We start from the raw sequence: 144179 nt of genomic DNA on the forward strand, positions 1-144179 counted from the left end.
AAATAGAAAATAAGAAATAAGAAATAAAAATGTAAAGATCAAAGAAAATATAAAGGAAAATTATTGAAAAATAAAATATACTCAAATACAAATAAAATATATAAAAGAAAATTATTGAAAAATAAAATACACTCAAATACAGATAAAATATATAAATTAACAAATAAATAAAATTAATTACATTACATAAATTCTAATATATTAATTAAATAGTAAGAATTTAAATAATAATTATTTATAATAAGTTCGGTATTTCTAATACGTGATAGCTTAAGAGGTTGAGTTGTGTCACATTAGAAATACCGAATAAGGTTGCTTGTTTTTCAAATGTTGGACAAGCCCTGATTAAGAGAATTTTTTATAAGTTAAGTTGTCCAGTAGTAGAAACACTAAACAATGTGGTTGTTTGGTGTTAGTAGTAACGGATAGGTCCGTACTAATACAGATGGGCTGAGTTGAAAATGCCGGACAAGTGGGCAATTCTATAAAAAAAGAGTAGGGGTGGTTTTTGCCGGATAAGTCGGCAATTCTGAAAAAGAAAAAAATGGGTGGGGACGCACAAGGTGAGGATGGTCACCATGTAATTTTTGTAAAAGTACAACTCATTCCGTAATAAAGGCTTTGAAATCCTGTCTATGCTTCTTTTAAAGGTAAATAAAAGAAAATCTTGGGGGTTCATCCCGTCACAGAGCGAAGACAATCTTTTGTCCATAACCAAACCCCTAAACCCTTGCTCTAGACCGCCTATTTGATGGACGGTTGGATCTAGTGTTTTGAAGAGCTTAAAATCCTTTTCTCTTTGTTAAACGCATGATCGTAAGGTGTGTCAAAGAGAGACTCACAAAGATCACCATTCGCGTGTCAACAAAAAACTAATATCCTATCTAAAAACATTACTTCCTAAAAACTAAAAAGAAAATGGTGTGATAGGGCTGCAACTCTATCAAAATAAATAGAGCATCAACTCATATTTAATTCAAGCATTGAAAAACCTTTATAGCTATCATCTCGATTTGAACATTATTGTTGTGAAAAAAAATTAAGATTTCAAGCTTTAAAAATAATATATATTGTAATAAATTATCTAAACCGTTTATTTTATTTTAAAAATAAGTATTCACAAACCCACAAGATATGTACTATTTTTTTAAGTTTCAAAATTTATTCTCGGTGTTAGAAATTAATTTTAAGGAGGTTATAGAGATTTCCACCATCAAAAATACTTTCCAAACAAGGATTTGAGGTGAGGCTTTATTTTATTTTAATAAAGCAATGGCCTTATAAAAACATGGTAGACGGTACAAAGGAGACGTAAGGTAGGGGAACGGGAAATCCATGTTGCATTGTGCATGTGCTAGGAGGGGGTGGTAGCAAAGAGTAGTGTGATTTGGAGAAAAATGAGCAATTTTTGGGCACAAATTTGTTGGCTTGACCTCTTCAACCAAGCCACTCATAAAATAAAATAAAAATAAAAATCCAAATATACTTTTATGTGCTTGAAGAACATGATGTTATCAAATTAAATAGAGACCGTCGAATTTTTTGACCATCAAATATAAGTATTTAAGAAATCGAAATTTTGCTAAATTTTAGATTTTAAAAGTCCTCCTGAGTACCTATTTCACTAAGGCGTGTAGGTGTATGTGGGAGAGTATAGTGCTCAAAAAATGGTGGAGCTTTCCAAGGAGGCCTTGGATTTTCCATCTAACATATTATAGCAATTGTATTTACTTAATTCTAATAGTGAACTCTATCTATGAGTAAATATTAATTGAATAATTTCATGCTGATCTTCTTTATCAATTTGAAATAGGCAAATAAAGGACTTTCCAAATGTCCTTGTGAAGAGTTTCAGGTTTCTCTAAAGAGACTCATTATCCATTAATTCATATGAATATATAAGCTTGTCTTATATAGACAAATACTGATGACCATAATAAAAATAAACCATAGACACCTATATTATACCTATAAAATACAAGATATTGTATCTACCATTCTCATATATATATATATATATATATATATATATATATATATATATATATTGTCACAACCCCACTCCCTGGCCCCTATTGTTCTCGTTGGAGGGTGGCAGGGTGTGGGTTCGTGATTCAGAGGTAATGAACGCTACTCAAGTCGGAGTGGCGCGTTGCTTTAATAAAGCGGTAAACTAAGCAAACTAAGAAAATAAAGAAATTCTATACAAAGAAATGCACAAGATCTGAGTAAAATAAAACTAAAACTTATTGTATTACATAACCAACTTGGAGTAATACAACTGTTCAAGGCACTGAAGGCCTGGGTACAAAACATGTAGCTTCAATTCAGACAAAAACATAGCCCACGGCCGCCAGACACATACAAACAAAAGATCTCCTCGGTAGGTACACGCCTTCGTCGACTAGATTGATCTCTCACCTAGCTGTTTTTGACCTACAGCTTCTACTCTACAGGAATAAAGAAAAAGGAGGGATGAGCTATAAAGCCCAGTAAGAGGATCTAGTTGCTATGCATCAACGATATATCCATCCAGAAACTTTATAAGCAATTATAGTGGAAGATGGCAGTCAATTCAACAGTCTTATTAATATATCAATTGCAGGTGACGTAACCCATATCATAGCTATCATTTAGTCAGTATGACTATTGAAATTCACATACATACATCAAGTATCAATCACGCACTCATTAAATCATCTACTCCCAAAGTAGAAGCCCTATTCATTAGGCCAAGTCAATCCTACTGTTTAGGACTTTTACTATCACTTAGGAGGGAGGGCAATTGCAATGAGTGACCCATTCAGTAATGCCCTCGCACTCACGCACTCAGTCCCCAGCACACTTTGGGGCTTTTGATAAGCTCTTGCCTTGCAAGACATGGTTCACTATATCCTTTTTTTTTTATGTAATGCACTGAGATTTAAGGGGTGTGACCTACCCATTACACTTCCAACCTAACTCCCCTCCTATTATAAAGATTTGGGGAACACTATCGACCTCACTATCATACAACCACGGGGGACCTGTGCACAGTGTCACATAAATCACTTTTACAATTATCAAACACATAAAGGTCATGCTTGAAGCATAACATCAGGTCACACTTCACTTGACATCCATCCCTGGGCATCTACGTCTATTACATGATTAACACATGAAATTCACCACTTGGCACTCATTGTATGGCATTCACATTCATCACATGAATATTACATAGAATTCACTAATTAGCATTCACATTCATTATTTGAATACCACATGGCACTCACTCAATAGCATTCACACTTAGTAAGCACAATTTCTAGGAAGTTCTGCCAACAATGACATACTCCCCTTAAAAAAGGCATAACTTTCAATCTAGGTTTTCAAGAAAATCTTTACATGTAACTTTAAGTGTTCCCATAAATCTTTCAAATGGTGGTGGTTTGAAAGAAAATAGATTTCTTTTGGTCAATCAAAATCGGTGACAACGGAGACATCAGTTCTGAGTTTCCATGAAAGCTATCCATAGTGACATATCTTCGCATTTAATCGTATAACTCTTAAATTATGAAGAATTTCGAAAAGTACTCAACTCTTAAATTATGAAGAATTTCGAAAAGTACTCAACATGTGATTTCGAGCTTACTCATAAATCTTTCAAATGACAATGTTTTGGAAGAAAACTGACTTTATGTAATTAGTCAAAATTCATGACAATAGAGACATCAGTCCTGCAATTTATTAAAACTGTCCACGGTGACCCACTGACATATTGTAGAGTATAGCTTCGTGGAGAATTTAAACAAAGTTTGAACATGAACATTGAAGTGGACACACACACAGTTCAAGTGGTAGTGATTTGGAGGTATGAAGTATAAATCCTAAAATATGATGAATTTCAAGATTTTACAAGAAGCAAAGTTATAGAAGACAAGCATAGATTTCATTTGAGACCAATTTGAGCCCATATGGACATCGTTTGGTCACTAAATGATTCGATGCAAAACAACCACAGCTCCTGGAAATTCATTTCCTCATTACTTTCCCAAAATTTTATTACATACACAAGCATAAACAATATCTCCAAAATCACAATCTAACATTCAGTCAAATCCTATTTCACTTAGAATAGATTCACAAGTGGATTTTGCAAGCATTTCCACCATTAACATAGACTAGACAGTTATAGATTCTAATACATAAGTTCTAAGATTCCAAACTTACTCTTGTACATACATACACATATTCCTACATTCCACTATTCTATACCTCATGCTTGAATAAAAATTTGTGATACAAAGTTTCTAAATCCACTTACTTAATGAGAATTAGTGCTCCCAACTCCTTCTTGCACAGCCTCCTCAAGCTTCCACAATAAACTCCAATGGAGTTGGGGGTAGAGAACTCAAGAGTTTTCTCTAGAGAGAGAGAATGAAATGGCGTGCGGAGGGGGAGGGTTTAGTACTCTTCTCAATGGGAGGTGGCAGCTAAGAGCTGACAGATGGCAACCAACTCGCATGCACTAGCCAAGTGGCAGACACTGACCATACATGGCAGTGTCACACATGATGTTGCCCTCTTTCGCCTTCACAGCCGACGTTATCCCCTCACTTCTCAGCTGGCGCTACCCCCTCACTTCACAGCCAGCGCTAGTCCATTTCACATGTGGCGTTCCTCCCTTGATGCGTGCGGCGTTACCTCTTTCCTCTATTCATGCACAGCATTGCCTCACTCTCCCCTCTCTAAGCGGCATTGACTCGCACTCCCTGCTGTGCGTGTCCTTTCCATTTTTCTGACTCAGAAAAATTTTGGGTCATTATATATATATTGATTACAATATACATTTTCCTTTCACACTCCCCCTCAAACTCAATATGCTTTGAGAGAAAGCAGCTGGAGTTTGAACACTAAGTTGTGGAAATGAGCAATTGAATCTTCAGTGGTTTCCATGCTCAGATTGCTTGATCAACAAGCATAGAGAAACAGCAAAACATGGCAGGCTCAAGCAACGACAGATCAACAAGTCTGGAATAGAGTAGGCTTGAGCAACATACAGAAACTTCAAATCTTCTCCAAAAGCAAAAACAATTGAGTCAGCGAAAAACATAGTGGCACTTGGAAGAGCTAGTAGAACTCGGTGCATATCCATAATTGATTCAGCAGCTCGTAGACAGACAGACATGATTGAGAACAGAACGACAAACTCGATCATACTGAAAAGAGCAGGATCAAGTAACAAAATAACATACTCAATCTTACATGAATGGACACAATGAATATGAATCTAGCTCTGATACCATATGAAGAGTCTCAGGTTTCTTTTGAAGAGACTCAGTGTCCATTAATTTATATGAATATACAAGCTTATCTCATATAGATAAATATTGATGACAAGAATAGAAATTAATCACAAGCACCTATACTATATCCAAACTTACCATAAAATAAAAAAATATTGTACCTACCATTCCCATATATGTTGATTACAATATAAACCTTTCATATTAACTTGGTACACAATATATACTTTCTTTTCATAGTATATATGGAAAGGGAAGGTACAATATATACTTTTCTTTCACAATCATTTCTTTCATTTTTCACTTCACAAGTTGCACCATGCATTACAATCATGCAGCCCAATCTTTGCGATATGTCACTTCAAAACAAGCCCTTCTAATAATTTTTCTTTCATCCAATATTAATAGTAAAATTTAAGCAAAAATAAATTTATTTCTTGGCTTGAAAAATCAAGATTTTCAGCAAGGTCCTACTTGATTCAAATGGCTGCCATTAAAATTTTGGTCTTACGAAGACAAATATTCATTAAATTAGCCAAAATAGAAGATATAATATTTATAATTACATAGGGAATAAAGCTCGATATGGTGACTCTAATTCATGTAGAGGGGAGTATTAGCTCTTGGGTTCTATTTGAAATCCAAGATGATAATCCATGTTTTAGCCCTTCAGCTTTAATTCCTAGACATAACGCCAAACCTAATCGACATGCCATCTACATACTAGTTTTAAAAAAGGGAAATTTATGTACGGACCCATTTTTTATATCGTTATAATGAAAAGGCCTAAAAATAGATCGTTATTACTTTGAATGATGGATCCCCAAATTTTTTTATTTTTTATCAAGTTTACCCTCGATCATAAGTATGAACTCTAAATAATGAAATACACGATAAACACACGTCATAAGTATTACATGATCTTTGTTGATAGACCACATGGTTGATGTTCCCTATGTGTTGCTTCGGATTGTTGGCTTGCAATATATACATGAATATTGGAAGCCCCCAACAGCATACATGTCACATATGCATATTCATTTGCTTCTGCTAAAGCATCATTTTCTAAATATATAATTGTTAAATTGCTAGAATACAAAAGAACCCATATGTGTCTTTAACTGGTCCAATTAATTACTTCTATTATACAAAGTAGCTTTCACATTCACGCCCTTATAGTACATTCGTCCATCATTTAGCCTCCTCTCGTAGGAACCACCATAATTGAAATGAGGACTAGGGTGATTTAGTACGGTGCGCACCTTTTTTTTTTTTTTTTTTGCAGCGACTAAAACACCTACAATGATCCTTTATAATTATTTCAAATCAAAATAAATAAATAAGATGGCCCTCATTTGTTGCCACTAAGAACAATCAACTTTATTAAATAAAGATAAGAGTAAAACAAGACTGAGAAATAATGGACTGCATGAATAAAAATAAGAACGTCAGAAGATTACTTCAATCGGCCTTTGAAACACTCTACACCGGGTCTCTTCCTCCAATGGCGGGTGAGATTAAAAAGTCAATCTCAGATCTAGAAAGCTTTGGCTATCTCATGAGAGCTTAGGGACCTCAATAAAATAAATCTCACCCTGAATGCAAGTGGAGTGTACCACCTTCTCTACTTAGGTGGGGCTTACCACCCATTGCAACTTAATTTATGAGAGAGATAATATTTAGGAGAGAGAAGAAAAGAGGCTAGAATGGGGCGTGCACCCTAGAGAGAAAGTAGGAAGAGAAAGAGAGGCATGCAGAGAATGAGAGAAGATGCCATATTTATAGGGTTTCTCAAAGGGGGATAAGGTTCCATAAAGATAGCCATCAACAAAATTTGATCATGATCTTATGATCTTGGAGACCTGTAGGATGAGAGATCTGAGTCATTCATTCATCAGATTAGTTATCATGATAAAAAGGAACAAGCCAGTACATTATCTTTCAGTTCCTATACCTTTATCCCATAAAATAATATATATGCTTAAATATCATATACATTGTATCGAGTCAATAAATTTATATTTCTTTAAACAATTACATATTTCAAAATATATTATTGATTTCAAATAACTAACTCCCATATCTTAAAGGTTATCTTCAAATTTGAAATAAAAACCAAATGCGATCTCATGGGGGTGGTACGTAACCCCCCATTGCCCCCTCAAAAAGTGGTGTGGGGGCTTTATTCCACAAAAAGTGGATTTTGTTAAAAGCGAGGCGTAGCTCCCCCATTAGTTCCATGAAAATAGGAAGCTTCCACAAAGTGCAGCATGACCCCATGGGCCCACTAAAAATGGCGTGCCACAAATGGTCACATAGAGGTTCCCCCATGCAAAATAGAATGGGTCCAATGGGCTCCCTATGAGCCCATATTATTTTATAAATATTAGAAAAAGAAAATTTTATTTATTGTTTATTTATTTTTAAATAAATATATTTTACAAACAATAAAAATATTTTACAAAAAATAAAAATAAAATAAATTATTTAAAATATTAAAACAATTATTCTAAAACTAATCAATATCTAAGAAAACAAATTTGATGGGAATAGGATCCTTAAGGTCTAGGAATTAATAATTCTTAAGCACTCCATATTCTACTTTGGATCATAATCCACACTTGATTTCTCAAACTGACTCAGTAGTACCCATGACCCACAATCAAATCATGATTAGGCTACCGAAATCAGCCAATAGGCAAGAGGATATAATATCAGTCTATGAATTACAGGTTCTCTCTTAAAAACGAGTTCTAAGGTCACACAGATTTGATGCAACCACAACTTTATGGTACGTAGGGATAATATATCGCACATGTGTATGCATCACCCTCAATCGTGAACTCCTTTCTCAATACGGCCATCATATGCACATGTCATGTGATGGATTAGTAATGAGGCTTTTGGCCTTCGTCTCTAAAGACCAACTATCACATACAAGGGTCACACAGTCTCTTGGCTCATGCATCATGGCCACTCCAACATCATTAAGAGATAACTCATCAACCCTCATCAGGGTTTATTCCATGCTCAGGAATCAAGGATTTTCTAACTCGACTGGCCTAGAATGCAAAGCCTAGTCTAAGTTATGGAAAATAACATTTGCATATCATGATCTAGATAGAACCATACTCCCACTTAGTTTAAGTTCCATAAAATTCTTATTTCAAGCTCTCACAAGGCTTTTAATGACCATACTAACCTAACATTCACCCACTTGACCTTTAAAGGTCTTACAATCTCTCTTCCCTACTTTCTCTCAGCCCCATCTCTCTCACATGTTTTACAAAAATATTTGCAGCAAACTCTTTTGTTAGGGGGTCTACAATCATCACCTATGTGGGTATGTAATTGATCTCAATCTCTCCACATCGCACTTCATTGCACTGATGATAGAAGTATGGCTTTATATGCATGGAGTTCTTATAGAAATGTGGCTCTTTTGACACACAAATCACCACCGTGTTATCACAGAAACTTCTTACCGCCTCACAACTCACGGGGTGAAAGTCAAGTTAATTAATAAATTTCTTAATCCATATGGCCTCCTTGGCCGCCATGCAACACGCCACATATTCTGCTTCCATGGTGGACAATGCTACTATATCTTGTTTTTTCGACTATCAATAAACAGTTACTCCTCCAAGTATGAACACATATTCGGATGTAGACTTTGCATCATCTAGATCTCTTTGGTAACTCGCATTAGAATATCCTTCAATCGTTATTTCTATTCCCCCTCCATATGTAAGCATGTAGATCTCAGTCCCCTTTAAATATCGAAGAACTCTCTTAACTGCTTTCCAATGCCCGATCTCTAAGTTGCTTTGGAAATGGCTAATCATGCTCATGACAAAAGGACAAGTTAGGTCTTGTTCTTGTCATGACGTATATGAGGGACCATGCTGCACTTCTATATGGTATTCTGTCCACATCTTTATTATCTTCATCTTCAGTACATCTTATTGCTTATTTTCTTATCTATGGGGGTTTCCATGGCTTACATTTATCCATTTCAAACCTTTCCAGTATCCTTTTACAGTAAGATGTTTAAGAAAGTTGAATGGTTCTTTCTCTTCTATTTCTTATTATTTTTATGCCCAAGACGCAAGAGGCTTCCCCTAGATCCTTCATATCAAAGTGTTGTGCAAGGAATTTCTTTGTTTTTGACACAAGGGCAATCGAGCTACTAACTATTAGCATATCATCCACATATAGGAAGATAAATCCAACATCACTCCCACTGACCTTTTTATATATACAGTAATCTTCTTTATTTGAGGTAAATCTAGCCAGAGATAGGGTTTCTTGGAACTTGATATACCACTAACTGATGCTTGTTTAAGTCCATAAAGGGATTTGTTCAGTTTGCATACTAAATTTTCTTTTCTCTTTTCTACAAATCCCACGAGTTGTTTCATATAAATTTTATATTCCAAATCTTCATTTAGAAAAGCAGTCTGTACATCCATTTGATGAACCTCAAAATAAAAATGAGCTGTTATGGCTATTAAGATTCTAATGGATGAAAACCTAGCACCATGAGAGAAAGTTTCCTCATAATCTACCTCTTCCTTTTGGGTGAATCCCTTAGCTACTAGCCTAGCTTTATACTTTTCTAATTACCCTTCAGAGTCAAGCTTTTTCTTGAATATCCATTTGCATCATATTGCTTTGGGCTTCTAGGTAGATGTACTAGCTCCCAATATGGTTTTGGTTTATTGAGGAAAATTCATTATTCATGGTTTCTACCCAATGTTCCCTCCCATGACAGGTTACGGCTTCTTGGTAAGATGAAGGTTCATTGTCTAGTTCATCCCTAACTCTTTCATAGTGTTCCCCTAGGTATACAAAATTTTCAAAGTACATCGGAGGTCTTAAGACTCGGTCGCTTCTTCTAGGTTGGGGTTCAGGTTTGGGATTTTGATTCTCAACCACATCATTGGCTTCCTTAAAGAGATTAGCTTGTTTGTGGCTAACTCTCGCTTCAAGGAACTCATCCTCAAAGAAATGGGCATTGCGGCTCTCAATAATCGCATCATCCTGAAGGTTGTAGAATCGATAACCCTTATCATGGTCAGGGTAGCTAATAATTATAATCATGACAGTTTTAGGATCGAGTTTTGTCCTATTTTGGTGAGGGATGAGAACATGGTCATAGCAGCTCTATACTCTTAGGTGATCAAGGGACGGAGCACGACCAGTGAACATCTTGTGAGGAGTAAGAGGATCTTCTGTTGTGGGAGTTCGATTCAGAATATAGCCTACCATTAACACTGCTTCTCCCCAAAAATCTAGGGAGAGCTTTGCATGCCACATCATACTTTTCACCATTTCCACTGAGGTCCTATTTCATCTCTCAACAACTTCATTTTGCTCCGGTGTGTAGGGAATGGTGTATTAGTGAATGATGTCATGCTCCACACATAGGTCCTTAAAGAGATCAAAGGAGTATTCTACACCCCTATCCGTTCTTAGAACTTTGATTTCAAGTTAGTTTGGTTTCTACCTCAGCTTTGTATTCCTTTAATTTTTCTCAGGCTTCGGAGTTCGTACGTATTAGGTATATATGCACATATAGCGAGTGGTCATCAGTGAAGGTAATAAAATACCTTTTTGCGATTTTGGTAGTCATATTCATAAGTCTACATATATCACTATGAATTATTTTTAACAAGTTAGAAGCTCTTTTTGCCCCTGTGGAATTTTTCCTCGTTAACTTTCCTTGCACACATGATTCGCACACTATTGAAATGTCACTTTTATAATTTTGAAGAATTTCGTCTTTTCTTAACCTTTCCATTCTATTGTAACTTATGTGCCCTAGTCGCATATGCCATAGGAAATCATCCAAATCATTTGAAGATAAGACATACGCAACATCTTCTTTTATTTCAATAGAACAAAGGCCATTCATAGGTTAAGCAGTCAGAATTACATTGTCACGGTCTTTCATAGCGACCTTATCACCATAGAAAGTGGTGATAAAACATGCCTTAGTAAATCTGGGAACTGAAATCAAGCACTTCCTCATTTTAAGATCATAGAGTGCTTGCTTTAGGACTAGAATCTTTCCATTCTTCATTTTGAGCGCATAGTCGCCAACTCCTAGAACCTCAGTCTTTTGGTTTTTCTCCCATGTATGTGTTGCTCTCGATCCCACGGGAGGAAAAGTGTGGAAGCTATTTTTGGTGTTTGTGACGTGAGTCATAGCTCTCGAGTCAAGACCCCAAGACGTCCCATTGGGGTTGGCAAATTCCACAAAAGCAACTTCTTTATTGGTTTGATTGGTCACATGTCAGTTGTCTCTATCTCTTGAACTAGAGCGCAGAAAATGTGCACATGATCTGATATCTTTGCTCCCTCATGCATCTTCAACTCATTGTATTACTTCATGGCCATAGCCTGCCTCATCATAGTCGGATCCACATATTCTTTCTCGAGCCTCTCGTGCATTCCTTTCACGATCTTTATTAACTCATACTCAGATGCGTATGAGTCAATCATTGAGCATAGGAGGATATTCCTAGCATGCTTATCTTTGTGGTTCTAAGAAGCATATTCATCTTTAGTTTGTTGAGATGAATTAGACATCGAGTGATGGGGGTGATCCTTAGTTAGTGTACCATCCAAACCTTCCTCATAGAACGCATATTTTACTTTGCACTTCTATGAGGCATAGATAGTTCTGTTAAACCTCTCCGTTTTCAAGATTTCAGAGATGAATGTATGTGCAGCCATTATTCTCTTTTTCCCAAAATAAATAGCAAATAAGAAAATAATAATCCTATGAGCAGCAAGAGACCTTGCTCTGATACCAATGAAAGGAGGACTAGGGTGGTCTAGTACGGTGCACACCTTCTTTTCTTTTCTTTTGCATCAACTAAAACACTTACAATCATCCTTTACAATTATTTCAACTCAAAAGAAATAAATAAGACAACCCGTACTTGCTGCCACTAAGGACAATCAACTTTATTAAATAAAGAGAAGAGTAAAACAAGACTGAAAAATAATAGACTGCATGAATAAAAATAAGAACGTCGGAAGATTACCTCAACCGGTCTTTGAAACACTCCACATCGGGTTTCCTCCTCCAATGGCACGTGAGATCAAAAAATCAATCTTAGATCTAAAAAGCTATGGCTATCCCTTGAGAGCTTAGGGACCTCAATAAAATAATCAAAAAATGAATTTCAGATCTAGAAAGCTTTGGCTATCTCCTGAGAGCTTAGGGACCTCAATAAAATAAATATCACCCTGAGTGCAAGTGGAGTGTACCACCTTCTACCTAGGTAGGGCTTGCCATCCCTTACAACTTAATGTATAAGAGATAGAATATTTAGGAAAGAGAAGAAAAGAGGCTATAGTGGGGCATGCACCCTAGAGAGAAAGCAGGAAGAGAAAAGAGAGTGAGGTGTGCAGAGAATGAGAGAAGATGCCCCTATTTATAAGGTTTCTCAGAGGGAATAAGGTTCCACAGAGCTAGCCATCAACAAAATTTTATCTTGATCTTTTGATCTTGGAGACTTGTGAGGTGAGAGATCTGAGCCAGTCATTCCTCAAATAAGAGATATGCTTAAATATAAGATACATTGTATCTAGTCATTAAATTATATTTCTTGAAGCAATTAAATATTTCAAAATACATATTTTATTTCAAATAACTAACTCCCGTATCTTAATGGATATCTTTAAGTTTGAAATAAAAACCAAATGTGATCTCATGGGATTGATATATGTTCCCCCATTACCCCCTCAAAAAGTAGTGTGGAAGCTTTATTCCACAAAAAGTGGATTTTGTTAAAAGTGAGACGTGGCTTCCCCATAACCCCCTACTAAAAGTGGCGCCTAGCACTATGAAGATAAGAAACTTCCACAAAGTGGGGTGTGACCCCTATGGCCCCACTAAAAGTGGCGTGCCACAAAGAAGCACATAGTGGGGCCCCCATGCAAAACAGAATGGGTTCAATGGGCCCCCATGAGCCAATATTATTTTATAAATATTAAAAAAGACAAATTTATTTATTGTTAATTTATTTTTAATAAATATATTTTACAAATAATAAAAAAATAAATGATTTAAAATCTTAAAATAACTATTCTAAAATCAATCAATATCTAAGAAAATAAATTTGATTGGAATAAGATCCCTAAGGTCTAGGAATTAATAATTCTTAAACACTTCATCTTCTACTGTAGACCATAATCCACACTTGCTTTATTAAATTGACCCAGTAGTATCTATAGCCCACTGTCCAATGCAGAGATTCATAATTGGATTACCAAAGTCAGCCAATAGGCAAGAGGATATAATCTTAGTCTATGGATTACAAATTATCCCCTAAGGATGAGTTCTAAGGTCACACGGACCTGATGCAACCACAGTTTTATGGTGCATAGGGGTAATCTCTCGCACATGTGCATGCATCACCCTCAATGGTGAACTGCTTTCCCCATATGCCGTGTGATGGATTAGTGATGAGGCTTTTGGTCATCGTCTCTAAAGATCAACTATCACACACAAGGGTCACACAATCCCTTGGTTCATTCAGTGAAACAACTTTATTATACCTTCTTGGATATGAAACAAATTTTTTATAAAAGGGGTAGAGATTTCTCACATTTTGTATAGTAGATTTCTCGAGAAGATTTTTTGGATGGAGATTACTCAAACCAAACATAGGACATTGGCTGGGTCAATAAAAATCTCTTTCTCTCTCGAGAGATTTCTATTGTATCAAACATGTCCTAAGACACCCTCGAGAAGATGTTGGGGGATGGTTTGAGCACTATTCATTTGGAAATAGCATTTGCCTTTATATTGTCATTCCTGAACTCCCGGCACATACTTCATTAAACACATTCATTAGCTCCTATGAGCATGAATCACTCCCATTACTACATTGGACCATATTTTGCGAGTCTCCTTCAGTGATTATCCCTATTCCTTACACCATAGGATTTTCAAGTCTTGCGCAAGTGTTCCCACCTTATTTGATCCACACAACGCTAATGGTCCTGTAACAAATGAGTGTTTAGCCAAAGTGGTCACTAAGCAGTCCCCCTAGCCCCCTTGGGCTAGGATTCCTCATAGCAACCCTCAAAGTTTGATGGATCCTTCTAATGCTGGGAACCATTTTTGGGGTTTAGTCTTGTCTAGTAGTTGGGAATGTACTCTTTTATTTGAAATTAATATACCATGTATAATATTATTTTAAAAAATACACAAATAGACCATTTACTTTTAGTAAATTGAAATCACAGTTCTCTTACCCCCAGAGCTCAAATCGAGTGATTGTGAGTGCATCTTTGACTTGACTCAAAGTTTAAAGGAAATAAAATTTTCCCAAATTTTGTGCACACCCAGGCAATCCAATTTGACATTTAATGCTTGAAGCAATTGCCACCTCTATGTAACAAAGATAAATGGTCTCACATTATACAATCCCATATTAGTTTGTTAGTTATTTGCTACATATGTTGTAGTTTATAATATTATTTAATTATGCAAAATTTCAACAAATTTTAGTTATTTTCAGCTAATAATATTTGATTTTCAATAAGTTACTTTGTATAAAATAAAAATAAATTTTTATAATATAAATTTATATGTAAAATTACATATAAGTTATCAAAGATAATTTTACGAGGGATATTGTGAAACAAATAATCCATTGTCAATATTAATTTTATTTGAATGGTGAGTTATTAGTGATAATGAGTGCATCCAAACAAGCCCTTATTCTATAGGTATTGTTAATTTGTAGTTTACACCCCTGAAGTCCTGCTTCAAGGAAGACGGTCTAAGAGTTACATAATTGTTGTTACTTTCACATATAATTAAGGGCTAGTAATGGGTTGGCAGCCCAGCTTGGTCAACCTGACTTTAAAAATCTAGGGCATGGGCCACAAAAGGTAGCTCGAGGGCTGGGCCAGCACCACTCGAGGACAGGGGTGAGACAGTCCGCAACATAGCTGGCATGCTGCGGCCCGGTGCAACCTTTTTTCTTTAATTTACTTTAATTGTATTTGACCCAATCTGGCTTGGCTTAGGTTCTCTTCAACCCTAATCCAGCGAAGTAGGGCTCAGGGTGACTCTGTAGGGGCTAGGACCAGGCTTGAGCCTTGCCCAGGCTTGACCCATGGCCCCCTCTAATAGAATCCAATATTTTGAACCATGATTACAAGTGAGAGGGAGTCATGAGAATTGCCTCATATCGATATCTAAAATTAAAAATTAGGGTGTATATTTTTTGCTATCCTGCATGAGCATAGTGTATACTTACTCTTTTGGGTAAAATACCTAATTAGAAGGATATTCTTCTTTAAAATCTTGTGATCCATTTTAGGATAACTGGATGAATATATTTTTAACATATTAGATTTTGATTTTCTAAACTCTTAGATCTAATCTTCTTAAAAGAAAGACCTCTGATTGTGTATATCTATTTTTAAAAAATCTATTAAATCATACATAAAATTCGAACAATTTAACATCTCATATTATTTTCTTTTTGTTTTATCTAATTTCAAATAGCACATGATCCCTTTGATCAAATTTCAAATAGCATCATAATAATTAGAATTAAACAATAGCATCAATAATAATTTATACTATCTTCTAAAATTTCTTGATTCACACTCACACTTCGGTCGATCTAATAAATATATATGTTTTTTCAAAGGGATTGTCTACAAAGAGACTATTTATCTCTTGTACATGTAGATCATAACCATTCCTACTCATTAAATATCAATTTAGATGGCTTGGGGTGAGTCACAAAGTCTGAAATTTTATTTTTTTTAATCTTTGTGTTTATTCAATGATGCTCTTACATCCATCCATTTTGAAATGTAAGGGACATAATGATTGTGACCTCCATGTACAAGAGATAAATAATCTCTTTTTCGATAATTCCCTTCTTAAAATTGGTGGCCAAGTTGAGGAAATTATATCATTGAGCAAGGTTCCCATAAAAAAATGCTTAAAAGCTTTTTATCTTGTGGAGCATGTGTTGATATGTATGGCTATGAGGCCTTATGTGTCTTAGCCTACATTTGTGACAATCAAATATATCCAACGGTCATATAGTCCAATGTCCATATGACCGTAACCCCTCATTTTCTCATACACCTATTGGAGAAATACAATGATTACCCCTTCTTCTCCCTATAAAATGGGAAGTTAGAGAGAGCATAAAGACACAAGAAATAGGTGTACTCTCTCTCTAAAAGTGAAAGGCTTAAGAAAAATCAGGGCTCTGCAATCACCAGCCTCACAACATCTATTCTCTGATCTTGGGTTGGTCTTGCGCTCCATCAATTTTCGCTAACACCGATATCAGAGCGAGATAATCCCAAATATGAGAAAGAATATATTAGAGATAAAGTAAAAGAAAAGGTGAGACACCTTGATAAAAGACTTTATGATAACCTCTAATAAATCCGACGAGACGCTCCTCGTAATCTCCTTGTCATTGAACCTTGCTTTTCGGATTAGAGACCTGTAACCAAAAACCCACAAAACCAGTTTCTTCCTTTTCTCTGGACTCGTGTGGTTTGCAGTATAAAGTGGGCATGTGGTTGGGCACGGGTACGAGGCTTGGGATTGAAAGAAGGAGCCACTACATTCCAAATGGCTCTTTTGGGTTCAACTCCCAATATAAGAAAAACGCCCTTGTCAACTAGGTTCTACCTTACTCGTACACTGATAATTTTTTTTTTTGCGAGTGTTTTGATCATCGCGCAATATTATATTGTCACAATTTACATATTATATTTCTCTCCTGTGAATATCGGTAGCCTATATGATTCCTCTTCTTGAGGTGGCCAATGTGAGATTGCTCTACTGCTACAATTTGTAGGCCTCGAGGGACTTTTTTTTAATATTAGCTTCTTTTTCTTTTTTCTTTCTTCTCTCCTACTCTTAGAGAGAGAACTCTTAGAGAGAGAAACTAATTGTTTTAGTAGAGCGAGAACTCCCTATGTTGTGTTCATCACTCTTCCTATTTTAACATCAAACATACGGAAGCACCACCTAACAAAGTTAAAGAATCATCATTCCCCCCAACCCCCCCCCCCCCCCCCCCCCCCCTTCCCTTCCGAACATCTATTGATATTAAGAGGGAGTTTGCTGATTTTGCAGAGTTCCCTGTGATTTACAGTGAATAGAAGAGTATATCATTTGTTTGTTTTTTTTTTTTTTTTGTTCTCTGTGATTTACGGTAAATAAATATGTTATCACTTTGCTAGGAAGTTGTAAATTTGATTAGTTTCTAAATTTTCAGATAATATCAATGTTAATCTTTATCTCCTATTTCTATGTGTTGATTTTGGTGCAGGTCCATTATTTTACATTGTCTCTATCTGGTGGTCCCTAATAAGATAATAAATGACCTAGATTTTGTTAAAAAGTTTTTTTAATGCTGATATTAAAAAAAAAAAAGATAATTGTGGCACTTATAGATTGAGAAATAGCCTATTTCAATTTTTTTTGAGGCATCATTTAATAGTTGATATTGTTTATGAAATAATTGCAGCTCTCACTGTACAAGTATTGACCACATATTAAATTTTTGGTGCCTTGTTTAGCTTCTTTAGAACTTAGAAAGAATTAGTTTGCTCAAACAAAACTTAGTAAATGGCTAATAGAATTGTAATGGCTGAACTTTCTAAAGTAAAGAAATTAAATGGAAATAATTTTGGGATGTGGAAGAGGAAGATGGAATACCTTCTCATCCAAGATAGAATAACATATATACTAAATGATGATCCACAAGTAGTTGGTGAAAAACCGACTGAAGAAGAAAAAAAAAGGTTACAGAAACTTTTAGAAGATGACCTTATAGCAAAAACTTCTATGTTAAATTTCATGCACGATGATCTTATTAAGGTTTTCGAGCATCATGAAACAATTAAGAAAATGCTAGAGGCAATAAAAACTAAATATGACTCAACCTCTGAAACATACATCCACTTGCTATTAGAGCAATATAATTCATTTAAGATGAAAGAGTATAATAATGTAGTGGGACATGTTAATAAGATGCTTGTTATGGCTAAGGACTTAGCCATTGCTATGAATGAAGTTCCCGAGCATATGCAAGTTCCCACTATCTTAATTGTCTTCCACCTTCATGGAGGAATGTAACAATTGCTTTAGGTTGAATGTAAAATCTCTTACATTAGGGGAACTACCTATATAAGTAGCCTTAGAGTAAGAGCATATGAATAAAGATAAAAGGAGTGAACTCATACTTGCTTAAGGACCTCCCAAGTTTAGCCAACTGAAGCCATATAGCCAGAAATTTTAAGAGAAATTTAATAAGAGGCACAATAGGTTAAAAAACAAAGGAACTGAACCTTACAACCGCAAATCTAAACAATGACCGCCAAAATGCTTAGTCAGCCAGGACACTTCAAAAACCACTGCCCACAAAATAAAAAGTCACAAAATCCAAAGAATAGCGGGAATGGAAGCCAGATGTGTGAAGTTGTTTGTGTGGTCTTTGAGTGCTTGATGGCAGTCCGCGACACACTACTATGTCTTATATGCCACAGCAAAATAGAATAGCTGAAAGGCGTAATAAAACCTTCTTAAAAATGACTAGATCCATAATGACTCATTCTAATCTACCCAAGACTTTTTGGGGAGAAGCAATAAGCACATCCATGTATATTCTTAACAGGATTACAACTAAGGCAATATATTCTACCCCTTATGAACTGTGGATAAGTCGAAAACCTGATCTATCAAACTTAAAGAAGTGGGGGTCGACTGCGCATGTTCTAATTCCATATTAGCATAGAAATCAGTTATAAAACAAAACTCTACTTTGCAATTTTATAGGATACCCCAAATGATCAAAGGGATATCGATTTTGTCATAAAGATCAAGGGCTCATTGAAATCAGAGATGCTGAGTTCTTAGAAGATTTTATCGAAAAAAAACTACTTGTAGTGGATAATGACAATCCACTTAATATCATAGATGACTTAGAACCACTACCTACATTAGATATGAATAACCCTAATCAACATGATGATGTTGAAGTACCAACACATAATGTTAACTGGTCAAAGCTCATCCATCATATCTTGATGATTTCTATGTCCATATGAGTGAGAAGATAGACAACTTTATTGATCTAGATGAAATACATGACCCTTTTGACTTCAATGATACTATGAAGTCACAAGAATCTCAAGAATGACTTAATGCCATGAAAGAAGAATTTGATTCTATTGAGAAAAATAAAGTTTGGGATTTATGTGATTTACCATCAGATATAAAACCTATAGGTTCTAAATGGGTACTTAAAAGGAAGTTAAAATCTGATGGATCACTTGATATATTTAAAGCTAGGTTAGTAGCAAAGGGTTTTACTCAAAGAAAGGGAGTCGACTATGTTGACACTTATTCTCCAATTGCAACGTTTATATCCATTAGAATAATTTTGGCAATAGTTGCATATTATGACCTAGAACTTTACCAAATAGATGTAAAGACTGCATTCTTGAATGGTGAACTAAATGAAACCATCTACATGAAGCAGCCTGAGGGCTTCATAATTAAAGGCTAAGAAAATAAAGTATACAATTAAATAAGTCTTTATATGGTTTAAAACAATCTTCAAGACAATGGTACTTAACATTTCATGACGTCATCCTACATATAGGATATGTAGTAAATAGATTGGACCATTGTGTGTATGTCTTGAAGAGTTGGAGTCAATTCACAAAATTATCATTATATATAGATGACATCCTAATAGCTGAAAATTACTTAGAAATTATTGATAAGACTAAGTCATGGCTTTCTTCTCGGTTTGAGATGAATGATATGGGAGAAGCATCTTTTGTCATAAGCATAAAAATAACTAGAGATAAAAAATAAAAAATGTTGTGTTTGAGCTAAGAGAGATATCTTGACTCTGTTCTCAAAAGATTTAAAATGGAAAATTTTTAGCCATTGCCTACTCAGATTGAAAAGGGAGTAAAGTTGTCTAAGAAGGATTGTCCAGTAGAAGGACAAGAAAAGCCTAACGTTCCCTATGCACGAGCTATTGTCAGCTTGGTATATGCAGTACGATATACAAGGCCAGATTTAAGTTATGCCATAGGATTTGTTAGTAGATATCAAAGTAATACAGACATAACTTATTGGAAAGCGGTTAAAAGAATTCTAAGGTACATTAAGGGAAAAAAACATCTAAAATTGTGCTTTCAAATAGATAAGCTTGAAGTTATAGGATATTTAGATTCAAATTTTGCTGAAGAACGATTATAAATCCATCTCAAGACATATTTTCCTCTTTGGAGGGGCTGATGTTTCTTTGTTTAGCAAGAAACAAGGGTGTGTAGCTAGATACACACATGAAACAGAATACATTGCATGTAGCACTGCTTGTACTTTTGTCATCTAGATAAAACACTTCATAGATAACTTGAAGCTGCAAATTATCGACGGATCGATCAAAATATTTTGTGATAATCAAACCACAACTAAATTATTTTAAAGTGGAGCAAATAACTCCAAAGGAAGACATATAAATGTCTAATATCACTACATGCAGGATGTAGTTGAGAAAGGTGAAGTAATTGTTAGTTACTTGCCCTCATCAGACATGATTGCTGATCCATTGATAAATGGTATGAGTGTAGAACTATTGTCTAATCATAATAGCTTAATGGGACTTAAATATGTTTAAGTCAGACAGTTTTCATGAGTGAGAAATCTGCAGTAGCGTGAAAATCGTCACGATAGACGTTTGTTATGAGAGACATATCCGCAAAAGCGTGAGAAAACCTCATGACAATATTTTCTTAAAGGTCATACTCAAAAGAGAGAGTATGCATGTGACTTATTATGCTCGCCCGTCATAGCCAAGTGGGAGATGTTGACATATATGGCTATGAGACCTTACGTGTCTTAGCCTACATTTGGGAGAATAAAATATATCCAATTGTCATATGGTCCAACATCCATATGAACGTAACCCTTTGTTTTCTCAGACACCCATTGGAGATTAGGGAACTTTTCGCTTTCTCAAATACTCATTGGATAAATACAACGGTTACCCCTTATTTTTCTTATAAAATGGGAAGCAAGTGAGAGGATGAAGACACAAGAAATATGTATACTCTCTCTCTCTAAAAGTGAAGGACTCAAGAAAAATCCATGCTCTACGATCACCAGCCTCATGGCATCTGTTCTCTAATTTTGGGTTGTTCTCGCGCTCCATCAATTTTTCACTAACAGCATGTACATGTCGAAGCATATAATAATTGCTAAATGATTTGCTACTCCCATAAGAGCTTACTATGAATTCCCTTGTATTAAAGCTCAAGCAAGGATATTTTTTTCAACCCCAAATTTTAGGAAAAAAAAGAAGAAAAAAATTTAAATCTCTACATGCCTAAAAAAATTAACCTCTCAAGACTGAAGAATAACCCATCCGAGACCGCAAGATTTAGGTGTTTAATAACTCAAAATTCAAATATTTTCCATGAAAATAATAATCTCATGACAGTTATATAGATCTCAAAATTTTAGATTTTAGAAAGAAAAATGGTTTGATGGAGTTGTAGCCCTATAAAAAAAAGAGTAAAACCTCATCTCATAACTTATCGAAACTTGCAATTCAAGTATTGGAAAATCATTACATCGATAATCTTGGCTTGAATGTTATAGTTGTGGAAAAAATTAGCATTTCAAAGATCCAAAAATATTTTGTATTGTCGAAAGTGCTTTCTAAATGAAGATTTGAGATGAAGCTTTATTTTGTTTTCATAAAGCCTAGGCCTTAGAGAAACCTCATGCTTCAAAAAATTCTCCCCATTAGGTCTACTGCGGGAGGGAGATGCATAGTATACTCCCACAAAAAGTATTGTATACATGCCCATAATAATTTGATGGGTGCATTTTGTATAGAGTCGGGGCTCTAAACCATCAAACTAGAGTGCACCTTCAAATACTGTCGAGAAATGTGGTTTCAATATTAGAAATATTTGTGACTGCTTTAAAATTTATTTTCATTGCTAATTATAAAATCCAAAGCTTCAAAAATCGAGCAGATTGAGAAGATCTATGAAAACTTGCAAATCTTGAAAATTTTGACAGTAAAAAATGCATTACAAGATACATTATTTCCAAAACTTGGAATCAAATTTTTCTGATGTCCATGCATCTTGACGTCGAGATGATCAATTTGAGGATATTTGAGCATCAAAACTTCTTCTAGCGAAATTTTTAAGCCTCAGCTCTATATAATCTTTTTCCTAATTTAAATAAAAATTATTGGGAGACCCATAAAAAGAGTGAGAGAGAGAGAGGCCGCACACAGAAGGGGAGAAGAACCGCCAGTATTTGTAGATGGGCCCTTTGTAAAAAGCGGGGGTAAAGATGGAAACATGAGACAGGTAAGTCGGGTTTGGACGGTCCACCGTTCCTATTCTTTCTTTCCACAAGGGAAAAATAACTTTCTAAGGAAAAGTACAAAAAGCCTCCAAGACTACGCATTATGTGCAACATACATCGAGCGTAATTTTTTTTTTCCCTCCAAAATACACTCTATGCAAATACCCCCAATCAAAAGAAAAAAAAAAAAAACCTAAACTATCCTCCCTTGCTTTTATTTGACCCACGCCTCTTTATCTTCTATCCACCAAAATACGGCTCCGGCATTCAGTGCACTGCGAGAGTAGGGCTCTTGCACTGTATAAAGTGCAGTCCAGTAGTAGGGCTCCGACATGCGTTTTGGCAGTAGGGCATCGATACTATGTAAAGTATGGTGCCGCAGTTGCAAATGGTTGTCTGACAGTTGCAAAGAGCGGTCCGATTTACTGGATTCTAAGACTATAAAACGAAATAAAAGACAATATGACAGTACTTAGTTTCGATAGGATAGTTATCTTAGGGTGATCTGGGCTACAACAATGTGATGGTGCGAGAGATTTTAGGGTGGTCTGACACTTGTGCGCGCCAGCAATGTGAAGGTGGGATCTGGCAATAACCAATTGGGTTCAAAAGAACTCTGGCAAAAATGATTTTGTATAAAAAAATGTATTTCTATTTTAAAAGATGGAACATTTTTTCTTGGGGGTATTTGCGTAAAAGTCTAGTTTGGAAAAAAAGTGGACGAAAAATTCAGTTGGGTGAGTTGTGCAACAAGAGTGGTGTGGAGGTTTTTTTGTAATTTTTCCACCCTTAAGACGGACCAGATCTCCTCCCTATCTGCCCAGAACCGAACATAGTCCGTCCGATCTTCCCCGCCCTTTTCTCCGAAGTAAAGTCGCCCGCGGTGTACGCATCATCTGTCGTCAATTTGGGCATCCAATTACGTTACGACACCTGGTGCGAGAGAAAACTGAGTCTCGTGTTAGCAAATGACGAAAAGACCCTCTCTTGACTAAACCAAACCAAACCATTTGCACACGACTCTGAGCCCACAAAGTGACGAAATTGCCCCTCGCGCCGTCTGGGTTTCAGTGGGGATGCAGAAATTTAGTGGTATTCTAGAGGGTAAAACAGTAATCAGTCATGTGAGGTCGTTTAGAGTCAAAGGAGAGGGAAACAGTATGGCTGGCGACGGCCGGACACATTTCCTGCACTTTCTCTCACTCTCTCTCTAAAATCTGTCTCTCTCTAACATTTTCTCTCTCATAGTTAACGTATCCCAGTGTCCAATCGGTTAACCATGGTCCAAATTTAACTGGGGTTGGGTTTGACCAGCTCCACCTTACTGCAGAGACGAGGGGAGAGAGAGAGTGTGTTATTTGGTGGGTGGACTGAAAAACCCCTTCCCTACTGTGTTCTTCTCACCCTCTGCATTCTCCCTGTCCCTTTTCATTCCCATTGCACTTTCTCTCAAATTCCTCCATACTTCACTGGTAAGCCTAGAGAGAGATAGACTTTTATTCATCGTCCTCTCGCGGATTGTGTTCTCTCTGTTTATATGTTGTTTTGATTGTTTTTATCTTGGGGTGGCTTTTCAGATTCCAAAGAGAGTTGTTTTCTTTTTGGGGGATTTTTTTTTTAAGGTTTTGAGATTCTTTTTATCTTGTTTTGTGTGGATTCTGTTTTTCAGTTGGTGCTTGATCAGTGGTTTGCAAAGGTGTTGCCTTTTATCTTTTTCTGATGTTTATAATAGTTTTGGATCTTTTTGGAGGATCTGTTTGTGTTAAAGGCAGTTTTTTGGTGGGTTGGATTTTTTGGTTAGGGTTTTTCTTCTTAAATTGGATTTCTCTTTGCTTTGCTGAATTATTAATTTCTTATTTAGTGATGGAACAGTACTGTGTGGGACTGGACAGGGGGATTTTTTTTTTGGAGTCTTATCTTCTTGATTTAGATGATATCGATGGTGAATTTGGGTTCGAATTATTAGCTTGTTTTTTTCTTAATTTTTTTAACCCTGATAAAGGGTAATGTGTGGTTTGAGCTTCTATGTTATTAATATTTATTCATGTTTTGTTTCATCGCTATCTCACTCCTCATTCTCTTTTACAGGGGAGTCTAGTGATCAGTGAGTACTTAATCCGACTGAACTGGTAAACTGCTATCTCTTCGGAAGAAATACATTCGCTCTTCTCAAAGAAATCTAGTGATCAGTGAGTTCTCAATATAACTGAGTGCTGGTAAATTGTTATCTCTTCAAAGAAAAACATGCGTGTTCAGCGATGATTTCTGCAAATTTACTTGAAATGGAGGCCCAAGCACAGGTACGGCACCCAGGGTTTCAATTTGAAGGTTTTAACTTCTCTTTCTTGATTAGTGCTTCAGTGGCCTTTTCACTATTCAATCTCCTAGACCTACCCAACAACAGACTTTTCTTTATCCAGTAAAATAAATTGGGGCTCTTTCTGCTCGCCCACAAATCAAAGAAACCAATTTGGCGCAGCAATAATTGGATGAATAAAAGCCAAAGGTAGCAATTTGGCTGATATATTCAAATCTTCAACAAAATTTTCTTTGGGTCTCAACAACTTAAAAAACCACAATAAAATGGGTGGTCTTTGCTCAAGGCGAGCAACTGTGGACAATTCCCCTGATGGTAGTCGCGAGGTTGCCCATGCAAATGGTTACACGGCTTCAAATAATGCTTCCGGCATGGGGTACTCATCACACTCTCTAATGTCAAAGATGCCAAGTAATATCGCTCCACCCATGATGATGGAAAACATGGAGAAGCAATTTCGGGAGCCTTTTACCTTTCCCAACCATCATCGCAACTTGAGCGAGCCTGGTGAGCCTCAATTGTTTAGGGCTCTTTCGGATAAGTCGAGGTCCACAAAGTCCAAGGCAGGGGCCAGCAGCAAGGTTAGTTCACTCTTGCTTCTTTCTTTTTGCTAGAAAGTGATTCTTTTGAAGCATTATACATAAGAAAGTTTGTGTGTATTTGCGGAGATGTGATGTTTGCAATGTGTTTGTTATTTTTTGCTTCTCATTTCATTCATCTATTGTGTTACTGAGTGCTTTTGTGGGTGAGGTGCATTCTTTCAGATGGATTGATCGATTTTTCATTGTTTCATGGAGTATTTTAGTTGAAATTTAGCGGAGAGCGTTTGGCTTCCTAAAGTCAATTTTATCTTTGTTTATTGGTGTTATACTGAATCTTCTATTCTGTTTTTCATTTCACTAAATAGTCTGTCATCATATCTATAATTCTGTGTGGGAATGTTGTTGACCTGAACATTTTACTTGTTTGATTCCTAATCTACATGTTCCATTTTGATGGTTGCCTTTTATTATCCTTACGATTGTGATTGAAACTATGTCCATTGAATGTTCTTATTGTGGAAAATTGCAATCATGTATTATTTGGCAGCTGTTTGAACTGCGGGTAATTGGTGAAATTCAATGGCAAGAAACATACATTTTAAATCTACCTTTGGCTGAAATTCTTCTTGCTGCTTTAAGTTTAATGTTGCGTGTCTATCTAGCAATGAGACACTTAGGAAACTACAGTTTAATGCTGCATCACTTAGGAAACTGCAGTTTAATGCTGCATCACTTAGGAAACTGCCTTAAGTTTAATGCTGCATCACTTAGGAAACTACAGAATATCTTCCTTATGGTTGGTACTTCATCATATGCCTGACTTTTGCCTTTTCACTTTTCTTTGTATCCCTTGAATGTGCAATATATTCCAATGTAATGTAGCATGTTACTTAGAAAATAGATCACATTATAATATTGTAGAGACATACCCTGGGCCACATGAAGTGCCACACACACAGAATAGACATGCAAGGAAGATGCTGTCTTTGGGGGAACGATCACACTTCTGCAAGCAGCTGAAGATAATTTCCTCATTCATTCTATGTCTATTACCAAAGACCTACTGGGGGGAGGAGAAAGTTTGTCAAAGTTTTGGGGATTTCATGTGGAATGGAGATCATTAAGGGGATAAATCTTATTAGTTAAAATTAGTTTTGTAGTTTTGCTTACTGAAGCTGAAGGTAAGTGCTCGTTAGAGAAACTAAATATACGAATCATGAAGGTGGATGTATCGTGGGGAAGGGGCGTGTGAATGGATATCATTTCTTATAAATATATGAAGGCAGGGAGACACTGCTGGACGAGATAAGAAGGATGGCTAGCCTTTCCGATACTTAGAAGGCTATCGTATTCGTGTTGGAGGACGTGAGAGAATAGTAGGACATGATGTTTCTGGAGAAATCAATGGTGTGCAGTGTGCACCCCTTGAGAAGAGATTTCCTGCAATTCTTGATGGCACAAAGGTTACAGTTCTTTCTAACTTCTTAATAAGGGTGACCATGTTTGTTATTTGGACTCTCACTATAAATTGAAATTTGGGAAACGAGGACATGAGGGAAGTAGTTATAGTTCTAAAGATGATATGACGGGTTTGTTTTAGGAAGGGATGTGAGTAAGATGTGGCTTCCCTGGAGTGCCTTAGGACAGTTTTCAATGAAGTTCATGGATGATGCTTTCCGTAGTAAAGGTGGGTTATTTCCTGCTTCCAAGCCTGCACAAGGAAGCTCATCCAGAAGTTTGGGTGGTGTATTTTGTGGCTTGTTATGAGAAAAATGCGCTAAGTTGGTGGATCATGTCCGACTAAACTGTTGCTTTATAATGTATCCTAAACCTATTACATATGCATTGGGTTTACCAGATTCTACCTGAAAGTTTGTGCACCCTATGTAGGTGCTTAGTGGAACTAAATAGAATCAAAGAGGGCGTTGTTGGGCCTGGTGTTCTGGCAAACACATGGGGACTTTTGGAAGAAACAGTTTCTTCATGGGGATGAATCAACAATGTAGAATAAGTGAGGGAAACCTTCGACAGATATTTGGTGAATTAGACACCATCATAAGGGTAACAAAAAGTGGTAAGAGTCGAGAGTTGTGAGGATCATGGCTATGGATGATAAGACCTCTACTTAACTAGTTTCCTCCCTAATTGGAAGCCTAAACCATAAGTTAGTTTTATTCTGAACAAATTCTGAAACCTATTAGATTTCTGGGAGTCAGAAATATGAGAACATTGGGAAGGGAGAACATTTTTAGTTTTAGATCTGCTGCATGGGTGAGTAACCTTGAGGAACCTGTCCAGACTTGAAGCCTAAAAAATACCCCATGTGATATAAATACTTCATCTGAAACGTTTTTTTTGAGAGAAAGTTAACATTGTATTTACCTTAAGCTACATTCATTTGAAACTTAGAATGTAGCTGCTTTTATAGTTGTGTGAAGTAAAAAATATCTCTTACTAAATGTCATTGTCATATACAAGGAATCTGACAACCCCCATATTTGTCAACCTAATGAGTATGGAGTTGGATAGGTCTAATGACTTTGCTCTTGAACAAAACCATTTTCTGGGATCCCGATATTGTTCCATATAAGGCTCCCCAAAGGTAATGCTCAATTTTTAATCTCACTTGATCTTTCATGTCGATATCCTCGTGAATGCTTTGCATCTGTTGGGTATGCTGGTCATTGCTTGAAATTTGTTTCCATTATCATTATTCTGACTGGTGCTCAAATTAGCAGGTGCAAATCTTTCCTCGTACTTTATTCCATACTTCTGTTTATAGCTAAGTGCCATTAGCTTCTTGTCGCTCAATGATGTATTTACCTTAGCTTCACCATATAAACACACTTACCTCTTTTTGCCTCTTTTAGTTTGGAATATGTAGGAGAACCCTACATGTTTTTTTGTGTATATATATGTATATCATCATCATCATCATCATAGCCTTTTCTCTAGTACTTGGGGTTAGTACACGAATCATGGTCCGCCCTTCTGCTCTATTAAAGACCATAGCCTCAGTGAGGCCAAAAGTCCCCATATCTTTTTGGACTACTTCCAACCACATTTTTTTGGGTGTACCCCTTGCCCTTTTCAATCCTTCCACTTGAACTAACTTGCAACTTCTAACAGGTGCTGTATTGGGTCGGTCCACACATGGCCAGCCTACCTAAGTCTACTCTCTCTCATCTTATTGCTTATTGGCGCCACATCTAATATTTTTTGAATGTATTCATTTCGAATTCTATCCCGTCTTGTCTCGCCACGCATCCATCTCAACATCCTCATCGTCACTACATTCATTCTATGGTATATTGTTTTTTGTTTGCCCAACATTCCACCCCCATAGAGCAAAGTTGGTCTCACTGCTGTCTTATAGAACTTGCCTTTCAGTTTCATTGGTATGTGACAATCACATAAAATTCCAGTTGCACATCTCCACTTCGTCCACTTAGCTCTAATTTTGTATGCGACATCTTCTTCAATCTCTCTATTTCCTGAATTATCGACCCAAGATATCGAAAGTGCGGTTTTTTTTGTACTTCCTGGCTGTCAAGTTTAACTACTTCCTCGTCTCTACTCCTATTATTACTAAACTTGCATTCCATATACTCTGTCTTAGTGCCGCTAATTTTAAATGAGAGCATCATTTCAAAGTTCTAATTTTGTGTTGACGCCGTTTTGGGTTTCATCAATCAAAACTATGTCATCTGCAAACAAAATGCACCACGGTACTCCATCCTATCGGTGCCTAGTTAAGTCGTCCATAATTACGACGGATGTATGGGCTCAATGGTGACCCTTGATATAAACCTATTATTACTGGAAACTCAGTCATCTCTCTACTAGTTATTTGCACACTAATTAGTGCTCCATCATGTATATCTCTCACCAAGTCAGTGTATTGTCTGGAGATTCCTTTCTTTTCCACACTCGTCAGATCAAATATCGAGGTACTCTATCATAAGCTTTCTCCAGATCAATAAAGACCATATGGAGGTCTTTTCCTTTTGCTCTAAACTTCTCAATCAATTGCCTAAGTAGGAAAGTAGCCTCGATTGTTGATCTTCCTGGCATAAAACCAAATTGGTTTTCAAATACACACGTTTCATACCTTAGTCGTTGCTCAAGCACTCCCTCCCAGAGCTTCATAGTATGGCTCATAAGCTTGATTTCTCGATAGTTTGCACAATTTTGTATGTCTCCTTCGTTCTTGTAAATAGGTACCACAATGCTTTTCCTCCATTCGTCTGGCATTTTCTTTGTTTTCAACATTGTCTTGAACAATTTCGTCAGCCAGACAATGCCATTCTCCCCCATGTACTTACAAACCTCTATCGAGAAACTATCTTGTCTTAAAGCCTTTCCTATCTTCATCCTTTTCATAGCTTCTTTCATTTTCAACCTAATCCTACAAATGTATTTGACTTCCTCCCTCATTTATACCATCAGTTCCTTCTACCTTTATGTTCCCCATTATATTTGTCATTTAATAATTTTTAAAAATAAACTCTTCACCTTTCGTCAACTCGCCATCCTTCACCCTTGTTGTTCTCATTCTTAATGCATTTAATATGGTTTAGATCCCTACACTTTCTCTCGCATTTTTGCTAATTTGAAGACATCTTTTTCACCTTCTCTTGTTCCCAGTTTATTGTATAGACTATCATAGGCCTTAAGTTTAGCTTTACTTACTATTTGTTTAGCGTTTTTCTTAGTATTTTTATATTCTTTTAAGTTTTGATCGTTTCTACTACATTGTCAAGTTTTATAACATGATCATTTTTCGCTAATGGCCTTCTAAACCTCATCACTCGACCACCAAGTTTCTTTATTAGAATTTCTTTCCCTCCAGATTCTCCTAAAACTTATTTTGCCACTTTTTTGATACAGTCAGTTATCTCATTCTACATAACATTAACCTCATTTTTAGAGTTCCATTTTCCTTCTTTAACTAAGTTATCCCTAAATAAGTCTATTTTCTCATTTTTAAAATTCCACCACCTAGTTCTTGGATACCTATTACTTTCACCGCTTCTTTTCCATGTCTTTATATGCAGACGTCCATAACCACGAGCTTATGTTGGGTAGTCAAATTATTTGCTGGGATAACCTTGCCGTCTTTATATGATGATCGATCTACTTTCTTAATTAGGAAGAGGTCTATCTGGCTTTTATGTGATCCACTTTTATAGGTCATCTCGCTTTTTAAAGTAAGTGTTTGTTATTGCTAGGTCGTAGGCTATAGCAAAATCTAGAATAATACCACCCACCTCATTTCTTTTCCCAAACCCATATCCCCATGCACCCCTTTATATCCTCTACTATCCCTACTTCCTACATAACCATTTAGGTCCCCTTATCCTAAAAGGGTCCTCTCTCCATTTGGCATGTCTTGGACTATTCAATCTATTTCCTCCCAAAATTGTCTCTTAATTCTATCATCTAATCCTATTTGTGGTGCATAAGCACTAATTACGTTAATTATCTCTTTCTCTAATACAAGTTTGATTAATAGGAGCCTATCACCTATTTTTTTGTTTGAGAGAAAGTTAACTTTTGTATTGCTGTAGAGTGTTAGAGTACAGAAGAGGGGTTCGAGAGTACCAACAAGTCGGGTCTCTCGGTCAAAAAATAGGTCAAGAGACCTTGTAGAAAAAATTGGGCTTATAGACTTGTCTGATTACGAAAAATATACTCGTGAGTTACAAAAAAATTGGGGCTTATAGATTTGCCCAATAACAAGATCTGTGCTAAGGTGTAACCAAATGCCTGTACGCCCTCTGTGGTCTAGAGCAAAAAAGGAGATGAACTGGACGGGGTCTTCAGCATGGGCCCTAGCTCCGTCTTTTGCCAGAAGATCGGCGAACTCGTTGGATGTCCGTCAGCTATGCTTTAGGAGCTTATCACCTATTCTTTTGAAATTTATTACTTCATCTTTCAAATCTTTGTCCATTATTATGCCTACGCCATTTCTATTATCCTTTCATGTGTACCAAAGTTTATACTTATCTATTTCTTTAGCTTTTTCTCATTTCCATTTAGTTTCCTGTGGACAGACTATGTTTACTCTCCTTCGTGTCATTGTATCCATTAACTCTCTCTCTCTTTCTCTCTCTCTCTCTATATATATATATATATATAGAGAGAGAGAGAGAGAGAGAGAGAGTTAACAACCCCTCAAAATACAAAGGTTAATGTTAGAATGAGTTGTGATGGGTGTATTTATTGAAAAAGTTATTTCTGTTTGTTTAAAAAATTATGTTAATAGGTAACTTAGTTATTAAATAAGGGCACATTAGAAATTTTTACAAAAGTGCTATGGTATTTTGGAAGTTAGTGTCCTGAAAAAGTTAACTTTCTCTCAAAAAATAAAAAATGTCCATAAAGAGGGGGCTACACCTAACTTCATTTGGAGCGCCATAAACTTTACTGCAGAGGAGCCACAAATGCTAAAGAGGTCCTGACTATGATATTCATGCCTTCCCCTCCTAATCCCTATGAATCACACCATAGCCTCCAAGCCCTGGATTACCTTGGGATCATCCAATTGATGGATAATTTTCTGAATGTGGCTTGAGCTGAAACATTTACTCATTCATTTACCGATATTGTTTACATATTAAGTTATTAATGCTTGCCATTTGTAACTTCTATTAATGTTTATCTTTGATTCAGATGTTTCTAAAGTTTTTCACTTAGTTTGTTAATTAATGTATCTGTTCCATTGATGATTTTCTGTAAAACTGGATATTGTTTGTTAAGTTTTTATGTTTTGTATAATGGTCTTGCCTTGTGGGTTCTCAGTCCTCTCTAGCTTGTTTCAGGTGTCAGAAGTGGGCTCCCTTTTGGGAAGAGCTGGGACTGTCGGGTTTGGAAAAGCAGTGGAGGTTTTGGACACTCTTGGAAGTAGCATGACAAATTTGAATCTGAGCAGTGGATTTGTCTCTGGAGTGACATCGAAAGGAAATAAAATAGCTATTCTATCATTTGAGGTTGCCAACACTATAGTCAAGGGTGCAAATCTTATGCAATCCCTTTCAAAGGAAAATATAAGGATTTTGAAGGAAGAAATTCTTCCTTCTGAAGGTGTGCAATGTTTAGTGTCTCGAGATGTGGATGAACTCCTACAAATTGCTGCTTCTGACAAAAGGTGCGCAGACCAAACTGATGATTGCAGTGCTGATACTCTGTCAGAGTAAAGACAGTCATAAGTATTGTGGTTGTTCCTTTCAGTTTTAATTTATGCTGATTGTTACAGAGATGAATTAAATATATTTTCTGGAGAAGTAGTCCGATTTGGCAATCGATGTAGAGATCCTCAGTGGCACAACTTGGACCGATATTTTGAAAAGTAACTACGAAAATTTGTCTCCCCTGTTAATTTTAGCTGGAGTTAATTGCTTTATATAAGCAAATATCATTATAGTAACTTCCATTTCTAATTACTGCTTATACTCTTCAGATTGGGATCAGAACTTATGCCTCAAAAACAATCCAAGGAGGAAGCTGAAGCAGTAATGCACCATTTGATGAATTTGGTTCAGTATACAGCTGTGAGTATATCATTCTCCAAGTGCTAAAAAAAGGATGGGCTTTTCAACATTTTATGGAGACCGCAACAAATATTCTCTGCCTTATTATTCATGTCAGATCTGAATTTTGTGTTGCATATCGCAGAACTATCAGTGACAACATGCCCCTAGATGTAGGACTTTTAAAATATGAAATATGGAAGTTCAATATGGCTTTAGTAGAACTTTCTGGTTACCAACTTAAACTATGCTAATGGCTGATCGATGGTAATGTTTTCTGTTCCATGTTGAATAACATTAGGCTGGTTTTCTTTCACAGCATTATTATGATTAAAAGTGGTCTTTATTTGCAGTAGAAAGGGCTTGGTTAGTTGGGGCACTTGTGGCCTTGGAGGTAGAGAGTTAAACTTTTTAAGGTTGAAAAGATGGCCCTTGAACTGGGGTGTTCTCTTTGCCTGACATCCCTGATCTGGAACATCTGAAGTTCCAGACCACCGTAGTGGTTCATCTAACATTCCCATGCTAATGGGTTGTTTGGTGAAGTCTGTTTACTGCCTCTTTATTATGCAACATTTAAATATTTTAAACTTTCCTATGGTATATTGGAAGGCCATTTGGTGAACTCTGTTTGGGTGGTTTTGAGTCAAAGACTTGAAATAGATTACAAAGAGTTCACTGTGGTTTACTAACGGCTGTATTGTCTAGCACCACCATCAATCTCAGAAACCCTACCAAACGAGTTTGTTTTGATCAGAGAAGTGGTGCAGTGCTTATTTAATGCCTCAAGGCTAAGGTTTGAACACTGTTAAGAGGGTGTGTTCAAATTCACGGCAGTTATAAACTACCATGGGCCAGTTTTAAAAAGGGAAAATATCATATGAACCCATTAAATGTATTATCAATTTCCCTCCCTTTATTTTACTAACAAGTGGCATTAAAATTTTTAGGAATCTGCCTTTTTTCTCCTCTTCACGACTCTCCCCTGCTTTTATATTATTCTCCTCATTATCTACCCTAAAAAATATTCTCTACGTATATTCAAGTCCTTTCTCTCTCATCTTTTATTTCTCATATCTCATAACCAAGAACCTGACCCCTTTCTATCCGTCTCTCACTCTTCCTGCCCCTTCTCTTGATGAGCTCTTTCTCTGTCTCTCTCTTGCTATTCCCTTCACTACCTCTCCAACTTCTAGCCCAAGCCCACCTTGAGCTCTCTCTCTCTCTCTATTGTATGGAGCGAGAGAGGGTAAAAGGTAAAATGTACTGTATATATATAGAGGGAGTGTGTCTGCTTGTAGTCAGCAAGAGGACAGACAGCCGACCAGGGAATTGCGTTCGGGTGGAAGAAAGCTTGAGTTTCTCCAAAACACTGAAATTATTGATACACTCCAAGATTCTTTTTCTTCTCCTTTTTCTGCTAAAATCTACTGGGTAATATCGAGAGAGAATGTCTAGGGTTCTGGCAGTTTTGAGAGTAAGGTGGCATTGTTTGCTCTATTTTTCTTGTTGTTTTGGTTGTTGATTTGATATGGACGTTTCAGGGTCCTTTTGGGGTTCATCTGGTTCCATGTGTGGTAAAACTGGTGGTCCGGGAGGTTCTAGTTGGGAATTATGGGCGCATAGGTTGGAGGAGGCAAAGGAAACTGTAGACATAAAAGTCACTGAAGAGAGAAGATTTGGGGAATTTGGAGAAAGCAAGAGAGGTGTAGAATTCGATGGGATTTGCAGAAATGAGAGGTGTAGAATTCAATGGGATTTGCTGAAGGTTAGGGCTTTCAGAGGTCGCCCTTTACAAAATAACAATGTTGAACGTTTTTCTCAACAAAATTACAATCTCTCTCTAAGTTGCAGTCTCTAAAAAATTAAATTGCATACACTTTCTCTATGTTGCAGTCTCTCTCTAAGAAATTAAATTGCACTCTCTCTCTTTCTATGTTGCAGTCTCTCTCTAAGGAATTAAATTGCACGTGCTCTTTCTCTATGTTTCAGTCTATCTCCAAGGAATTAATCAATACAAGGTTACAATCTCTCTTTCTCTCTCTAGGTTGCAGTCACTCATTCCCTCTCAAGTCTATTATCTCTCATACTCTCTAGCTTGCAGTTTCTCTTTAAGGAATTATGGCTCCTTAAGCCACCAGCCATGCTTATGTGTTGAGCACTCTTTTATCTCTCTCTTCCTAACCAAAATTCACAGATCACCTAAAGCAGAATACAACACTGAGCCTTCTGTGCTCATGGCCAAAGTGGTAATGGCAGATGTGTCTTTCTAGTGTGGCCACAAGCTAATATTTTGTCCCCTTTTCTCTTTGCCCAAAGATTGAATCTTTTTTCTGCAGAGAGAGAGAGATGGGTTTGCAAAAGGTGGGCATGGGAGGGATGGGAAGACGAGAGAGAGATGGGTTTGCAAAAGGTGGGCATGGGAGGGATGGGAAGACGAGAGAGTAGAGAGGACTAGAGAAGGGTTTGGTTATTGGGTCATGGGGAACAAGAAATAGAAGAGGGAAGAGATAGAGGAGTTGAATATGATTTAGGTACTTGTTTATGGTAGATAATTAGGAAAAAAAAAAAAAACAACGGGGGAGGGACGTTTATGTAGGGGTGAGATGATAGATTATAAAAACTTTTAATGCTGCTTGATAGTAAAAAAGAGGGAGGGGCTACTGTGAAACTGTGAGCATTTCAAGGGGTTTGCCCAATATTTCCCCTTTAAAAAATGCATTCAAATCAACTCCATTTGATCTGAAACTTGGGTTGATGCATTTTTATGTCTTCAATAATCTACTGTTCAAGTTTCAGGACATTTGGAATTCATTTGCTGTTGTTTTCAAATTCACCGGGTTGAATTGCTGTTTATGAACCATTATTCTGCGATGAGGAATTGAATTGGCTAAAAGAAGGCCTTAACGACCTCATTTTTATTTTAAATTTGGTGGACAAGTAGAAGAAGCGCGCTAACTAACACGAGGACAACCAGTGGTGAGACAAGTAGGTTTTTAGTGGCAGTAGGCCTACATCAGGGATCAACATTGAACCAATATCTTTTTGCTTTGGTTATAAATGAGTTAACTAGGCATCTAAAGGATGTCTCGTGATGTATGTTGTTTGCGGATGGCATAGTTTTGTTTGATAAGACCTATGATGACGTCTATGCAAAGTAAGGATGCTTTAGAATATAAAGGTTTTAGAAATTAGCCGGACTAGATAGATTATATGGAATGCAAATTTTGTAATAATAAGAGTAGAAACAAAGCATTGGTTAAGATTGATGGCCAAGAAGTACCTCAAAGAGATTATTTTTGATATCTTGGATCGATAATCGATGAAAGGAGAAATTGAGGAAGATATTACTCATAGAATTAAAGCTGGGTGAAAGAAGTGGAGATATACTTTTGGAGTCCTATGTGATTGTTACATACCAATGAAACTGAAGGGGCAGTTTTGTAGGAGGGCTGTAAAACCAGCCATACTTTGTGGGATGGAATATTGGGTGGCTAAGTAACAACATATCCAAAGTATAAGCATACTGAGATGGGGCTGTTGAGAATCTTGAGATAGATGAGTGGCAAGATAAATAATGGTAGAATTTAGAATGAATAAATTTGAGTGAATTTAGGGTTAGCTCCAATAGGCAATAAGATGAGGGAAAGTAGACTTAGGTAGTATGGTCTTGTGCAGTGTAGACCAAGAACAATATTGGTTAGGAGGGGTGTTTTGGTTCAAGTAGAAGACTCTAAAAGGGTAAGGGGAAGTCTTAAAAGAACCTGGATGAGAAGTAGTGAAAAACGATATGGTGACTTTGAAAGGAGTGGCTATATGGAACTCAACTTATTAAATACAAAAAATATTTTATTTTATTTTATTCAATATACTGGAATTCTACTTACATGGGCCACTATATTATGTTGTAAATCAAAATTAATGCCCTAGGTACAACCTAGAATCTTTACGTTTATTACGAAAGCAAATAAAAACCACCCGGGAGCTATAAACAATCTTCCACTATAGTTTTGAGTACAACATATGTTCTGGAAATTCGCAAAAAAACATAAAATATGATTGAAGAATAATTAAATCTACTGGGAAGACTTACCAGATGTTGCCTGGTATTACCCTCACAGGTCTTAATGCACTCCATACTTGATTCCCTGACTGATGACACATTTTTTGTCCCTTTTGACATTGCAGGAGTTTCAGAGATGGGAAGCTTTCATAGGCAGTATCTCTTACTCCAGGGTTTTGGAGAGCATGGAAGCCTAACTAGGGTCTGTAGAAACCCTTAGGAACAAATTAGGGCTGGCTTGAAGGCATTGAATCCTCCTATAGTTGGGCATACCCTTTTTTCTTCTCCAAATTGCAAAACCCTAATTAGGGTTTCAATGTGCCACCCTTGTCTTATCAAAATTTGGGTGGCGTGACCTTTTTTAGAAGGGGGCGAGAGAAAAGGAATTTTTTAATGAAAGAGAGAAAGATTTGGTGCATGGAGAGAGAAATATGTGTGATGAGAGAAAGGGGCTCAATGGTGTTTAACTAGAAAATATTCCTTCTTCTATTTGGATTAGAATTCCTTCCTTAGGTATTGCCTATCCAGTGGCAGATCTTGACTAATAGGAACTTTGGAAATCTGTGGGGTGTGAGAGAATAAATATGAGCCATCTATTCCACGAATCAACCATCATGATTTTCAGAAGATTATTATAAACTTTATCCTCTTATAATTTGACCCAAGTCCAACTTCTATTTAAATTAGAATTATAACCAATCCAAAACTTCCGAATATCTTTCCAAAACTATTGGAAGTCGAAATAATTAGTATTTCGAATTTACAGTAGAAATAAAATTTTTAAATTATGAAAAAATCTATAAAAATCATAAAAACATTTCTAATGCCAAAATAAAATAATTTAGAAGTGGACTGGTATCAATGATCCACTACTGTTTTCTCAAGAAGCATGATCCACTACAGTTTTTTCATCCAACCAAATAAAGACCCATGACCTATAGTCTCCAAGAAGGGACTCATGATTGGCTTGTCAAAGTTAGACAATAAACAGTGGAACCATGATATTGGAATGTGGATTACAGTTTTTCCTTTTTAGAGCAAGTCTAGCACTTGTCACCACAGTGCAAATGTGGCTCTCTCTATGCACATTTATATGTGTCCCGCTACAGGGTCATTTCTCAGCAATGCGGTTGTCATGTGTACATGCTGTGTGGAAGGTTGTTGAGGCTTTGACCCTTGCTCTCACAGGCCTACAACCGCACATAAGAGACTACATAGTCCTTCTTACCTACAAACATCATCCTTGGACATCTCGTCGACTTCAACAAGGAATGATCCACTGTAAACCCTAAGGGCATTTTGTGTCATTTTGTATCGGTTAAGTATTGTAAAATTTTAATCTTTTGTTTTTAAAATAACTCCCACAGAGTTCTAAATATAGTTATTGGGATTACTTACTTTGGTGGGCGATCCCTTTTAGGATCTCGATTTTGTCACTTTGGGAATGAATCTCTCAGGGATCTCTATTTTAAAATTTTGGGATCTGGATCCCCACTATTAGGGATCCCGATTCCTACTGTTAGGGATCTCAATGCCAACCTTAAAGACTAAGACAACAAGCAAACTACTGGTTTGCTTTGTTTATAGCCAACGAGTAAAACATCTATACTTTTAATTTAGTTGCATTGATTGCTTGGTATAAATAATGAAGTCCCTACTTGAAGAGTATATATAATGCTAGATTATCATACACTTCAAGGTTGGTAGCAAGATCCACAGAAAGTTGGGATCCAGATTCCAAAAGGTCGGGATCAAGATCCTGAAAAGGTTGGAATCTCAATCCCTAACATTTGGGGATCTCGATCCCTAACATGTGCATTATATGGACGGTGTTCCCAACCATATGGATCTTTTAGCATCACACGATCCCTCTCTCCTGATCTCGATCCCAATACCGTTCCCACTTCCGATCCTAACAGCTATGGTTTTAGTTTATGGTGTGGTTCTATGAGTCAACCGACTCATACTATACATTTGCGAGCTCCCTCTTAAACCATCTTAGAAAAATATTTTTAATCTAAAATTTTAGGGATTCATGATTTAGGTTAAGATGATCATGAACATGAACATGAAAGAACAATAAAATTTTTTATATATAAAATGTAATTTTTTTGAAAACATTTCTATACTGTATAAACCTTGTGAATGTTTTACAACGTCCATCTTTTGGTGAGTCAGCGGGCTCTTTCATCCGCTTAGTCATGAAGGACTTTTCCATCAGTTTATATCCTATAATAATTAATAAACATCATGTCCACCAAAAATCTATAGTATATATGCTTGATTTCTTGTTTTGTGCATTTGTTCGTCATCATCATGCTATTGTAGCCTGCTGTTTCAGTTGTTTCTAGGTACAATCAATTTATAAAATACAATAGATTCTCCCATAGTTTATGTTATCAATTTAATGACCTTTAATAATTTGTCAAAAGTAGTGGGAATCAATGTTGTTAAGTTAGCAATTATTTGTTCCCTTGATTTTCTACTAGTTTGTACACAATTCTAAAATGCCGTGGTGAATAAATTTGTAAAATTATTTCCACTAAGAAAAACTATACATAAGAAATCGAATTTGTTATATTTTTGAAAGGACACTTTCTAAGGCTAAGGAGTTTAAACCACACCATTGCTGTTGAAGAAACGAAGATCTCCTACATCTTCTTTTGTATTTCATGTTGTGTTTTATATTGTATCTTCTTGTATTGGAGACTGGAGAATACACCATGGACTTGTTTATGTTTTTTCACGAGATTATCAATGATTTGAAGTTTTTAGAGTGTTTCAACATTCATAAGTATATATGCGTCAAGGTTAATTGGAATACATATAAATACAAAAAGTATGCAATTAACTTAAATATCTGCATTTATGTGTGTTTGGACAGCACATATATGCATATTTCTAAAAATTTTCACCTTAGGGCACTTGAGGTTTTTGGCGCCCACCTAGGGGGTGGGTGCTAGGCGCCAGGCCGGCCACCTAGCTTTTTTTGAAACGTTGGTCTGACTGAAGGTATGGCCCTTGATAGAGCGGAATCACAAACTAAGATTCGTGTAGCCAACGACATGTGGTCGGGATAAGGCTCCAGTGATGATGATGATGATGCATAGGAATGTCTCAGGAATCTCCAATTCAAGTTTTGCTTGATTTTGTGGCTGATGATGGGTTCACTAAATTTAATATTAGTTGATGCCAGTTAACTCTCAAAAAAAAATATTAGTTGATGCCAGTTTACTGAAGTTTGCATCTAGCTTCTAATTTGCAAACTGTGGTGAACTTCAAAAGGAGGGCCTAATGACCTCAAATTGATCCAAAAATTTTGTGGCTAAAGGTGAATGTCTCGAAGAACTTCTAGTTAAAATTCTCTTCAATTTGGTGGTCGTTAAGTGGGTTCGATAAATCGACTTTGGACCTTTGCCAAAATTGATGCATCAAAATGCAGTCTGTGAGATCCTAGACTGTGGTGGACTCAAAAGAGCATTCTAGTGATCTCAGATCAATCTGAAATTTTACTGATAGATAGAGAAATGTATGAAGAACCTACAGTTAAAATTGTGTTCAATTTGGAAATCAGTAAGGGTTCCATGGAATGAAACTCAGACCTTTGCCAGTTATTTCCTTAGACTGCGGTCGACAAATTTGCCTAGATTGACGATAATAAAAGGGTACCTTAATGATCTCTTTTCGGGATGAGATTTAGCGGGTTTGTGCAGAAATGCTTGAAGAACTTTTAGTCCAAATTTCGTGTCATTCAGACACTAATAAGGTTTGCAATTGAATTGAACTCTGCCGGTTACCACTTTGAGCCATTATATCACTGTGAAGGATCGGGTTTGATGATTTTGAGTTTAATATTCAATATGTTAGGTGATTGTTGTTGATAAACATTTTGGATGAAAGTCAACCATTTCCCATGAGTTCTGGAACCTTGTAAGGTCTTAATTTTCTTCAGACAGAGTTCTAGTTTTGGGTAAGGATAAACATGGTTCGTGTCTATCCTTTGAGGAGTTATAATCTTTGGATAAACGTAGTGTTCAAAAATTCGCCGATCCAGATGGGGAATTGCTGATATAGATTGGAAATTGCCGGTAACCGTGCCGATTTCTAGTCAGAATCGGAGATTGAAGTTCTTTACACTATATAATGTGTACACCTCATAACATAAAGATGGAATAGCCCATTAATGTATGGTCAGCCCTCCTAGCCTACTTCCAACTTTTTCTTTTGATATTTGTTTACACCGTATGATTATTAATGCATGGTCAGCCCTCCTAGCCTACTTCCAACTTTTTTCATTTTAACCTCTACTTTTCCTTTTTTGCGTTAACCAAATATAAAAAGAAAAAGGTTGCAGTGGGAGGTTCGAACCTCCAACATCTGGGCTTCAACTAGACCCTCTATGCAACACGTCGCTCTAGCTAAGCAATATGAAACACACACACACACACACGCACACACACACACACGCACACACACACACACACGCATACACACACACACACACACACACACACACATATATATATATGTATACACTAAGATTATATGGTTTCTTAATTTTTTCACGAACCCAAAAAAAAAAAGTTGCAGTAGGAGTGTTTGAACCTCCAAAATTTGCCATCAATCAGACCTTTAGCCAGGCAGCCACTCTAGTGCTTTCTCTGTCTTTTTCTTTTTGCGGCTCGCCAATAGGTGATCCGGATTGCCCATGCAGACCATCCGTATCTGTATCCGGATTGGTAGGCAGATGAACCACACCACCCCAAGAATCTGTTTTTCAGAACACTGGATAAACCCGAAGTTTTCGTATGTTGTGATCCTGAGAGATAAAAAAGACACATGAGAACAAGATAAACATGAATATATGGTCATTAATGCATAATAAAAATAGACTTATCATTATCGATCAATGCTGTTTGCTAATTTGAAGCTCTCAGAACTCATGATTTTCAGCAAGTTTCTTCGAGGAAATTGACTGAATTTATTCATCTTTGAGTGCCCCATGGACATATGATGGTATTTGGCACATAAAACCCATCATATGTGAGCAAAATTGATGATCAAATTTGCTTGTTTTTGGCATCTGCCACCAAGATGGAAGACATGGTATTTCTAACTTTTTCGATCTAATATTCTATGAATTTGTGATTTGATAATTTTTTGCTGTGAAAGAAGTGGCTCTTAGGAATTCAAGAGGATAAAATACGATATTTTTCTCCTTTTTTCTATTAATATATCTGAATTTCACTTACATGTGCCAAAAAACATTGCTGCAAACAAACAAGAAAGTACAACCCTAAATATAACCTAGGGTCTCCCAATAAATATGGCTCAATTCAAGGCTGAATACAATCTTTAACAATGAATTCTGATACAAATAATGTTCCTGAAAATTGCAATAATTTGATCAATAATTACTGAGAATAGACTTGGAACAATAAGGAAGACTTACATGACTTTGCCTAAGGTCCCCCCCTTGGGACTTGGTATGCCTACATCCGATTACCTGATCAATGACGCGCTCTGACCCTGTTGGCCCTACTGAATTCTTTGAGTCAGGAAGCTCTTTTAGGCAATACGTTTTTCAGAACTAGAGTTTGAGAGCATAAAACAAATTAGGGTTTTTCTAGAGCAGTTTCGAGACTCTAAGGGCATGCCACCCTATTGGCCCCTGCCTTTTTCAAAATGGGCTGGGCATGCCCCTTTATGAATCCTGTGGATGGCATGCCACACCAAACTCTCTAGGGTGGTGAGCCACCCCTTTTTGGAATGTGTGTGTGTGAGAGAGAGAGAGAGAGAGAGAGAGAGAGAGAGAGAGGGAGGCTAGGAATTTCATATGGTGAGAACGATGGGGTTTGCCGCCTCCAATTCGGTCAATGCAATCTAAATTAGAGTTCATCTTAGCCATGAGTCCTAGGTAATCTGTGATGTAAGAGAGAAACAAATTTTTGCCATCCATCCCATAAATTAGCAATCATGATCTAGAGAGGAATCTATGAATATTATCTCCTGATTCTTTGACCCACATCTACTTCTAGTCAACTTAGGATAAAACCAATCAAAACACATCGTCTATTTTGACTAGAACTTTCTTTTCTCTCGCAAAAGACTGTAGAAATTCAAAATAAAAAAGGTCTGGTCCAAATTAAGGATTGAAAGCAATGTTCAAGAAGGCGTAGGCAGCTGCCTAGGCAGTGAAGGCTCTGGGCCGCCTAGGCGGGTGCCCAGACCCAGCGGTGGCCGTTGATTTTTTATTTTTTAAAGTTGGTTCCCCCACACCTCCCCCCACTTTATTGTATATAGAATTGTATGTTTTTTATTTAATAAATAAGTTTTGTATATAATATATTGTGAAGATGCCGGAAGCACAGATCAAACATAACATTTATGACTTTAGACTGTAAATGAAATAATTATAACGTGAAAGCAACATTAAAAGATAAAATCAACTCAAGATGTCATTTGAATCTCGTAAATCACAAGTTACTCATAAGTCACAAAAGTTTCAAAAGTCATTAGAAAAAAACTCAGATCTGACCAACAAAGGCCATAAACTACAAAAAGTATCCTTCACCCCACAAATGTGATAAACTCAATTATGAGCTTGAGTTTCATCATCACTAGCAACACGAGGTTGACGTCCGGCATGCAGTCCACCTGAATTTAATGATGATGCCAAGTCATCATCATCAGAGTTATCGTCCTCCTCCACATAGGAACCTTCTTCCCTTGTCTCCTCTGAGTTTACTTCCTCCTCTTCCTCCAAGATCGTCGTCCTCCTCCTCGTCTGTGCCTTCTTCCCCTTCTCATTTCCCTATTCTTGAGCCACTTCCTTCCCCTTCCTATGTGTTTGGGATCTAGTAGCTCTCATCAAGCTTGATGCCAAACCAGCTGCCTCTTGCACTTGGGTCCATGTCAAGCTCTCTCCCTCGAATACAGGCTCATCCGTGGCATCGGGCTCAACCAACCACTCGCTTGTTGGATCTAAATCCTTCACAAGTATGGGGTCTTCAATTTGAAGCCGTTCTAGATGGCGCTCCTTCAGCCTTTGATTGTACTGAACGAAAACAAGGTCATTTAGTCTCTTCTACTTGTGTCTATTTCTCTTCTTGTATGTACCTGTTTCACAATATACCATTTCCATATTGTAAATCGTTACTTTAAAAAAGAGTATCGATAAAATTATTCTCGTAAATTGATAGGAGATGAGGCTGAGGGTAAATAGAATATTCACCATCTCGAAGGTGCTGAAGTTGCGCGTGCAGCCTAATGATGTACAAGTCAAGTTTAATATTTGTTGCGCCATATTTTGCAAGTTAGGGGCAGTTTGTCCATGGTTGGTCCACCAAGAGGCTATAATACATTTAACAATAAAAATAAGTAGAGTATATATGCATCTATGTAATTTTAGAATTTAGAAAATTGAAATGACAAACACACCTTCAACTTCCATGGATATATCTTTGTCCTTTGCCTGATTGCGATGTTTGTCCCACGTGTCCGCATTGAATAACGGTATAAGTCTAAGTTCCATGGACACTTTGTCGTGGACATCTGAGTCAGGGTGGAGCCTCACATTGCACTTGTTGAATTGGACCTTGATAGAATCCCTTCTCTCTATCTCAGGATCTGTATAAAAATAAGTATGGTTGAGAAAATACCCTGCTAAGTGTAGGGGTCTCTCCAACTGTAGATCCCACTTGCCATCAACAATTCTCAAGATGGGGACATATCTTTTGTCATCTTGCATCAAGTTATGCATAATTTCTTCTCTAGCAACCTCCACTGCTAGAATATGCCCCATTGCCGGTTCCGTTTCACTATTAACAAGGCGAAGCACTTTCACAAGTCGCCCAAAAACATGAAGGCAAAACTGAACCCCACTCCAAGACGTGGTTGACATAATAATGTCAAAGGCCTATTTTCCTTTGGCCTCCATAAACCACTTGCTCCCCTTCCATGCATCATATACAAACATGGTTCGCAGCCTGTCGTTCTGTTTATTCAAAGAATCTAAAGACAAGAATGAGGTGGCAAATCTGGTGACCCCGGCCTCACTAAGTCATTCCCACCTGTAAATTCCCTCATCATTGTCAAAACATGGGTGTGGCTATGAATGAAAATTGTTACGGTTTTGGCTTTTTCTAGTATCTCATGCACCGATTTCATTTCACCAATCTTTTCAAGCGTGAGATCTATACAGTGAGCCTCGCAAGGCGTTCAAAAAATGTGCGGCTTCGAGGTTTCCAACATTCTAGTAGCTGCCATATTGGCCTTAGCCCTATCTGTGACAACTTGCACAACACTTGCCGCCCCTACCTCTTCAATTCGCTGATTCACAACGCCATATATGAAGGATGCATTATGAATCTTATTGGATGCATCAATGAACTTCAAAAAGATGGTTTTCATGGGGGCAATTAACTAATAAGTTCATGATACTCCTAGACCTCCTATCAGTCCACATATCTGTCATGATAGTCACCCCACATCTGCCCCAAGCATCTTTGTGGGTCTTTAGGTAGTCGTGTGTTAATTCTACCTTTTTCCTCAACAAAGGCCTTTTGAGCTCATAAAGTGTAAGAGGCCTATATCTTGGGCCAAACTGCCCCATTGCCTCAAACATAGCAATGAAGCTATTAAAGTGGCACTATTAAATGGTAGACTGGCTTGAAAGTACCATCTAGCTACATAATGATTCACCCTTTCTCTCTCTTACTTCTTTAGAGTACTATCTAAAGTAGTTTGTACTGGTTCCCTTTCGCGAACCCCCACATCGGGATCGAGATGTAGGAAGAATGTATCAAGAGGCCCTCTTGATCGAGGTCTATTATGCCCAATGGTAACAGGTGTACTTATGGAGGTTTCTTCCTCTTCATCTTCATCACATTCAGGTGTGCATGGATGTTTACATTTGTCCTCACATCTTCATATCCCTTCATCTTCATCTTCTTTTGGACCCCTTGTATGTTCTCTAGCATCTCTTTCCCGACCTCTGCAAGGACTTGAGTACATGATGACACATCCGCTACTATACTGGCCAAAAGCTTTTTCAATCTATGAATGCTAGCATTGTACACGTTTTTTGCAAAACTTGCAACCTACTCTATTCTTGTCTCTAGGGCTGGGACAATATGCATATTTCCAACTAAGACATTTCACCTATAACCTTTATCTATCAAGCATCAATTGGACACCTAAGCCTGAAAATTACACAAAAACAATTAGGTCAAACTTGAAAAAATTAAAGAGGTAAATATATTAGAGAAGTAATAAATTGCGAATAGGAAATGAAATAAAAACAGTAGAGACATTGACCCTTTAATATATTGGGTCCTTATTAAGCCAAAAAATAAATCTAGGTAAAACTTACACATCAAAATTGCAATAATATAATACAAAAAAAAAAAAAAATCACATATGCAATTATTTAATAAGGATTAAGAAAATATTAAATTAACTTAAAAAAAAGTATGGTTTATGAATCATAAATCAAAAAAACATATTACACATGCAATTATTTAATAAGCAATCAAGCCCTGAGTAATTAAACTAACTAATAAAAAAATTATGGTTTATGAATCATAAATGGAAAAGACATATTACACATGCAATTATTCCGATGTCTCTTTTTGGCCCCAAATTCAGGGCCCTCGTCCGCTTGCTTTCGAGACCTGTAGAGGGAGAACGCGAGAGCTAGCTTGACCAGCCCTTGATCCTAACCCTCGGGAGTGAGGCTGACTTTCGGTCTATATTTAGATAAGGACGGAGTCTGTAGTACTCAGCATTAAGCAATTATTAAAATTTCAGAGTGATATTTTAAATTAAAAATTCTTACTTAGAATAGATTGCAAATCTGCTAAATAAGTATTAGAAAAAGATGTTAAAAATTTGGCTTCTAAACAAATATTTGCTAGATGGCAGGCCATTTTATCTATTTTTGAATTTGATATCAAATATATTAAAGGATAAAATAATTCTCTTCCTGATTTTCTAACTCGGGAATTCTTGCAGAATGGCCTGGATCAGCCCTAAGGGAAAGGCTACAGAATACGCTGATAAGCAAGCAACCATGGGATATTCCCCTCATGACCAGAAAATAAAACTCTTCAGATTCTCCTCTCTTCAAAAAGTCTTAACAGTTGAAGACAAAGATCTATCAATAACCCCTATTGAACTTGCCAAAAAATACATGGGAACAAAGGCTTATTTTCCAGTCAAAACCTTTATAAAAGATAGGGAATGTTATGAGAAAATTCTGATTCAAACTAATAGTGCTTATATAAATCATGAATACAGATCTATGACAGAAATTGCTTATTCAAAGCTCCGAATAATAAAAGTATTATCACCCGAAGAGTTTAATGCCAGTTATATTTCTGGAAAGATCGTATGGAAGGAGAAAATTCTAATAGATCATTTTCTTTAGCATATTTAAAAATGAATTATTTTGATTACATGGATGCCTGGACTAATGTCCTATATTACCAAAATCGGAGTTATACCCATACATGGATGATCTAGAGCTGTGAAAGTTGCACCCAATAATCTTTTCCCGAATTGGTTCTCAATTTGGTGGAAGCATTTTGGGGTGAAGAGAGAAATTTTACCAAGAAGACTCTTAGATCACTTTTATGCGAAAGTGGGATATAATGATAAGTCAATGGCCGCATTTTATAATGAAGAAACATATCCCATGGATAATCAAATGGAAGTTTGAAATCGATAATGAAAGCGATCCCCCAATTTTAGCCAGAATAATAGAAAGAAGATGGTATGAGAAGCACAATAGTGAGCAACATCTTAAGGGAAATAATGAAGATCTAACCCAAGATCTTGATGATGAGATGGAGGACCCAGAAACAGAAGACAAGGTGTCCAACTTTGAACACTAGAGTCAGGGTGAAGATTGGACGTAGGCTTATGTATGAAAACATTGCTTAGAAACCCTAAACAAGCTTATTAGCCCTAATTACTCTTAAAGAATAGAAGTCGAGATATTTCTCAACCAGATGACTTCAACAAAAGATTCCTTGATGCCAGCCTATCCTGCCACCTATTCGAGTCTTCTGTCAGAAAGGACGTTACCACTTATCACAGCTGTTTAAAAAATAAAAGCCATGAAGGTACAACGTTGCCACCTGTTGAAGCACCATGCTACCTATCTACTACCCAAAGAATCTCATGCAACCGAAACACTGTTTTTGAAGATGTCAGACTATCTGCCATGACACTTGTTGAAAGATTGCATAAAGCCACCTGGGGTTAGCTACGCACCTCACCAACTTCTTGTTAAAGCTATTAAATAACAAGAGCACCTGTCATACCAATTGATGAATGAAAGCTACCAAAAACCACATGTTCGGAAAAGGATAACCATGCACCTCACCAGCCACCCGTCTTGAAAGATAAGGACAAAATTGAGCAAGGCATTTATGAAAGACCACCTGTCCGAAGAAAAGCCATGCCTTAATCAAAGAAGGATGCCTGAAACCTCTATAAGAGGAGGCCGAAGGCAAGAGATTAAAGCATTGATAGATAAATCGAATGAGTCTCTTCTCTCTCTCTCTTCTCAGTCTTTCTCTAATTCTCTCTCTAATTGTCTCTCACTATCTATCTTTCTTCGCTCTCTCTCTACTGATGCTTTGATCTCTTGCCTTTGGCCGCTTTATATAGGTTTCATGCATCCTTCTTTGATTAAGGTCTGGCTTTTTTTTGGAAAGGTGGTCCTTCATAAATGGCTTGCCCAACTTTGTCCTTATCTTTTGAGATAGGTGGTTAGTGAGGTGCATGGTTATCCTTTTTCGAGCATGTGGTTTCTGGTAGCTTCCATTCATCAATTGGCATGACAGGTAGTCTTGTTATTTTATAGGTTTAACAAGAGGTTGGTGTGGTGCGTAGCTAACATCAGGTGGCTTTATGCAATCTTTCAATAGGTGTCATGGCAGGTAGTCTGACATCTTCAAAAATAGTTTTTCGGTGCCATGAGATTCTTTGAGTAGTAGATATGTGGCATGGTGCTTAAACATGTGGCAGGGTAGTACCTTCATGGGTTTTATTTTTTAAGCAAGTGTGATAAGTGGTAGCGTCCTTTCAGACAAAAAGCTTGAATAGGTGTTAGGATAGGCTGGTATCAGGTAATCTTTTGATGAAGTCATCTGGTTGAGAAATATCTCGGCTTTTATTCTTTAAGAGTAATTAAGGCTAATAAGCTTTAGTTAGAGCTTTTAAGCATAATTTAGAGCTATGAGCTCATCCTTCCATCATGTTATCTAGATTTGCCAGTCCCACATCATCTAAGATTTCATAAAAATTTGATCTGTCATCTTCGTGAATTTGATTGTATTTCTTATCATTCATTTTCTTTAATAGTCCTTGTTTTGTTTCAAGACTCCCTTTTACTTGGGCTTTTGTCGTATTGAGAATGCATTTCACAACTGTTTAATTTTTCATACCACTCTTGTGGTATTGCTGGCGTCCCCTTAGAGAGGATGGTAATTCTTTCACAATGAAAGATCTCGTAAGTCTCATCATAGGAATGAGCCAATATAACTTCCTAAATATTTTTAAATACTTCTGCTCTTCCTTCAAGGATATCTCTCTTTTCATAAAATAATCCTTTTGAGTTTGGGAAGGGCAATACTCTTCTTTCTCCAAGGTCAATTATAAAAACATGATGGGCAGCAAATAAATTTTCTTGCTAAATATCTTGGATGGCATTACAACAACCAAGTTTTTTGGAAGCAAGACAACATTTTAGGAATTCCTTTTTAATTTTTAGATTCGAGATAAAAGCTTGTAATAAATCTTGCTATCATTAATAATTCTTCTTCTTCATTGTCTTGAAGATGTATTCCATGAAGACCCTTTTTCCAACAAATTATTTTTTGTTTGTAATAAGTGAAAATTTGGAAGTACCTCCAAATTTCTATAAGATATTTAGTTTGAGCTTTTTTGCTAATTTGTTTTGATACCTCATAAGGCAATTCTGGTATTTGTCTTGAGCTTTCCCCCTTTTCTCTATTTTTTAGAGCAGCTTGTATTATCTCTTTCTGCTTTTTCTTGTTAGCTTCTCTTATCTTTTCTTCTAGGGGCCATCCTAGAGAATCTGCAAGATGGTTCAAAGAGTTCTTGTACACAAAATATTCTTGTTAGCATAGCATAGTCTTGGCCTTTTTCGAATTCATCTGTGAGAATGATATCGGCCAAGTCCTCAGTAGTTCTTTTTATTTTTCCAAGCAAATGAGGTATCCTTATACTTGGATAATTTGTTAATGATTTTTTCAGTGTTCTCACAGAGATCACTCTGAGAACGTTTTTGAATACCGATAATTATTTTTTCAATTAGTTCATAATGATTGATCTCTGGCTTAAGAGATTCCTTAGCTAGGATTAATAGGTATTGTATCGTCTGATGTCATGTTAACTCTTGAGAATCCATAGAGTTTTTCCGCATTATAAACAAAACTGTTGTTAGTGCAAGTAGATTAAATTGTAGTAATGAATATTCTAGTTTTTTGAAATAAATAGAACTAATTGTTTCTTGTCTTTTATTTTTTGCTTCAATATACCTCCATATCCCCCTTAGAGGCATTTGTTTCCATGATTTTGAAGGCAGATGGATCTGGGATAGCTAGACAAGGAAGTTCTTTAACCCTTTGTTTAATTTGTTGGACTGCTTTAGTCATCTGGTCAGTCTATTCAGGAGGGTTCTTAATCTTACTGTGATTAATTTTCTATCTTGAGCTAAATTATGATAAGAATCTGAAACATAATTTAACCATCCAAAAAATCTTTGAAGTTGATTTTTGTCTGTTATTTTATCGGGAAATTTATCAGCAAAGCTAATGGCTCTATCTACTGGAAAAGTAGTGCAATTTTGGAGCTTTTCATGTCTCGAATTAATAACAAGAAAAAATGATTTGAATTGCCTGGTTAGGCATAGAAACCTTATCTACAGGGCCTATTTCACGCATCAAGAATCAAACTTAATATTAACTTAAGTCCTCTCCCGGACCCTAAATTTAATGGTTCTTGTAGACTTCTTTCTTGAAGAATATCCCTTCAGGCTCCCAAGACATTGTAAAATCTTTTGAGTCTTCATTATAGAGTTCCGAGCTCTTTCATGAAAAACCACTCCACTTATCTATGAGGTCCTTATATCCTCAGCCTCAGATGCCTTAGGTCCAAGCCACCTGCCTTTTATGCTAAGAACCCTCCTCTATTCTGTCCAAGTTATGCTTGAACCCACTCCATAACCTCTCCATTGGAAATCTCACTGCATTCACCAAGTTGTTTTTACTGCTCCTTAACAATTTGAACATGGAACAAACAATGTACTTGGATGAGATACTTTGGCGAGATATGCACTTCCACTAGAAGATTTGGCTCCCCATATATTAGTTTTTGTGGAAATTACTCCATAACCAAGCTCACATTCTCTTTGGTCCACCTTGGTGCATATGACAACTGAGGTTTATTGGGAAGCATGACAAATCCTCACTGTAGTAGAGTAGCTGGTTCCTCCACTTTGAGACCCTTATACCCAATAACCACCACTTTGTTCTTTCTAAGATTAATTCTTGGGCCACACATAAGCTTGTAGCATGTAAGGATCATTCTTAGGCCTATGATTTGTGGTATTAATTGGAATGAGGTAGTTTGTAACTAGTGTTTGAAATTTGTTCCTTAGGAAGGGTCAAGTTTGAGATGCCTGAAAGTGCAGTTCCTAATTTCCTTATATTCAAGAATCTATGCCACTTTAATTTGTAGCAGCATGGAGAATCCTGATCTAACTATGGTTGTGGTTTTGTACATGATCTGCATCTATGCAAGGTCAGCTGTGCATAGCATCCCTGTAGCAAAAGATGCCATAGTTGCATGTGTTTAGAAAGAAATTTATAAAGTGATGATTTGAAGTTCAGATTCTGAGCCTTGCACCTTCTTGAAGTTGAAGTATATGACATATGCCCAACTTGAACCCATTGAGTAGCATTAAAAATCACTTACAGAAGATTGTACAAATACCTTATCACATTTGGGATTCTCTAAGGTTTAGGGGCATTTGATTCGTCTTGTTTGGGCTTGATTCGCACTTTTGATGGTGTCTACTGTAGCATTTGGCATAGTTGACTTTGAAGAGTACTGGTGGTACCTGGCCGCCTAGGCGCCCGCTCAGAGACAGGGTGCCCTCACCAATAAGACTTAAATGAATAATGGAATATATAAGACCTTAGTTTCACTTTGACATAATACTTAGCCCATTAAGATATCACATAATCAATTATTTATCAAATAAAGTAAAAAAAAAAAAATAGAATATCAAAACATGACACATTGTACAAAAAAAGAATCAACTATTCATAAAAGAATATGATATTTGCTCAATTTCATCGTCCAATTGAAAAAAATTCAATTAATCACAAAAAAAATCAATCAAACATGTAAATTTATTGTAAAAGAAAAAAAATAAGGTAAAAAAAAAAAACACATGATCCATAACATAATATGTTATATCAAAATAAAATCAAAACTCTCTTTAAAATATGATAATACTTTAAAAATATCAAAATCAAATCGATGTCGGTGCAAATCTTGTCTATTGGGTCACCAAAAGTTCTCAAAATCAACTACTAAAAGCTCCAAATCTACCCATGAACTATTGCCTTTGTTTTGGGAAGAAATTGAAAAAAAAAAAAATTTATCGATTTTTCGATAAATCACAAAAGAGTGGTGGTGTGGGAGGGGGGATGGGGCTCTCACCCAAAGGGCCATAGTTTTTGTTTTTAGGGGGGGGGGGGGGGTTAGAATAGCCCCCAAAACCAATAACATTTTTTACCCCCCCTCGAGGGTTTCTTTCTGCCCGTCCGCAAAGTGTCACGGGCGGCGCCTAGGTGGGTGCCCAAACAATAGCGCCTTGGCAGCGCCCAAAGACAGGGCTCAGAATGACCCTACCCAGACAGTGCCTAGGCATTTTTTGAACTTTTTCGACTAGGCAGCCGGGCGGCTGCATTTTCGAACATTGCACTTGGAGTAGTTGGCTTTGAAGAGTACTGGTCCAAGTGGCTGGAGTCCTGGGTTGCACTTATTCATACTTCTTCTTGTAAGTAATTTCATATTTATCCATCTTCGTTCTATTGTTTAGCTCAATCCAGTTGTATGGCACTGCCGCTTCTACATCCTCATTTTGTTTTTTTATTAGTAATAGGATTCTATCTTCAAATTAATTTCTTTACTTAGTTAATATGAAATGTTGTTGCAAATCAATGTTACCCTTGTTCAAGTGCATTAATTCATTCATAGTTAATATGAAATGTTGTTGCAAATCAATTTTACCCTTATTCAAGTGCATTAATTCTGGTCATTTTGTGGCTGTGTTATTTTTTTCATATTTTTAGTTTTATTTTTTTCCTTATTTTAGAGCAGATTCTGTTGGCTATGGTAACCTTTAGAGGAACCTTATAAAGATGATGTGATATCTGTAATGTTCGCAGGAGCTATACCATGAGTTGCATGCTCTGGACAGATTTGAGCAAGATTACCGGCGGAAGCTTCAAGAAGAGGAGAACTCAAATTCAGCACAAAGAGGTGAGTTGTTCTTAAAGTAACATTTCTCACTGTATGGGTCTGTGTTCCAGGAATGATTTACTGTTTTTTTAAGAATTGGAGCTTTTCTTTTGCATGGTAATGATGGTTTTGATATATGGGGGAATTTCGCTGTCGAAACTTTATTCCTTTTATCAGAAAGTGAATTGTAGTATCTGAAGACTGAAGGCGAAAGGGTTGTTCAGGCTATAGGATATGGATCTTAGCAATGAGTTTCAGGTTAATACAAACAGTGTTTAAAAGCTTGGCTGGTCCAAGTATTTATTTTACCTTTTATCTTTTTTGTAAGACGTAGCCTAGTCCATGGTTACCAGAATCTCTCACCCAAGGCCACGATTCTGATCCGGAATCCTGATTCCTTGATTCTGACAAGGAATCTTCACTGAATCCATTTATGTGAAGCCATGATTATCAATTCCTTATTTTAGGAATCTCGATTCCAACACTTATAGAATATCGTTTGTGATATTTATTGATTCTCTATTCTACAATTATTGAATCTCGATTCTACATTTGTTGAATCTGGATTCCACATATAATGATACTCTCTCCATCAAATTAGAAACTTAAACAATAGGGCCATGAACTACATAAACAATTTAGAACCTATGAGAAGCATCAAATTAGAAACTCGATTTCAAAGATATTGGAATCTTGATTCCATATATGAAGGACTCTCGATTCCATTTGGGTCGATCCACATAGGCCAGAAACCCGTTCCTAAGATGATAGAATCTCGATTCCATATTTGTAGTGATCTCAATTCCATTTGGGTCCTATCTTGATTCCTGTGAAGTAGGAATCTCATTTTTTGTAATCCCCCTTGTACGAATGTCGATTCCATAAACATGAATTTTCTAGCCAGTCGCAATTCCACGATTCCAAAATCTAAAAAGATTTGGAATCTCAAGCTTTTCATACTATTATGGTCTAGTGTTTCCAGGTCAACTTGTCTCGGGACCAATTCGGGTCCGGAGTCTATGATTTGAAGGATTTATATAAAATGCCAGAAATGGGTGGTACTAGATTAATAGCCTCTATCTAATTTTGGACTAGGGAAGCAGATAAGATTTTCTGTTTAGGTTTGTCATGAAGTGTTATTTGTTTTTTCCTTCTGTATTATATTCATTTATCATTGTATAATATTTCTTTTTTATTTGTGTTTAGCCTCATACTGTCAAAAAATTGAGCATGATTTCTTACCACTATTCACAGGGGACAGCCTTGCGATCTTGAGGGCAGAGCTCAAAAGCCAAAAAAAGCATGTAAGGAGTTTGAAGAAAAAATCCCTCTGGTCTAGAATTTTGGAAGAGGTACCTATCTACTCCTTGCTTTTGGTTTACTACCGCATTTCCTTTTCTTATGTGCTTTAGATTGATTGTTAGTATACTTCACCTGAGTACTCAGTATGCCATCTTTTTATTTTGAATATTTTTCGGCTTCTTTCTACTTGGTTTCTGACAAGTTTAAGAGCTCCCTTGTGTGTGTTCCCTAAGAACTTGTCTCTCGAATTTACTTTCACATACTGGCAAAGTCCATATTGCTCTCTTGAGCCCTGAGGAAGTGGACATCTTGGAAACTAAGTTCTCTGTGAAATCAATTACAGGTCATGGAGAAGCTTGTAGACATTGTGCACTTCTTACATCTAGAGATTCATGATGCCTTTGGGGCTGCTGGTATGTATCTAAATGCTTCTATATATTAAGTTTTTTATATTACCTTTATAGCCTTTTTTAGCTTGAGTTGACTTTGAAGTTTCTGGAAGAGCTGTATGCATGCATATCGGTACACTTTCCTTTGATCATTCATCTTTCTTTTAGTTTTAGTATTAAGTATTAACTTCTGCAGTTAGTTTTGGCCTGGAAGCCGAAGATGGACAAATGAACATTCTAAGAAACAAAATAAATTTTGTAATATTTTCTCTAAGATGCTTGCAGTTAATTTGCTTGATGGGGGTATGTTATTATTATCAAGAAGAGAAAATGACATCATCCCTATGTTACTTGGACGCATGGTCGAAGATTCTAGGAATATGTGAGGCCAAGGACATGACACGCATGTCCTACTATTTAGAAATTCAGACACTCTTCCTTTCTCTTTTGTTAAAGTTTTACCATGGAACTCCTTAATATCACACCCCCTATAAATAATGTATGGACTTATATGACTAAAAAGAAAATTTTCAGGTTGACATTTCTGACACATGTATCTGTTTCAGACACCGTGTCTGGTATCTGCTTCCTTGTAACAGATACTGAGACTTGTATCTGCATCCTTGTAACATGACTTTGTACTGTTACAGTTCATTGTTTGCCTAGTTATAACTTCTGTCGCATTATTATCATCATCTATAGCTTGGCTAAAGGAGCCTTGCAACCAAGAAAGTACTAAATATTGAAATTTTATCCTGTTATGCTAACAGCAAACATTCAGAGTGGGTATCTACAGTATCTTTGCCCTGGGTTTCAAAGTGGGGTGAATATCAGGATTTGCTTATGAAATTTTAGGATGTATGTGGTTTGGCTTTGGTTGAATTGGTTTTTGTTTAAACTTTAAAGAAATTCTTAAACGAAGATTTTAAAGTATAGTTAGTACACTGGGCTCAAGGTTAGTGTCTTAATGGTTTGATGGTTGTATCTAAGGTATCTCTCCCTAGGATTGGATTTTTTAGATGCACTGAATATTGGGATTTACTTATGAGATTGTAAAATTTATTTGGTTTGTCTTTGACCTATTTGAATTGTCTTTTAAAGTTCTTCAAAAAAGTGTTAAAAGTATACTTAGTACTCTGTACTAGTGGTTGCTCTAGGTACTGTGATCAACTATGGGTTGTTGCCAGAGCTTTGGTTTAAAAACCCTAAAACAAAAATGCTATTCAAGTCAGCATCCTCACTTTCTTGAGATTACTTCGTCGTAAATAAAAAAATTTGAGGGCCTGTCGTTTCAGAAAAATTGAAGCACACATTTACGTGTAAGAAAATATGTTTTGATGGTGATGGATGGAATTTACCTAAGACATGAACAAATGCATTTGAGAACCTTTGGCAAATGTTGACATGTAAGAGTTTGAAACCCCTGCAAGCCAAGATAAAAGTCTATATTTTATGTTTAGTTTTTGGAAGTTACTGTTCCTGCTATTTGAGGTTGTGGACCTCTTTTCATTCTCAGGGGAGAAAATGTGTACTTTTTTTTCACACAAATGTAATATTATATGTTCCATGTAACTAAACTTGTTTGATGCTCAAATCTGTAAAAAGCTGAACAAGTCTACTGATTCTGAAACAGTTGACATTCTCGTGAAGAAATGCTATTAAGATTAATTTCTCATTGTAGATTCTAGCTCACATTGCATGGTTTATGTTTAGGGTTAATATTTTTCCTATTCCTATTTTGGCATATCATCATGCCATGCTTACCTCTTTATGGCTTTTTTGCGCCCCCCCCCCCCCCCCCCCCGACCCCCTCCCCCTCCCTTTTTCTCCTTTTTAGTTTTGGTGGGTCAGAAGTTATGTCGAGCATTGAATTTGCTTGGTTTACTTTGTTATTCGTTTTTCTCTTCTCCAATCGTATTTCTAACTCTTACTCACCTGTCCTTCAGTTCTCATGTTTGACTTGCACTTGAGCCTTTTGTTGCAGTTCTTCTATCATAGTTGCATGACATTGGTTACATTTCTTTTAAGTTGGGATCATTTTAGCCGGAATTAGTTTTCTTTTAGAAGGAATTGTCGCTTTATTTACTTCATGTATTCTTATATGGTTCAAATGCATTTTGATCTTTGCTGGTGATATTTTTGGATTAATTCCTAGTGATGTCTTTCTTCTCTTGCCTAAGTTGCTGAAGATGAGAAATTGGTGAAGAAGGGATCTCTTGGAAACAATCAAAGATTGGGTTCAGCAGGCCTTGCGTTGCACTATGCAAATATCATCACGCAAATCGATAGTCTTGTGAGTCATTTTTTCTTTCATATGTTCCGTTCTCTGTACTCTAATTTAGGTTCCTCTTGCTTAACAGGTGGAGGGAAGAATTTGGAATGCTTGCATTCTTCTAAATATACAAAAGAATAATGATGCATAACTAAGGGAAAAGTCGAGAGTTCTTGGAACCCAAATTTAGTTTTTTAGCACTGTGATGTGGTGCATATTGGATTTGCAGATCTACTTCTGAACCCATGAACTAATGGAAAAAGTATAAATCAAAACATGATTGTCTGTTTTATGCATTGCATGTGGCTGCGTTGAGTGGGCTGGGATCATACTTTTTTCTGCACGCAACAGTTAACCTTGTGTTGTGATGAGTTTAAACGTTATCAGCCGTGTCATTATGCTCTGCTTATCAGTCCCTGCAGCTGAATTCTGCTTCACTTTGCCCAAGTTATGGTGGGAAAGTGGCATTTCCCTTTTGAGGGAATTTCATTGAGTTTTGGCTGGCCTTCCTGGGTTTGTTTCAATGCTATTTGTGGGCTTCATTATGCATATTCAAGCGTAGATGCATGTAGGCACTTGTGCTCTGTGTATATGGCAAATTTGATTTCACAGTGGTCTTACATATGTTGAATGCACATATGACATGTGCACTAAGATGAGAGAGGTAAAGCTCATATATGCATTACCGATCTTAATCCAATAAGTTCCATAATCTGGGACCTGTAATCCTCAAGACCAACCTTGCAGGTTTTGATAAAATTAGGGGGTTTTGGCATTTAATTACAAAAATAACAATAGTCTTAGATTTGTATGTGATCTCTGGGTTGCACAATGGCAATTTCCTAAAAGTATATTTTGAGAATATGACAACCATGTACAAAGTTACACTCATTAATTCCTAAAAGTATATATAACAAGTGGCATCCAAACTTCTTTAATTAAGAAACCAGTGTACCCTATGATCTGGACTATTTGTCATCGCCCTCAAGTGGTTGTCCACTATTCTTTAGTATGTGTAATCAAACCGAGTGTCCTAGGCCATGTTCAGTAGCAATAGCAGACACTGCAGGCACCCAATCCAATATATGTTGGGGAGAATAACGTTCATGCTTTCTCCTGCATGTTAAAGGACACACTGACTGCTCTGTCTGTGTGAGTTATTCAGGCCGTGGTTGAATCTCTGAGATTAATGGTAAGGGTTTCACCCATATATATTCTCTTGCTTGAAAATGGGCACAGCTAGATTAGCCATGGGATGCTGACAAACATTACCTTGCATCCTTTGCATACCAAGGTATTGTACTTGTTTCTATATTACAGTAAACAATCCCTATTACCCATATCATGTACTGTTGTTCAGAATGGCAGCAGCTATGTACTTGGAAAATTATGCAAATAATACACAGGCGAGATGACATCCAAATCCCTTACTGACTTAGTGAAAAAGGGTGATTTATAAATAACAGCAGAACATGATGAAACCCAAATAAAGGTGTCATTTACATCATTACTAGTAGGTCCAAAACTAGTATGAATGAAAGAAGTAGCTATGTGAAATTTAAGGGAATAAAATAGAAAAGTTTTAGCCTTCATTAATATAAGATTATTGAATTCCTCTTACAAGTGCAACTAAAACAATGTTGTAAGTTAAAACAAACCTAAATACAACCCAGGATCTTACTTTTATTGCCAAATAAATATAAGTCAATCCAAAAGCTGAAACGTTAGTAGTTTTGAAAAGGGGTTAGTATTGGTAGGAATGGAGACCGAGACCGGTAGCTGAGTTACAGGTGCCACCTTGACCTCAAGCCCATTCCTAATCCGGCCTCAAGCTCATTCCCATTCCTAATACAAATAATGTTCCAGAAAATTGCAATAAACCAGGCAATATTGATTGAAAAATAAACAAAAATGGCCGGGAAAACTGATTGGGCTTTGCCTAGGGTCATACCCTTAGGACTTGATACGGCCCTTACTCGATTACCTAACCCATGGTACACTCCTTTATCCTATTGGCCCTGCTGAATTCTCCTAGCTGGGAAGCACATAGGCAATACTCTTTTTAGAACTGGGGCATAGAGAGCATGAGCTAATAGCTAGGATTTCCTTGAGCACTTAGAGGGTTCTTTTAGGGCATGCCATACGGCACCACCCTCTTATACCTTATAGGACAGGGCGTGCCTCCCTCTATGATCCCTGAGTGGTGCATGCCACCCCCTTAGGGCTTCTAGGGTGGTGTGTGCCACTCGAGAGAGAGAGAGAGAGAGAGAGAGAGAGAGAGAGAGAGATTAGAATGAGGAGAGCCACTCTATCTATAGCGTTCAATGGGTCTAGGCTAATGCCTATCTGAATTAGAATTCCACTTGGCCATAGGACTCCTAGGTAATCTATGAGGTGAGATAGAAACATATCTTAGCCGTCCATTCCTTCGATTAGCCATAATGATGGAGGAGGAATCTTAAGAACCTTATCCCTTGAATATTTAACCTATATCTACTTATATGTAGATTATAAAGTCCCATAAAATTTGGACTCTTACTCTCATAGAAATAACTTCTAATATCTTTGCAAATTAAAAGTTAAAAAAAAATATGTTATTCACAACTAATTTGGTTAAAACATAACTAACCAAACTAAAGGATATCTTTTTAAAAGATTATTAACATAACTTAATCCTTAACAATTAAAGGAAAGACACAAGTTCAAAAAAAAAAACAACAATTAAAGGAAAGACTAGGACATGTGGGCTCCACATCCCACACCCATGTGGGACTCTTAATGTGTGGGATTGGGCCCTTGTCCCCCCACATGGATCCCACAATGCCCCTGGAACTTTTGGAAATCGCAACACTACCTTTTTTATAGTTTTACGCAATAAACTAATTTTAAAAAATTCTGAAAAATATTTTAAAAATCACATAAACATCATTATCATCATCAGAGCCTTTTCTCAACTAGTTGGGGTTGGTTATACGAATCTTGGTCTGCCATTCAGCTCTATCAAGGGCCATATTCTCAGTGAGGCCATAAGTCCCCATATCTTTTCTTACTACTTCCAACCATGTTCTTTGAGCCTACCCTTGCCCTTTCTGAGCCTTCTACTTGAACTAACTCTCACCTCCTAACTGGTGTTGTACTTGGGTCTGTGCTACACATGTTCAATCCACCTAAGTCTTAAACAAAGCTAAAAACAATGTTTCTGAAGATCTTAAGAACTCTAAAACACTAAAAAATACCTCTAGAAAGTGGATTGGTACTAATGGGTCAAGAAAAATAATGGTCGTCAGCGCACTCCACCCGACTCAGTGACCATGATCATCGATTATCTTCTCAAACCAACCCCACAAGACCAAATGACCCACAGTCTCATGCAAGGACTCATGATTGGCTGTCAAAGCTGGCCCATAAATTGTGGCACCACGGTCCCAGAATGTAGATTTCAGGTTTTCCCCTCAAGAGCAAGTCACATGCACATATCACTAATGATTCTCTATGCACATGTACATGTATTCCTTTGCAGGGTTGTTTCTCGGAATTGCCGTTGATATATAAATGCCATGTGGAAGTTTGTTGAGGATTTTGGTTATTGCTCTCACAGGCCTACAATTACACAAAATGAGATTCCGAAGTTCTCCTGGCCTACAAACTATCTCTGGGCATCTCTCTGACCACAACAAGGGATGACCCTCCTAAAAACCCTCAATGGTTGTGCCTATGCCTAGGGAAAGGTTGGACATGACCTGGGCTGCCTAACCCTGGGTCATTCAATTGACACATGCACTCCCATGGAAGTTCACATTCCATTATAATTATTATATTTTCATTCTCACGGTTTATAGGCTACGAAACCCCAACAATGAGGAGTACATATTCCTTATCTGGATATAATGTCCTCTCGTAGTGTTTTCCATAATTTCCACTTCCTAGACCTAGTCCGCTCTCTCTAAACTTTTCATTAATGGACACAATATTAAAGCATTTATTAAGAGAGAATTCAGTAACCTCTAGTGTTCCAAAAAATACCGGGCGGCGCTTAGGCAATGTCTGGGCATCCCAATAGAATAAAAAGTTGTTTTAAAGCCAGATTTTGTGTAAAAAAATTTAAAATACATATTGAGACATATTGTAGTCCATAATTCCATGCATTTCAAATTCAAAAATCAAACTTTGAAGTTTAAAATTCAAACTCGGCATTAGAGGATTAGACCATATCCATAGTCCATACCATAATCCAAACTCCATGCACTCCATATTCCATACACAGTAAAAACTTAAAATAGGAAAATATAATCCAACATAGCAACTTAGCAAGACATTGATTCATTATCAAGAAAATGAAAGAAAATAAGAAATAACACATAAGAGTTACGGGGCACATCAAATGTCTATGGTCCACAAGTCCACATACACTCCTCCATACTCCATAAGTCCATATCCATAGTCCACACATAGTTAAAACTTAAAAGTTTACAAACCACAGTACACAACCAAGAGGAGGAAAAGAAAAATGAAAGAAATATAGACTTGAAGACTAAAAGAGTCTTCAAAACTAAATCTAATATCAATGAGTGATGTTTAGATCAATTTCTTGTAACTTTGAGAAACCCTTCGATCCTATAGAAATTACAAAAATCTAGTGTTTTGAGGTTTTTATCTCTCTGAAATGGCCTTTAATGGGGTTTAGGTTTAAATTGAACCTAAACCCCACCTTTTTTCCATCTTATTTGTTTTAAGCAACCCAAAAATGCTCCTCAACGAGGGCATTTTATCTCCTGGGCAGGTCGCTGGCCCTAGGCTGGGTGCCCGCCCTGGGGTAGGCTGCCTATTTTTACTGCCTAGGCCTAGGCGAGGTGTCCATGACCCTTGGACCGCCTAGATGCTAAGCGGTCTGCCTTGTGGAACACTAGTAACCTATATTGAAAGGGAAGTCAACTGTATCCATGGATTAACCATTATTAGTCTATTTTTTGTTTTAAGGGGTTAGCAAACTTCCGAGGGATGGACATGATGTTGAAGTATCTGGGGATAAATTTTGTAACATCCCATAAAAAGCAATGGATTAGGTCTTTTAGGGTTTTCGTGCCTTCATCCCATGTTTTGCGTCGCATGCAACATTCTTGTCAATGTGACTGTAAGTAGCAGTTCTCGTTGAAGTTCAACCAATTCTCATATGGAGTTCCCACTTTCCGTTATTGGATCTTTGAAAAAGTGATGAATCTCCTTTGTCTTTTCATGAAAGTGTACTTCTCTTCAACAAGAATGTGCTTGACACTGGGGAAAGGTGTCCGTAATCATTGAATGCTATTTTTAATGTATATGGCTTTTAGCTAAAGCTTTAAAATTGTTTTGCTTTATCCAACTAATAGGGAATCTAAAATGGCTTTGATAGTAGGCGTTTCGTATCTCATAGCTGACCATTATAAATCTGCTACTAGCTTAAGATAATGTACATTTCAATCCCTTAAATTAGTGGCCAATGGCCACTCATAGAACTTTTAGGGATTCATCACATATTGGATTAAGCTGGTCCTCATAATGCATGTCATCAAAGTAACGTTGATAGTCCTTTGAATTTGTTCAGAATTTCCATGATCACATTGTTTATAGCAACATCCGGGAAGATCTCAAATAAAATGCTCTCTAAATCAGATAATTTTTGTAAATCAATGGAGAATCGTGGAGGCGGGTTGAATTGCAACCTAGAGACGAATTAACCACGATGGATCAAGTCCTCTTCAGTTTGTCGGCAGCTCCGGCATATCTTTTGAGTCAAACAACTATTTCTAAAGTAATCAGAAAAAAATAAATTGAAAAAGAAAAGAAAAAGAAAAGTTTACTGAAGCCAGGACTGTTGTTCTAGGACACTTGAAACCTAGAGTTGGGGGCTCGTATCAGACCTCTGGTTGATTTATTCCTTCTCCTTTTCTTTGAAGAATTTGCTGAATTTGGTAGTTGAAATTGGTTTTTAAAGTGGTATATAAAAAGTAAGGTTTTCTTGGGTTTTGGTTGCTAGACCTAGGGTTAGGGTTCTTTATGAACCTAGGGTTTTAAAGGTTTGAAGGCTATGGAGGATTAAGGATTCTAAAGCTGTAGGTGAGGGTTTTCCTGAGCTAGGATTTTCTCTCTCCAAGGTTTTCTTATCTCTATAGGGTTTATTGTCTTTGAAAGTTATGGATCTAAGGCTTTTGATTCTCTAAGGCATCCTAAGATGCTAGATGATGGATTGAACCACAAAATAGGGCTTTATATTTCACACATTTTTGCACGTTTTCCTATATCAGAACTATACAATCAATTAGGATTAAATCTGACCCCTTCGACTTTTGTGTCACAGTATGCATCGTCAACTCTTCCAGAAGCTGCGATGCACTCCATGTTGTTAGGCCCTTTTTCGTCTCTATCTTTGGGATGCAACTTCTTGGATTGGTCTGTTTTGGATTGCATTTAATCCCTATTAGAGTTCAGAACAGTCCCAAATTGACCTAAATTCTAGCTTTTGTGTACCTAATTGGATTCTCGGTATTCTAAGGGTTTTTGGGATTCCTATTGGATATCTGCTAGGGCTTTCTAGAAGATTGGACTATGGTTTAAGGCATGTGTACTATAGATGATGGTATACTAAGGTCTATTAGGCCATTATAGTCTTATTAGGTCACTTTAAGGCATATTTTCCTAAGGTTTTTGGGGATTAAGGTTTAGAATTTTTGGAAATTAGCCAGTTTCAAATTGGGTGTCGACACACACCTCTTAGGACTCCTTTCATAAGCACTGCTTTAATACATCAGGTCATAACCGCCCTGGTACTCGTTTAATTTACAATAGCTTAACTTTTCTGTTTTCCTCATTAGTTTTATTTTATCGTAATTATTGTGATGTATGTACATGATGCAGTAATATGTTTCAATTCAATCTGAAATAGGATTACACCAAACAATTGCTAGCAATTGAATATAGTGACAAGGATTGTACTTAATAAACATCTTATGTTTCAGGTATCCCGACCAAGTGCTGTTCCTCCCAATACACGAGACACATTGTACCAGGGGCTGCCGCCTAGTGTGAAGTTGGCTTTGCGTTCCAAGGTGCAATCATTTTATCTCAAGGAAGAGGTACTGTCCTATCTTCATCTGTTGGCTTATGTGAGTCGAGGATTACTTTTGTAGGTCTTTTGTTCTAGAGTTTAGAATTATCCTACAAGTGCTATGTCCATTGCTTGGTAATTTGGCATATTGGTTCCTGAATCCAGTATGGGAACATCAATATGATGTGTATTGTTTTTTTGTTGTACAAAGTTGCTCCATTTTATGGTTTTTGGTTTGAAAAAATTTCAGGTGTACATCCTGCCTATTTATGTCTACATATCTATTATTTCACTTAGTGTCTAGAAAGGTTTTAAAATTGTGAAATTTCAATTAAGTAAAACATCTGAAGACTTATAATTTTATCGAAGATCTTTGTTTCTTGGAAATCTATCTTTTGCTCTCAATCTAGGTTGATATAACCTCCCTTCCTCCGTCCTTCCCTCCCTACCTCTCTCTCTCTCTCTCTTCCCCCTTTTTTCTTTTGATCAGTGGGTTGATCTGGCCATTCGCTGTTGGTTTTAATAAATTGGTTAGACTTAGTAGCAGGAAATAGCAAATGTATCCTTTGAATAATACATGGAGATTCAAAAGTGGTTATATCAAGCTATTCTTTTGATTGAAATTAGTGCACATGAACTAAATTATTCATTGCCAATAATAAGTACTTGAACAATAAGTTCTTACTATTGACATGCATCCTTGCAGCTTACTGTTCCTCAAATCAAAGCTGAGATGGAAAAAACGTTGCAGTGGCTGGTCCCAATTGCAACCAACACAACCAAGTAATGAAACGCACAAATTTTCTTAATGCTCAGACAATATCATTTTACTAATTGAGTTGACAAATAAGTTTGTTGTGCATTCACCACACGCATTCATTTTGTTTGTTTATTGCTGATGGCCTTTGGTGGCTTTTCTTTATTGAATCCAGAGCTCATCATGGATTTGGATGGGTTGGGGAGTGGGCGAGTACTGGGTAAGTAGAAAACCATGCTCCTCTCTCTACAAAATAATATTCCTCATACTTAAATCTTAATCACTAAATTCCTTGGTTGGTTTAGGTCTGACGTGAACCGAAAGCCAGCTGGGCAATCGGACATAATCCGCATCCAAACCCTCCACCATGCTGATAAAGAGAAAACTGAGGCTTATATACTTGATTTGGTGGTGTGGCTTCACCATTTGGTCAGTCAAGCTAGGTCAGGAGGCATCAAGTCCCCCATCAAATCTCCTATACGTTCTCCAACTCAGAAAATGCTCACGGTCTCCCCTCCCAAGTCATCCCCATCCTCTGCTGCACTCTCCCAAGAAGATAGGGAGATGATGAGGAATGTGAATTTCCGAAAGCTCACACCTGGTATCAGCAAAAGCCAGGAATTTGAGACCACGGTTCGCTCTTCTAAACATTGTAGATTGAGCAAGAGTAGCAGCCATTCTCCAACCAGTGCCAGTAGAAAGGAGTTCCCCATTCTCAGGAGGCCGTCTACTCTTCCTGTTATAGATTTCGACATTGACAGGATAAAGGCCTTGGATGTGATTGATAGAGTCGATGACCTAAGAAACACTTTATAGGATATAAATGGTTTGGTGGAATTTATATGTACGAATGAATGAAAAGCTGCTCTGTGATGCTTGGTGTTTGAAGGGGGTTGACTGGGAAAGTGGCATCATACCTTTCTTCTCGGTTGTTGTAGGGTGATGATGGGGCAAACCAGAGAGGAGCACACCAGCTCAAGGTGAGCATCACATGTAAGATAGAGAAAAGAATAATGGTATCGGGATTTTTGTAAGTATGATAGAGGTAAACCTGGTTTGATTGTATATTATATTTATGGCAGTTCTTTGATTTTAGTGGCTGAGGAAGATGGGGTGGTCCAAAGAGTGCATCACTTTGTTTATTGAATTAATGTGTCGTTTTTGGCAGCTTCATCCTTACCATCCATTTTTCTGATTTTTGTCTTCTTCGAGGTTGTTTTACCAGTGAACATGTGGCTGATAATCATAGAGAAAGCTTTAGCCCTGTACAGAATAATTATCAATCCAAGTGGTAGAGGTGTGCTTTAGGTTGCTGGCAAAGAGTGGACTGTGTTTGTAAACGATTCTCCATCCTTATGGATTGCCTCCAGATTTTCAGTTTGAAGTCCAGTCTAATAACATCCCCCAATCCATTATACACTACCATTTTGTTGAAGAGTGCATGTTTTTTCCACAAATTTACGTCATTCGAAGGGACGTCAGTCCCACGCTTCCCCAAGAAACTGTGCCCTCTGCATAACCTGTAACCTGCTTGGTTGGGAAATGTATTATTGAATATTTGCCACTGATGTTTCACTCTAAATTTATAGTGGAGGTTATAGGTGGCAAGTTTGCTTTTCTAAATTCCTTCTATTTTTTTAATGGTTTCACTATTTGATGCAGAATTATTGAAGATATCACTTCAATTATTGGATAAGAACGGTTTAATTTGTAGAGGTTTCCTATTGTAGGATAAGAGTGGCAATATCCATGGCTCATGCAGGTGCAAGAATAGGTTCGTGAGTCATGGTTTTAAGGCAAGCATAATTAAGAGGGAAACCTCTATTATGGCCCTTTTGCACAGTATATATCGTCACACAACTGGAAATTCAATAGACTTCTCAATGAGCTTTGGAATATCCATCTTCTAAGAGTTTTCAAGCTTACAAGCTTGTAAGCTTTTAAAAGGAGACTATTAAGAACGAGCATTGCAAGAAATATACGATAAAGATATAGTATCCAAGTATTATCTGTAAAAATGATGTATGTTGATGTAGGCCAGAGACAGCGAAACTAATCTAATATTAATAGAGAAAAAAAGGAAATTAATCTAAAAATACAATAAACAAATAAGAAAATGAAAAGTATCATGAGGTAATTTATCTTTAGTATATGGTTGTCACAATTAATCTTAACCATTGGATGTGAAATTAGATGGTTGCATTTACAAGTCAAATTTTAAATTATTTTTTTTCAATTGTATACAATCCCATAAAAAAAACCTTCAGCGCATAATGCTCTAAAATCTCCTATATCTGCGGATTGACCAAGTGCAAATGATTTGCATTTTAAAATGGAAGCTCGAATATTAAATTGCAAAGATTCAGAGAGTTGAGATTGCAATCCAAGAAAACTAAAGTGTTAAATTACAGTAAGTTTAAAATGTGTACTGGACTACACACTACACACTCTCTTGAACTTCAAAGCAAAGAGGAATTACGATGTCTAGAACGCAAGCAAAAGATGTTTTCTTGGGGCTTGGTTAGATGACAATTAGTTTTATCTGGAGTAGACTATCTTATCTAAGCTAATATGTTCTGGATAATATTATTTTTGTTGATGATTTGGTATGCAATTTTTCTTACGTTTAATATTATTTAGTTATTTAAATTGTTGGTCATTTTCAAGTATTTTTTTTAGGGACTTTTTGGGAAAGCTTTCTATGTCCTCTTGCAACATAGAAGTTCTATCCTCCCCTACCATCCAACTGTCAATTTTTTATCAAGAAAGCCACTCACCGTTGATCTTAGAAGTTCTATCCTCCCCCTACCATCCAGCCGTCCATTTTTTATCAAAAGAGCCACTCACCGTTTGATCTTAAATCTGATGTTTCAAAGTATTTTATTTTTAGTTTTTTTAATACAAATTTTCTGAATATAAAATTTGGTACGTGCCATATTCTCATTGGGGCGCACCTATAAAAATTACTAACAATAATTTTTTTATAAAATATAATGACCAAAATACCCCTTGAAACTTTCAGGGGTATTTTGGTCATTTTATTTTATTGAAAATATTTTTTTTTATATATTTTTCGTTAGTGCGAGTTTAATAAAGGAATGGGTGTCCAAAATTTGGTGTCAAAACAGTTTATAGGAAAAACATTAAAAATAAAATAGTGTAGACACGTGACATTGTGATTGGGGTAATCTTAGCCCTCCATTAAAAAATGGACGGTTGGGTAAGGAGGAGGATAAAACTTATATGTTGTAGGGGAAACATAGAAAGCTTTTCCTCTTTTTATATCTATTTCTAGCTAAACTTATGCAACTTTCAGCAAATAAATTTGAATAAAGTAAAAGAACCTTTTAAAAAGATAAACTCATATGTTAAATTGTCTATAAGTTTACCACAAATAACTTCATGATGGACATTGCTAAACAATAGATAATTCATTATCATGATTAATTTTATTGAAACAAAAAATGAATACATCCAAAATCCAAACAAGCCCTTGGTGCAATTCAGTGAAGGATTTTTGTTCATTTAAATTTTTTTTTATGACTTTATTATCATTAGATGAATAATATTAATAAAGGAAACAAATGATTTTGATTTACTGTTTTAGATCTTAAAATCCACCAAATGACTTGAAGGGGACTCATTTTGACCATATCTAAGGCGAAAATTGAATTTTATTATTTTTAGGATGGATTATTAGGATGAAGTGAGGGTGTTTGCAATTCTTTAGGTCATACAAATACCACAAACATAGTTTTCTAGAATTGCAGTTATATTAAATTACAATGACATGGCCACATGAAATCACTCTCCATATATATATATATATATATATATATATATATATATATATATATATATATATATATATATATATATATATATATATATATATATATATATATATATATATATATATATATATATATATATATATATATATATATATATATATATTTTTTTTTTTTTCATTTTTAACATTGTTTATCTAATGATAATAAATCCATTTAAAAAAAAATGAAAAATAAAAATTCTTTTAAGGTCTAGATCTATGCATCTTATCAAAATGGACGGCCTATGTTAATTGGGCTAAAAACATAATTTCTAGGTCGTGTTTTCAAACTTTTTTTTTTTTGTTGTGATTGTTCATTATAATAAAAGAGTGTATATTCCAGAATTTGGATCAAGCAAATGGCCCTAACATGGTTTTTGAAGACTGTTGCATTATATTACTCTACAACCATTGTATGAAATCACTGCATATATATATATATATATATATATATATATATATATATATATATATATATATATATATATAAGATTATCTCACTAGCTCACATAAATATACGAGCCCAGCTGCCCAAATTAAATTTCGGCAGATCTGACGGTCACAACCTCATTTCGTGTTTGAATTTTAATTTTTTTCTACTGATCCAAATAACTTGAAATTTTAGGTTGTAATATTCAAAAATAAAAAAATCTAATAAAAATATCAAAACAATAATTTGCAAGAAATAAATTGATAAATGTTAAACGACCTAATATTAATTGGGCTAAAGACATATATTTTAGGTTGTATTTCCCTACTTTTTTTTTTTCTTTTGTGATTGTTCATTTGAATAAAAAGAAAGTATATTCCAAAATTTGGATCAAACAAATGGCTCTACCATGGTTTTTGAAGATTGTTGCATTATATTACTATACAACCATTGTATGAAATCACTGCATATATATATATATATATATATATATATATATATATGGTGCAGTTGGTATACAGATGCATCTGTAGGTGTAGAGAGGTAAGGTGCACCTTCAAATTTTATCATGGTATATAATTTTGATGTAAAATGTTCTTAGGATTATCTCAAAATCTATTTTTATATCTAATTATAAAATTTTAAATGTAAAAAATGGTTCAAATCAAGTAGATCTATAAACATATGGAAATCTTGAAAATAGACGATGTAGATGACCTAAAATATTTTTATTTTTCATATTCATACATCTAGATGTCGAGATGATCAATCAAAGGATTTTTCAACATTAAAACTACCTTTTCCGATGGATTTTTGACGGGCATCTGTAGTTCTACATTATAAGGTTACATCCTTATATAAACTTTTTCTATATATATATATATATATAAGATTATCCCACTAGCTCTTATGAACATATTAGCCCAACATCTCAGATTGAATCTAGGCCGATCTGACGGTCACGACCTCATTTCATGTTTGAATTTTAATTTTTTTTTCTGTAAATCCAACTTGAAATTTTAGGCTTGTATTATTTAAAAATAAAAAATCTAATAACAATATCAAAACAATAATTTGCAAAAAAGAAATTGACCAAAATACCCCTGAACAGTATCAGGAGTATTTTGGTCAATTTAGTTTTAGGAATTATTTTTTAAATATTTTTATTAGGTGCACCTTCATGAGAGGAACACATGCTTAAAATTTCAAGTTATTTGGATTCGTATAAAAAAAACTTAAAATTCAAATACGAAAAGATGTGATTGTCAGATTGGCCCAGATTTAATCTGGACCGTTGGACTCATATGTTCATATGAGCTAGTGGGCTAATCTCTCTCTCTCTCTCTCTCTCTCTATATATATATATATATATATATATATATATATATATATATATATATATATATATATATATATATATAACAAATAAAGCCAAAGAGAAGGTTCCTGAACATGAAACCTTAATGCTTCAGGAAGAATTTGATGAATCAATATATGATACAATTGAAAATAGAGAACAAACATTTAATCAATCTATGACATCTAGTCTACATACAGATGAAATCCAAAGAATTATATATCCCAAAAATTAGAAACCTGCAACAGCCTTACCATATCATAAAAGACCAACACCTGTTGATATCCAATTTGAAGAAACTTTCATATCTAATACTTCTTCCTATTCAGGAAGAACTTTAGTAAACTGGAATATAGATGGCATCTCTAAACATCAAAATCTTAGATATTATGAGACATATGACAATGTATGCATCTGCATGCAAAATGGTAGGAACCCATGATCAAGAAATGGCAAAAGCTATAATCTGTGGGTTTACAGGATGGTTACGTGGATGGTGGGATCTTCATCTCCCATAATCCATTAAAAAATAAATATTAAATAATACACGACAATGGGCTGCTAAAAAAGAACAAAACCAAGATGTCTTGTATACGGAAAGTGATGCTGTCAATACACTAATTTACACTATTACTCTCCATTTTATAGGAAATACAGCTGTCTTAACATTTAAATCCGAAGATCTTTTATCTAATTTAAGATGTCCAACTCTATCCCATTATAAATGGTATAAAGATATATTTTTTTCTCGTTTATTACTCAGAGAAGATAGTCAGCTTGAACATTGGAAAGAAAAATTCATAGCTGGCTTACCTTATTTATTTGCTGAAAAGGTAAAAAAACGTCTTAAAAATAAAAATAGTGGTATAATAAATTATTCTAAATATACGTTAGGAGAATTATCTGCTGAAATATGTGCTAAAGGATTAGCATTATGCACAGATATGAAATTAAAGAAACAACTTGATAAACAAAAAATGACTGGTAGAAAAGAATTAGGCGATTTTTGTGAACAATTTTGGCTACCATATAGAAAAAGATAAAATTTATAAATCTCATAAAAAAATACATAGATCTAAACAAAAAGAAAAATATCATTCTAAGAAATATAAACATAGAGAGAAAAGAGTTCACAAAATTGTTCACAAAAATCGCCTAATTCTTTTCTACCAGTCATTTTTTGTTTATCAAGTTGTTTCTTTAATTTCATATCTGTGCATAATGCTAATCCTTCAGCACATATTTCAGTAGATAATTCTCCTAGCGTATATTTAGAATAATTTATTATACCACCAGTTTTATTTTTAAGACGTTTTTTTACCTTTTCAGCAAATAAATATGGTAAGCCAGCTATGAATTTTTCTTTCCAATATTCAAGCTGACTATCTTCTTTGAGTAATAAAAGGGAAAAAAATACATCTTTATACCATTTATAATGGGATAGAGCTGGACATTTTAAATTAGATAAAAGATCTTCGGATCTAGATGCTAAGACAACTGTATTTCTTATAAAATGGAGAGTAATAGTGTAAATTAGTGTATTGACAGCATCACTTTCCGTATACAGGACATCTTGGTTTTGTTCTTTTTTAGCAGTCCATTGTCGTGTATTATTTAATATTTGTTTTTTAATGGATTCTAGGAGATGAAAATCCCACCATCCACGTAACCATCCTATAAACCCACATATTATGGCTTTTGCTATTTCTTGATCATGGGTTCCTACCATTTTACATGCAGATGCATATATTGTCATATGTCTCATAGTATCTAAGATTTGATGTTCAGAGATTCCGTCTATATTCCAGTTTACTAAAGTTCTTCCTGAATAGGAAGAAGTATTGGATATGAAAACTTCTTCAAATTGGATATTAACAAGTGTTGGTCGTTTATGATATGGTAAGGCTGTTGTAGGTTTTCAATTTTTGGGATATGTAATTCTTTGGATTTTATTTGTATGTAGACTAGATGTCATAAATTGATTAAATGCTTGTTTTTTATTTTCAATTGTATCATCTATTGATTCATCAAATTCTTCCTGAAGCATTAAGGTTTCATGTTTAGGAACCTTCTCTTTGGCTTTATTTGTAATATCAAGTTTTGCTAGTTTTGATATTAGTTGATCCAATAATGTTTTATTATCATCTTCAATAAGAAATTTGTTTTTATTTAGTTCGAGAGGAGGTTTGAATAATAACTGTTTGGGTACAAGAATGGATGGAGCTGGAGATAAAAGATTTTCAATTCGTACTGTTTGTTTACCTAATGTTTGTAAGTAAAGATTTGTATAATTATTTTGTTCAATTATATGAGGAAGTAAGTCAAATCTTGTGACATCTGAAGTAGTTAATTTATATGGGGTTGCTGTAGTTTCTTATACAACGATTTGAGTAGAACTACTTGATTCCTCTGTATCTTTTTCTGAAAGGTTGTTTACTAACGCCTTTAATGGTGAGACTTTGTTTTGGAGGATGGATACAAGTAATTTCTTTGCCACCAGTAGTATTAAATTTAGTAAATTGGGATTCAAGAGTATTTACTTCAAAATCAGGTATTTTAATATTTTTATCACTACATATTTTTCTGAACCAATAAAAGAAATATATTGTTGTTTTCTCCTTTTTAATAAATGTATTAAACTTTTTATGGAATAATTCTATTAATCTAGGTTCAAAAGTATTAAGATACCAATGCCGAATATGTTTGTTTTCCTCAGATAAATAATGATTTGTAATATGAGTTTTATTGATTTTTTCTTCTTTTTGAAGAGTTAATATATGAAATTCTGATTCATCAGGTTCATCTTGGGCTAGTTTATATTGCGGAATAATAACATTTTCAGATGTTCTAATTAATCTTTGAATTTGTGGTTCAGATGTTTGACTATTTCGGGATATAGGTCTTTGTTCGGATGGCACTGGTCTTTGAGGAGGTCTGTTATAAATCGTAACAGAACTTCGAGTTGGTTCTATTCTATTTGGTTTAGAAGAGATATTTGAATCATCTTGAGTTAAATGATTTTGATCATTTGTAAATTGTATTTCTATATTACCATCATTATGTTCAAAATCCTATCCAGAATACTTTGGACAGGACATTGTAAAGGTTGATGATCATTGTGTATTGACCATGATTGTGGTAGAACTATTTCTGACCAGGATATAGTTTTGGGAATGATAGTATTAGATTTTTCTATATTTGTTTGAAATAATATAATTTGTCATCTAGTATCTACTTGTAGTACATTAAGACATAAAGTAGTCATAACTTTATAATAAAGTTGATATATTATAGCAATATTTTGGGATCCTATTCTCATGTCAAATCCCTGTGCTTTAAGATTTAAAGATAAAACATTTAAAATATTAGGATCTGTTAAAGATACAGAATAATTTGGAAAACAATTAAAATATATTGGTCCACTACACAGACTGGACTCCACCATTCCAAGTAGTGAATCAGAAAACTGATTATGCTTCGTATCTCTTAAGCATATAAGGACAGAATTGTTAAGTCCTAATCGTGTTAATGGTTTAACTGCAATTTGTATTAAACCAATATGTAGATATTTATAATTCTTATTTTTATGTTCTTGTAATATTTTATTTGATAAGAGTTGAAAGTCTTTCTAGTTCGTAGTAACAGACAAAGTTTGTTCTACTGTTTTTATAGCATAACCTATTTTAAATCAAATGTATTTTTTTTATAAATATTAGAGATAGGTACTTTTAGTATATTCCAATTTTGTATTTGGCTTTCAATATCATTTGTCACTACTTCTTTGTTCTTAATTCGTAGAGTATTACTAGTTTGACTAACAGCTTTATCTGTGAGATTTCTAATAAAATTTTCCATTTGTAGGTTGCGGATGAGTGTTATCTGGACAGTCCTCTTTGACTACCTCTTATGTCTGTTTCGACCTCAACGGCTCTTCTAGCCTTAACGGTCTTTAGACTGGGTGTGTGAGCGTCTCTAACCTCAACTCTCGGACCAACTTTCTTAAATGGACAATTTTCTTAGAGTTCCTAAGATGAAGTTGTTTTTCAGACTAATGATCCTCTACCAACTATGAACAGTGAACAAGTGCGAACTGGTATGGCTCTGATACCATAAACGCGCTAAGATCAACCAGTTTAGGTTAGGTCATATAAATCCATTTTTAAAACTTTATCGTAGGAACATGAACAGAGTATAATTATAATTGATTAATTGTTATAAGATTCCCATATAATAAAAGAATAAAACTATTATAAAGACAACAGAGATTAAAGAAATATCTAAGACAATCCACGAAGTATGAGTTGAATTTCTAATTTTAATACTGAATACTAATTTATATTGTATGAAGAATAAATAGAGTGATCGTATAAAAACTTATAGAATATTGCAACTCACTGTTTACAAATACAATAACTGGAGAAGATACTCCATTCAGAAAGACAGTAAGAGGGAAGAGAAGAGATATTACAATCACACATCTAAAATTACAGAGTATTAGAGGTTACCAACTGTATGTCGTTTATACAGGACTGTTATGAAAGCAAACCTACTGTATGAGAATTTACAGTAGTAAAGAAAGGAGAGAGAGAGAGAGATGAGGAAGAGATGACTTAAGGATGTGATGAAGAAGGTCTTCTCGAATGGCGTCCTTGAAACTCGACCTGCTCTCTTTGTTGAAGGAGGTGGTATTTATAGATGCAGGGGTGTGTAGATGTGCAACAGGTGGACGATTGGGATGCGTCTGTGATTCATCCTTATCTTCAGGTGAGCTGGCTGAAGGTGATGGCCGAAGGAGATGGAGTGTCGGTGGTGATGAAGCGTCGGTGATGTGATGTAAAGATGCTTGATGAATAAGGGTTGTTGTCGTGACGCGGAAATGTCGGGGACGTGTCGGAAATGTGGTTGTTTCTTAATGGTCGACGAAGGATCGATGAGGGCACTGATGTGACAAATATTTAGTTAAATCAAAACAGAATCTTTGACACTATAGTTGGGGTCTTTTCTTGCTACGTGGCGATCGCTAGGGTAAGGAGTTACTATGCAAGGGAATATTTACTGTAGTTGGGGTCTTGTCAATTTAAAAAGGAATCTGCTTTTAGTCATATCAAAAGTAAAGATAAAGTTGAGGTCTTGTCTTCTGATGAGCGAGGTCTTGTCTTCTGATGAGCCGGGTCTTTGGTTCAGCCTTCGGGTTTTTGGCTAAAATCTTCGAGGAGAGGATTACCAGACTGAACTGTTTCTTCTGATGTGGTAAGTATTGTTGAAGGATCAGCAAAGATTGCAAAGAGTTGTTTTTCTATAGCTTCGAGTTTAGCATGGGGATGAGCTTGTTTCATTTTTTTAATATATGAAGAGAATGTATTTAGGGTAACAATATTATTAGCAGGAGTATTATCACAAAACTCTGAGAAAGGAGGAATCCTCTTGAGTGGAAGAAATTGTGGGTTAGTGCTGAATATATCCCACCATTTAATTTTTATAGTTTTCTCGAGGCGGGGAATGTATTCAAAATTATTTGAAGTATTTTCATTAATAGCATATTCCCATTTGACAATCCATGGGATCTGGTATATGGCCATAAAATACAAATGATAGTCGATTTGATCAGAACAAGTATTATGCTCACAGAATTTAGTTTGGAAGGCTTGAAAAGCATTAGGTAGGATTTGGGTAGAAGATCCCCAAATAAAGAATCAATGACGGAACCAACTGGGGAACCTTTCAAGTATGGGCATTTTGAATTGAATATACCATGAGTGGAAATTATTTGGATTTTGGTAAAAGAAGACTTTATGCCAAGCTTCAAGATATTCTGTATATCGATAATATTTATATTGATATTTTGTATTTGATAAATTTTTTCATTGTGTTGGGTTATTACCTCAATCTTCATAGGTCAAGAACTTTTTGATTTGTAATTTGGAATAGGCATATAAATTGGTATTGCCTTGGAAAAAGTGGACAATTGATGCTGAACCTGTTTCCATTAAAACAAACTCATATCATTCTGTAGTTTTGATGCCATTAAGAGGACTTAAATGGTTTTAGAGATACAGGGGAGCTAGTTTATTTGGGTTGATATGAACATGTTTGTCATTAATGATAATATCGGCCATGAAAGCATTGTCAATATATACTGACTTGGTAGAAGAGGAGGTTGATTTATATGAGATTTGGGCTGGAGAAAAAGCAAGACTAGAAGAGGTATTATGCTGTGGACTTTGGATAAAATATTCGGGTACATTGGTAGATTGTAATGGAGACATGGGTTGTAGTGGTAAAAAAGGTTGGCTGAGCACTGGGAGCTCAGATGGATGTAAAGGAACCAAGTCCATAGGGGTTTTCCCCTTAGATTTTTGAGATGTATTGGTATGCATATTCTTATTCTTATGAAACAGTTGTCCGTAAGGGAGTGGCTCTTCAGGTGGAAAAGGTGGTAAGGTACGGCCTCCCTGCAAAAATTCACGGGTAAGAAAATCAGGTAAAGAGTTAGAAACACAGTGAAGATGTTCAATGGAGAAATCAAAAGCAGATAAAATGACTTGCCAACGGACAAAGATTTGTTTGGAAACGAGATTTTGAACATCCTTTTGCAGGATAGCCTTGGCTGCTTTGCAATCAGTTCGAATAAGAAACTGTTGATTAAGAATATCACCTTGAAATTTGATAACACAATGTATAATAGCAAGTAATTCTTTTTTGACAGTAAAATAATTCTTTTGTGTGGGATTCCATGCTTTCGATGTAAAGCGAATGAGTTAATCTTTGGAATTCATAGATTGTTTTAATATTCCGCCTAATCCTATGTCAGAAGCATCACATTCAATTATTTTAAAGCCAGTTGGATTAGGTAAAGTTAAACAAGGCAATTATTTAGCTTTCAACTTAAGTCGTTGAACAACAATTGTATGAAGATCCGTCCAAGGTGGAGGATTCTTTTTGAGTCTATCATATAAAGGTTTTGCATCAATAGCAAGATATTGATAAAAATCACTAATATAATTTAAACATCCTAAAAATATTTGAAGTTCGGTTTTATTGAGGATGTTATCAGGGAATTTATCATTAAATAAACTAGATCTATCAATGGGAATGATAATTCGTTTGAAAAAAATTGATATTTTTAGCAGAAACAACTAATCCAGCATGTTTCACGGTATTGATAAAATTATTCAGATGTTTAAAATGTTGATCTATTGAATCAGAGTATATTAATACATCATCAATGTAGACTATCATAAATTTATGATAAGGATTAAATACATCATTCATTATTTTTTGAAATTCAGATGGAGCATTTTTAAGACCAAAAGGCATGACATTCCATTCAAATTGGCCGAATGGTACATTAAATGCTATTTTGTATTTATCCTCTTATTTAATTTGTGTTTGCCAAAACCCTGACTTCATATCAAATTTAGAAAAGATGACTGCATTTACAAGTCTGTCTAATAAATCTTTTTTATTAAGAATTGGATATCTAATCCATTGTAGAACTTTAGTAAGAGGTTTATAATTAATAACTAAATGAGGAACTCCTCTTTCTTTTTCAGCATTTTTATTTACATAAAAAGCTGAACAACTCCAAGGAGATTGATTAGGTCTTATGAGTTTTTTCTGTAATAGATCCTCTATTTCTGTTTTACATGTTTGTAATAGTTCAGTATTCATTTGAATTGGTCTAGCCTTTGTTGGTATTTTCTTTTCATCAAAATTAGGCTCATAGGGTAAACTAATAATATGTTGCTTCCTATTCCAAAATGCATTAGGTAAATCATTACATATTTCTTTTTCTATTAATGTTTTAAGGGCCTGTATTTTTTGTATTACTTCAAAGGTTTGTAATTTCTCACATATTATTTTATATTTGATTTCTATTTGTAAAGAACATAGAGAATGTTCTTTTTGTTGAATAATTGTTTTGACAGTATTGATTTCTTTGATTTTAGGTTTATCTAAGAATTCGAATTGGATTGTAGTACCATGAATATGTGTTTCTATCCCTGTATGAGTAATTGTCATGGGATAAAGTAAAGTTAGAAAAGGTGCACCAAGGATAACAGCTCGACTTAATCCTTTAACTATGATAAAAGGGGTTGGAAAACAATGTCCATTATTGCAGATCATGGCATTTGATAATTTATATTTAATATATAATCGACTACCATTGATAATTTATATTTAATATATAATCGACTACCATCAGCAGCGTTTAAGATTTGAGTTGTTTTATCAAAATATTTAGTAGGTACTAATCATTCATTGAGACAGTTTAAATCTGCGTCAGAGTCTATTAAGGCTAAAGATTGGAAGTCATATTCATTATTGATTACAATTTTGATTAATACAAACCATGTTTGAGTAATTACTTTATTAAGTATATTGACAGATGTAGTATCGTCTTCCTTTATTTTGGCTCCTGAAGATTCAGGTGTAGTTTTATGATGTTAAGTATGGACTAAATTATCAAATTCAATATCATCATTTTTAATTGCTGTTTCTGAAGCGTTATTTTGTAATTCTAGTATTTGTATCTTATGTTTTAATTGAGATACTTCACTTTTAATATTTTTGACCTCTGTTTTGAGGTCAGAAGAATATAGATGGAATCTCCGAACATCAAATCTCAGATACTATGAGACATATGACAATGTATGCATCTGCATGCAAAATGGTAGGAATCCATGATCAAGAAATAGCAAAAGCCATAATCTGTGGGTTTACAGGATGGTTACGTGGATGGTGGGATTTCATCTCCCAGAATCCATTAAAAAACAAATATTAATGTTAGGCTCATTTTTTCCTATGAGCTAGTAGGCTCAACCTAGCATCTTCCGTATATATAAAAAAATAATATTCATGTAAAAAAATACTTTTACAAAATATAAATTAAACAAAATACCTCGAAAATATTTCAATGGTATTTTGGTCAATTTATATTTTACGAATTTTTTATATATTGACCAAAATAAAAAATATATAAAATAATAATAATAATAATATATATATATAATAATATATATATATATATAATAAAAATATAAAAAAAATAATTCGTGAAAACTATTTGACCAAGTACTCCTGAAAATTTTTGGGGGTATTTTGGTCAATTTATTTCATGTAAAATATTTGTCATAGATTCGCCTATTTTTTATGAACACACATTCTAAATTTTAGATTATTCCGAGCTGTAAAAAAAAAATGAAAAATGAAAAATGAAACACTGCCAGACAATCGTGACCGTGTGATGAACATTTGACGGTGATGAGGGTAGGCAAAATCACTATATATTTTCACCGATGGGTGCCTAGAAGCGAAAATGAACAGTGATTTCGCCTACCTTCATCATTGTCCAAAGTTCATGGCATAATCACGATTGTCAGGTAGTGTTTCATTTTTCATATTTTTTTTTTTACAAATCGAAATGATCTGAAATTTGGAGCGTGTGCTCATAAAAAATAGGCGAATCTACAAAAAATATCAAAAAAATATTTTACATGAAATAAATTTACAAAATACCTCCAAAATATAAATTGACCTAAATACCACTGAAAATTTTCATGGGTACTTTGATCAATTTATATTATGAATTTTTCTTTTATGTTTTTATTAGATTCTCTTATTTTTTATGAACCCACACTCCAAATTTCAAATCATTTCGATTTATAAAAAAAAAAATGAAAAATAAAATACTACCAGACGAGTATGATCGTACGATGGACTTTGGACGGTGATGAGCATAGGCGAAATCAATGTTCATTTTTGCCTATAGACGTTGCGTAGTGTTTTCCATATATATATATATATATATATATATGAAAGCATCTATGCAACACCTATGGGCGAAAATGATCAGTGTTTTCTCACATAGGCTCATCACCGTCCAAAAAAATTAGGCGGCGTGTATTTTTTTACCACCACAGACCTAGCATGCCCGTGGTGCTTAAGAATTCACACAGAACCGTAACAAACGGCGCCATCCATTGCGGGTCCGTTCAATAAACCGCCACAGGCATAACTCGTCTGTGCCGGTGGAAAAACACTATAACATTTCGCCTATAAACGTTGTTTTAGGTTTTTTTTATATATAACCAATGATTTCATGCAACGGTTGTATAGTAGTACAATACAACCTTCAAAAACCATGTTATGGCTATTTGTTTGATCCAAAATTTGAAATATACACTCTTTTCATTCTAATAAACAATCACAAAAAAAAAAAAAAAAAAAAATTGAAAACACAACCTATGAAGTATTTTTTTAGCACAATTATCATAAGCCGTTCATTTTGGTGAGATGCTTAGATCTAAGCTTTCAAAGGATTTTTTTAAGTTTTAGAAATAGACCATCTTGTAATGCAATTTTGGACCATCAATTTTCAAGATTTTCAAATGTTCATTGATCTGCTCGATCTACACTATTTTTGAAGCTTTAAATTTTATAATTAGAGATGAAAATAAATTTTCAGACCATCAAAAAGATTTCCAATAGGGAAACTACATCTATTGACACTAATTGAAGGTGCGCTTTACTGCGATTGTTTAGAGCCTCAGCCTTATACAAGCCACACCCATTATATTCAATTAGGCATAAATTAATCTGATGGGATTGGTATTTTTTCTTCACTATAGTTCCATGTTTTACTCACAAACCTCAGGTGCTGCTTTTCCCTCTCAAATTATAATTTGTATTTACTAGAGTACAATATCAAATAAGTTTCGTACAATATGTTACAAAGGTGACAGTCTGGGAATAAAACCTCTTCCGGCTGTGAGCAATTCACTTGATAAGCTACCCAAGTTGATAAGCTACCCAAGCCTTGCAATTATCTTGAAAATTGGGATTTCATTCAAAGGAGAGAAAATATTGGATGTACCCATTACCAGTTCCAGCTCGAAAATATTCACAGGTGATTTACATTTCCAAATTCAAAGATTGAGTAGGTCTCAACTAAAGTATCCACTCGACCATTAAGTAGCCTACCTTGGGGGCCTCTCAAGTGAAACCCAACCAAACTTTCCTTTGCGAAAATCAGTCAACACACGGAAGGCAGCCTGATGTACATCTCCATTGAATAACTGTAGTGCAATCTTGTCCACAAATCTGAATATATATATCAAAGAAGGCAATTTTTATTGAACAAGTAGAGTTGTTACTGTCATATAGAAGGTATAAAAAAGCAAATAAACTTACGTTTTACCGCAGAGTCCATCTGGATCCATCTTATAGCGGCTGTAAATGGCACTTGATCCTGTCAGACAAGACATTCAGCAAGAGCAACAATGAACAAGAAGACAGAAGAAACTTGCATGAGCATCAACATGAGATCAGTCGTAGATAAATGGACGACGAGCCACCCATTTCATTCAAGGGACTAAAATCAATCATTATCTAGCTACTTCAAAAACACCCCCATAATTTATGAAGCAATAGGTCGAACTGTTTGAGAATGTAGATATGCCAGGATGCATATACATGGTTACTAAAGTACCAGTACCTGAACTTCTAGTAGTACATAATGTTCCGGTAATTTTTCATTTGAAACAAAAATTGATACGATTGCTTAAAGAAGATGGTTCAGGTTTCTATGCAATTGGTACTTTTTCGTGGGAAACATCCCCATAATGGTGTCGTACAAGTTTTGGTTACTGGCACACCTAGTAGGCTAAACACATATCCAGAAGAGGTTTCTAGGTGACTATGGCATATACCCTGTGCACTTGGGGCTCATGATCTAAGAAGTTAGAGAATAGTGGGTTTGGTCACAAGCCAGTGGATTGACCCACTTGATCCCTTCTGAGCTCGAGGGGTCGTGGTTCAGTTTGGCACCGATCAATTTGCATCCGAATTCATTTTCCATGCTTGAATGCTTGGTCATCTATTTCAAACCCTCAAACCAGAGGCTCCTCTGCTTTCTTTGAACCCCTATACGTATGTGTAGTGGATGGAGAATACCTGTGGTCCACTTGGTAAAAGGGACACCAATAATTTGCTATTCAACTGGTTACAAAACAAAGGTTATGAAAAACAATACTGATCATTTCATGATGCTCACCAAATTAATTGGGTTTCCAGGTGATCTAAGGACGGAAATAGGGGTGGGAGATTTCTTCACATGCCCACTATGAAAAATGCTTGCTTATTGATAGAAATAAACCCATGGGACCAAAACCACTTTGGTGTTCCTTACTTATCCCAACGGCTTTCACCCCAAAAACTCTTTGAAGGTCAGGCTAGGGCAATCATATTTCACAAATGCTCAAAGGTTTGAGCTCTTTCCATTGTTAGATCTTAAAGATTCGCCTTCTGTGGAGATGTCTGATAGGTTTTGCTTGATCAGTGCTCCAAATCAAATAACTGCAGAGCTGTTGATTGCTCGTGAGGGAGGCGCTCTAATCGCTCCTCTGCAACTCTAGTATTTTTTCTAGGCTCCCATTTTTGTTTTCAAAGGTCTGAGACCCCATTTCAGTTTTTTGGCTGAAATTAGCAGAGGAAGGATGGCAAAGAAAAATTTGGACCCACCTCCCCCCATCAATCACTCTACAAAGGGTGGTGGGTGTCTTTAATAAAAGGGAAGGGAGAGAGTATTTGACCCAATTTCATTTTTAGGGTCTCAAAAACACAACAAAAGACCAATAAGTGAAGTTCTACAGTATTTCACCTACGGTTTTATTACCGTTCAAAGTCTATCACACGGTCACAGATGTAAGATAGTGTTTGAATTTTAATATTTATTTTACAAATCATAATAATATGATATTTTGTAGGGTCTCGTAGAATCATTACTCTCTCTCTCTCTCTCTCTCTCTCTCTCTCTCTCTCGATATATATATATAGGAAAAAGCTGGCGTAGGCCCACTAGCCTACACACATATGTGCTCAACAGCTCAGATTGAGATCTGACGATCACAACCTTATTTCTTATTTTGATTTTAATTTTTTTCCTACAAATCCAAATTACATGAAATTTTAGGCATCTATTCTTTTCATCAAGGCGCATCTAATAAAAATATTAAAAAAGTAATTTACAAGATATAAATTGGTCAAAATATCCTTAAAATGTTTCACTGGTATTATGGTCAATATAGTTTTTGAAAATTATTTTTTTGATATTTTTATTAGATTTTCAAATCTTAAAAAAACACACTCAAAATTTAAAGTGATTTGGATTTATAGAAAAAAATAAAATTACGAAATGCAATTGTGATCATTGGATCAACCCATATTCAATCTGGGTTGTTGGGCTCATAGGTAGCTGTAGGCTAGTGGGCCTACGCCAGCTTTTTCATTTTTGTCCCTTAAATTTTAAAATAGGTGGCTGTAAGAGTGTCATTGAATAGACACAAAGTTCCAAAACAATATCTCGGACTTAGAAGTTTTTTTTATCCCATCATGAAACGAATGAAATGAGAGCCCATTGACTCACCCCAAGCCATCCAATTTGATGTCTAATGAGTGCGAATGACTGTGACATTCATGTACAAAAGCTATATGGTCTCTTTGTAGACAATCCCTATAAAATATATATATATATATATATATATATATATAGGAAAATGTTGGGATTAGCCCATTAGCTCATATGAACATATGAGCCCAATGGCCCAGATATATAGGAAAATGCTGGGATTAGCCCATTAGCTCATATGAACATATGAGCCCAATGGCCCAGATTGAATCTGGGTCGATCTGACGGACACGACTTCATTTCGTGTTTGAATTTTAATATTTGTTATACAAATCCAAATAACTTGAAATTTTAGGCGTCTATTTTTATTAACAAGGCGCACTTAATAAAAATATTTAAACAATATATCACAATAAATAAATTGACCAAAATACCCCCAAAATATTTCAAGGGTATTTTGGTCAATTTATTTCTTATAAATTATTTTTTTGATATTTTTATTAGATTATCCTATTTTTGAAGAACACACGCCTAAAATTTTAAGTTATTTAGATTTGTAGAAAAAAATTAAAATACGAAATGAAATTGTGACAGTCAGATCGACCCAGATTCAATCTCGGTCATTGAGCTCATATGAACTTATACGTTCATATGACCTAGTGGGCTAATCTCAACATTTTCTCTCTCTCTCTCTCTCTCTCTCTATATATATATATATATATATATATATATATATATATATATATATATATATGAGTAATGATCCTATAGGGACCCTCCCCCATCCATATGTGTAGGACCCTAAATGATCACCATTAAAGTTAGCACAAATCTCTCGAAAAGTTATCACATGGATGTAGGACTTGACTTTTTTAGAGATCCGTATCAACTTTAATGGTGATTTTTTGGGGGTCCTACACACATGGGTGGGAGAGAGTCCGATAAGATCATTTCTCTCTCTATATATATATATTAGTCTATATTAGGGTGATCACTAACTCATATGAACAAATGAGCTCAACAACCAAATTTGAATCTGAGCCGATCTGACGGTCACGACTTTATTTCGTGTTTGAATTTTAATTTTTTTTTACAAATTCAAATCACTTGAAATTTTAGGCGTGTGTTCTTCTCATCAAGGCACACCTAATAAAAATATAAAATAAATTATTCGTAAAAAACAAATAATTTGCGAATATTCATGTAAAATATTTTTTTGATATTTTTTGAAGATTCAACTATTTTTGATGAACACACTCCTAAAATTTCAAGTGATTTGGATTTTTCGAAAAAAAATTAAAATTCAAACGTTACCGGATATCCGTGATCGTTAGATCAGCCCAGATTCAATATGGGCTTTTGGGCTCATATGTTAATATGAGCTAATGGGCTAATAATATATATATATATATATATTGGGTTATATTAGGGTGCTCACACTTTGGAGTAATTTAACATTGTACTCAACAAACTTTGGACACTTATATACCCTTATTTTGTACAGGAGCTATTTTTTAGTAAAGGTATTTTTGATCATTAGGATGGTGTGATGTGAACCACATGGCATTTGACATCAGCCACATGGAGCATCGTGGATGACATCATGCCCTTCTTAATGATGTCACATCCTATGCGGATGTCATCACACCCCTCTTAATGATTAAAAATACCCGTACTAAAAATGTTCTATGTACAAAACAAGGGTATATACGTGTCCAAAATTTGTTGAGTACAATGTTAAATTATTCCATAGTGTGAATACCCTAACATAACCCATATTGATATATATATATATATATTATTAGCCCACTAGCTCATATGAACATATGAGCCCAACGACCCATATTGAATCTGAGTTGATCTGACAATCACGGATGTTCCGTAGCGTTTGAATTTTAATTTTTTGCTAAAAATCCAAATCACTTGAAATTTTATGAGTGTGTTCATCAAAAATAGTTGAATCTTCGAAAAATATCAAAAAAAAATTTTACATGAAATATTCGCAAATTATTTGTTTTTTATGAATAATTTTTTTTATATTTTTATTAAGTGTGCCTTGAAGAGAAGAACACACGCCTAAAATTTCAAGTGATTTGGATTTGTAAAAAAAAAATTAAAATTCAAACACGAAATGAAGTCATGACCGTCAGATCGGCTCAGATTCAATTTAGGTCGTTGGGCTCATATGTTCATATTAGCTAGTGGGCTAATCCCATCTTTTATATATATATATATATATATATATATATATATATATAGAGAGAGAGAGAGAGAGAGAGAGAGAGAGAGAAATGATCCTATAGGACCCTCCCCCACCCATGTGTGTAAGATCCCAAAGGATCACCATTAAATTTGACACGTATCTATAAAAAAGTCAAATCCCACACCCATGTGATAAGTTTTTTAAAGATCCATGCCAACTTTAACGGTGATCCTTTGGGGTCCTACACACATAAATGGAGGAGGGTCCTATACGATCATTACTCATATATATATATATACAGACCTTATTTTCATGTCACGCTGATGATTGTAGAATTAGTCCTTCTTCCCATGAAAATCATTGTCCTGTATCTTGGAAAATGCAATTTCTCACAAATTAGACCAGCAACACAAATTGATGGGAATCAAGAAAAATTTCTTGAAACATATGTATTCCCTTATTTTCAAGTCATGCTGATGCTTCTAGATTTTGTCCTTCTTCCAATGAAAATAATGATCCTTTACCCGGGAAAATGTGATTTACCGCAAATTAGACCAGCAACTCCAATTGATATGAAATCTAGAAAAATATCGTCAAACAAGTTCAGTGAGATTGAGGTGTAACTTTAAGAAGAATAGTGTTTCGAAATACCAATGTGAATCTGAAGCAAGGGCCACCCTAGGAACAAGGTTTTTACAGCTTCTATTTAGCACAAAATGGAACCTTCAATTCGAAGTCAGACTCAAATCAGAATATTAAGTAAAATGAAGGTTATACTGATTCCACAATCGATACCCTTTGCACTGATTCCCACATATGGTTATACTGATTACATAGAGCATCGTGAGCATGTTGACATAAATCTAATTGTTCATGGTGGTAATACTTCTCTCTTACATTTTCTATTAAAAAGAAAATGAGCTAGACAAAATCACATACCGACTGATGGAATTCTCTTCAGCATCTGTATGAGAATTGCAGCCACATCCGATACATCATAAGATCTCTCCCCAATATCATCACAAATTGCCAGCTTTATAGCAGATACTTGATCACTGATTCTCATTGGTAATATGCCAGGGGAATCTAGCAACTCCAGATCTTTCCCAAAACGAATCCATCTTATGATAGCAACAAAGAAACATAGTTCAATACAATGTTAAAAAACAAGGCCCGATTCGGGACTCAGCAAAGTTGCAGTCCCAGTCATCCGTATAGACTAGGCCTAGTTTGTCAGTGACTCAACCAAGTCCACACAAATTATAATATCCAATGTAGGAAGTTGTGAAGTTTGTCTGGTTCCTATTTGGACATGGCACCTTGCAGAGTCCGAGAAACTCGTGTGAGTCAACTCGGACTTGCATGAGTTCGAGACCACGTTCAATATCATGATTTTGTAACACATTTTCTGAAGTCTGAACCATTTGAAGTTAATGGCCTCACTGCTTCTGCAATATATCATGCTAGAGTCAATAAACCACACTGAAAGAAACCAATATACTCATAATTAACTTTCACATTTTTCTACATTATTAGAAAATTGAACATATTGGGTTGAGGATGCAAGGCATCTATAAACCCTAAAGCCTAGTCATTAATGTGCACCATCAGATAGAAAGCTTACTTTAATTCTCTTGTGACTCCTGGTCTGGGAGCTGCAGGGCACATTCTCCTCTTTAATAGACGGTTGATCAAAGAAGATTTGCCAACATTTGGATATCCAACTATTCCAGCACGAACCTGTTTCATAGAAACACAAATAATGTTCAAGATAAACATACTCATTTCCAATGTTTCAGAAAATGCGAGGTGGCCCCTAGCTGGCCGGCCTGGGCCTAAGCACCTAGGAAGATGCCCAAAACCTCGGTCTCCTTGAGGTGAAATTTTTTAATATATATGCATAAATATGTACTGTTCAAGCACACATATATGTAGATATTTGTGTCAATTTTGTTTTTTTGCATTTATATGTATTCTAACTAACCTTTTTCATGCAAATATATACACATGAATGTTGAAATATGTTCAAAACTTCAAATCATTGAAAATTTAGTGGAAAACGTAAACAAGTCCATAATACATTAGTCTCCGACTCTCCATACTCCATAGTGGCATACAATCATCATACACAGTTACACACACATAGACATAGTCACGTAGACTCCAAGTCCGCTATAAGAGTATAAGCCTAAAAATAATTCCAATGAGAAAGGTAAGTGCTTGGATGCTTCTTCAAAATTTACAATTTTTTCGATTAAAAAATTTGCAAAATCAATTGATTTGGGGTGGTTTTAGGGTTTAGGTTTGAGTTTTTATCACTTTGGGGGCTCAGAATACTCCTAAAGCATGCCTTTCACTCTATTTCATGGGTCAAAAAGACCCAAATCGGCCTCACAAGCTAATTTTTTTACTTTACAATGTCAAAAGGGCTCCTGCCCAGGATTGGGCGTTGGGTGCCCACCTAGGTTGCCTGGGCAGGCACCCAAAGTGGGCCGAAGCCTAGGGGTGTGGCCTAGGGCCCTTTTGGCACCTAGGCGCGCCCGCCTAGGCACTAAGCGACCTGTTTTATGAAACATTGCTCATTTCAGACAAACTTCATGCCATCAACCTACAAGAACCACAACAAATTACATTAACTAAACAGCATATGAATAAGATAGTTACATGAACTTTGCATGTAAACATCCATTCGTGTATTACTCTTTTACTCCTTTAGTCATTGCCTATGTAAGTCTTCAAAAATATTTCAAACCTAGGCCACATAGAGGCCACTTGTATTGCATATCATTATAGTCCAGACTAGAGGTGAAAAAAGAAAAAAGCCCTACACTGTTATGATGGTTGTTTATGATTTATATTGTGTACATCTTTACAAAGGTCCATCGCTTTTCCTACATGCAATAATTGATTACGAACATTTATAAACAAGCTCCCTCTGAAGAAAACTACAAATGCCCAGCTCGGTGAGTGCTTTCTTCCGTGATGAACTGTTGGCACCAATCCTACATTTTGTCTTTGTTGGTTGAAAAAAAAAATAGGGGGCTCAGAGGGAAGAGGATTGTACCATGAGAGAACAAGGAGGTCAACCTGATTCAAATATACAACATAGATTCTGGCAATGCAATGAATAAGTGCAAATCAAAGAGACGCTTTCCCCATAGTTACCGGGATCTCCTACTTTGGTAGGCGATCCCTTCTAAGATCTCGATTCTGTAGCTCCCGGAACGGATCTCTCAGGAATCTTGATTTTTAAATTTTGGGATCTTGAACCCTACTGATAGGGATCCCGATTCTTGCTGTTAGGAATCTCGATCCCAACCTTAAAGGCCAATATGACAATCAAACTAATGATTTTAATTGTCTAAAGCCAACTAGCAACACAACTATTGCTTGCTTGCTATCAATAATGAGATCTCTACTTTAAAGATTATACATAATCCTAAATTATCATATACTTTTAAGGTTGGTAACAAGATCCCCTAAAAGTTGGGATTACAATGCCAAAAGGTTGGGATCAAGATCCCAAAAGGTTGGAATCTCGATCCCTAACATGTGCATTGTACGGACGTTGTTCCCGACCATAGGGATCTTCTCGCATTTCACGATCCCTCGCTCCCGATCCCGATCCCAGTACCATTCCCGCTCCTGATCCCAACAACAATGGCTTTCACCAGTATAAAACTTCTAGATATTATGGATATATATAATGCGACCAGAAACATAATTCACAACATCATAACTCAAAAAGCATGGTACAAGAAAGCAAAACAAAATGAACAAGATATCTCGTTTTGATAATATTTGATTACCAATATTTCTAAAACCTCACCGGACAAGAAAGGAGTCCTTTGCTTCTACGTTTGGCATTCACACCAATAGCTAATGACTTCGCCAACCTTCCAAGCTTCATAGTGCCCTGCCCTCAGAGATTCAAGAGTTGTGTAAGGTACTATAGATTAAATCTGTCCAGAGAAGAGTATAAACAAATTCCTAAGGAACTATAATCAATTAGAATTCAATATTTAAGTAGATGGATAAGCATATACCATTCCGAGCTGCCCATTAGCAAAAACAACCTTTGTTCCCTGCCTTGCAAAATACATAGCCCATGCGTTTCTGTCTGCAGTTGATATCATATCTTCTCTGTTCAAAACTATAATTTTCCTCCGGTTCCCAATCAAAGAATCCATCTAATTTTATCAAATAGTCATCACAGACCACACACTAGAAAATTTTAATTCTTTGAATAAAGTTGTCAGGCTCTACCTGTGGATGACTAGTGGCAAGCGGAATTCTCGCATCCCGAACCTCAATGACAACATCCATCAACTTAAGTTGTTCTTTAAGCTCCCTTTCACTCTTAGCTATATGACCCGGGTACCACTGAGAAAATTTTGAGATTGGTTGATAACAGCATATTTAAATACATAAGAGTGTAAAAACTTGATCCATAATATAAAATCTCTGAATTAATAAGACTGATACAACCAATGCAAATAGCAAAGAAAACTAACACCTTTCTAATACCTGAACAGGACGGAGAGACTTTGTCCAGAAGTAAATATCAGCATTTAAATCTGCCCAATCCCTCTCAATTTGATAATCAACATCACTAGGAAACTCCAAATTATCTCTTTGCTGCAACCTTGGAGACTTCTCTCCAGCAATCTGCAAATTTCATCAAATTCAATTGTCTCAACAGTCGCAGTTGCTAATGCATAGATAATTAGAATTCCATAATTATCCAAAATTGGGAAACAAAAGTCGCACTACAATATGCAATCTCAAGTATGGCCTGGTTCCAACTATCCATCAATATAAACACAAGCTACTGCAGAAAACAAAATAAGGCTACTTACCCAAAAAAAGAAAAACAAAAGAAGGCTAGCCTCTATTTTTCCGGAGTACCAACACAATATTTTTCTTTTTTTAAAAAAGGGGGAAATATTATAAGTGCGTAGCATTGTAGCATTATCTTTCTGTATTTTCTCTAAGATGAATAGCTTATTTAGTACCAATAACTCAAACCTGAACCCTGGCTTTCAACATTATAATTCAAACATGCATTTCAGATCAGGCTAGATGTCGATTGAGACTCAAACACCAAGATTTTGAGCCACATGGGAATCAAATCTGGATGACAGGTAAGGTCACACTAACATAAAATTTCCATCTAGAAAGAATAAATGAAGGAAAATATTCCACAGTATATGAACAGAATTGTATTCCTGGTTTCCTTCACAATTTTATTTGAAGTGTTGTTGTAAAATATATTCTAATATAATCGAATGAATATCATAGATCTCAGGTCGTGCATGACCACAATACCAGATCTTTAGTTTTAGAAACTGCCAAATTGGTTTATTTTTTGAATTGGTACATCTTGATATTGAAAGCTTGATGATTCAAATACCGATTGGGTCTAGATAGAGGACTCAGCACAACTGAATTTCAAATTTCCCATTGAGGAAAATCAAGATGATTCCTCCACAAGTCAGCAAGAAGACTTGCTAGGCTCACTGGATTCATCTGCATTCTAATATTTCTGTTGAATCCATACCTACAGGGTTCTGAACCCATTAGGACAGAGTATAAATAAGGAAAAAGTCCTTTGTTCTAGAGAAACATTAAGGCATTCTTCAGGCTACTATCTTTGGCCCTTCTGAAACAAAATCCAATAAAACCAACACTGTGTAAGCCCCCATGCATATAGATAAACAATAAAAGCCAAAAAAAAAGAAAAGAAAAGAAAAGAAACTCAAATGATTCTACAAAAGGATAAAATTTTACAACAAGCTCAAGGGCCCAAACAGATATAAATAAATAAACACTCATGATATAAGTTAATTTAATAATTTTAATTTGTAGTATTCAAGGAGAAAATTTATGCAATCGCCACATACTAATGAAGCTGAAGGGCAAGTTCTATAGGACAACTGTGAGATGACTTTGCTTTATTAGGTGGAATGTTGGGCAGTCAAGAAACAACATACCCATAGGATGAGTATAGCTGAGATGAGGATGTTGAGATGGATGAGTGGCAAGATAAGAAGGGATATAATTTGAAATGAATACGTTTGGAAGAACTTAGGTGTGGATCCAATAGGATATAAGATGAGAGAACAGAAACTTAACTTATTTAGTACCAATAACTCAGAGTTGAACCCTGGCTTCCAACATTGTAAGTCAAACACGCATTTCAGAACATGCCTAGATGTAGATTGAGACCCAAACATCAAGATTTTGAGCCACATGGGAATCAGATCTGGATGACAGGTAAAGGTCACACTGACAGAAAATTCACATCTAGAAAAAATAAATGAAGGATAATATTCCACAGTATATGAACAGAGTTGCATTCCTAGTTTCCTTCACAATAATCAGCCTTTTATTTCATTTATTTGAAGTATTGTCGTAAAAATACCACAATAGCACAATACCAAATCTTCAGTTTTAGAAATTGCCAAATTGGTTTATTTTTTGAATCAGTACATCTTGATATTGAAAGCTTGATTATTCAAAAACCAATTGGGAGTGGATAAAGGACTCAACAGAACTGAATTTCAAGTTTCCAATTCATGAAAATCAAGATGATTCCTCAGACTAGTCAGCAATAAGACTTGCTAGGCTCATTGGATTCAACTGCACTCTAATGATTATGTTTAATCCATACCTACAAGGTTCTAAACCCAATAGGAGTATTAATAAGGAAAAACTCCTTTGTTCTAGAGCAACATTAAGACATTCTTCATGTTACTTTGGCCCTTTTGAAACAAAATCCAATAAAACCAACACCTTGTAAGCCTCCATGCATATAGATTAACATTAAAAGCCAAACAAAAGAAAAAGGAAACTAACATGATTCTACATAAGGATAAAATTTTACAACAAGCTCAAGGATCCAAACAAATAAAAAAAAAAAAAAACACTCATGATCTAAGTTGATTTAATAACTTTTATTTGTACAATCATAGGAGGAGTTTTATGTGATTGCTACGTACTAATAAAGCTGAAGGGCAAGTTCTATAGGACAACTGTGTGATCAACGTTGCTTTATGAGGAGGAATGTCAAGCAATCAAGAAACAACATACCCATATTAGCTGAGATGAGGATGTTGAGATTGACGAGTGGCAAGATTAGAAGAGAAAGAATTCGAAATGAATGCATTCAGGAGAATTGAAGTGTGGATCCAATAAGCGATAAGATGAGAGAAAGTAAACTTAGGTGGGCTAGCTATGTATAGCACAGACCTAGAACAACACATGTTAGGAGGTGCGAGTTAGTTCAAGTGGAAGGCTCAAGGCAAGGGATAGGCCCAAAAAGACATAGTTGGAAGTAGTGAGAAAAGATATGGGGACTTATGACCTCACTGAGGGTATAACCCTTGATAGGGTAGAATGGCAGACCAGGATTTGTTTAGCCAACCCCAAATAGTTGGGAAAAAGATCTGATGATGATGATAATTATTAGAGGAGGCTAACAAAAGTACATTTAGATTTCTCTTTTCTTGCTTCTAAGATTTTTTTTTTTGATTAAACACAAGAACGTACTGGACACTCACACGCACGCACATAGATAGATATGGATAGGCAGCCTCTAGCACACCCAAGAGAATCATCAAATCCTCGTAAAGGCTGATAAGTGGGGAAATGCTCATAATGATACCAATAGATAAATTTGGATGGTAAGCCCTAGATATATATGGAAAAGTATGTTAACATTCTCCAAAAAAAGAAAAAGAAGATATATTTGGAAAAGAGATCCTGTGAAGATATGTGAAGGTATTGTCCCACATTATTTGTAGCCATCAAAGAAAATACGTTCATAAGAAACACCATGCCAGAATATAATGATATGAAGGAAAACCAATAAAAAAAAAAAAACATAAAAGATCCAATGTTCTAGTGAAGGCCAGGCTAGAACAAAAGGACATGGCACAGACTTTGGTAGAAAACACTGTATGGAGAAAAACATCAATGTTTGCATTGTATGTGCAACTAAAAGATCTTACATATCAATAGTCAGTTCGATGGCCTAAGAATGTCTGAAAATGAGCAGTCATTGATAAATGATATTAGAAAGGAAGAAACCAATAAATAAATAAGGCAGAGTAACTTGAAGCATATCCATCTGGAAGTATCCCTTATACAGCTAATCTACATAAGTACGAAGTGATGTTCAATAATATCATTTTCGTGTGGCATGTAGGGAGAGCAAATTGTTTGCGTCATATAATACATAATTTTCAACTAAAGTAAATTTTGATGCTACTGGCTCTGCATGTAACACTGGTATCCTGAGCAAACAGCATTGCTCAATATAAAAGGTAAACAAGTTAAGCTTTGTATAATGAGTCTAAGTGAAGGGCCTCAAATTATCCATGAGTATCACAGAGAAGAGGATCCACATGAAAATGGGTGCAATACCATTAAGAATAAAAATAAGCAAAATAACGTTCATTGACGGGTTTCAGCCACTTGGCTTGGCAGTAATCTCAAATAAAAACTCACAGCCTAGCCATCCAGAAGAAGATGGAGACAAATAAGAAGAAGAAAAAGCAGTCAGAATAGATAACAACGAGTTCAAATGCAATTAAAGAGAGAGAGAGAGAGAGAGAGCAACACGTTGACGGGAATCGTGCCAACTCTCCATGGCCGAACTCGAAGAAGAAGAAGAAGAAACCGAGTAAACCAAGAATTGGGGTAGTTCCAGAGAAGAAAGCAAAGGAGGCAGGCATGTACCTGGGTAATTTGGATTGTGGGGGGTGAAAGAGCAGGCAAACGAAAGGTTTTGGCCTTGAAATTTCTACAACCACCGAGAGTATGATGGGGATTGGAGAAGCAAGAAGTGGGTGAGAGTAGTGTAGCAGTAGCAGCCATTCTCTCTTCCCCTTGGAACCCTAAATTTGCATTTTTGTCCCCTGCTGTATGATGAGAAGTTCGGCTTTCGTGGGCGTGGAGGTGTCAGCGGATTCAAGCTTGCTTCTTTATTGCTTCTTCGGCCAGTGCGCTGTCGCCATTTCGATATCCCAAAGCTTATGGGGTTTCAAGCAGTTCATGAATTTTGGAGATGAAACATCTGAAAAAATTATATATATATATATATATATATATATATATTTACCGTTATCAGGGAAATATTTTTTTAAGTTGATATTTAAAAAAAAAAAAATAGTTTTGCTTCTTTCGGAAAAGAAATAAAATTTGTCCTCCTCCTTTTCTTTCTCTCTCTCTACCCTTTCTCTCTCCTCTCTCGTTCCTGAGGTTGCCTTCAATGGCACCCTCCATTGATCTTGTACATGTGGGCTTCATTGTTCCCAAGGACAAGATTGCATATGTCTTTGCAACCAAAAATCCAATTAGAAACTTGAAATGTTAAACTCAACCATAAAGTAAAACCAATGAAGTTATCATTTAGTAATACTTATCAGAGAATCCCCATCTGTAAATTCATTTCTAATTTTATTCTTAAATTCATTCAATACATATTTTGAAGAGCTTTATTTTTTACTCCATTCAAATCAACTCTCACTTTATCAATATTCTTTTCCATTTCATTCATCTGATCTAGAAGTTTATTTCTCAATACAATAAACTCATTTTTATCTTCCTTCAATCCAACCTCAATTTCATGCAGATGTTGGAGCACGCCCTTGCCCCCACCATGACCACCAAGCCCCCTACCCTGACCACCAACATTCCTATCCTGAATACCAACCCCCTACCTTCACACTAATGCCCACACCCTGAACACCAACCCCCGTGCCTTCACCACAATGCCCAGCAACCCCACTCCCACCTGTCCCATGTTGAATACAGGTAACAAGCTCAACAACCTCATTGCCTCTCATAGGCCCCCAATCCCTAGCACCCCTATTGCCCTCTTGAATACAGGTAACAAGCTCAACAAACTGAGTGGGAGTGTGGTCCCGTATGGATCATACTAAGCAAACATCTGATATTGGACTGTGCTTGACGTGTTAGGTCGGTCTGGTTAGGAAAAACCCATGTTACTTGAAAATAGAGATACAAACTGATAAGGGTTGGATGGCGTATCCTTTGATGAGGTCGGAGTTTACCCGGAAGAGTGAGTCGAGGGACTGTGTGACCCTTGTGTGTGAACGACCTTTCAGAGTGAAGTGTGTGCATGTGCGAAAGATACCCCTTATGCACTATTGAGCAATGGATTGTATTATATAATGATAACCTGAAATCCATTTACTGGGACTGCAACCTCTTGCCCATTAGCTAGACTTGGTGATCCACTAATGATACCCTGCATGGACTGTGGGTCATAGGTAGTGTTAGAAAAACTAGCAGTTAGAACCAGAACCACTAGGGTTTCGGATCCAGTTAGGGTCGGTTTTGTGTGTTTTAGTAGTTTAGGTGATAACCTAAAAAACTTTCGGGCCCAAAACCGGCCATTTAGGGGTCAAGGCCATGTTTCTGTCAAACCGGTTGGTTTTCAGCTAACTGGACCAGTTCGCTGATATAACGATGTTTTTTAGTAAATAATGATATATAAATAATGACATAATTTTGAAATGGGGGCCGTTATATGTTGCAAGAAAACTGTGAATCCCATTTTTCACCTTTTTTGTTTCGTTTTGAGGCCATTTTTTGGTTTTTTTTTTTTTTTTTGTGTTTTAATGTTTTAAATCACTATACAATGAATATAAAACAAGTAATTTGGATTTAAACATTGAAAAAAAAAGAGTTTCTTAGATTGAAATAATGGAGTTTTTAGGTTTTTAAAACTTTCCGCCATTCTTTCAATATTCTCCTCAATACCTAATGGTTCTTGAAGAAATTTGAGGGGTTTGATTGCTATTCAAAGTATTTACTAGATTCAAGTTTTAATTTGTTTCAAAAACCAAAGATCAAGGGTTGATTTTTTGCCTGAAAAGTTGCTACTCAGATCCTATTGTCGATCCAAAACCGTAGATTTTGTATCTATTTATTTGTCATTTTTATTATTAAATTGAGTGGTGGATTTCGATCATTGAGGCTTCATATCTCAAATAAAATTGGTTTGTTTATTTATGATTGAGTAAATTTTTTAATATGAATGTTTTTTGCACGAGGTCATGAAATTGCATAGTTCTGAAATGTCCGCCATTTTTATCAATTAAATCCAAAATACCAAATAATTTTTTATGAGATTTGGTGCATTTGAAAGATGAACAAAGGCTTTACAATGCATGTGTGTTGATTTGTTCCATTATTAGAATATTGAGGGTGGTTTCTTCCTTGAAATGTTGTTCGATTTTAGGGGTTTTTAAAAAATTGATTTTTCTAAAAAAAAATATATCATTTTTCTTAATAAAATTATATTTTTTGATCAATATAGAAAGTTGTTTTTGCTATATTTCTTAATAAAATTATCTTTTCAATAACATTTTGTTTTTTAATAAAATATTATGTTTTTTATCAATATGGGAAGTGTTTTTCTATATTGCTTAACAAAATTATTATTTTTATAAAATTCTGGTTTTTTAATAAAATTATGTCTTATGATGAATATGGGAAGTTTTTTTATATTTTGCTTAATAAAATTATTTTTTTGATAAAATTATATTTTATGATAAATATGGGAAGTGTTTTGCTATTTTGCTTAATAAAATTATTTCTTGATGAAATTATTTGTTCTACTATTCTTATTTTTTGATAAAATTATTTGTTCTATTATTCTTACTTTTTGATAAAATTATTTGTTCTACTATTCTCACTTTTTGATAAAATCAATGCACAACATATTGATATGGATATGGTTGATATATATAAGAACAATATAACATGTAAATGTGTTGTGCATTGATTTTTCATTTTGTTGAATATCATGAGATGTACTTTTTGCAAAGTATGCCTTATTTAACTTCATTGAAAAAGTATTATATGAGTTATACTTTATCTAACCATATGGAAGAGGTCATTTCTGTTTCTTCTCTTAATTAGTTGGCTTTTTCTTTTGATTTAATAGCATCAAGCTACTTTTGTTATTTGCAAAATAGTGCATAAACTTTCATTCCTAATGTGAGTGATTTTTGTACAAAAGAAACTAGAAAGTTTTTCATGTAAGATTTGGGATGAATATGTTAATTCGTGGAAGAAGATGTTACATGACAAAAATATCTTTAAAGAATATCCTAATCTAGGAAACAAACAGATTTATATGACCTGCTTGGGATCATGTACAGGACCATAGTATTCAAATATTAGTTTATAAAAAGTTGTTTCATTTTTTTTTTTTGTAAGATAAATGTATAAAATAATATATTATACAATTAATCTAAGTTTTTCTATTTTATAAATGTTTTTAGGGGTTTTTGACCCATTATTTTTTAAAAGAAATCTACTTGACCGGTTAATCCGATTAACTGCCCTGGTTAGTCCAGTTCCGATTCAAACCGCTCCGAGCCCCATGCTCAGTTAACCGTTCCGGTTCGATTGTTTCAACATTGATCATGGGCAATGCTGAGTCGGTTTGAGAAAGCATGTGTAGTCCGTAGTTCGTAGTTGGAGATGGAGTGCCCTAGTGCATATTTTTTCCTACACCATATGGATCTTTTTCCCATCAAAGTATTTAATTTTGTCTATTTTAATAATATATGATTTTTAGAATTATTATTTGATTTTTTTTAAATCTCTGGATATTTTATTTATCAAATTTGGATTTATAAAAACTGAGATATTGATTTTATATCAATTAAACTATTAAAATATGGTTTTATGAATTTCTAAAAATAAAATATTATTTTAAAATTACACGAGAGGCCCAATATGACTTATGGGCCCACCATAGCAAATTAGGTGGGGCCCATTATGTGTCACAATGGGTGGCACGCCCCACATAGAGAACTTACTATTTTAAAGTGAACTTATCTCATGGTATAAGAAATATGTGTTTTGGAAAGCTTGCAATTTGTAGAGGTTTTGAATCAAATTTTTAGTATGTGTGTGAAGGCTTGAGCATGAAATAAGAAATTATAATATTATCATATATTAATTTCTTTTATGAAATAATTGATAGGAAAATGGTTTAGAAAGTGGGGGATAATAGTTCTAGCAGCTTCCATAGGATGTTGATGGCCCATCTATGGAAGAGACGACTCATATCTCTCACCACACAAGTCAACCAAGATCAATGGTGCATATATAATATTATATGAGTGGTAAGCTAAGAAAAACCCTAAGAAACCCTAAATTTATTCAAGCATTATAAAAAGGGGTTGTACACTACCCAAATCTTTATACCTTACACTTTCTGTATCTCTCTCATCCATATTAGGGGGCATGCCCTACTCTAGCCAATTTCTCTCTCTCCCATCTAAGAAAGTTTCTCTCTACCTCAGGATAGCCAGAAGGGGCACACCCCACTCTCTCATCTTTGATATCTCTCTCATGGTGGTTATCTCATCTCACATTGGGGCTAAGTATATAGGGTGGGGTAGAAAGAGAAGCATCTCTCTCAAACTAAGTTATCAAGGGAGTTCACCTAGTTATTGAGTTTGTGATCAAAAGGGTTCATGTTCTATTGATGTGGCATGTCCAAAACTTGCTTTCCTGGTTGAGATTAAATGTTGACCATTAGAGCCTATTGTTATACGTCATTTTTTAATCACCTCAGCCCCTCAATCAAATAAAGGAAGAGAGCCGGCTACAGCCCGGTCACCGCGGCACACAAGACATAGCCGCGTTGAAAACAATAGCCGTGAAGGAAATAAGCCTCGAATGAAGATGATCAAAAGAATAAAGATGCCTACTCGAACAAGAGTCGAAGCCTTATCCCCGCCCCTGTATGTATATAAGCCGAATAGGCATGCCATACGACCTTCGTCATCTTCCAAGAAAACAGAAGTGGGCCCGGGCTCAAACGAACCAACCGAGCGGCCCTAAGCCCGGACCATCGCGAAGTAGGGCAGAGGCATGCCTTCTGCCGTACGGCCTCACCAAACCAGTCGACGACCATGGCGATTCCTCAACCACCCCTCGACGAGCTCGCAACTTCTTCCCTGTAGCAGAAGAGTAGCCGAAAGCCTCAGACACCCACGAAAAGCTTCGACAATATCCCTCCCTCTGACGAACAAGCGCGAAAGGCAAGCCTCCTCCATGAAAGAGAAGAAAAGGAGACCTAGGACCTTGGACGCCGGAATATTCAGAATGACGTCTGAGCCCTTCGCAGAAGAGAACTCAACCGCGTGTCAACTAAATGCAAGGAAGAATATTTCCAGGAAGAAAACTCAAGTCAAACATGACATGCAGCATTCAAAGCAAAACAAAGAAAGGCACGAAACCCAAGGTCACAACAATAAAAACAAGAAGATCCCCATCGTTGTAAATTTTTTTTTTGACGATCCACCAAAATCCAAGAAACAATGCAAAAGCAAATCAAACCTCTTGCAAAAACACTTGAAGAAAACCTTCTCCAGATTCGCAATCGTCTCCGAAACAGCACAGAGACCATCAAATAGTCCATAAAAACCAACTGAGTACCTCCACTCAAGAAGGAGATTGCTGCAAAATGATAAAAAAAGATCAAAATGATCACAAGAAACGAACATCAAGAATATAACAATAGATCAACCTATCTCATACTACAAGTACCCGGGAAGAACTCTCGAAGTTTTGACAATGGCGGCGGGCTCTGTAGAAAGGGACAAGTTTGTCATATGGGTAAAAGAGTTTTGGGGCATTTTTGTCATTATACCCATTTTCGGGACTTTATTTTAATTAGTTTTAATTGTATTTAGGCTTAGTTTTCGAGTATCCACCCCTGTTTGTGAAAAACTCTATATAAACAGGCTTAAGTCAAATGTAAAATGGGGATTACAATTTAATAAAGAAGAGGCATTACGCTTGATTCTGCTTGTCTTTTCTCTTAGCCCTAGCGTCCCAAGGAGAGGAGAGAGAAAACTTCGTAAGAGAGGGAAATACTCCCAACCGCTTGAGTACACACTTTCCCCTTCTTGAAGAGGTCTCTTGCTTCGGTAACTTTCTCTCTTCTTCTCCCACACAAGTAATCCCACTCATGTGCAAGACTGCGAGGACCCAAGCAAACCAAAGGGTTCGAACCAACGTGCGTCCGTGTCTAATTCCTCTTCCTCGCTTTGACAGCCCAATAAGAACGACAAAGTTCCCCACTTGCTTGTTCGATCAGCAGAAAGGAAGCCAACCCCGAAACGAAGAATCATGACATCCATCAGAACCTAGACTTGAGATGAGAGAAGAGGGTCATAGCGTCAGAAGAGAGTCCCTGATCAAACCGCGCATCTGAACAGCCAGAGGGCTTTCGTAACTGATTTAAGAGGGCCAACCGCCCGGCCGTGTCCCACAAACACGCAACGATGAGGTAAGTGAATCAACCCTTCTTCGTCGTAAAGTCTCTCTCTTTATTGTTAGCCTATTCACACTCTAAAAAGCTAGCACACCCTCGTCACCCGACGTGCCACGCCCGTGAGCCTTCAGCGGTTGTTTGAGAGAGGATCTTCTCCTCGAGCCCTCGCGCGAGGGAACCAGAGAAAATCAGGCCCCAACCAACTGGCGATTCCACTGGGGATACACTACCCTATTGTTGCCTCGGACTATTTTCGGACGAAAATCCTCTTCTCCTCTCTTTCTAAACATTTCGATGGATTCTCGCTCTTCTTGTCTCCTTCAAATCCGGGACTTTCTCATCCCCATATCAGTGACTCATTCATCCACGAGTGGGTTGACTGACCCTGCTACCCTAATCCAATCTATGGTAACACGAAGTAAAGGCATCCACGCCATTACTCCTTCCTCCACCCTTGATCGAAGGGAACTCACTAGGGTTACCTCTAAGGACTGCACCACGGTTGCTCTTCCACACCTTCATGACTGGCACTTAGTCAGTCATAGGCCTAATCGTGGACTTCCTCACCACTCGGTGAACCCTAACAGGGTCGCCACCTCTTGCGGCATCCGTAAAGTAGGATGGTATGTCCCATGCACCACTCGTGCAGGACTGCCCTCCTTCACATGCACTCTCCTCACAGTCGATGGTCTAACCATTGCTATGACAAGTCAGGGTAGGTGGCAACCCTTCGCGATCCCTTCACCCACCTTAGGTCTCTTCACACCCAAGTTCACCACACGCGGTCCGCTGACCGCCTCTATGCTGCATGACAAACTCGTCGCTTGGGGCAATCCACATGGTAGGCCCATGAAGGAACATGGCCTTCAGATCAATCGAAGGTCACAAAAACCCTTGCACATATATGTCGAAAGCCATAAGGCCCACCAAACCAAACAGATAGGCATCCCAAGTGTCAAGCCCTGTGCAACACGAAGGGATGGACTTAGGCCCATCCCAAACACTTCGATAGTTTGCACACACCCGTGCAGGGGCGAACATCCCGCTAGCATAAAGAGGAGGATACTGGAAACCCAAGATGACGATCAATTTCTGACCACCTCCTGGCTTTCGAAGAAGTTCCCCGCAAGCACTGTCCTTTCGACCCCGCTTGCACTATGCTTGCAGGACCTCCCACTGCCTCCCTCCCCCCCTCACCAAAACAGATCACAAGGAAAGCTACGTCCAAAAGCAACCTGCCGGCTCGTCCCTTACTTAAAAACAAAGGCGTCACGAAAGGGGAGTACAAGACCATCCATTGAGGAGACCAACTAGCCCCTCGACACGAACAAGCAAGGCAAACCCAGGCAGCCTCTTAAAAACATTCAACCACGGGGGGTCCACTGAAGAGCAACCAATTCTACCTACTACAAGACACAAATCCTCTCACGAGGGACAACATCCTTGAATGTCATGTCGTCGAGATATGTGAAGATGAGTCCAACCCGTCCGACTCACAAAGCTTAGCAGAACCCCATCAAGTTAAAGAGATATGCCCTCAGGATTGTCACACGCCCATCAAGGACAGGCAATGGCCCCAAAGCCTTAAAGCACCACGCTCGACAAACCTCGTCCTCCAGGCCGCCCGGAACCCGTGCTCATTCAGGCTGTGAGGCAATTGCAGGCTCAGGGAGGATAGGCTCAGCCACTTCTAACCGGTGTCCCAGATCGAGGCACTAAGAGGCCCAGGATCGCCCCACCAGCTGAATCGTCGAGCCCCGGTGAACGAGATGAAATAATGGTGGTGAACCACGAGGAAGGAGAAAAGGAAGATCCACCTCCAGGCATCAAAAGCATCCTAAGAGATAACCTTGACAGGATCAAAATACTGGAGGACATTCACATCGCGGTGTCTCTTCACCAGGGGGTGAGTTCTCCCCGTAGATCCCAAAATGACGAGAGGAGCCGAACACAGCCACCTCCCATGGGCCAGGCATCAGTACACGGTGAACCACCCGCCTCCTTTCAAGACCAACATAAAGAAATCTCGTAGGCCGCCTCAATAACCTTCACCCAAGAAGACATCCAAGTGATTATTAACAAGAGCATCCAAGGCCTCCAGGTGTCGAAAACGCTCGAGAATCGCCAATACAAAAAGCCTTACTTGCCTTCAATTGATCAAGTCCCCTTCCCCACTGGATACCAAAAAGGAAAACTGCCGGCCTTCGACGGCATAGGGTCACCACATCAACACATAGCCCATTTCACATCCACTTATCAGGAATCAGCCGCAGACACCAAACTACTGTTGCGACAAATCGTCAAAACACTCAAGGGACTCGCATTCATATGGTATGCACGTCTGCCACCAAACTCAATCCACTCGTGGGAAGAAATGGAATAACTCTTCTACAAACGCTTCTTTGAAGCCGAATTGGAAGTCCAAACCATGGAGCTCCTCACCATGATGCAGGAACCAGACGAGTCAGTAGGAAAATATATCTAGAGATGGCGTGACCTCGCCATGTGTCTGAGCAGCCCTATGACTAAGATAGAATCCGTGCAAACATCCGTAAGAAATATGAAACAAGAGATTGCCTTACACGTTGAGGTGTCCAACCCTACCACCTTCTTCTTCATGATCGCGAAGGCTGCCAATCAAAAGCCTATTAACACCATGGAGGAGACCGAGCCCAAAGTTCAGGCACCAGTCAGGCTTGTAACGCTAGGGGCAACAGGCCCCGCACCAATCAACCCAAGAACGTAATCAGTGTAGCCGTCACACTGCACCCCTCGGCGCTAAACCTGCGGCCAATACAGCTTCTTTGCCGACCCTAGACATGTCACGAGGGATACCGACTAAAGCCAAGTGAGACGTGCAGCCGCAAGCCCCTCAAAAGCAGAATTACAATAACGTGCCGCCACCGCAAAAATACCATCCAACTGAGGAATTCTTGTGCAGACTAAATCAGAAATATAGCATCAATAAGGAGTGGGTCCCTACCCTCCTGGAAATGCTCCTTGACCAAGAGATGTTGGTACTCCCTGACGCCAAGAAGCCGGAGCAAGCATAGTTCGTTGACCACCCCAAATATTGTGCCTATCATTGGAGCGTGCGGCACCAAGTCCAGGATTGCATTCAGTTAAAAGAACACATCAAAGCCCTGATCCAAAACGGACAGATCGACTTAGAGGGCCTAATAAAAGCTTTCGAGACCCCAGAAACTTCTCACATAGTCACTGTCCACGAGGGATCCATCAACGACTCCTCTCCAGCCAAGCTACCTCCCGAGAGAATTTCTGTCCTATTTGACATGATGTCCCAGCATGAGATGATAGCGCCCTGCGTTCCCAAAAAAGCATGCAAAAAGGCCAAAACCCTTAGTGTAAATATCATCAACAAATGGGCCATAACTTGGCCAACTGCAGGACATTCCGCTCTTTCTTGAAGAACTACATCCAAATCAGTCAGATAGTCTTAACGGATGGACGACCTTCATCACCACAAGGAAACTAGGAGGAACAGGCTTCCTTGCAGTAGGGATCCCAATCAACTCAGTCCCTCGCTATCTATGAGTGAGGAGAATCTGAAGACCTGAGAAGAACCGAATCAGTCCCAAAGGTTTCCTTCAAAAAAAAAAAAAAAAAATCATCACCATCAGATAGAAGAAAATAGCTCCTTCAATTACATACTGGAAAGATTACAAAAGGAGGGCTCGAGCGAAAAAGCTCAAAGAAAAGTACACAAAAAAAGAGAGAAGAAAGCTCTAACTCGCGCGACCGCTGATGCAACGCTTCCCAGCTAGAGTCTCAGCCTACACAACCTCAAGCTCCCCAGAAAGGCTCACAACCTCTATCGACAGGGAGTCACGCTCTGAAACGAGTCGTACCTGTTCTTTTGCTCAATGCTGCACGAGGCCTTGCCGGTCGGCCCAGTCCTTCTCCAAGAAGTCCTAACATCTCCAGAAAGATGTTTGCGCTGCATCCTCGCATGAAAGAGCTTTGGTGCCCCAGTCTGCAGACCTTATAGTTGCCCATCAAGACGAGCGAAGATTTCGCCATCAGGCGACGCACACCTCAGACTGGCCACACAAGCCCTAAAAACCTCCATCCGTTCCCTGAGCTCCGATAAGGGACATCCCGTCAATCCCTGAACAGAGCATCCCCCTCACCATCGACGCCTTGAAGTTCGAAGGCAACCGTGGAACAATAGGGAAGCCAACCACATCTAGTGGAGGCACATCAGTCATGGGGCTCCCAAAGCCAGGAGGTGTCATAGCCCTTGCAGCAGCGCGAGGCCCAAGAGGAGAGCTTGCCACAGGCCCTCCTGAGGCATGCAAACCCGAGGACTGCGCTGTTGACGAGTCGGGAGGATGAATTCTCGAAGTGCTCATCTCCTTCTGTGCAGATTTTGGAGCAGACGGAACAGACGTCGTAGGGTGTGCAGGAGATGCCACGTGAAAGAAATCCCAAAAAAATCTTTCAGTTTCTCGAGAACTCTCGAATTTATAGTCAATGACTTTTGTTATCAAAAGAAATAGCGTAGAAATCATCAGAGCACAAAAAGACCTCTTCAAAGAGAGAAGAAAAGAAGGGGTATGAAGAGGAGAGAAACCTTAAATATATGAACCTTTATGAAGAGTACAACAAAAAGTCTCATCTTGACGTTCACATTATGTGGAGTCTTAGAAAGAGACGGGTAGAATGATCTATTTTTGTATATTTTCTCTCTCTAGACTCGGTTTTTTTTTTTTTAACCTTCTTATATATGGGTAATGATAGGAGGAAGAGGGATTGCTAATGAGGAGATAGGCGGTTGAGCGACAAGGATAAATCTTCATCTCTTTAGTCCAATAGTCCAATAATGGTGTAGAGGGAGAGATGGAAGTTATGGCTTTGAATCATCCCTGTCCTCATTATCTTCGGGCCGCGTTCGAAATCCCCGTGTAATGTAAAGAGAGAGAGGTTGACAGATAATACTAAGAGGATTCACAAGAGAGAGAAATAAACTTTCAGTTATTGAAGAACCGAAAATTAAATTCTAAATTTTCGGTTTTTACAAATCAAAATTGTCTTGATTTTGACTTTTAAAAAACCAAAAATTGGTAGTTCTGTCTTTTTTTAAAACAATTGTTATGAAGTCCAAAAAACAGACATATCAGTAATAACGAAAAGTATTCGGTATATTGGTAATAACAGAAACCAAATCGGATATTACATAATTTTCTCTAAAACATATGCTAAATAATATATAAAATATTTTTTTAAAATTTTCTAGACTTTCCTCAGGTCGGATACACAATGACGTGGACCCGACTTGTATGGGGAAGAATGGACATTTTCAGAAAGTTGAGAAAATCCTACCACATTCCCATGATTGTTTTCTAGAAAAATAGATTACTGTAGCAAATGAAATCAATTTTTTATTTTTTTGGTGGAAAGCACTTTTCTAGGTTGATGGCAAAGTATTTTCAATCAACGCACATTAAAATGAAGCACTTTATTTTAAAACAAACATGCTCTAATAGAAAACAAATGCAGGGCACTTGATGCTAACAAATCTTTTGCTGCTCAAGCTAAAAGCCACAGCCAAAGAGAGTGGGATGGAGGGAAGAATCGTCAATGTATCCTCATCTGCACATCGAAAGACTTACTCTTCAGGAATCCGCTTTGACAATATCAACTATCCATCCAGGTCTCTTCTTACACTTCTTAACAGAAAACACAATTGTTTTAAAGTAAGGATGGTAGGGATGTTTAATATTTGTTTCATACGGATGTGGTGGTCAGGTATGCACCCTATGGTGCCTACGGCCAAACCAAGCTTGCAAACATACCCCATGCAAATGAACTCGCTAGGCGCTTACAGGTGTGGCATTTGTTCTCAAACTGCTCTGCTTTTTCCAAGAATGCATTTTGTTATTTGTCTTTTCCACATATCCTTGCTATACTGCCTCACAGATATACGAAATGAATTATTGTCCTATGGCATTCTCAAAGGACCACTACATCCTTCTAAATTACCTGTTTTTTGTTGTTGTTGGGGAGAGGTGGTTCCGGGGGACACAGAGAGGATTTTCCCTTGTACATATCTATCTAAACATGGTTTTAATTGAAAATAAGCTTGCCTTTCTTATATTCACAATAACAAATAATAGGGAATGTTGATCGTATTTGAAAAGTGAACTAGTTATCCCATAGACATCATCATCATCATCTGAATCTTATCTTAATTATTTGGCATCAACTAATTTTCCAATCCAAATGCTTGTTTAAAATAATGGCCTTTTTGGTTATACATTTGAAATTTCTTTCCTTAGAGTGAAATTCAAGGCGAGTTATCCCATGGACTGCATGCAACATCTATCATAGTTTGCACATATAGCACAACCTTAATGCATCATTCCTTATAAAAAAGTCAAATTCTATCCATATTGAATTTCAAAATTTCTTGGATAAGAAGATGTCCAACAAATGTTTGGGCCTTGTTTGAGCCCCCCTCGCCCCCCCTCCCCCCCTCCCCCCCCCCCCCCCAACAATATTAACCACTTTTGGCAAAGACTAAAATAGCTAATGGCTAAAGTTATATGAATCAGGAAGAAGATTTCAATGTAACAGCCAACTCTGTGCATCCTGGAGTTATACCAACTAACGTTATTCGTTGTATGAAATTCTTAGGTAATTAAATATACTCCAATACTTTTTTCCTTGAAATCCTTCTCTTATCTATTGATGTATTGGAAAAATATGCGATTCATAACAACAACAATGACAATATGATTTATCACCATCAATCAATGAATTGGATGGTTATAGTTTTGACATGTTATTCGGCATCCATACGCCTCCATCACCGCCCAAATCATTAAAAGGACAGTGATAAACCATATTTCCAGTGTTATTCTTATGACAATAACAATGATGATATATAGAACCCTAATCTAATTCCATTTATTTTTAATGTTGCAGCTATTCCAGTGGCATTTGCAATGGTCTTCTGGAAAACTATACCCCAGGCAAGTCAATATATCTTTTTACCTTTCTTCTTTATAATGATTGGTGAACAACCCATGTTCAATTAAGCAACCTTTAAGGTGTCAGGGTGCAGTAACAACTTGTTAGGTTGCAGTCCATCCAAACATGAAAGGAGTGACAGGAAAATATTTCTCGGATTGCAATGAGAATCAACCATCAGTTTATGCAAGGGACATTGAACTAGGAAAAAATCTATTGGATTTTTGTCAAAACCTTCTCGATTCTATATCGAATAACAAATAAGTCAATCTGAGTCCTCTCACCAACTCGACATTAGAGTGTGCATCACCAGCTTGACTTCAGAGTGTGGGATGATGGTTTTTGTATAGTGTGGTTGTATGCCATATCAATCCATGTCTGAAGTAAACGTTTCTACCATTATGACAATAAAATTAGTTAATGTAACTGGTTTTAGCATTTGAACTCATTACTTTGGGAACAATCTATTGGAGTATGGTATCGAACCTGGATGCCTTCGATGTTTAAGAACCAGGAATACAATAGCTATGCTCTTCGAAGATCAGATGAGCCATTAACATTGCACCTTATTTCTGTTAAATGAATGATTTGGAATATTACATGTGGAGGGCCTAAACATTTTTGGCGCACATATTCTTTTGTGTGCTTAGCAATTCAACATGTATTAAGAAACAATTAAGGCTAGATCATGTTACATATAACAGGCAAATGATCCATTATACGAAAGTTAGGATAGGTGCCTAAAAAAGAAAACCTGGAGTTAATTACTTACCCCAAATATACAAAGTTAGGGTCCATTATTTGGACTACGATACCTGTGGATATAACTAAAAGAAACAATTGGATTAATAAATTTTGAGAGAGCGGGAGAGAGACGAGTGAGAGATTTTCGAAGGGGGAGGCCTATGAGAGATCTTATGGGACAGAGATAGTGAAGAAAGAGATTATAAAAGGACATAAAATAATGTTATTTAAAAATTGCTTTGGAATGATATGTTTTAAGAGAGGGAGAAACAAGTGAAATATTTTGTTATATGAAATAAAATTCCAAAGGAACAATCAAGTATAAAAATAAAGTTAAAATATACCATCTAGAAACAATATGAATGACAATAATGGCTCAAAGTCATTATCCCAATGATTGCCATTTTGCCTTTGAATGATTTAGTTGAAGAATGAGTCTAGGGGTTCCAAGCCATGGAAATCAAGCATACTATATCAGTCAGTTAAGGTATGAATTGGCCATGATATATGATGTTCATAACCCAAAGTAGCCAAGGCTAGTTCCCAACCTTGTTGCAAGGGCTCAACATTATCCCCCCCTATGTATCCACCTCCATTTGTCCATTGGCCTGAGAAGAATCATCATCACCATCTCCCATACTGACTCGTTCATCTCCTCCTATTGCTCCCCCTACATCTCTTAATTCATCTCCCACCAACTCTTCAAGATGTGGTCTACCCTCTGCTTGTTCACCTCCTGCTTCCACATGTTGGTTCAAACCTTCTGCCTCTTAATCATCAGTCAAGGGCACCAATTACTTCTTGCAATGTCCTCTTATTGCATACTAACTCCACGTCCATCAACCACTCAACAATTAGATCCTTCAAAAATATGCAATCTAGGTTGATTGGTTCATAGTCTTCATTGCTACCTTTCGAGAGTCAAATTGTAATGGAATTGGACCACATTCTGAACAATGGTAGAAGTCAACTTGCTTCTCTTCATAAGTCATTCAATTGGAATAATTTCCATTCCACTCAGACACCATAGCAAAACAAGTTTGAGTAGGCATCTTATTCGGTTTCTTGTAGGTGTGTTTCCTCAATTCTATGTAACTCCCGCAATTCAACTAAATGAATTGACAAATCACTTATAGAATGTTCCTAACTGGTATTAAAACTACAAAAAAGAGAAATGATGTATAAAAAAGGACTTTAAGAGTTAATCTGGATCCATCTGACTATGAGTAACCTAGCAAGGTTCATTGCAAACGTCCCTTATGCAACCCTCAATGAAGAAATCTAAGAAAAAGACATGGTTTCACTAAATGAAAGAAAATTCTTCACAGACAATTGATAGTTGCTTCCTTTATGCTCTGATGTGTTTCTTTCTACATCTCTCATATCTTTCTATGAAGTAGTTGACCTCTTCCATGGGCTTCAGGGCCAATTGATGGTTTCGACTAGTAATGTATAGATTAAAGTAAAAGCCTAGACAACACAAACATCAATAGAATATACAAGGCTAATCATATGCACCATCATTAGCAAAGCATAATTGCGTTTTTTAATGTTCAAACCTCTAGATGTCTTGAACTCAGCTTCTTGCATAGTAAATCAAAGGCCCAATTGGTTCTTCCATCTATACTCAATGATTGTCATCACCAATTATGCGGATGAGCAAGCATCTTGCCTAGTGGCCTTTACTCTCAAAATTGCTTTGTTGAAAAACCCCATGCCAGACTTCTTATTTGCATCTACCATCTTATGAATTCAATTGCATGTGCAACCTATGTCCTTAAGATAGAGGCACGTACCTAGTCATCAGAGGAACCAATCCTATTGAACCTTGACCTCAAAATCGAATCCATGTCCAAATAGTTGCAAAGCATGTAATGCCAGCCTCCGATCGGTGTACTACCTGATCCATTGAAAGATATTAGAGTAGTTATGTATGAACTTCATGGCTATATTCTTTCCATCCACAGTATCCTTTATGTCCCTGATCTTGCCCATGCTCTTTATGATCATGTCATTGCAATGGAAAACACGAGAAGTATATTGCAAATGCTTCCTCTTAATCATTAACTTCCTCACAATTTTTTGTATTATCAGTGATAATTAGACCTACAATATCCTCTGCTACTTCCTCTGCACTCCATCAAACAAAGTTGATAATAGATTGGCATTCTTAATTGTTCCTAAGACAGGCCTTCACACTTCTATGTAAACTAAACCATTGGTTTGCCCAAAAGTGTGCTTTAAGGAGAATTTAAAAGGAAAAGACTCCAAATAAACCAACGAGAATACACACAAATGAGGAAACTCTTGATCATATAGGATCACAAGCTTTTTAATTAAATTGAGGTTTGGAGAAGAGTTTGAAGTGTTGAAAATTTGTGCGTTTCATTTACATCCATGTCAGGTTAAGCAAGCACGGAATACCATTGCAAGTAGACTCTACAAGAAAGCTGCTATTAGATGAACCTCACCTAGGAAATATATGTGCTGATTAAGTTTGCACCATAACTCTCATCACATATGTTTAGGTGTGGGTTATGTACAAAGTGAATTCGTAAGCAAACCGGACCAGCTTTGGGTTGGTGTGTCCCTAGTGGAGTCACCAACTAGTCGGTCCTAGTCTTACGTTGTTAGGACGGGAAAACCCTTTCTTTAAAATCGCGGTGCTTTTTCTTGCGATAGACATAGAGAAGAAGAAAAAGGCATGTGTAGTGCCCACCCTTTTGGTTGCACGCGTGTGTATGTTTGAAGGTGAACAAAGTGCCCGCTAGGATAAGGGTCGGGCGGTGTGGTTTTTGCGATTCGAACCAACAAAAGAAATATGCGTTAGGTAAGGCTTGATGGAGTCGGGGCAAACCCAAGAGTTGAGCCCTCTTAGATCACTTTCGGAAAGCCCTTGGCCTTTCGGCTTGGTTCGGGGCAAAGTTTTGTCATAGAAATGTAGATCGCCGTGAGGAAATCATTTTAATATAAGACTTGTGGCTTGGGGGCAAAGTTTTGTATATGGTTCCAAAATTCTAGTCAAACCCACAACTTGATATTTTGGATCTTCTATTTGGCTTTGTTATCTCATATTTTTCCTTCATTTCCATCACAAATCTAAGGGGGAGTCATTGTGATCATTTTTCAACAAAAACACCTCGATTTGGAGCTCGTTTGGTCAATTTTCCCTTTATGGGGGTCATCAAATACTGGGTTTTATCTCTATGCCGTCTTGATCGCATTGGGACATTGTCTTCTCAGCTTTCATCTCAAGCAAATAATATTTCAAAATGAAGCCCTCCAAGTCACGGTCGGAACGAGTTTGTCCTTGGGCTTATCGGAGCTTGGGATCTCAAGATATGGTCGTTGGAGTGGAGAGATACCACACATAAAAATCTGCCATTTCATGTTTCTGAACAACCTTCTCTCTAAGATTTCTTTTGCCCCACGGATCCCCCTCATCTGTTCCACCTGCCAAAACGTGTGTCTCAATGAGAGGAACAAGATACCAAAACTTGGGCTCGATTTGATTTGAGATGCAAAATATACAAGCTTCACAATAATCTATGTTTTTGAGAAAACACTGTTTGAATATATTTTTCAGCACCTAGGTCCCTGATGCAGAATAAAGAGGAAGCAGGTCAATAAAGCCTTAACATACAATGAAATTCTCGACTGTCTCAAAATACCCAATAATGGGTCAGAATCTTTTTAAGCACTTCAAAAGGCTACCTGTCAGGTTTCATCGTAATATGACATATCTAAGGCAGTGCAGACAAAGAAATAATTTTAGAAAATCGGCCTCTAGTACCCAAAAAAGGATCCCGTAACTTGAACTATATTCTCGGTATGTCAAACAACTATGGGACCACTGCCATTGAATCCGGCATGGTCGAAAACCCATATAGGTCAAGTTTCGGCTTAATCGGGCATCCATGACAAAGCTATGAGTGAAAGACCAAATAGGGATAGGCCACACGCTATTCCCGTGCGGCCTCCCAACACCAATCTCCATTAAAGGAGGCTGATATGTACAATCTCGAGCAACAACTTCAAAAGCCCGTATCTCACTCGTCTTGAGTCGGATCGCTCTCAAATTTGGTGAGCGTGTTTGTCTCATCAAGACAAGCGTTTTGATGCGGTACGCCTTGTGATGATACCTGAGCAGGGAGAAAAACTAGAGAGAAGTTGATGATATGTGAAGATAGTTGTAAAAAATTCAGTAGCATCATGCCTCGCTCGAGCGGCCAAATCACGACGATCGCATATCCGATCGACGTGAAACCAATTGCATTATGTGCGTAAGGTTCGAGGCTATCTTTGGTTTGATTCCCGTGTGTGATGAACTACTGGGTAAATTTCGGTCGTCGGATTTTAGATTCCGGTCAAAATCCAAAAGCTGTGAAATCTTCGTTCGGGCTCCAAATCGCATCCCGTTTGTCGCCACGTGATCATGACGGCATGCTCTATACACTACGATGAATAAATCAAGAAAAAACATCAAGGAAGGAATGCACTATCGATCTGAAGTTTTCAAGATTCATCCAAATTTCAAGTCTCATGAACGTAGCTTAAAAACACGATTCATGGCTTGAAATTGGTATCAAATCGATCGTCATGTCGGGCCCCACAAGAAAATGATCATATTTCGATCAAACGGGCATCAGAGCAACCTCAGATCTGTCATGGAAGATCATGCAAGTTCTAGGCCAGCAGCAGGGACTGTTTTGAAATTCTATGAATTGTTAGAAAGGGGCAAAACAGTCGTTTTGCACCCTATTTTGTTAATTTAATTTAATTCAAAATAATTGTAATTATCATCAATTTATGTAGTTTTTGGGCATCCACCCATGTTTGGGTTTAATTCTATATAAACATGTTAAACTTAATTGTAAAAAGACTCAATTTGCTTAATAAAATTTGTTCTTTTTTCATTATTGGGTCACGTCTTTGAGAGAGAGAGGAAGGAGAGAGAAATTTTTGAGAAAGGAGAAACATGTCAAGGGAGGCGATTCCAAACCTACCTTAGGCTAGGGGGTATTCCAACATGATCTAAGTGGGTGCCCATGCGAGCTAGCTCGAGCGTGTTACGAACCCACGCGAGGTAAGTCCCGCCTTGCGACCTAATTCCTCTCTCACCAGTTGGTACTCCTGCCTATGTCTTCTTTATGTGGTTCCCGAGAGGGCGATCTCAAGTCTCAAGTTCCCTTGAAACCCGATACGTGTGTCGTCCGATGATCTAGATCTGGAGGGCGAGATCGAGGCACCTTACCATCTTAACGACTCCACTAGGGATACACTACCCTATCGTTGGGTCGTTCTTGTTTGACCTTCCTTTCTTTTTATTTCTTGCTCACTATACATAGACTGTCTTCGAGGTTTCTTAACCCCTTCATCCGAGTCGAGGGTTTTATAATCCCCGCATTCGAGAGTCTTCATCAGGATTAAGGTTCCACGAACCTCGTTCCTAACCTTTCTCCTGAGCATCGACCCTGTGTCGTGCTCCCAGATCTTCACCTGGATATAGGCGAGGATGGACCAACAACTCCCTCAATCCCTACATCCATGCGTTGACGGACCCTCAGCCAATGCACCTTGCATTGGTGGCACACACGCCACCACACACACAACATGCACCCTGCTACTGGCAACTCACTTGCCGGTCCCATTGCTCGGGGCAGCCCGGAGGCTGCCCCTCCCTCTCTAGTGACTGGTAGTTCATCTATCATTACTCCTGCTGGTCGCCGCGAGGCTACCCCCCATTCTCTATCACTGTGAGCCCCTGTAACAGGATGCTCGACACCAAGACGAGGTGGCTCTGAAGCCACCACATCACACACACCCACCAAAGCTAGTGGGTCCACTCCCTATTGAAGTTATAATGCTTGTTAAATTTTTCCTTGAAGTCATTACGATAGAAGTTCGGAGTTGAAGGAACCTGGTTATATGACTGGCATTGTTGCTGCTTTTGCTGAGGCTCCCCTTGAGTTCTTAACAATGGTATCCCCAAGGAGGTGTCCAGAGTTTTCATGGGAGTTGAGGAGGAGGACTTTGGCATAGGTCAACATGCCTGTGACAGTTGCGGTAACTACATCTCTTTGCTGATTACCACATGAACTGGGCCAATTGTTGTTAAAACTCCAACATGTCCCTCCATTTAAAGCTGGTGGCTGACTGTCTCTGTGGTGCTTTAGTAAGGTTTCGATTCACACTACCTTAGAGATCATGTTAGAAAAGGTGACGGCTTTGATGCCTCAGCATGGAGCGAGAATTATTTCCTCATATTTCAAACACAGGATTGAACTTCATTTGCCTCGGGCATAGGATTGCTTTGGTATACCGTGAGGTCTCCACCTTTGGAAAAACTTATCGAAAAATTCATTTGGTCCTTCGGTCATGGTGAGAAGCTCAATATCAAGAATTGCGCTCAACTTTGTAAAAGCGTTCAAAAAACAAATGTTCCACTTCATCCCATGTTTGGATGGAGTTTGGAGGCAGGCGAGCATACCACTTGAAAGTCAGCCCATCCAAGGTTTCCATGAATTGGCGAAGGAGAAGTCAACTATCAGACGCTGACTCTTGGCATGCCAAAACAAAGAGTGCGACATGTTGTTGGGACAAGTCAGTGCTGTTGAAGACTTGTAGCCTTCCCTTTTGATATGATGGTGGAAACAGGAGCTAGTTGAATACCCAGATTTTTGTGTGACACCATTCCTTACGTTCCATGAACTTGCATGTTTTGAAGACTTTGATTAGTCATGGATCAAATATCCTCTTGTGTAACTACAAGCGAGACAGTCAGAGGAATGTGTATGGCTCGGGAGTTATGAGTGGGAAGTGTTTGTGCTATTGGAGGGGGTGTGGTCTTTGATCCTCCTCCAAGGATGGTGGCACAATAGACTAATTATCCCCATGGTGATAAGCTGTTATGAGTGGTCTTGTATTCTCGACCTCCTTGAGCCGTTCCATGATTTGATTGAGGTTATCTATGATGCGGGTCATCAGATCTTTGTGTTCATCATTGGTATGATTGACTATCATGTATGATGACTATCATGACATCTGCCCTCCCTTCGAGTAATGGTACCCCCAGTTTAGTAAGAGTCCTATACCATTTTGAACCTCGATCTGGGAGCCCGCCTAGGAGGGGTTGTGGTTGCCCAAACTGAGCTTGAGCTCTCCTTAATGCTCGAGTGATCACTAGTTGTTGACGGTCTTGGGACCGTGGTATGAGTTCGTTCGGTGCTTGATAGTCTTGAGACTGTGATGGGGTTGATTCGCGACAGTCTTGAGACCATGTCACTTGTTGGTTTGCATGTCCTCTCGGACTTCAACAGTCAGGCACTAGACTTTACCGTTCATCTTTTGATCCATTGCCGCCCACAATGGATAGAATGGGTTTTTCCTTAATAAGACCAATGGCTTAGCAGATGTTAGTGTTCTTTATCTTCTCATTGGGACTCACACACCCCTTTCTTGTGCTTGATCCTCAAATTCCAGTAGACATGCTCCTAAAATTTGAATTGGGAATGGGACTCAAGGCGATTGGTCCACCTCAAGTGAGTTAGGCTGAAAGCCATGAGCTCGGGCAGTGTGTGATAGCCCAGAGCAGGAGATTTTGCGACCGTCTTGGGAGGATCATGCCTTGTCATGGGATAGGGAGGTTGCTCAACCTATCTCGATATGGGTATGTTTCCCCGAGTTCTTCCTCAGGTGTTGGCGCACATTGGGTTTGCCGATGGTGATAGTAGGAGGGTACTCGATCAGAAGGTCTTGAAGTACTAAGTAGTGAGGGGTTTGGGTGATCCTGTCATATGCCTATGGGTGTCCAATTCCCAAGTCTTAATGCTCGGACGATTAGGCATTGCATACTTCTTCTCACCTTCCTCGAGTCATGGTTGACAAAAATCTGGCAGTGTAACAGCCCTCTTGAGCCTTTGCAACATCCTCATTTCATGTTCCATACCCCATCTTTGGCACTAGGGGTTGGAGTCCCAAGTAGAGAAAAGATAGGAGGGTGCACCGAGGCAGACCCAGGGTCAGGCATCCCTAGCCTTGAATCAGGTTGGAGGTTAAGTGAATGGACGTGTGATGGGGGTGAGTAGGCTTGTAGTGCCAGCATTTACCTTTGGAACCAGAAACTATCATGGGCATGTGTGCATGGTCATGATGCAGCTGTGCTGAGGGTGGATTTGAGCCGACTCGAGGTTAGCAAGAAGGTATGTCATCATACGTGCCGGTCTCTCAGTTTCATGCTTGGTGAGGTGTCCTTGAAGCCATCATTGTGGTCATGTGAGTGTGTGATTGACAACTAGTTCTTCAATGGCGTTCTTGTGAATAAGGGAAGGCAAACCTTTGGTTGCCCTAAATAAAGTGATCGGTGGGTAACCCACCAGTGGCATGCAATGCAAGTCAAGTGTCCTTCGGGCCACCCTAGTGTGAGGGTACGACGTCTAGAGGGCCCGGTGAATGTGAGTGAGAGGAGGCGGCTATCAAGTTGCCCCAAGTGAGAGACAGGCGGTCAAGCCGCTGGTTTGGGTGTGTGGGGGAGTGTGGGTAGTTTTGGAGCCACCCTTGTGTGGGAGACCGATAGCCATGTCGTTGATCTAAATGTGAGTGGTGAGATAGTGGTGAGTGGCCTTGTGGCCACCCAAGTGTAAGGGATAAGTGTCTAGGTTGCTGATGCCATCAATATGGGTGTGGAGAGAAAGGGGGCCCACAGAGACACCGACTGCTAAGCCGCCATGTGCATGATAGGGAGGTGAAGGGTGGCCTTGTGGCCCCTCTTCAAGCAAATATCGATGGCTAAGCCACCAGTAGCAGGGTGCTCATGATGGACAGTGGCCTTTGGGCCACTAATGCAATTGGCACCAATGGAGAGACCGTTCACATGACCGAGAGATGGAGAGTGAGGGACTCAAGAGTTCCTTCTCAACCTAAATGGGGCTAGATCCCAAGCGTGGGTGGTCGAACCACCTCGCAAGGGGAAGGCGGGAGATGGGAGACGGGAGTCGATTGAAAACTTGATTTCTAGAGGCGAAGTTCTAGCTATAGGGATCATGAAGTCCCCAACCCAGATGTAAGAGTGTGGAAACTCCAGAACCATTTTATATGTGCTAAAAGTAAGGTGAGTTTGTGAACAATAAGGGACAACGTTAGGGTCTCGCATCCCCAGAGCAATCGCCAGTTGGTCAAGCCTCGTTTTAGCAACAGGTTGAGATGTGTAAAAAATGCTTTCTTAAAACCATTGAATTCTTCTTCCTTTTTGGTGTGTTTTTGAAAGAGATTGTGCAGGTTGAGATGTGACCTCGTTACCCACGAGGATAAGGGTTAGGCGGCGTGGTGTGTTTGTCATTCGAACCAGCAAAAAAATTTGTGGTAAGGCTTATCTCATTATGGTGGGGTCAGATGCACGCAGGCTAACGTTCCATCTTAGATCCCAGCATCTTAGAGAGCCCATGGAAAAGCCCTTGACCTTTTGGCTCGGTTTGAACTCAACTCGTTCACATCCTTGCTTAGTTGCACACGCTTGTATGCTCTGGGTTAAAGCTTCTTAATTCATCTCTTAGGCTTTCAAAAGGTTGTAATTGTTTGTGAGTGTTAGCTGGGGATTGGGGTGAGTCAAATTTGTATGAGTTAAGGGTTGAGAGGTCTGATTTGATAAGTCAAGGTCAATGATAACTGCTCAATAAAACCCACGAGCCTTCCAGCGTCACCTCCCTTAGGACGTATTACTAGATACATGATAAAGGTACTAGGCACTAGGCCTATATACCCCTGAGACTTGTTAGGGGTGTCAATCCGCTGCGATGAACCCAAACGCAAGTCTCCTTAAATAGCAGGGTCTAGATAGGTCAAGGGCTTAATGGATTAGGCTAGATGGGTTGAGGTTATGTGAAACCACTCGATAAAATCTGCAACCATTCCAGCATCACCTCCTCAAGGAGGAAATACCGGAGACGGGATAAAGGCATTAGGCACTAGGCCTAGATACCCTCAAGAGTTGTCACGAGTGTCTATACGTTGGCACAAACCCAAGCTTAACCCAAGCACAAGTCTCCTTAAGGGGTGGGGGCTAAGTGAATAAATGGGGCAAGGGAGAGACGTGTAAGAAGATGAGGGTGAAGAAGAGAGAGAGAGAGAGAGAAAGAAGAGGGGAGAAAGAGATAGGGAAATGGAGAAAGAGAAGAGAGAAAAAGAGAGTAAGAGAGAGAATCAAGGGAGATAGAAAAAAGAGGAAGAGAGAGTGAGAAGAGGGAGAGAAATAGAGGAGGGGGAGGAGGCTGACGACTATGCCATCAGTGGGAGAGAGAGAGAGGGAGAGAGAGAGAGAGAGGGAGAAGAGAGTGGGAGACCGACGACCTAGTTGTCGGTGTGGTGGGGGAGAGAGGGAGAGAGAGAGGGGGGAGAGGAGAGTGACGACTAGGTCGTGGTGATAGAGAGAGGGGGGAGAGAAGACTGACGACTAGGTCGTGGTGAGAGAGAGAGGGGGGAGAGGAGACTGACAACTAGGTCATGGTGAGAGAGAGAGAGAGAGAAGAGAGGAAGAGAAAGTGAGCAAAGGGAGAGAGAGAGGGAGAAAGAGAGGTGGGAGGAGGACGAAAGCTATAATGTTGATGGGAGAGAGGAGAGGGAGAGAGGCCGCTGGTGTGGTGGGTGAGAGAAGGAGAGAGAGAAAGCGAAGAGAGGGGAAGATGAGACTAGCAATTAGGCCATTGATGTGAGAGAGAGAGAGGGAGGAAAGGAGAGAGAGGGGAGATCGATGACTTAGCCGCTAGTGAGATAGAAGGGGGGAAAGAGAGAGAGGAAAAGAAGAGAGAGAAAAGAAGAAGGGAGAGATAAGAGAAGATGAGAGTAAGAGAGAAACTTAGATCAGATTGACCAATGGATGGGGAGACCGACTCCTAGGTAGAAGAGATCGGCAGCTTGGGAGACCGACACCTTGAGAAGAGTATAGGTTGGTATGGTGTAGGGATTGGTGTACGATGTAGGGAATAGGGAGTAGGGAGTATGGGTGTAGGAAGTAGGGAGCAATGGTGTAGGGAATGGGGAGTAGGGAGTTTGGGTGTAGGAAGTAGGGAGTAATGGTGTAGGGAAGCACAATTTCAATTTATTTCAATACATATTACGAAGCTTGAGCTTATATAGAAGTACCCCTTAAACAAGATTCATCATCATCATCATAGCCTTTTTCCAATTAATTGGGGTTGGCTACATGAATTCTGGTCCGCCATTCTTCTCTATTAAAGGTCATACCCTCAGTGAGGCCATAAGTCCCCATATATTTTCGAACTACTTCCAACCAAATCCATTTGAGCCTACCCCTTGCCATTTGAAGTCCTTCCAATTGAACTAGCTCACATCTCCTAGTATGTGATGTACTTGGTCGGCATCACACATGGCCAACCCACCTACGTCCACTCTCTCGTCATATCGTCTATTGGTGCCACACTTAAATTCTCCCAAATTGATTCATTTTGAATTCTTTCCCTTTTTGTCTTGTCACTCATCCATCTCAACTTCTTCATTTCCGCTATACTCATTCTATAAGTATATTGTTTTTTGGCCACTCAACATTCAACCCCATAGAGAACATCAGGTCTCATAACTATATTATAGAACTTGCCCTTCAGTTTCACTGGTATGGGGCCATAACATAAAATTCTAGTTGCACATCTCCGCTTCGCCCCCCAGCTCTAATTCTGTGTGAGACATCTGACTTAATGTCTCCATTTTTCTGAATTATTGACTCAAGGTAACGAAATTGCAGCCCTTTTTGTACTTCTTAGTTGTCAATCTTAACTACTTCCTCATCTCTACTCCTGTTATTACTAAACTTGCATTCCATATACTATTTGAAACTTTTGGATTCTAGAGTATTTGTCCAAAGTTCTAACGTTGTGTTGACGTCATTTCTGGTCTAATCGACCAAAACTATGTCATCTGTAAACAACATGCACCACGATACCTTATCCTTTAAGTGCCTAGTTAACTCATCCATAATTAAGACAAAGAGGTACGGACTCAATGCTAACCCTTGATGTAGAGCTATTGTCACTGAAAACTCACACGTCCTTCCACTAGTTGTTCGTACACTAGTTACTGCTTAATCGTACATATCTCTCACCAAGATGGTTTGGTGTCTGGAGACTCCTTTCTTTTCCAACACCCGCCAAATCAAATCTCGAGGTACTCTATCATAAACTTTCTTTAGATAAATAAAGACCATGTAGAGGTATTTTCTCTACGTCCTAAACTTCTCAATCAGTTGCCTAAGTAGAAAAATAGTCTCAGTTGTTGACCGTCCAGGCATAAAACCAATTTGATTTGCAAATACACTCGTTTTATGCTCTAGTCGTTGTTCAATCACTCTGTCTCAGAGCTATATAGTATGGCTCATAAGCTTGATCCCTCGATAGTTCACACAATTTTATATGTCTCGTTTGTTCTTGTAAATAGGTGCCACAATACTTTTCTTCCATTCATCTGGCATGTTCTTTGTTCTCAATACCTTGTTGAACAGCATCGTCAGCCAGTCAATGCTAATCTTCCCCATGCAATTCCAAATCTCTAAGTTTTTCCTATCTTCATCCTTTTCAAAGCTTCCTTCACTTTTGAAATCCTAATCCAACTCATTTGTACCACCAGTTCCTTCCACAACTATGTTCTCATTGGATTCATCATTAAATACTTTTTTAAAATAAACTCGCACCCTTTCGTTGACTTTGTCATCTTTCACCAAGACCCTTTGATCCTCACGCTTAATGGATTTAATATGGCTTAGATCCCTACACTCTTTCTCTCTTATTTTTGCTAGTTTGAATAAATATTTTTCACCTTCTCTTCCAAGTTTATTGTATAGATTATCATTTGCTTTGAATTTTTGGGAGTACACTAAAAAACAAAGGTATACACTCAAAACCTAAGGAAATTGACTAAAAATAGAAATAAGTGAATTAAAAGCGAAATCTCGAAGTTGGGTAAAATGATCAATTATGACCCTAGTAAACTGTGAAAATAACAAATAGGTCCCCAAAAAGAGGCCTCTTCTCATCCACATAGTTTGGAGCCTTGTTTACATGATTTTTGGTGGCATCTCACCTGGAACGTTTAGATATATGCTTTGCATGGTGTCATGAGGTATTGCTTGTGTTATTCAAGTTTTCAAAATATTGGCCAACCATGAAAACTTGAATTTTTAAATGTTAGATCTAGCTCGGATCACTGCTTCTTTGGTCTTCTTTTTTATGGTGAATCGAAGATGAAGTCGTTGTGGTCATTTTGAATAAAAACCACATGATTTGGTCTCTGATTAACCATCTTATGATTTTTAAAAGTTGCCAGAAAATAGTTTTCCAGCGACCCGAAAATTGTAGCTTGGTGCGAGCTTCGACCAGATGCCTTCTTAGTCCTCATCTCGAGGGTATTTTACCTTGAATCAAAGCCCTTCAAGTCACGATCGAAATACCTCTGTTTTTAGGTTGGGCCGACTTTAAAGCTTCAAGATATGTCCAACGGAGTGAAGGGAGGTTGCACGCACAAAAATCTGCTTAATGTGTTTTCTAGACAACGTTCTATTTAATATTTCTCCTGGATCAGTGATCAACTCGATGCGTTCCATATGTCAAAATCTTCCTCTCGACAAGAGGAATATCAGACTAAAATTTATGCTAGATCTGCCTCGGGGACAATGAGGTACAAGCCTCTTAAATTTGTCCCATTTTTAGGTGAGTGCATTAGTTTTTTTACTATTTTAAGTAACTGCTTTTTGTTCCCACATATGAATAATAAACGACCTACCCTTTTTTAAAAAATAGGACCTACAAAGGTCCATTGAGCTGAAATTTGGTAGTTAAGTGTTTTGGAACCTTCAGAAGCTGTCTGCGGTAGTTTGGTGACCATTTGAGATCACCCTATTAGGGCTCTAGTTATGGTGTAGCTCATGCATGTTAGAGTGCAGTAATCCAAACCGAACCTTTATCATGTTCCCTTTTTCCTTTGTTTGGTTGGGGTGAAACTTTGAGACGGACATCGGGATATCAAATGACGCTCTCACACACCTTTTGAGGCCGAGATGATACCATTTCAATAGCTCTTCAAAATTAGGTTTATTTCTACACGGGCTTCCGTAGTCCATAGGAATTTTAGTACCTACAGGTCTGGGTTGCAATCATCTCTATTTTCATACGCAATGGGACAAATTGTGTCAAAAATACCCTACAAATAACGTACGGCAGACGTGCATGTGTGTGTGCAAGGTCGCTTGATGGCACACTTTGCATTTCACACTCCTCATCATAACATGATCAGCCCCTCGCCCAATCACGTGTACTATTGTACATGTGAACATCATATGAACAATGACCTTAATAGCCACTATTCTCTCCATTTCTTACTCTATTTTGCACCACCTAGTTTAATAATGCAAAATTCTCTTAATAACTTTCTCTCTCTAAAATACAACATTTTCTTAATAACTTTCTCTCTCTAAAATACAAAACATGCAACACTCTCTCTACATTCAGGCACTCTAGTGTTTAGTAGACTTGCCTATTTTGTGCAAAATTAGGCGAGTTTCTTCATTGACGTTCTATTTCTAGATATCCTGAGGATTGATTTGCCAGTGTTACCTTTCGTAAATTGTTATTTTACAGTAAATAACTCCCAACATACAACTCCTTTAACAATTTGCCAAATCCATCCCCCAATTTTGGTAAAGCCAGAAATACTAACTGAGAAATGATACCCAAGACACTTTGAGGAAGAGACGTACTGAAGCCTAGCATCCCAAAGAAGTAATACCATATGTACGTTGCATATTGACAATGAAGAAGCAAGTGCGAAATCGACTCCCCATCCTCTTTACACATCAAGCAAACATTTGACAAGATATTTCCTCTTTTAATGAGATTATCAACAGTAGGAACCTTATTTTGTCCAACCAACCAAATAAAACATTGGACCTTATGAGGAATGGATCAGTTCTAGATTTGGGAAATTTGAGGCAACGACCATCTGTGACGATCATGGAACAAAAGAGAATACATGGCTTTAACCGAAAAAAGATCATCCTTACTGTGCTCCCAAATCACCTCATCATTAGTATTATTGGACAGTACCACCTCCTGTAACTATAAAAACAAGCTCGAAACCTGCGCAACAAACTAATCATTAACTCGATTATAAGGAAATTGGATATCCCATACCACTTGCTCTCCAACAACCTGATAGATTTCACATATCAGAGCATCTGGGGAAGAGGCCTTTGCGAGCAATTCAGGGAAGGAACTCTTCAAAGCGCAATCCCCTAACCACTTATGGTGTCAAAACGAGACTTGAATGTCATTGCCCACACACCACGTAATTTCTCTATGGAGATAAGCTGTGAACAGAAAAATATCTTTCCAAAATACAGATCTAGATGCACTTCTTCTACCACATCCAATCCACACTCCAAACCTATCAACACCGTATTTAGCAGTTAGAATCTTACACTAGAGTTGATCCTTAAACAACAAACTACGCCACCACCATTTTGTCAGCAAGGCCTCATTCATCAATGCCACTCTTCGAATACCAAGACCTCATTCACATTTAGGAGGGTAAATTACAGTCTTGAGAGACAACATAGTGTGGCTATAAACATGAAAGTCTAATTTTTTTACTTGTTATTTTCATCATTTTTCTCATTACATATTCCCGCCCCGTTTCACCCACCTTTATATTTCCAACAATCAAGACAGTAATTTCAGGTGAAGCTATAGAAGCAAGAATGAATTCCATCAAATTGATGAACCAAGATTTTTCATGACTCGATTCATTTAATGGGACGAATTTCAAAAGGTAGCAACAAAAGCTTATATTTTTTGTTGACCACATATAAGGTGGTATGTGTAATTGCCAAAAATACATTGGAATTGTCATCACCAAAGGAATTGTCGTCACCAAATGAAGAGGATGACCCCAAATTATCTAAATATCGAAAAAAATAGATGGAGGATAATTATATATGTAATGTAAATCTATGAACCTTCTCCCACTTCGATTCATGGAAACAAGATTTCTGGCCGGAGTTATAACATTCTCACCAGAAAATGGCACCTGTTCTAAGGGAATAGCCAGAGCGGATTACAGAAGATTGATTAGGTTGAAAGTGTTCACGCCATCCCCTTCTTTCATATCTCAGAGTTCAGCCTGATCATATATTCTCAACACATTTACTGATCTGACCTATGACATGTATTGCTCGGTGGCATCTGCAATGGAACTTTGACATCTATTGGAGACCAAGCATTTAACAAAAGAATCAGGTAACCAACATTTTTTAATTTCTAATTATTTGGACTTAATTTCACCAACAACAAGCCAATACTCGACCAATTGTATGAGCTGCAACGTCTTGTTAAGTGAACTCAAAGCTTATGGTATTGAATTTCATGAAGCATTTCAAGTAGGGACTTTTTATACATAAGTTACACTTTTGGAAAGAATACCAAAAGAAGACGAAGCACAAAAAGGTTGATGTTGACTTAGTTTAACTTCAACAATCTCTACGCATAGAGGAAGAGAGTAGGATTTCGAAAAAGGAGGAGGAAGTATAAGGAATGTAAGGTTAGATTGGTAGCCAGAGGTGTTAAACAAAAACATGGCATAAACTATTTTGACGCAAAGGATATCTACTATGAGATTTCTTTTAGCAATGGCCTCAAATTATCCAGTCATTCACCTAATAGATGTAAAAGCTGCATTCTTATACAGTGACCTAGATGAAGAAATTTACATAGAACAAAATGAAGGACATGCCTGGTCATGAAAACAAGGTTTCTAAATTGATAAAATCTCTTTATAGACTGAAACAGGCGCCAAAGCAATGCCATAAGAAGTTTGATATTGTATTGATATCAAATGGTTATAACAGGATTGAGGTAGATAAATTTGTGTTCAGTAAAATAGTTTAACTCTATATGTGTTATCATATGCCAATATAGATAATATGTTAATTTTCGGCGATAATTTGAAAATCGTAGAGGAAACTAAAGGTTTCCTCGTATTTAATTTTGAGCTGAATGACTTGGGAAATATTGATGTGATACTAGGTATCAAAATAGTGAGAAAAGAAAAAGAGCTAATATTGACTCAATCTCACTACATAAAGAAAATGCTCCTAAAAATTTGAGCATATTGATACTAGGCCAGTCTTTCACCAATAGATCCTCATAAAAAGTACAAGAAAAATGAAAGGAAATGTATATCTCAAATAGAGTATGATAGAGTGATTGGTAGTTTAATGTATGCAATGACCAGAAGCCTGACACTGCATATGAGGTCTGACACTATATATACAGTAAGCAAACTTAGTAAGCATACAAGTTGCCCTAGTAAAAAGCATTGGGATGCAATTTCTTGAGTTTTGAGATATTTGAAAGGAACTATTAACTATGACATACATCATATGGGTGATCCCAAGATATTGGAAGGATACAGTGATGCAAATTGAAACATAGAATTTCCAGATTCACTATCAACATCTGGATGGATTTTCTACTTCCGTTGAGGGATATCTTAGTGGTCCACGAAGCAAACTTGTCTTTCACGTTATACAATGTAGTTTTATTGTATCACTTACAAGAACTTGTCTTTCACGTTATACAATGTAGTTGTATTGTATCACTTACAGATTTTGCTTGTGAAGAAGTATAATGGTTTAAGAATATTGTATATGGCTTTACCAATGTGGCCAAAACCGATACCAACAATCAGGATATTCCTACAATAATCCTACTACTAATGTGAGAGTATGTAAAGATGTATATGATAGTAAATTTAACTAATGTGAGAGTATGTAAAGATGTATATGATAGTAAATTTAACTAATGTGAGAGTATGTAAAGATGTATATGATAGTAAATCTAGACACATTGCGTAGCAGATATACCTCCATACAAAAATTAATAAAAGAATAGAGTGATAGTTTAGAATTTGTAAAGTCAAAAGTAAATTTGACAAGACCTTTCAAGGGATAACAATGGTAAAATGACAAGAAAAATGCAATTAGAGTCCATAAAGTAATCTACAGTGTGGTATCTTGTCTTGTAACCTCAAGATTCTACGTTCAAAATAATATATTTATAATTATTGTTTTTCCTCAGTTTTATAATTATTGTTTTTCCTCAGTTTTAAATATAAGTAATAGGGTTTGATAAGGGCAAAGTGTTAAAAGAATGATGCAAATATGGGAGCATCGTTTAAAGTAGTAAAGACTCCCACAACAAATCTTAAAGTCTTAATGATTCCAACACCAAATGCGTGAGTGTGAGCGCATATGCAGAATGCACGAAACACGAGGACCCACCCAAGCACGTGCACCCTTACCAGTTAAGTCTTTAAAGTGGACTTCTACTCCACTCTGAACCACGTACTTACTAATTTGAATTTCACTGATCTCTAAAAAAAATTACAAAAGCATATCACTTTTCTCTACATTTTGGCAATTCCGATGCTTCAGTGGACCTACATTTTTTTACAAAATTAGGTTAGTATCCTCCAAATACCCCGAAGACTGATTTCCCGGAATTACCTTTTGATTCACCTAACCACATTTTGGAACGAGAAGGCAAATTCCAGTCAAAGAGACCAAAACTTGACACATTTCCAACGCATAACACGTTATACCCAAAAATACACACATTTCCAACACATCACACATTTTCTTCTTTTTTTTTTTTCCCCTTCAACACCTTGGTTTCTTTTATAAACTCACATCCCTCCTTCAGAACATTCACAGAGAGATCAAAACAAGACACACAGGGAAGGAGAAGAAACGCAACATAACACAACACAACAAACTGGAAAATATGCATCACTCTATATTCAAAACCAAAACAGATGAACCCCTTTATCTTATACCTGAAAACCAAAATCACACATGCCCATTCAAGTCTCTACCCCTGAGAAAATCTACACTATTTACAACCTCAACAACCAACCTCCATCATGCACTGCGAAAGATAACAAACGTGCCATGTCAAACCCATTAGAGCCACCAGATTGAGAAGGGAGGAGTATCCATTGAGGCTCTTTAGCCTTTTGCTCATCTTCTCCAGCTTGGAAGTCATTGCAACATGTGGTGCACCCCCGCTAATGGTGGTGCCCGTGGTGCTTAAACCAGAAGCACCACTAGTGGTAGCGGTGGTGGTGGTGGTGTTCGTCATTTGCCTTTCATCAATGTCGGCTATGTCACGACCCCTACCTTCCTCTTTCTCCATCTTCAATCTTTCAAACATGACCTGCGGGGAAGATAAATTGATAGTTTGGAGCAAGACTAACCAAATCAATTAAAATTTCTTGGGGAAATAATAATGAGAACCGTTGCCAATTCTTTCTAGAAGGTAATGGGTATTTAAAAGAAATATTTTTCTTAAAACATGTTAAATTGTAGCATAAAATTTTTCAGAACAAGTTTGTGCTCTTATTGAACAAGATCACATAACAAATTCACAATGGATCAGAACGCAAGAAAATAAGAAATGATAACATGAGCTAGGAAGCATACAAATCCTTTGTTTTAAAGGCCTTCTCTTTTTAGTCAAATCATTCCAATTCTAATCTTTCTAAGCATTGCACATTTTCATTACTTGTGTACTTCAAAAATTCTCATTTTTCTCTACAAAATTTCCTAAAGAACGCAATTTTATTATTATAATAATAATATTTCTTTAAGAACACTTCTTAAAAAAAAAAAAAAAAAAAAAAAAAAAAAAATCTAAAGGAAGAGAGAGTTACTGATATACCCTAAAATTTTTTCTAAAATAATGCTACGTTTGTAGGTGAAAATTACAAAAGAATTCTTTTATTTTTCAAAATTGCCCGTTCTGAGGATTCCATCCACCACCGAAATTTTAATTTTAATTTTAATTTTTTTCATTGGCAAGAAAACTAAAAGTAAAATTAAAACTGACGAAAAAATTTTAAAATAATTAAATTTCAGTCCAAACATCCTCAGACCAAGGGACAATTTTGGAAAAATAAAACACGGGTTGACCGGCCTTTGCAATTTACGCCAATAAACAGAGCATTTGGTATTTTAGAAAAAAAAATTAGGGTCCATACATAAATCACAAGAAGAAAAAGTCCATTAGCAAGAAAATCTTGCTATTTTTCACAATGACAAGCACCAACAACCGACCTTTGTTGCTTGGGGCTCCAAATAAAGCATGTTAACCAAGACAAGTCCAAGACAAGCAAGCAGATTATGGGACTGCAACTTCTCTGCAATGCTTGAATTTCGCCATGGATGCCTAAAGAAATGAGTGAGGAAACACAACCCAAGAGAATACATCATAGTCCTGAAATACACTGGATAGATCTTGCTCTGCACTAATGCAAACTGCTGCCTAGGCAGCGCCTGCGACAAAACATGGCTCAACACAAATGTAACCCATACACAGACACCATATGCAACACCGAAGGACAGCGTGTGAATCACCACCATATACGATACCAACGTCTCCGGAGAAATGGCATAAAGCCATGCATCTGGTATCACCTCCCAACCTCTGTGTATAATATCCGTCAAATTATGGCGAACATCTCTCTGACTCGTGTCGATGGTCTTCTTAGCCGTTCTCATGCCTCCCTTTATCTTGTTTCCACCTTTAGTAATGTTGTCAAACACATTTTCACCTGTTTTCTTGATCGACTCACTTGCCATTTTGCCTGCATTTTTCGCTTTTCCATTGACTTCCTCACCGGAATGGGCAATCTCTGTTTTCGCTTTTCCGATGAGTTCCTCGCCAGAATGGACTAACTTCTCAGCCCCATGCTTTGCGCTTTCTTCGGCGTCGGATAGCTTATCTGCAATTGCATCTTTCGTCTCAAAAACCTTGTCTGCAACTCTCTCACCACTCTCAGAGACTTTCTGAGCAACCTTATCCTTGGCTGCCCCAAAAATGTCTGAAATTCTATCTTTGCAAACACCGTAGGCATCACAAAGCTTGTCCTTGGCATTAGAAGCCCTTGGAGCGTTACTTTCAGCCGAGCTCGAGAGCCCTTGCCCCAAATTTGGAAGCACGCAGGCGGCATCACGATATTTCTCTTTCAATTTTTCTGCCACCCCTTTCTCCTTTCCCAACAATGCCGATTTTTCTCTGTCTACAACTCCCTCGCCTTAAAAATAAAAACAAAAAAAAAAATATTTTTGAATAGAAGATATCTATGAGATAGCTGAAAATATTTTGATATTTCCTAAAATATGAAATGCTCTATTTTTTTTAAATAAAGCACTACCCTAAAGCTGGGTACTTCCCTACTAATGAAGAAACTAAAAAAAAAAAAATAAATAAACAGATGTTGACTGACGTTCTTTTTGTAATTTTTGAAACAAAAATAAATAAATAAATAAATAGATGTTGACCGACTTTCTTTTGTAATTTCTGATTATAAACAGAGCATTTTTTATTTAAAAAAATGACCGACTAAAGCTGGGCACTTCCACCCTCTGATGACCGACTAAAGCAGGGCATTTTTACAAAAAATACAGAATAAACATAACATTTTTTTTAAAAAAAATGCTCTGATTATAAACTGAGCATTTTTAAAAAAAATAAATAAACACATGTTGACCGACTAAAGCTGGGCACTTCCACCCTCCGATAGAAGGGCAATTTTGTTTTTTAAAAAAAGATGTTGACCGACTTTCATTTTGTAATTTCTGCTTATAAACAGAGTATTTCGTGCTCTAGAAAAAAATTTAGGATCTATGTAAATCACTCAATTTTTTTCTTTTTTGTATAGAAACAAGAAAAAAAATGTAGTGTGTTGCTTAGTTTACCAGAGTAGTCCGCAGGGATTTTGTGTTGTTGGGTATGTTGAGGCAGTTCTCTCTCATACTCCACCACTATCACCCTGTGTCCCTCTTTCACAGTATTCGGTTGCGGCGGCGGGGGTGACCAAACGCCTGCTGCTGCTAACGACGTTATCACAAAACCTAATGCCACAGCGTGCATCATCTTTTTCTTCTTTCCTTCTACTTCTTCTGGACCATACTCAAAATCAATCTCTCTCTGTCGCCCTCACTCAAAACTGAATTCTCTTGCACTTTTCTTACTCTCTCTAAGGTGCATGCCCTCAAAACTGAATTCTCTTGCACTTTTCTCCCTCTCTCTCTAAGGTTCTTGGCTCTTAAAACTGAATTCTCTTGCACTTTTCTTACTCTCTCTCTAAGGTTCTTGGCTCTCTCTCTCTAAGATGGCTGCAGAGATTGAAGTTGGTGCATGGACTGGGTTGCCCGCATAACCGCTTGGGTGTCTCCTTTGCTGCGCGCATTTGTCGGTTATTGACATGTTACTTCTTGTTTCACAGGAGCCTCCCACGTGTCTTAAAACTGCAACGTGTGAGTAAACGTGTCTTATCGAGCTTATATATTGGATTTAGAACTTAGCCATCCCTCTATCGCTTTTTATTGGTCCTGACCATTTAAATTTGGATGATGAAGTTTTTTTAGTAGTTCTTATTGTTAAATCGGGCATTTTACTTTATGTATTAAAAGAAAAAATTAAATTTTTCATTTGTTTTTGTTCAAATAATACGTGTCAAATCAATTAGTTTCTTATAAGCTCGGAGGTATCCTTGATTGATACTACCTTATCAAAATGTTTGAACATCATAAGCTCCACCCTTTTGTAACATCATAAATTTGTCTTCCGTATAAGTATACCATACTCCCTTTATATTAAAAAATATTTGTAATTTAAATTGCAAATATTTTTTACTATAATAATTACAAAGTATGATTTTAATTCATAATAAAATTTGGAAAAGGTTTAAAGAAGTGTGAGGCCCTGAACAATGCAATTAGGGCGCACCTAAAAAAATTTACTAAAAAAAACTCTTTTGATGCCTAAACATCTTCAAATTAATCATTTCAATCTCAGGATTCATCTACAACAAAAAAAAATAGATTTTAAAATTTCAAATATTGTATCTTGTAATGCATTTTTTGACAGTCAATTTTCAAGATTTTCAAGTTTTCATAGATATGCTTGATCTACACTATTTTCAAAGCTTTAAATTTTATAATTAGAGATGAAAATATATCTTAAGGCTATCACAAAGATTTCCAATATTAAAACCACATTTTTCGACAGTATTTGAAGGTGCGCTTTATTTTGTTTGTTTAGAGCTTTGGCTTTATACAAACTACTTCAATTTATTTGATTTAAAACTTGAAATTTTTAATTTTTAAACGCATGCATATAAATAAACTTATTGTAAATATAGTTTAGGTATTTTACTATTTAATCTTTTTAGTAAAATTTGTAGCGTTTAAAATAAATATTAGGGAATAAATTGAATATATAATTTATTTAAGGAAAATTGTCTCATGTGGTCTGGACCGCATGACTACATATGCGGTCCAAAAGGTGTAAAGCATCCATCTTTAAGATGGATGCAAGTAAGTGTTCCATCTAAAAGCAATGGAAACTAACGGTCCAAATGTTTTCTTATTAGAATTATTATTTCTAGTTTTTAAAATTACTTATTTTTTCATATTCATGATCTCCATGTTAGTAATTACATGTCCTTAAAAATTCAGCCAAAAACCCATCTCAAAAATAGATTTATTAATAAATCTGCATTTCTACACATACGGGCTTGGCATCATAGGAACTTGGTCCTTTATTTAAATTGGATATGTTATCTCAGTTCTTTTCAAAATAATATAAAATTAATGATATATTTTAAAATTAATAAATAACAGTGTTTTAAAATGCGGGATGCAGTCAAAAGTGGTGGAGGGCCGATGCGGCGACATGGCCCGGATGCAGGTGCATTGCGACGATGCGGTCAATAAATGTAAAAAAAATTTAAAAAATCTAAAAAAAATAGATTAATTCATAAAAACAATATATGAAGGTGACATATGTGACAGTAGGAATTTTAGTTTAATGATTAACTTCAAAATTATTAGCTGTCGGAGATTCTATATCCAGTTATCCACTATCCCCTGATAAAAACTAGAAACTTGAAACTAGCTTCATAAAACATTCAACAATCAACAACCATAAGCACAAATTTACACCATAAGCACAAAAGCACATCCATCAACAACCATAAGCACAAAATAGTGATATTACAACATGTGAAGCAATGCTCGAATCTTCACGATCGCTTAAACCCTCGATTTCTTATCACAAATTCACCCTAACATCCCCAAGTTAACAATTAGAAGCATCAAATCAACATCCAAGTATCAAACAACCGCTAAATCGAAGATTTGAATGACAAATAAATTTCCGTCAAAATTTTTTTCTCCCTCGATTTGATGCAAAAAAGGCTACAAAAGTGGTTGGAAATCATCATTTAGGGGGTTTAATAACCCCCCAAATAGTTTCCCCCATTTTTGGATGGTCAAAAAGACAATTTTGCCCATCCTCAAGGGGCAAAATCGAAAAAAATTCAACAGAAAGGGATGTAGTGTGATGCTGGATGAGGCTACGATGCAGCCGCATAGGTCAAAATTGTTGGGTTTATGTGGCCTTATGAGAGCTTGCATGAGCTTTCTATATAGTGGAACATAAGCTAAGTGGAAGTGTGGTCATTTTATAGACCATACTAGGAATGTTATTTGCTGATAGTCGGATTAGCCTCGACGAGCTAGGTCAGCAGAGGTTTGGAAAAACCCAAGATACCTGGCCATAGGGATCTACCGAGAAGGGTTTATTGGGTTATCCCTTGATGAGGTCGGAGTATGCCCAGATGAGAGCCAAGGGACTGTGTGATTCTTGCGTGTGATAAATAACCTTTAGAGATAGGGCTAAAACCTCATCATTATATCATCACACGGCATGTACATAGATAGCCGTTTGAAATTCACTAATGAGTGTGAAGCGTGTACATGTGCAAGATATTAACCTTATGCACCATAGAGTCATGGTTGCATCATGGTCTGGAGGACCACGATAGTTGTCTCTAGGGGAGAACCTGAAATCCATAAACTGGGATTGCGTCTCCTAGTTTATTGGTTGAGTTTGGTGGTCCAATCATGAGCCCCTGCAGTAGACTGTAGGTCGTGGGAACTGCTGGGTTAGTTTGAGAAAGCTAGGCGAATCGTGATTCACAGTTGAAGGTGGAGTACTCCCACGTATTGATAATTTCCTAGATCTAACAGATCCGATTCCCATCAAAACTAATTAAATTTATGTTATGTGATTTTTAGAATGTTTATTTAAATTTTTGTGAATCTTTTGATATTTTATTTTTGTCATTTGGATTTATAAATTAAGAGAAATAAATTTTTCAATGTTTTAAATAAAATACAAGATTTAAAAATTCTAAATTTGAAATAAAATATTTTCTAAAAATATATGGAACCTCCATAAAATATGGGGTCAAAATTTAAAAAGATGTGGATTAGGTGGGGCCCACACACGGCCATCAAAAGGGGGGCACGCCCCACCCATTCACGTAATATTCACTATTGGTTGATCTAATAATTAAGGATAGGATATATTAAAATATAAGTTTTCCTTATTTGATGGGAATAGATTTAGAAAATAGAGGATAAGGCTCTAGCTCATCTATTTGAATCTTGATGGTAGATCAAAGAGATGGATGACTCAAATCTCGCACCCCAAAAGTCTCCTTAACTCGACGGTTGAGATTTGATCCTACGAATTGAGGTAAAATCTATGGCATAGAAAATCTATAAAAAAAGGTAACCCCTCATAAAATGAGATACATATTCTCTTCTCTCTCTTTAAGAATTCTCTCTCCCTACCCTAAAATTTAGCTCTCTGGAAAAGGCTTTGGATTACCAAAGGGAGGCATGCCCCAATTTTTATCTCTCTCCAAGTTGCACCATGTTTTGGTGGCATGCATCATCTTTGTTCTTTATGGGTGGTAAAAGGGTGGAACCCCTTGCTAGTAGATCTCTCCTTCTCTCTTCATATTCATCAGTCATCTCTCTAAAATCAAGCTAAGAGGCTTGATCAAGATTAAGTCATTGAGTGGATTTTTGCCATAGTAGGGAAATCAACATACCGATCATAGATCCCGAACACCATCGGAAGGGGGAGATTCAGCGTGGGGTGTACTAAGCCCGATTGAGGTAATCTCAGGCAATTTTACCTCTTTAAATATTTACTTCTCTTCTTATAAAGCAATAAAGTCTAGTTTTGTTTCTGGAATAAAGAATTGACTTTAAAGATGTAGCAATTGAGAATCGATTTTATTTTGATTTTATTTATTTCAAGAGTGGTTCGATTATAATTGGACATTGTAAGTGATCTTGTCGGTCTATGGGTAAAGGATTTTTTTTTATATCTACACCGTACTTTTTCATAAAGTAGTTTCACTGGTATAAGAGCAAGGTTGATATTTGAAGCCAATACATGTTTTTTCCTTTAATTGAGTTGAGATCAAGCGTGGGAACGAGATGTATGAAAGCTATTAAACTTTGTGGTCAAGTAATACACTCCCCCGGTTATGAATTACTGAAATATTCAAAACACCAAGAAAGGCACTTTGCAGGATGAGTATTCTATGGTATTTTGGAGCAGTTATATGAAGATGATAATGATATATTTCTCTGTTGTATACTAAGTGATTTTGTGTGTCTTTGAGAGTAGGATCTACCTACAAAATTTCAGTAAGAGATCCTAAGGGAATTAAGAGTTATGAACTCATGATTGAAATGTGTCAGTTTTGACCCTACAAAATCTAGGAACTGTTCATTGAGTTCTGTGATTTTTCCCACTAATGCTATGATTTTGTTTCTTGCTGAAATTTTACTGTGACTCATAAAATTGAGTCTACTTTCAAACGAAAAAAAAAAATTTATCAAGAAATTATTTGTGGTTTGAAAGATATGATCGATGTACTAAAGGGTGTGCAAGTGTTGTTTTCTGCAACAAAAATTATTTCCATGACTTGAAAGTCAAGATTTTATTTCTTTACTTAACAAAATATTTTATAGCTCATACTAAGTTTTTAAACTTCAATTTATAGTCTAGTTTCTAATGAAATTTATTTGAGAGAGAAATATCTATGGGAAGAGAGGAATAAAAACTTTGGATTGAAGATAGGTCTTCCTGAATTTTCTGCAATTATGGTGTGCTCTTCATTGAGACTTAAAAAACTATACTTATCAAGACTACTTAACAGAGTGATATGAGGCTAATGAAAATATATGTGCAACCATTATGTGTCTACCTTAAAGAAAATTAGTTTGAAAGGAAAACTCTACAAGGATAGAGATAAAATACAATTTTATTAAACAATGTTCATCCTGAAATTCTGCAGTATGAGTTATTTTGTGAAGTGTATGTCACCTTATTTATTTCTCTGAAGGAAGATATTATTTGGGACTTACACCATGATGTTATGATTTGGTTTTGAGTCTAGTTTTTAACACGACATTTCAAGAAGAAATTCTTTGAGGTCTGAGAAAACATTTTTTTATTGAGAGATACTCAACCAGATTTTTCTGTTGAGAAAATTGCATTGTGATATAAATAAATGGTAGACTCAATAAATGGTGTGATTTAAGGATGGAACTAAGCACTATTTTATATTTTTTAATCTATTTCAGTACTCAAAAGGATTTGGAGAGAAACTTTTTATGTGTTGAGAGATATCATATTTTTATCATGGGATACTCATGTTCTATTCTGCAGTAAATTAAAAGATGTGACATATTAATACACATCTTTGGATTCCCAGTAATAGAAACATTTTTAGGGCTCATTTAAAAGGGATTTTATAGTGTATCATGCATATGATTTATTATAATAAAACTTCAGAGAGAGGTAATACAGAGCTGACAAGGTACGACACACTATATGAAGAGTGTTCGATATGAAAACAACAAATAATAGAAACCTTTTTAGGGCTCATTTAAAAGGGATTTTATAGTGTATCATGCATATGATTTATTATAATAAAACTTCAGAGAGAGGTAATACAGAGCTGATAAGGTACGACACACTATATGAAGAGTGTTCGATCTTTGGATTCCCAGTAATAGAAACCTTTTTAGGGCTCATTTAAAAGGGATTTTATAGTGTATCAGGCATATGATTTATTATAATAAAACTTCAGAGAGAGGTAATACAGAGCTGACAAGCTACGACACACTATATGAAGAGTGTTCGATCTGGAAACAACAAAGAGAAGAAGAAACACAATACCTATAACAATATCTTGGTTTCTTTAAAATGAAGGGATACATAGAGAAGCTTGGAGGTTGCAAAGAAAAGTTAGAGATTAGTGGGAGAATCAAATTTGTGATATTTGAAATGATGGGATGAAGAAGATTTATCTTCACGGTTTGAGAAAGGGAGAATCCAAGTGCCGAAGAGATGGACACATCGTGAAATAAGAAATCGAAGACCAATATATTCTTCATCAATTATGTGCTCTTCCAACATCGCCAAATTATTGTAAAAGCTATAAACATAGAACGCCCAGGTACCACACTACATGGTTTTGAGGTATTAAATATATCCCACATTGCATGGTAGTGTCATATGGGGAAAGAGGATTCAGTTACTTTTTATATGCTTTGGTTATATTTTGGCTAATTATTTTAGAACTATGTATGAGGTATATGAACATTAAGTGACATGTACTAATAATTTTGAAAGAGCCTATTTATGAATACCATGCGTTATGGTGCCTCCTTGTGCTAAGAGTACGAACTACTTAAAGTAGTGATACACATGGAAATGTGATTTGATCAAGGGCTCTGAGTCAAGTATGAAACACGAGAGATGTATATGGCTCATTCAAATATGTAAGCACGGAGGGAGTGTTCTGATGGAACTCGGTCTTAGTGACCATCCTCCCGATAATGTCCAGTAATATGATGTGTTGCATGTGATGATGATCTCTTCATAAAGTCTCCATATTTCCCAAAAAGAAATTTTTGTCAAGATTTTGATAACCATTTTTTAGTCTTGTTTTATTGTAGATAAAATTTTAATATGGACTTTATGGCTTGTTTTTGTAGCTGTAAACATGATTTGGTAGGTGAATGCGGTAAAATAATTTTTGAAGACTAAATATATATTATAATATTAAATTGGATGTTTTGAGAAGACCCTATAGTCATGTTAGATCCACTAATTCTTTATGAAAAATTATTTTATACCGTCATATTATTATCTAACTGTTGCTTCTGTATACCAAGTCATTTTTTTTTAAAAAAGGACAAAACCATTATGCCTTCAAGGTATTTATAAAATTGAGAGAAAAACTGTCATGCATAGGTTTTTAAATACCCATATGCCTTGACTCATGTTTGTAGTAATTTAGAATCCTCAATTAGCTAAGACCTTGAACCATATGGAATGTTGTAGGAAAGTTCTCTTGTTAGGCTTCCTTGACACATGTTATATTAATTAGATAACTTGATTTGTATGGATTTACTACCAAGATGACTAGTGAGGTTGAACCTTTGCGGTTTATAAATGTTTTGCATATTGTGAAACCAATGGGCATTGAATTAGTTATTGTATGAAACTTGCTATATTACCTCATGATATAGACATAAGAATGTTGAGAATGTATATATTGTATGTGCAATAGCTGAGTGGGAGCTGCTACAGTCCCACGTTTTTTTTAGTTGTTTGTATATTCAGATATACTGATGCAAGCTATCTCAAAGATTCAAATGATGTGAAGTCTACATATGGATATATGTTCATGCTTGGAGGGAGAACAACTTCTTGGAAATCAAAGAAACAAGATACAGTAGCATTGTCCATCCAAGAGGTAGAATATGTGGCATGCTATTTGGCGGCCAAGGAGGCAGTATGGATTAAGAAATTTCTTAATCGACTTGACTTTCAACTCGTATGTTGTGAGGCAGTGAGGATTTTCTGCCAAAATACGACGGCGATATACATGTAAAAGGGAGCCACGATTCCATAATAACTTCAAGCATATAAAACTAAATATTTCAGTGGTAGCACTTAGTGTTTGACAGGCCAGTTGGAACAATAGACTATGGTGTTGTTTACCCATGGAACCCAGATGTATGACGCTGGTTGTATGGCTACAGAAAGAAGGGGCTTGTTTGAAGAGCTCTTTTAAGCTAATGAAGATATGATCCCATGCGATGATGATACATGATGATTTTCTGTGACAGAAAATTCATGATTCGCGATGCGATATGAAAGATGGACTACGACCACGTTCAGGATGAGATCTGAGCAGCAAAGAGAAATAGCTATTGCCTCTATAAGTCATTTTGTGAAAGGATTGATGACGAAAGTCATGATTAATGTATTGAGAGAGATTGTTAATAGGAGAGACATATGGGGATGAGAGAAAGTGAGGAAGAGATAATGTAAGGCCGGCCTTCAAAGGCTAAGTAGGAGATGTTGGGTTTATGTGGCCTTTAAAGGCCTTATGAGAGCTTGTATGAGCATTTTATATAAACTCAGTGGGAGTGTGGTTCTTTTGTGGACCACACTAGGCAAAGGTTATTCGCTGATACTTGGACTAGGATTGACGAGCTAGGCCAACCAAGGTTTGGAAAAATCCAAGATACCTAGGCATAAGGATATATCGAGAAGGGTTTAGTGGGTTATCCCTTGGTAAAGTCGGAGTATGCCTAGATGAGAACCAAAGAACTGTGTGACCGATGAATAGCCTTTAGAGACTGGGCTAAAACCTCATCAGTATATCATCATACAACATGTATATAGATAGCTATTTTGAGATTTACCAATGAGGGTGAAGCGTGTACATGTGCGAGAGATTACCCCTATGCAACATAGAGTCATAGTTGCATCATGGTCTGGAGGACCATGATTTTCGTCTACAGGGGAGAACTTGAAATCCATAAACTGAGATTGCGTCCCCTAGTCTATTGGCTGACTTTGGTGGTCCAATCATGAGCCCCTGCAGTGGACTGTGGGTCATGCGAACTACTAATTCAGTTTGAGAAAGCTAGGCGGATCGTGATTCGCAGTTGAAGGTGGAGTACTCCCATGTATTGATAATTTTCTAGATCTAACGTATCTGATTCCCATCAAAATTAATTAATTTTATGTAATGTGATTTTTAGAATGTTTATTTGAATTTTTATGAATCTTCTGATATTTTATTTTTATCATTTGATTTATAAATTAAGAGAAATTAATTTTTCAATGTTTTAAATAAAATATAAGATTTAAAATTCTAAATATGAAATAAAATATTTTCTAAAAATATATGGGACCTTCATAAAATATGGGGTCCAAAATTTTAAAAGATGTGAATTAGGTGGGGCCCACACGTGGCCATCAAAAGGGGCGCACGCCCCACCCATTCACGTAATAGTCTTGGGAATAAGTTTATCCTCTTGGTTGGCTTACTTTTTAGGTATAACCAACTTATGTGATAAGTTTGAATATTTTAGATATTTAGTAGATCTTTGAATCAATATTGGTTGATCTAATAATTAAATATTGGATATCTTAAAATATAAGTTTTCCTTATTTGATGGGAATAGATTTAGGAAATGGAGGATAATGCTCTAGCTCATCTATTTGAATCTTGATGGTGGATCAAAGAGATGGATGATGCAAATCTCTCACCCCACAAGTCTCTTTAGAACGACGGTTGAGATTTGACTCTACGAATTGTGGCAAAATCTATGGCATAGAAAATCTATAAAAGAAGGTCTCTCTCATAAAAAAAGATATGTATTCTTTTCTCTCTCCTTAAGAATTCTCTCTCCCTACCCCAAAATTAACTTTCTGGAAAGGGCTTTGGATTACCAAAGGGAGGCATGTCTCAATTTTTATCTCTCTCTCCAAGTTGCACCATGGTTTTATGGCACGCATCACCTTTATTCTTTATGGGTGGCAAAGGGTGGAAGCCCTTGCTAGTAGATCTCTCCCTCTTTCTTCATATTCATCTCTCATCTCTCTAAAATCAAGCTAAGATACTTGATCAAGATTAAGCCATTGAGTGTATTTTTGCCATAATAGGGAAATCAACATACTGATCATAAATCCCAAGCACCATCGAAAGGAAGACACTCGGCATGGGGTGTACTAAGCCCGGTTGAGTTAATCTCCGACAGTTTTATCTTTTTAAATATTTACTTCTCTTCCCATAAAACAATAAAGTCTAGTTTTGTTTCTTGAATAAAGAATTGTATTTGAAGATGTAGTAATTGAGAACCGATTTTATTGGACATTGTAAGTGATCTTGCCGTTGTAGGGTTTTTTATATCTACACCGTGCTTTTTCATAAAGTACTTTCAAAAAACGTATATGCGGTTAGTTCTGATGCGGAGGCCACCGCATACCACATGATATAGCCGCATATGTGGCGATGTGGCCCCAATTTCAAACCATGATAAAGAACTATATAAGTACCAGTCACTTTATAATGTTCGAAGAAATTGATTTTTTTATGAGGTTGGCACGTTTATTTCTCCTCTTGATTAATTTATTCTTTATTTATTGACATGCCACATCCCCAACCTTTAACATTTTTGCCAAGAATAAAAGAGAGTATTAAGAAAGATTTCATGACATGCTCTCGTAGGAGCATGGTGTATATGTATTCCATTACCAAACATAGATGCCTTGATCGAGAACACTGCAGGTCACAAGATGTCGTCATTCATGGACGGCTTCTTGGGTTACAATCAAATCCTCATGGCAGAAGAAGACTAAACAAAGATGTCATTCATATTGCAATGGGGAACCTACTGTTACAATGTCATGCCCTTTCGTCTCAAAAACGCGGAGCAACTTATCAGTGGGCAATGACTAGCATCTTCCACTATCTAATACATACCATTATGGAAGACTATGTTGACGACATTCTGGTCAAGTCAAAGACCAGGTCTGATCATCCCACCAACCTGAGGACCATTTTCAAAAGACTCCAGAAACATCAACTCAAACTCAATCCACAAAATGTGCCTTTGGAGTTTAATCCGGCAAATTACTAGGCTTTATAGTAAGTAAAAGAGGCATTAAGGTGGACCCATCCAAAATACGAGCCATCACTGAGATGCCTCCTCCCCGGAACATCAAAGAAATCGGTGGGCTTCAAGGTTGCATACAAGCCATAAGGCTTTTCATTCACAACTGGCAGATAAGTGCGCACCATTCAATAGACTCCTTAAGAAGGACACCCCATTCATATGCGACAATGAATGCCAAGAAGCATTCAACTAAATCAAGGAGTACCTCACCAAACCTCCCATCCTTAGTCTTCTTAGTCCAGATAAACCCTTGTTCTTATACATATCAGTGAAAGACAAGACCATACGGGCAATGTTAGGACAATATAACGACCATGAAAATGAACAAATGATATACTCTATCAACAAAACCATGGTCGACTATGAGACAAGATACACAGATGTGGAGAAGCACTGCTTAACACTTGCGTGGGCCATGTAGAAACTAAGACATTATGTCTTATCTCATTCAGCCAAGCTCATATAAAAAGTTAACCCACTCAAGTACCTATTGGAGAGACCAATCCTCAATGGACGTTTGGCGCAGTGGAGAATGCTATTGAGTGAGTTCGAGATCGAGTATGTCACTAAAAAATCGGTCAAAGGACAAGCCATTGTTGACCACTTAGTTGAACATGCACTGCCAGACAATATTTCCGTTAACACGAATCTCCCTGATGAGAACCTCTTGACAATTGAGGACTCAATTTGGGAGCTATACTTCGAGGGTGTAAAGAACGAATACGGGTCAGGTATAGGAGTCATACTATGCTCATCCGAGAAGATTTTAATGCCAACAGCCATCAGATTAAATTTCCCATGTACCAATAACGTTGCTGGATGCGAAGCCTTGATAACCGGGCTTGAGAATGCCATGGGAATGAAAATTCAGCAAATACTAGTGATTGGTGACTCCTTACTAGTCATAAACCTAGTTCAAGGGATTTTGAGGGTGAAAGAAGAAAAACTCAAACCCTATCAATAAAAGGTCGAAAAGATGATTCCATATTTTAAGAAAATCACCTTTCAACATGTAACTAGGGTAAATAATCGGTTCGCCGACACCCTTGCAACCCTTGAGGTTGATATTCCTCAAGAAATCACCACATTGCCATTCTATATTTGGAACAAGCATGGCCCTTCCCCACCGAGGATCAAAAAAGAAATAGAGCAAGAGAATGAGAACGATGGGGAAGTATATTTCGCTGTTTCAGATGGACTAGTTAAAGAAAAACACTGGTTCCACGATGTTTTGTCCCTGCTAAAAGATGGTTTATACCCCAAAGGAGCCATAAAAAAGGATAAAGAAGCCCTTCGAAGGTTTTCTATGGGATTCTTAGTAAGAGGTGATCTCCTATTCAAAAAGTCCTTCGATGGCATCATTCTATGATGCCTCGATC

General features: G+C 36.9%; 4 protein-coding genes across 18 annotated transcripts; 2 read left to right on the forward strand and 2 right to left on the reverse strand.

The window, feature by feature from the left end:
* The first annotated feature begins 24058 nt into the window (after positions 1-24058).
* Positions 24059-67148, forward strand: LOC18449026 (Ikzf5 (DUF668)). 7 transcript variants are annotated; one of them, XR_016044146.1, is made up of 15 exons: positions 24059-24179; positions 24796-25007; positions 25128-25605; positions 32391-32716; positions 32825-32917; positions 33029-33119; positions 53652-53745; positions 54979-55076; positions 55370-55439; positions 57596-57708; positions 64680-64796; positions 65475-65551; positions 65701-65745; positions 65831-66505; positions 66694-67148. XR_016044146.1 is itself a non-coding variant. In XM_011630567.3 (14 exons), exons 3-14 carry the CDS (start codon positions 25291-25293, stop codon positions 66339-66341), a joined length of 1950 nt encoding a protein of 649 aa, XP_011628869.1. In that variant the 5' UTR covers positions 24059-24179; positions 24796-25007; positions 25128-25290; the 3' UTR covers positions 66342-66620. The 7 variants fall into 7 exon arrangements, 3 of the variants coding, with proteins under 3 accessions (XP_011628869.1, XP_088707695.1, XP_088707696.1); XR_016044147.1 differs by having other exon boundaries at positions 66738-67148; XR_016044145.1 differs by having other exon boundaries at positions 66751-67148.
* A 14660-nt stretch (positions 67149-81808) lies between these two features.
* On the reverse strand, positions 81809-95915 carry EMB3129 (GTP-binding family protein). 9 transcript variants are annotated; one of them, XR_002283512.2, is made up of 11 exons: positions 95498-95846; positions 91283-91423; positions 91022-91138; positions 90802-90945; positions 90585-90671; positions 88380-88495; positions 87695-87876; positions 87299-87334; positions 87059-87120; positions 82338-82395; positions 81809-82247 (listed from the first exon to the last, which is right to left on the reverse strand). XR_002283512.2 is itself a non-coding variant. In XM_006859077.4 (9 exons), exons 1-9 carry the CDS (start codon positions 95633-95635, stop codon positions 82124-82126), a joined length of 1107 nt encoding a protein of 368 aa, XP_006859139.1. In that variant the 5' UTR covers positions 95636-95846; the 3' UTR covers positions 81809-82123. The 9 variants fall into 9 exon arrangements, 3 of the variants coding, with proteins under 3 accessions (XP_006859139.1, XP_088707698.1, XP_088707697.1); XR_002283511.2 differs by having other exon boundaries at positions 87059-87126; XR_002283513.2 differs by lacking the exon at positions 87299-87334 and having other exon boundaries at positions 87059-87126; positions 95498-95915.
* Positions 95916-107593: 11678 nt separating this feature from the next.
* Positions 107594-109559, forward strand: LOC110008541 (short-chain dehydrogenase TIC 32 A, chloroplastic-like). Its single transcript, XM_088851553.1, has 4 exons — positions 107594-107763; positions 107859-107937; positions 108665-108746; positions 109038-109559. Exons 1-4 carry the CDS (start codon positions 107618-107620, stop codon positions 109148-109150), a joined length of 420 nt encoding a protein of 139 aa, XP_088707679.1. The 5' UTR covers positions 107594-107617; the 3' UTR covers positions 109151-109559.
* Positions 109560-128651: 19092 nt separating this feature from the next.
* LOC18449031 (late embryogenesis abundant domain-containing protein / LEA domain-containing protein) lies at positions 128652-132114 on the reverse strand. The gene is made up of 3 exons (XM_020676529.2): positions 131638-132114; positions 129994-130973; positions 128652-129094 (listed from the first exon to the last, which is right to left on the reverse strand). The coding sequence occupies exons 1-3, from the start codon at positions 131813-131815 to the stop codon at positions 128783-128785; spliced, it is 1470 nt and encodes a 489-aa protein (XP_020532188.1). The 5' UTR covers positions 131816-132114; the 3' UTR covers positions 128652-128782.
* Between the last annotated feature and the right edge of the window lie 12065 nt (positions 132115-144179).

This window comes from Amborella trichopoda, chromosome 11 (genome assembly GCF_054954075.1).
Source record: "Amborella trichopoda isolate Santa Cruz 75 chromosome 11, AtrichopodaSantaCruz75HAP2 v2.0, whole genome shotgun sequence".
NCBI classification, from domain to species: Eukaryota; Viridiplantae; Streptophyta; class Magnoliopsida; order Amborellales; family Amborellaceae; genus Amborella; species Amborella trichopoda.

Coding starts and splice junctions, on each gene's coding strand:
- LOC18449026 (XM_088851569.1), top strand. CDS start 25,291: ATGGGTGGTCTTTGCTCAAGGCGAGCAACTGTGGACAATTCCCCTGAT. Junction 55,077..55,369: donor GGTCTAGAATTTTGGAAGAG/GTACCTATCTAC, acceptor AATCAATTACAG/GTCATGGAGAAGCTTGTAGA. Junction 57,709..64,679: donor TCACGCAAATCGATAGTCTT/GTGAGTCATTTT, acceptor CTTATGTTTCAG/GTATCCCGACCAAGTGCTGT.
- EMB3129 (XM_006859077.4), bottom strand. CDS start 95,635: ATGGCTGCTACTGCTACACTACTCTCACCCACTTCTTGCTTCTCCAAT. Junction 91,424..95,497: donor CCACAATCCAAATTACCCAG/GTACATGCCTGC, acceptor TGAAATTTGCAG/ATTGCTGGAGAGAAGTCTCC. Junction 87,877..88,379: donor GGAGTCACAAGAGAATTAAA/GTAAGCTTTCTA, acceptor TGCTATCATAAG/ATGGATTCGTTTTGGGAAAG.
- LOC18449031 (XM_020676529.2), bottom strand. CDS start 131,815: ATGATGCACGCTGTGGCATTAGGTTTTGTGATAACGTCGTTAGCAGCA. Junction 130,974..131,637: donor AATCCCTGCGGACTACTCTG/GTAAACTAAGCA, acceptor TTTATTTTTAAG/GCGAGGGAGTTGTAGACAGA. Junction 129,095..129,993: donor TGGAGCCCCAAGCAACAAAG/GTCGGTTGTTGG, acceptor TCTTCCCCGCAG/GTCATGTTTGAAAGATTGAA.
- LOC110008541 (XM_088851553.1), top strand. CDS start 107,618: ATGCTAACAAATCTTTTGCTGCTCAAGCTAAAAGCCACAGCCAAAGAG. Junction 107,938..108,664: donor AACTCGCTAGGCGCTTACAG/GTGTGGCATTTG, acceptor TATATGAATCAG/GAAGAAGATTTCAATGTAAC. Junction 108,747..109,037: donor TCGTTGTATGAAATTCTTAG/GTAATTAAATAT, acceptor TTAATGTTGCAG/CTATTCCAGTGGCATTTGCA.